Raw genomic sequence first — 114685 nt, 5'->3', positions numbered from 1 at the left:
AGCATTCATTTCCTATCTTTCAACAATTTTTAAATAAAAATTGGGCAACAAACATTGGCAAGGACTTGAAATACAGCTATTCTTGATTTTATATTTTGCTATGCTTCATCACTTCTTTGGTAATGGAGAATAAAACATAAATGATTACTTTCTGTACTGCCATAGAACTTCATATAACCTGCCGTGTTGTTTTCCAAAATATCTCATTTGTATCCCAGCACTTGGCAAAGGATGTGGAACATAATTGATATTTAATCCTTTTATGCTTTCCAGAATGAGCCATTTTGCAGACTTTTCAAAACATCACCTCTGTTCATATAGCTTGTTAAAGGTCAAGGTCATATACCAACTAATACCAAGGAACCTAATTTATAGTCAAAACTTTCCTTTGGCATCAATTCAAAAGCATTAACTGAAAGCACTGCACAACTGATGTAGGTATGGATTTTAAAAAAATCATTCAGAGGAACCTTCAAAATCCAAGCATAAGTATATTATGTCAATGATATGACAGATCAGATTTCACTCAAATGGTCTGTGAAACAATGGTCTTCTTCTACTTTCTAAAATGAGTGAAAATTAGATCTGTAATGTCCAGATTTTGCAAATCAGTATCATGAGCGTTCGCTATGGAACCAGATTTAAAGTCATAAAATGACAAGTTGAAGTCTCCAATCATGGTAACAAATTCTTGCAGTGAAGCCCAAACATCAGTAGCAGAGTCTTATAACTTGCTTCTGCTTTCTTAAGCTTGACTTCCAAAGAGAATCAGTGATTGTAGATCATAGTATGGAAATAGAGAATTGAGTAAACTATAGCATGTGTCTAGACAATGTCAAAATCAATCAAATGATAAATTCATAAAATTTGTTAATATTGTGCAAACAAAATGGTTAATCTCTGAACTTCTTTGAATAGAATATTATTGCAATAATCTAGAAACCTACATAGAAAAATTGTGGAAAGAAAATTATCTCCTTTTCCATACTCTGTGAGTGACTGCCTGCCAGAATATACTATCTCCAGAACCTTGTTACTAGAAGTGTAGTCCTGAGACTAGCAACCTATGGAACCACCTGAGATGTTGTTAGAAATTCAGAATCTGAGACCCAATCTCACACTTACTGAATGAGAATCTTCATTTTAACAAGATCCCTGGGGGATTCATATGCACATTAAATTTCAAGAAGCACTACTATACCATATAATACCAAAAAATGATGTGGCCTTTAGCAAGCTTTAAAAAAAGAGTCAGTAAAACCGTGGCAATGAATGTTCCTGGAAGTAGATACTTCTTCCACTCTCCTTGGTGGGCCTGTATTATAGGGCATTTAATAGTTTCAAATGAAAAAGACAACTTTAGTATAGTTTTATATGAACTCACAGTTATACATTAAACATTTTTGTTAAGACCATGGAATTTTCTAGTTTAGTAAATAGTCTTAATGAACATGAAATGTGTCTTCACTTTATTTTCAATTAGAACACACTTGTTTTCAGCTTTTTTTTACTTGAACAATGACCCAATTCTGCACCACACTTTTCCCAGTCACTGAATAGTTTATAGTTCATTAGGTCAATAATTTAGTTTTTAAGGAATCTACAAATGTTTGCAACTTGTAGGTTCTGAATATACTCTGTTGTTATGTTTGTCGCTCAGTCACATCCAACCCTTTGTGCCTCATGGACTATAGCCCACCAGGCTCCTCTGTCCATGAAATTCTCCAAGCAAGAATACTGGACTGGGTTGCCGTACCCTTATCCAGCAGATATTCCCAGCTCAGACATCAGGGAAGCCTCTGAATATATTATCCAAAGATAAATAGAATTGGGGCTTTATAACTGAGCTTGGAGAATGGGAAGAGCCCTAAATAAGGATGAAGGGAGAGGGGGTTTAGTTTGTTGTCTTGTTTGTATTGCTTTCAATGCTGTTTAAGTTTGATTTATATACATTCAATGCTGTTTACAAAATGAGCCTCTCTGCTTTATGTGGGCTTTATCTAAGGGTTCCTCGCTTTATGTCTTCTATTAATAACTTGAAATACGCAGTGTTCTTGCCTGGAGAATCCTGGGGGCGGAGGAGTCTGGTGGGCTGCCGTCTATGGGGTCGCACAGAGTCGGACACGACTGAAGTGACTTAGCAGCAACGCAGTGTTTCAGCACTACGGACAGCGCCTAGGCACCTACTCCTAAGAAAAGAGGATTCTGTTGGGTTTGCTTAGGAAAGGCGAAGGGTAGGGAAAAATAACTCCAGATGACATATGCAGTCCCCAGTTAAACCCATGCACCCTTCACTCACGTCTTTCCTTTATAGGATGAGAAGACGTAAAAATTTAGTGCCTACTCCTCGACTGAGGCTGAGGTCACCGAGCAGAGCGAAATGCCCGCGGCACAGCTGTTAATGCAGAGAGAGGAAAACAAGGATTTTTAATAATAAATTAAGGAAAACCCCCACTGCCTTAGAAAGCCTTATTGGTGATGAAGGATTCCTAACCTGCAAAGTGTGATACGAGTGAGAATGAGCCGCTGTCTTTTTTTTTTTTTTTTTAAGAGCTGAGGACTAGACAGAGCCTGTTGCTGCAGTAGCCGATTTCCTTCCCCCGTCACTTCCCACCTCTTCTCTCTCTCGTACACAAACGGTCAGACGCCCTCACAAACGCACACACGCGCGCGCAAATATTTACACACTGCCATATCGAAGAAATCCGTGCACATTTTCCTGCTAATACACTCGAGCGCGCACACGCATTTCGCGGGCGCCCAGGTCTTCTGTCCATCACAGACAGATACATTTACACACGTAGGCCAGGAAAGCGCTAACCGCGGTACTGTGACTCCACGGAGGTCCCCAGGACACGCCTTTTACATGGTTATTGAACCGATCAGCGAACACAGACAAACGTGCCAACCCTTAAATCTACTCTCTGGATTTCATCTCCATGGCAACAAGCATGGAAGGTGAGACATCTCTGCCTGCGAAGTAACTTTCTCCCCCTACCCTCCGCATTAACTGACAGGATTCCAATGCAGCTCCAGACGAGAAGTAGCATGTCTGCTTTTCTTGTATTTCTGAAGCTAGACAGCAGGAGAGGAGGTGGGGAGAGGGGAGGGAGGAAGGAGTCTGCAGGTCTGCCGAGTTCAAATTCTAAAGGAGAAAGAGCCCTAATGTTTCTGTTGCTGCAGCTGACAAAAAGAATAGGAAAAAAAAAAAAAAAGGCAGATGTATGTGTCCAGTCAGCTTGCTGATGATTCTTCCATAATATTTTGTAGGTGGTTTCTATGTTTATTCAATTTAATATGTCCAAAGAGAACTGGCAGCAAACAAGGCAGAATGGTATTGACAGTCTAGGTTTCTCTAGTGAGAGAATTTTGAGAATTTTTGAACCAGGTTTCCAGTGCTTTGGGAAGAAAAGAAAAAAGGAATGTCAGAGTCCTTGAGGAGCCATTCAAAGATTCTCTTAAAAGAGGAATTTTCTTAATGTTGAAATCTGAAAGGTTGGGAGGAGGTTGATTCTAGCATATCTCAAGGTTTTGGATCCCTGGGAAGGCCTGAAATGTATGCACTTCATCCTGAAGACATCTGGGTTTGTAATTTAAGGTTTTTCTTTGACTTCAACATATTCCATTCCAAATTATCAACCAATTCTTTGCAGATGTGGCCTCAGTAAGGCATGTTTTCCCTCTTTTAATGGGATTAATAATTTTGATATTTGAAGGGGTGTATATATATGTGTATATGGGAGAATTCATTATTTTTTAAGCATGGGTTTTCCTGTATGTCTCATTTCATTAAATTATGAATTTTCATATTATTAGCATTAGAGATGATTATATCTAGTGACTAGTATCAAAATACTTTTTACCTAGAACACTATATTCCACTATAATAGTTGTTATTTTAGATTTATTGTTTGGAATATCATTAATAGATGAGTAAACTGGAGGGGAAAAAACCTGTTGATTGAAATAAGATATAGGAGATTCTTTTATTAATGGGCACATGCTTTTCAATTTTGGTTTCTGCAGTTGCACATTGTTGGGTGATTAAATGACTATAAAACTGAACTAAAAGTGAATTTGTATATCTCCAGTCAGTAAACTTATTTCACAGAAGAAAAATCATCACACATAACATTCATGACTCAAGTGTAAAAATACTATTATCCTTCCTTGACTACTCACAATAGTATTATTTGCATGGCTAGTCATAGAAAGACATGTTAGCTTGCTTACTGGTTACCAGCAACAAAACAATTCAGTGAGATTTGGGCCTACTGATAACTGCAGGTATACCCTTGGCCCAATCCCATGACTCATCAGAACTTAGAAATCCCAGTTTCTGGCAATTGCCATGAAAGGAATGATATGCTTTCAACTAATTTTCTCATTTCTAAAATACCTCAACATTTATTCTAGTCAATATGGCTTGAGGCAATATTTTATCATTTGCAGAAGTATTATAGAAATATATTGAAATATGGTAATCATAACACACATAGACCCTGATATTTAAACTGCACAATGTTGATAATGTTACCCACTTTTTTGTGGCACAGCATATCTAAAATAAGTTTTACCCCAAAACTTTACATTCTGCTCTTTTTATAAAAATTCATTTCTTTATTCTCAATTTTTTTTTCTCATAAGGGTTTGTTATTTACAGCTTTGTAGCTTCATGATCTAAACTTCTCCCATATTTCTTTCATTTCCTATTTCCCTATAAATAGGATATTAAGATGATGTTTTCCCTTTGAGGTAGGCATTAACATGACTGTTTTACAGAGCCTGCTAATTTTTTTTTTACTTCAGTTCCAAGAATTAGAGAAAGTGAAAGAAATGTATTTTTTATCCACAATTGAGTGATTTTGGATAGCTTATTAATTACAAACAAATCAGTGCTGTATCTGAAGACTTCTATTGATTTTTAATAATATTTGATTACTTTTATATCATGTTATACTCTATAATTGACTGAAAGATGCAAAGCTCAGCATACTTAGTAGTCTCAAAAACATTAGATTTGGTATTGCAATAAGACAAGTTAGGCAAATACTTGAAAAATTTAGGCCAGAAATTACTGATGTTTTAGCTACAGTCACCAAGAGACTTAAATTCCCAAGAGAATCTATTTTCTGAACATGCTGTTAGGTAATTGCTTAACTTTTAACTTATTTGTTTGTGTGAATACATTGCCTGCAGCAGTGGTCAGACTTTTTTTTTCAGTATTTGAATACTGCCCTTTGAGGTGTTCTCGTTAGCCTGTATTTTATTTTTATCTTTGGTGTAAGGTAGAATTTTAAGATGAATATAAAGGTCCAAATTCTTCCTTTTCAGATATTAATAAAAAATCTGTTCACATGAACTTCCCAGTCAAGTGTCCCCAATCTAAGATTCATGTATCTCTCTCCCTCTCACTTAAATATGGGACTTTAGAAGGGTTTTTATTAAATTTTTTCTATTAAATTTTATGTTCAGGTTTCCATTCAAAATTCCAGTCATCAGAATTGCCTTGAATCTTGATTCTATAAGTTAACTTATTGTTTTTGGTCCAGCTTTGTATCAAATTTAATAATCATCACTTCAATGTCTTCAAGCTACTGTTCAAAAAACATTGAAGAGGATGTAGATAGAATTAGACCTTTGTGATACTATGTTAGAGAACGGCCTCTACGATTACAGAACACAGTTTTTATTAGGATACTTCAGTGAACTATAAATCTACATTAAAATAATATTATCCAGGCATATCTCACCAGCTTCCCCAAAAAAGATATCACAGGAGACTATTAACTCTATTGCCATGTTATTTGTACCAACTAAATCATGTCAATGCTATTTCCCTAATAATCCATGTGAGTAGTAAACTTTCAAATAAGGAAGTCAATTTAGCACGTAAATGATTTTTAAAAACACGTAAATAAATTTAGGTAATATCATAACTATACTCAGTTTAGGCTATTTCTGCATGGTGGTGAGATGAACTAGCTGAAAAATGTACAGATCATTAAAACTGCTCAGATGTTTTAACTTTTGTGAGACCAAGTGTTTCAGGTTAGGTTCCTCAGAAACCAGACTCTGAGACAGAGATTAATGCGCAAAATGCTTACTAAGTATTGCCCTTGGGCTCAATACCTGTGGAAAAGTGGGGAGTTAAGCAGGAGTGGGCAGGATTTGAGCTGTAATTAAACAACAACAGCCTCAGCTTATCCCTTAATGAAATCTAGAGCTAGAATTGTTCTTCAGAATCGTGACCCTTTAAGCCAAGATGGCCAGGCCCTTATATTCTCACATTAATCAATTATTATTAGTTGTCTGCTGTTGGAAGCGAAGTGACCTTGGGTAAGGCAGCTCTCTGGTATCAAGGAGAGGAACTACCAGCTGAGGATTATCTGCTGGTAGCACTCCCAGGTGCTGGGCAACAAGCCCTTCGTTGAATGAAGTCCGTTTACTAAGCCCAGCAGCAAACCACGTTTATTGCCTCTTCTTACCCAGTGTCCCAGGAGATAGTCAAATGGTATAACCTAGCAAGGTCAGGATTCTAGGGAAGAAATAATTCAATTAGTTACTTGACTGAATCAGCCAAATGATCGATCCAGCATCTCCATATAGAAACAGACTTCTTTTCAGTTTGTCCACCCATTAAATAAATGAACCAGAGGATGTATGAATCTAAACAAATGACCTTTAATTGACAAAGCAACAAAATTAAAAATTTGGTCAGAAAAAATGTTCCAGTTAATACCAAAGTCATAGATATTCAGTTCAGTCTCCCCTACCTTCTACAGGATAAATAGTATAAAAAGAGTTCAATCTTCAGAAAAGACCACTTAAGTGATCTGAAATCTTCTTAAAATATATTCAGTATACTATAATTATTAAGACAGAAAAATGATTTGATAGAAAGAAATTCCATAAATATGATTGAAACATATTTTTCCTTCTATTGAACAGAAAAGTCTAATAACCAGCATATCCCAGAATCTACTGATTATTTCTAATACTTAGGATTTGAAGACAGAGCTATTTTGTAATGCAAACCATTATAAAATAAATACTGTTTGATATTAATTATTGCATAAGTGAGTGAACAAGTTTGAAAGCTGTAAGTCTTATTCTTAATAATTACTCATTTTTTCCACTCCTTAGCTCCCATTTCTTGTTCTGCCTCAGTTGTTTTCTGAAAATTCAATCCAAAAAACCCTGAAGGATCAGTCATTTTAATAAACACAATTTTTAAAATTATCAAAAGAAGCAACAAAAAAGACAAAAACACTAGCAGTCTATCGTTTTCAGTTATTGAATGACAAGCTTTTGGTTACAATTCTCTCAAGAAGGGCAGCTATGGGTTAGTAACCATTTGATTTAATTAACTAATCTTAATTTTAATTGATTAATTTCATTAACTTTAAGACATCAAATGGAAAGGTCTATTTTGCTTCAGTTCAACACACAGATTCTGAACACTTTTGCTGTAGTTTTAGAATCTCAATAGAGTAGGAGCTTAGAGAGAATGGGAATCTGGTTGGCAAGGAGTCTGGGGAGCTAGACTTGCAGCTGAATTTCATAGAAAGCATGCTGTTTAACCTGAATTTTATGTCTAATTAGGACGTGAGAGCTAATGGAGGAGTTGGGGAGATGATTAATCATCCATGGCTACTGCAGCTTTGTAACCTGCAAGCCACCATGTTGGGTATTGCTCTTTTTAACATAATTTTAAAAACACAATTTCTCTCTTTAAAAAATTAGCATTTAGTGTATGAAGCGGTAGTGGAAAAGAAACTATAAGAATATAAGTCTAAAAGCTAAGGGAGTAAAAAGGAATGAAGATAGACCTTAAAGCATGGACTTTAGAGAGCTTGATCAGCTTATACCTATAATTTATTATGACTTTATTGATACATGCAAAAATGAAATGAAAATTAGATGACAACTTGGGTCAAAGAAGTAATGACAACCATCTAGCAATGAATCAAAAGCTTTCAGGGTTAATAATTTGACTATTCCCCTTTATACTTGATTTTATGTTTAGTGTATACAGGTATAGTTTTATGTGTCCATGAAGGCGATTCTGTAATTACTACAATAAAAAAGTAGCATCTCCAATGCTAATTCAATCCTGATCCATATCTGATGATATTTTCAAATATCTTTTGTGAGTTAAGTCAAATGAGTTTGAAAAATACCATATTTTATTTTAAAAATTACCTGTCTAATGCTTTATATGGATAAAACTAAAGTGAGTCCAATTTTGTATCTAGGCCAAGAGGTGACTTCGGCAGGAATTCTGAAGACCCAAAATGATGTGACAGTGAATTATGAGTAGTACCTACTGTGGCAACACTTCAGCTAAGATGAGTGTCAACGAAGTGTCAGCTTTCTCATTGACTCTGGAGCAGAAAACTGGCTTTGCTTTTGTTGGGATTTTGTGTATCTTCTTGGGACTTCTTATTATCAGATGCTTCAAAATCCTGTTAGACCCATATAGTAGCATGCCTTCCTCTACATGGGAAGATGAAGTAGAAGAGTTTGATAAAGGGACATTTGAATATGCACTTGCCTGAATGTTCCAGCTTTACAGTTTTTAGGGTTATACTGCTGGAACACATGATGGACACAGTTGTAAATTTCCTTCAGTGTGCTGGAAGAAGCTAATTTCATTCACTGAATTCAATAAATGTGTGTGGTTAATTTCTCCATGTAAGTGATAAACCACTGTTGGAATTTTTCACTTTCTTCTGTCCTCACACTGACTTTTCTAATGAATAAGTAAGTAAGTGAAGTTACTCAGTTGTCTCCGACTCTTTGTGATCCCATGGACTGTCGCCTACCAGGCTCCTCTGTCGATGGAATTTTTCAGGCAAGATTACTGGAGTGGGTTGCCATTTCCTTCTCCAGGGGATCTTCTCAACCCAGGGGTCAAACCCAGGTCTCCCACATTGCAGGGAGACACTTTACTGTCTGAGCTGCCAGGGAAGCCCTGCGCCTGCTCCTATGCAAAGCCCAGACACCCTCTCCATACTCACTCTGGCTCCCTTGCCTTAGAGAGTTAGGTGTCAAAGATAAGGGCCCTTCACTCCAAAGAATAAATAGAATATGTATTTCCTAATAATAGCCATAGGTCAACAATGTTCACACAAACCTTACAAGTAACCACAGGCCATAAAGATTCTAAAATACCACAATTTGACCCTTTTATTTCTTCTTTTTCTAGAATCTCTTGCAATAAAATTCCCTAGCTTGGGATCATAGTGACACTCCCTTCCCCTCCCCTTTTATAAATAAAATTACAAAAGGAGTTTTCATTGTGACCTAGTGGAAATAAGAAGTCCAGGCTCCATTCTGCCACCATTATAGCTGTCAACCTTGGCCAAGTCATCCCACCTCTGTAAAGTTCAGTGAGGAGGTTAACCAGAGACTTTTTAACATCCTTTTTAATTCTAGTGCCTTGTAAACTCTACAAATATACCTGGAAACTCAGGGAACTGAGATGAATAAAGATTTAAGATGTCATGAAAAGTTTTTCAGCTTAGAAGCCTGAACTCTGAGATTTGAATTCTAATATTTGTCTAGCCAAGAACAAGCATTATGACCTAAAAAGTTATATAATGGGAACTTAAGTCCCACAGCTGTAAAACAAGGATAAAGAAAACTATTCTACATGTTTTGCAGGAATGCTGGGAGGACCAAATGACTTATAATGAGTGGGAAAGTAATTTGAAAACCAGAAAACACTGTTTAAATATACCTTGCTATCATTAATTATCCTTATTGGTAATTGTTAAAGAGATTATCAAACCTTAAGAAGCAATGGTTAGATGTTAAGTTATTCAACCTCCCCAGTATTCATTCTCTTCATTTGATAAATTAAAAAAATAAAATTACAGAATTCTAAATTATTTCCAACTACAAAATTCTATCCATTATAAATTAATGGAGGAATGCACCAGGAGATAAATAATGCAAAAATATTTGTGTCACTTGAGAATACAGACCTGCCAAACACACCAAAAAAAAAAAAAAAGGGATTAATATGTACTGAAAGTTAGGACTAAATTAAGTGCTTTCCATTTATTATGCAACTTGATACTCTCATCAGTCCTTTGAGTTTGGTACTATATTTCTATTTTATTATTTCAGTTTTACAGATGAGAAACTGAAGCTCAGAGAGATTAAGTAACCTTCAAAGGTCACCAAGCAATGGACTGATTGTATTAGAAATTAAACTATCCTTGAAGTCATAGTCATTGTTTATAGATATCATGCTGTATACTCACTGTCCTCAACACTTCTTCTTGCATATTTTATAACATGATTATTGCCCAGGTCTATGGCACTCCAAAATCAGCTTTTTCAGTGAGAATCCCTGACACTTTTCATCTCCTAGTAGATTTAGAACACATCTGTGTTGGCTACAGATTTTCTGAACCAAACTCACACCTTAAGGAGACTCTTTGAACCCCAGTATGTATTGGAGTGCCAACCTAGGATACTTTGTAGCCAGTTAGTAATTTGGTCCAGAACAGGTCACTGAGCCAAGTCCGCTGGACACACCGAAAGCTATAAATGTCCATGATGCTAGTCATCTCCTTAGTGACCCAGACTTTTGAAGTACTCACTAAGATATGTCCCCAAGTATCAGATACTCCATTTGTCTCCCAAGGAAGACACCCAACAAGACCTTTCATTTTGGTGACTAGACTTGTTATGTTAACAAGGACAGATCTTTATTTCAAAAAGAAAAAAGACTCCAAAAACCAAAGATAAAAAGTTTTGTAAAGTATGAGCGTTGTTTCTGTATATTCAATATCCATAAACTTTTCAGATATTATCAAACCTGCCTTAGCATTATATTATTTCTAATCCTACTAAAGAGAAATTCTTTTCACCAAAAGTGTCTTCATTCACATTCATTCAGGGCTATTTTGTGCCTTAGACTATTTTGTGCCTTTTGGGGTACAGGGAAAGGTATGGGAAGGAAATGTTAGCATCTGTATTTTCAGAGCCAAAAACAATATGATATAAAGGATGGTTACAGCATGGAGCACATGGAAATTTCATGAAATTCTAATCCTTTTAGGAATAGATGTTCAATGTTATAGTCAGATTATCCCGTAGATGCCAATTCCCAAGAGCCCTAGCAAGGAGGACAAAAAAAGACAGAGAGGACCTCTAGACAATTTTCCCCTGTTACCTTACCCACCTGTCTGAAAGACCTTTCCAGGTTGGCTTTATGGATGGTGTAATTTCATCCATATCCCCTAAACCATCTCCCATCTGCTCCAGAATGGCTGAATCCCCTTAATGGAGAACAAAGACTTTCATTTCACCGTTCGAGATAAAAGGCTTTGAGTGAAAGTGTCTAGTTGATGTAAGACTAAAACCAAAACCAGTTCACACTACACTGTAGTCAAGTAGTCAGTCAGCAAGAAAAAAGGAAATTGATGGCTATCAGAGGCAGTCATAGTCTTTGGTAGAGGAAAAAGGTTGAGGAATAAATAGATGGGCTCCTCAAAGAGGGCTGGAGTTGAGGGAACAGTTGAAGGAAAGGGAGGCTAGAGGTCGCAGAAATACTGCAGATAAGTTCATAGCTCCTGTCCAGGGTGAGTGAATAGGACTTATTTTAGGTCCCAGCCTCGTCTTAGCTGATCTAAACACCTGGCTTCACTCAGCTGAGTCTGAAATGCAACTACTCCCTTTGTCTATTATATGGGAAGTCAGAACTCTTTGTTGAACAGATAAATGCCTTGCACCAGTGGCCTTTAAGAGCAAAATGAGTTATAGGTCTTTATCTTCCATGTAATTCTGTCTCAATTTCTGATACAGTCTCATGACATTAGCCTGACTTATTAACATGACATTTATCCAAGAGCCTCTAAGGCATTTTACATAGCTACCTGTAGACCCCTTTGTACAATCTGATATCTGTTCACCTACCATTCTTCCTCTTTTAATAGACATAGTACCTATCCCAACCTCTAATGATTTACCTCAGACCCTTGGATGTGACTGCAAAAGTCATCAGTGAATTGAAAATATTATCAAAATAGTAAAAGAAAACACCAAGTGCAAACTGGTGTTTTCTGAAATTAGCACATTAATGTTCTACACAAACTAACTTATTTAACTCTAACATTAAGTCTACAATACAGTATTGTTCACAACTGCACTTTACAGATGAGAGAGTTAAGGCACCGTGAGGTTGACTAACTTGCCAGAGCTCACAGAGATAGGAAGGGGCAAGACCAGGATGTAACTCAAGTGCACTGACTTCAGAGACTTTCTCCTACTCTCTGCATCACAGCACAACTGTGCTACTCAGACAACTGGAAATCACTTGAATAGTTTCTAATAAAACATGAGGAGGACTCCTTCAATCATCCTGATTGAAAACCAATGACAGAACCTGCATGGAGGAACTCTTTGTGCTGTCTTAATAAGCACCACCTCACACATTTGAGCAAAACCTTTCCTGCAACAAAACTCAAAACCCAGTTTTGATTTAAAAAAAAAAATGTTTTGCCAGGTGGAGGTAAAAAGGTCATTTAGCAGTGCCACTGAAAAACTTACCCATAGTTTGATTCTTGCTTAAAAGAGTTTCTCCATTAAGTAGAAATAATTGTCGATAAGTCATTGATCATATTCTATCTGCTCATTTCCCAATCAGAGAAGAATCAAGATAATATCTACCATACATGAGATAAAATAATCTCAAATACCATTTTCTAGTTGCAAAGTATAGAAATTATCTCTGGAGGCCTATATTTTGCTGCAAATCCTGAAAAATAGGAGGTCACTAGGAATCATGTGAAATGAAATGACAAGATTCTATTTATTTAACCTCAACTGAAGCACAGTTCATATTTTGTTGGATGATTGCTGTTGAGCAATTCAACTCCCCTTATGAATTAAAGAAACTATTTGTCTTCCCGTGTAAAGGGATTAATGGTTTACTCCTGGTTACAAGTTGATGTAGAACTCAAGGTTCTTCTGTGCTAATGGCTGGGTGGTATTATTTCAGGCCAATCATTGCTTGGTCATCTTTTTCAAGGAAGATTTCAGCCAATAAGAAGAAGCCTAATGTTTGGGGCGGTGGGGGCGGGGATTGAGAGCTAAGTGGTTCATATATGCCTGGGTGATGCTGAAGGCTATGATTCCTGAGAAGAAGGCTCCCAGGTGGTAAGTTAAATATTTCTGGGCAGGGTAAAAATTATACTTAAAATTATGCTGTAAAGTGGATTCTGAAGAATAACGGGGAGGATGTCAAGGGCTATGAAGATAAGTGAGAGGTTCCATTAAAAACTAAAGAGGTAATAGCTTCACTTATTATTTCCCCAGGAATGATTACTTGGAGTTGAGGCTGAGATTTTTTTTCCCTTTAATTCAAAGAAATAGCTGCTGGGGAGAAGCAAGGTTATTTGTCTGTTTGTTTTTTGTATTTATCTATCTTTGTTGAATTTTCTTTGAAAAGCCAAATTTTAAGATATCAATAAAGGTATTATTCTAATGAAAGAACATTCTAAAATGGGATTATAGCGTGGATTGTGAAAATGATTATGTAGTCTATCTATCTCACAGTCAAATAAAAACCTCACAAAAATTGAGACTATTTCATTAAAGGGAATCAGTAGAGCATAATTATTCTGCCTAAATATAGCATATAACTTTATTAAGGACTAAGATGTATTTCCTTACCCTGAATACTCCTGTTTCTTAAAGATTCCATAATAACATTTGTTAAACAAACAAATGTATGAACAAATGAAATATTTTGAAGACTAGTAAAAGATCCAAGAATTCAGAGACATCTTGACAGGATATATTTTTATAACCCTACAAGAACTTTTCTTTAGAAATTCTAAAAATATTTTAGAAATTTACTCATGATGTAATATATGTTAATATCAATCATAATATACTTTCCAGTTTCCATATTTAGTACTGTCAATGTACTGTGTTTCAGGCTGAGAATATCCTCATTAGCCTTCACTCAATTTGTCTGGTAGAATTTCATCTTTTCTAAAGTCATATTGAATCCACCTGCATTGAGAACAAGCAAATACTAGAAACGCAGGTGGCATTTTAATTACTCCATTGGAAATTCTGTTTGCTGAAGCACGTCCCCAGTTATTTATTACAGGATTTAATTGCTTAGGTAACTAAGGTTCCTAAGTGTAAGTGTTAGTCACTCAGTCGTGTCTGACTCTTTGCGACCCCAGGTACTGTAGCCCACTAGGCTCCTCTGTCCGTGGAATTCTCCAGGCAAGATTACTGGAGTGGGTAGCAATTCCCTTCTCCAGGGGACCTTCCCCACCCAGGAATCGAACCCAAATCTCCTGCAGAGACTTGCAGGCAGATTCTTTACTCTCTGAGCTACCAGGTTCATAGACAGGTCATTTTTAAGGAAATGAATTTAAAGTTGTTAAGTCTTATGAAAGAAAACTGTTCCCTCATACCTCAACCCTACTTGAATATATTTATGTTACCTGGAACGAGATTAATTTTCTCTTTTAATGACAGCTTTGAAGAACATTCTGAAGATTGTATAGGAGACAATATATCAAGAATCTGTTTGTTGCATTGTTCTAGAACAAAAGTGAAGAGCTCCCTAATGTAGCACTTCAGTGTTTTGGAGAGCAAATCTACACATTTTTTTAAACAACCATAAAATAGCTTAGTGAAAAATCTATTTGGAAGATGTCACTGAACAACTCTTCCAATGTATTTCTGGATTCCACGCCCAGTAATACCAATCGCTTTCAAGTTAATGTCATAAGCGAGAGCCGTGAGAGCAGCGCCGCTGTGACTGACAACGCTGACCCTCCGCATTATGAGGAAACCTCTTTTGGGGATGAAGGCCAGAACAGGTTTAGAATCAGCTTCAGGCCTGGGAATCAGGAGTGCTACGACAATTTCCTCCAAACTGGGGAAATGGCTAAAACAGATGCCAGTTTTCACGCTTACGATTCTCACACAAACACATACTACCTACAAACCTTTGGCCACAACACTGTGGATGCTGTGCCCAAGATTGAGTACTATCGCAACACCGGCAGTGTTAGCGGGCCCAAGGTCAACCGTCCCAGCCTGCTGGACATTCACGAGCAACTTGCAAAGGTAAGCTTAAGGGTACAGACAAGTATCTTCCTCATTCCTTCAGGTGATTCCCTGCTCCGTAAGAACCTTATAAGGTTTATAAATTTATTTATAAATGTAAAAGTGTCCAATGAAGAGGTCTATGGCAAACTGTCCATCTTACTCATACAACTGTTCCTAGTTCCCGATAAACAGAAGATACACAAAAGGTCTTTCACAAATGTTTAGTGGCTGGGAAAGAGAACTAAAAAATGAATTCTGAAAGTTAGGCAATATGTGGGATCTTGTTTACAGTTATTGTCTATTCAATTCACACTTGGTTAAGCATGTCAAACTGAATACTAAGCTGGTTTCACATTGATATTAATGCCTCCACAACAGTTGTAAAAAAAATAAATAAATAAGAAATCACTGGTGCCTGCTGTAGTTAATACTGTGCAAATAGACTTTAGAGCACATGGGTATTTTTTATATTCTTTAAAGAGAGAGAAGAGATGTATATGATCAGCATTTTATCCCTTCCTCTTCAAAACCTTGCCCAAGGTTACTGAAGGCACTTAAGCATATAAAAGTAACTAAATTAAATTTTACTAAAGAAGAAGAAGTGGCTAAACTTTTCATTATTTAAGGAAGATGGCCAAGCTGTTAAATGCATGAGGCAGCACTTTTTCTAATCTTTAGCAAAGCATGTAAGCTTCGTAGATTTCTTCGTCTGTAACTTGTTCTAAAATATATTGATGCACTTTATTTGACTGCTCATCTGGAACATAGTTTGGAATGAATAGCACTCTTTATGTGATATAATTAATTACTATGAAGAATAATTATTTGTCTCATATCTAGATGCACTCTACTTTTGCCTAGGGTTTAAGGTAAGGAGAAAAAAAAATGGCTGGAACAATTCTTTTCATATTCATTCATTCATTCAACCTTTTTTAAATTAAATGATTGCTAATACGATTCTAATAAAGGTGAAAAGCTCCCCTTAGTTTCTGCTCATCTTTCTTTCCTCAGGAAAATCCCTCTTCATAACCAGTTCCCCTTGGCTGCTCAGGATCCTGGACCCTGGGTCCTAACTCTGGAGACTGAGCAACATCCAGAGAAAGAGCTATGCCCTGTCTCTTTACCCCTCTTCCCACCAGACCTTACTTGTGCAGTGTACTGTATCACCAACATTCTGCTAAATGGCTGCTTTATTTATAGACATAAGATTTAGATTTAATCTGGGATATTTGGTGCTTTAATCAAAAGACATTAGCAATGTAGTGGTTTTGGACAAAATGGCAGCCCTGAGAAAAACTGTTGAGAAGCCAGGCAATTTGAAGCTCCATTCAGACTAAGGTGTCATTTTCCTTTTCTATGTGAGAGAAGGGGAAAGGAGAAGAAAGAAAAAGGAGAAGGAAAAGAGGGGAAAAAAAGATTGAAAGAAGGGACACAAGGAGTTTCTGAGACATGGGAAGGGCAGAAAGAGAAATTTAGAACATTATAAAGATTTTTATTTATCCTGAAGAAGTAAAACGAGCAGACTTAAAATTTTATTCCACTGTCCCCTACCTCATTACACATGATAATTTTTAAAGCTGCATAATTTGTTAAAATTGCGATCAAAATTTAAATATTCTCACTCCCTTCCTCAACTTACAACAAAAGAAGTGAAAAATTTAACTCCTGGGATTCTCCAGGCAAGAATACTGGAGTAGGTTGTCATGCCCTCCTCCAGGGGATCTTTCCAACCCAGGGATTGACCCAGGTCTCCCACCTTGCAGGTGGATTCTTGACTGTCTAAGCCACAGGAGTGGGTAGCCTGTCCGTTCTCCAGGGGATCTTCCCAACCCAGGAATTGAACCAGGATCCCCTGCATTGCAGGCAGATTCTTTACAGGCTGATCTACCAGGAAAGCCCCTATTAAAAGGAAATGGTGTAAATTCACAGTGTTCTTAGGACTGATATTCCATAGAGAGAAAAGTGGCTGATTTACAATTTCCAAAGCCATGGTTTGAATAAACATTTATATAAGGGGAGCAAAGCTCTGAGGCCACTATTAGAAAACTGTCTGAATGACTGAACAGGAGAAATGTCATAGCTGCATTTGACAGTTTTGATGACTGTCTAAAATATATTATTTTTTAAAAGATGAGACTAAGGGCTTTAACTTGTCAATTTTTCCTCAGATATGAAGGAATGGCAAATTAAATACATTAAAAATTAGATTGTCTCAATGCCCTGAATAATCATTCTGAACCAGTATAGTTATTCTTTTTGTGAACTTGATCCTCATCTAAGGTGAGAGTGCTCAGTTGCTCCAGTCCTGTCTGACGATTTGCAACTCCATGGACAGAAGCCCGCCAGGCTTCTCTGTCCATGGGATTCTCCAGACAAGAATACTGGAGTGGGCTGCCATTTCCTGCTCCAGGAGATCTTCTTGACCCAGGGATCAAACCCACTTCTCCTGCGTCTCCTGTGTTGCAATTCAATTCTTTATCGCTAAGCCGCTGGGGAAGACCCTCATCTAGGGTACTTCAGTTTGATTAAATCATGAACTATGCACATAACCAAATTGGGAGCAGAATCTGAATATAATCAGCGAATCTACAATGGGCACATTCACACAGCCATGGACATTCTAGTGCTGCTGAACTTGTGAACACCTGTTCCATGGTTCCATTTCCGTGCTGTCCTTCAGACATTAACAGTCTGGGCCTTCTTCAATTCATTTCTTCCTTGCTAGTGAATTTGATTCTGCTATTCCCTCTGCTTTCCCCCCACCTCCCAAATAAAACATGAAGACTTGCAGTATAAGGTAAATATGCTGTCACCTTCTTGTGGTCCTTGACAACTTTATGGTCATTCTTCAAATCACAAATGGAAATGATCACTAGAACAAATATTATATAATAATACTCAGACATGTCACTGATTTTGTATGCAAAAAAATAACTTTTAGTGTTTACTTCAATAATTTAAAAGTAGAAAGTAACTGACATAGTATAAGTTAAGAGAGATTTTTTGATCCCTAATCATGGTTTTAAAAGCCATGTAGGAACGGTACATTCATGATAAATGGCAGAACATACTTAGTTAGAAATCAGTTGGATTTTGTGCAAATCCTGATTATAGCTTCCAAGCTGGAAAAAAATTACATGACAAGCTTGTATGTAGTATGTAAAATGAAAAATAGGCTTGAAAGACATTATTTTAAGTCTCTATCTTAAATAGAACTCCAGGAGTGATAGATATTGACAGAATTTGTAATCTCAATGATTTGATATCACAGTGAAGAAATCCTTTTCATTTTCTTTGTAGTAAAGAGCTAAATGCCTATACTAGTGGTCATGAATTACGGATTTCTGAAAACTCTGGTTAAAAGTAGAGAAAAATTACTTCATCCCTTACTTGCAGTACTGTACAAGTTGTTGTCGTTCAGTCGCTAAGTCGTGTCTGACTCTTTGAGACCCCTGAACTGTAGCACACCAGGCTCCTCTATCCTCCCCTGTCTCTCCGAGTTTGCTCAAACTTATGTCCACTGAGTTGGTGATGCTATCTAAGCAGCTTATCCTCTATTACCCCCCTTCTCCTTTTGCCTACAAGTTATATAATATCAATTGTTTTTGTAGGATGCTTGTAAATGTTAGAGTTTATATGCAGACAAAATCTAGCACGTTGCTTATAATGAGTACAAACTTAGTAAATGATTATTAATGATGGTCATGGTAATTTTTATACCAGATAATTTTTATTTGAAGTTTTATTTAAAAAGTAAAATGCACAGTGAAAAACATTTAATAAATACTAAAAGTATATATACTGATTTTTCTTCTTTGATAATAGCTAGAAAGCCATTTGTCATTTTTCAGAGGTCTGAAAAAATCACATATTTTATACTAAATAAAATAATTCAATCTTTAATCATCTAGAAAAATCCAGTAGCAATTTACTTAAACCACACATGATTGAATCTTTACTAGTTTATCAGTATTGGAGGGGGGAAAGCCTTTTATCAAATGGTCTTTCTTTCTTTTCTTTACCTTTTCTGAATACTTAACGCACAGGTAAAACTCTTGGTAAATAAATAATCATTCCCTAAAGCTATGCAATTTAAAATGCATTTATTAAAGGTTGTGGGTCATAATTTATGGTAATAGAGTGTGAACAAACAAATGAATTCAAAGTATGGAGGAAAAAACTGGTTTCAGGCAGCAATCATAAAACTTTGAGTCTTTGAGACCTTGGTCCCAAGAACGTGCACCAGCCAGGAGTCTGCCAGCCCACTGTTATAGCTCACAGCCATGAAGTTCCTACAAATCCTCGAACTGAAGTGCTGTTCCATACTTTGATGATAAGTTAACTTTATAATTGCTGTTTGGCCTTACAAAGGAGGCATTTATTAAAGAGTGAAACCAGGTTTTGCTTTGCCGTGTTAGAAGACGAAGACGGCAAACAGAAAAATGATTTTGCCTTAGAGTAAACTACTTCAAAGTAAGATTTTTAGAAAACCCATTGGATTTAACCTCATTGGCAGTATCCAGGAAAGGTTAAATAACTTGCTGGAGGACAAGCACTGAATTAATTGTGTAGCCAAACTAGATTCCAAGTCTCCTAGTTTATATGGGACAAAGATTTTTCAGTTTCTGCATGACAGCAAGGAATGGAAATGGATTCTACTTAAGAATTTGCTATCAAACCTTTATTATCCATGGAATAAATATACATTCAAGGAATTTTTCCCCACTGTGGTATATTTAAAACTTTGAGACTCTAGCAGGTAGAACATACCTAAGAGAGAGTTATAGATCCTACAGTGTCTCAAATTTTGAATAACTTTGAAGATAGTTGCTTACTAATTTTTTTATCTAATTATTTCCTTGACATGACCTCATAGAATATTATTTTTGTGGCACATTGTGACGTCCTAGTGATAAATTGAAGAACTATTAAACTGTGACCAGAAGGGCATCCATCAGATAAAAATGTTCATTTAAGAAGGAATTTTAGATATTTTATTTACCCTTTAGCCTACTTTGTAAAAACTTTTTTTTTTTTTTAACAATAATTGGTAGTCTAATCCGGATCTAAGGGAAAGAGTTACCATTAGAATTCAAAGAAGAGCAGAGCAATTTCCTGGACCAAACCCTCAAGTTCAAGTTTAATCAGGAAACATGGATTTTAGCCCCAAGATTGCCTTTAAAAAGTGAGCGACTAAGGTTCTGTCTCATGGGCTCCCTAATTAATCCAGAAAGAGGAAATTGCTTTCTCCCTGACTGAGTAGCTGCTGATGGTCTGGCCATGGGATCTTATTAACTAGAATATTGACAATTTTGAAAGTTTTTCTCATATCAAGTCAAATAAATGAAACTCCTAACCAAATAATCTCTTCAACATTCATGAATATTTTAACACATTCCTCAAGTCTTCACTCTCATTGATTTTTCCAGTTACACAAAATAAAATTTACATTTGACCTACTCAGCTGCCTTACAAGTGTAGAATCCTTTCAAAAAAAATAGAATTTTTAATTGACTGGAGAACAAGTATTTCATCCGTCTGAAATTGACTGTGTTGTATAGACATGTGAGATTCAATATAATAGCTCTAGCCACATGCGGCTATTGAGCACTTGAAAAGTGGTTAGCACAAACTGATATGTGCTATCACTGTAAAATACACACTGGATTCAGAGACATGGTTTGGAAAAAAAGAATACAAAATATTCTGTTAATATTTTTATAATGATTAGTGCTGAAATGATAGTATTTTATACAGATCTATTAAGTAAAGTACATTATTAAGACATTCTGTGGTTGAGCTCTCTCCTATAAGATGGGGTGCCTCTACTGCTAATGAATATTTATATTGCTGATATGGAACACAAAATATTATACAAAAATTAAATATATTTTTAAATGTAAGGATCCATATCTGAACCCAAGTTATTTTACTAAATTCTTTTTTTTTTTTAACTTTTTTTGAACTAGCTACTAAAAATTTTTTAATTACATGCATGTCTTACATTTGTGGTTGGTATAGATAGATCACCAATTTCTGCCCAGCTCAGTCTGTTTCTATGGACTTTGTTTATCCATACTTCACACTGATACGAGTATATAATGTCAGTTTCAATTATCTGTTAAGTAGGGATCGAGTATGCTCAAAATGGAAATATTTTTCAAATAATTCAGAAATGAATTTTAACTATAACTTTCAGTTTTCTATGCCATTCAGTTTTTTCCTAATGCTATCAGAAAAGAATAAGATGATCTGACTTGGGGAACATTCCCTTTCTATCTCTTATTTAATGTGGCCTGCACAGAGGAAATAGTGAGAAATGGAATACCCAATAGGGAAAGAAGGAAAAAGAAACCAGAGGCAAGAATGGATAAGAGACAAGTTTCTCTGCTCTTGAGTGGTAGAGATTACGTAGCCTTCAAGTCCACGTTATGGATTCAGTACTGTTTATTGATGGGCTGCTCTATGGCAGGTCCTTGGTTTGTATTAAGATGTAACTCTCATCTCCTCCAGTTCCACTCACATACAATAACTCCTATCACGTATTACATTGATTACCCAAGTGGCATAATAGTGTCATGGAAAAAGTCTTATAGAGAACAAAATTGGGAGAAATCCTTGCTTAAAGGACTTCTACAAAGAGACAAAAGGTCAAAACCACTTGACTAAATAGCCCAGATTAGGGTCATCTTACAGTGGGTATGCTAATGATATGTCCTAAATCACTTCAGTCGTGTCCAACTCTTTGCAACCCTGTGGACTGCAGCCCATTAGTCTCCTCTGTCCATGGGACTCTCCAGGCAAGAATGCTGGAGTGTGTTGCCATGTCCTTCTCCAGGGGACTTTCCCATGCTAACGGTACACTAAAGCCCAAAGAAGCAAGCACCCTTGAGCATGGCAAGAGCAAGAGCTTCAGTTGTTCCCAAATGAAGTCCTTATAAAGTTGTTCTTTAATAACATAATCAACTGCTGAATCTAAAATTCTCCCCTAATAATTTCAAAATCCTTACTGGGAAAGATTGCTTTTGGGGAGCTCAGTGGGGTGTAGTCTAACCATTAGTCAGTGAAGTGCTAGACGGGCTAAATTAAGTGGGCACATCTGAAATTATTCAGTCAAATATAAAATAAAAGCTAGAAAGTTGTTCTTAACTTGAAAGAAACATAGCTATTTCCTTCTCGAAACTATTCAACTGACAGGGAAGATCATTTTTCAAAATTAGGCCACAGTGGGGGGGAAAAAAAAAAAAAAAAAACTAAGTAAAGGTTTTGATCTTTTTTTATAGGACTTACTACTTCTTATTTCTACTAGTTTTCTAGTAGTCAGTAGGGAGACTTCTCACCTTCTGTATAATACTATTGCACATCCGACAATTCTCAGGCACAGGTATATCAAATCTGGAAGAAAATTCCCCTACAGGAGTAGCATTTTTGTAGTCATACACTTTTTGCACCTTTGAAGAAAACTCTACACCTAAAAAGAAAAAGACAAAACACGTCTATGTGTTCCTTTAGTGAATCTTCTTAAAGATATTCTGACATGAGTGGAGAATTTTTGTTATCATTATTTCAGATGGATAAAATGAAGTCCAGGGAGGTTAATGGAAAGAAGGCCAAACATTGCATTAGTAAGGAATGTTAACTTTCATCTTACTTTGCCTTATAAAAGACTCATTCACTTTTTTTTTGTTTTTTGTTTTTTTTTTTGCTTTTTTGTCCACATCCCACAGTATGTGGGGGTCTTAGTTTCCCAGCCAGGGATCAAAACTGTGCCTCCTGCATTGGAAGTACGGAGTCTTAACCACTGTGCCACCAGGAAAGTCCCACCCCTCATTCAGTCTTGATAATCTTTCTTACCTGCCTTGCACCCGCTCTTCCTTCTTTCCATCTTTTTGTATTCTAAATCTATCCAACTCTGATCATTCTCCCTAAGGTAATATTCTCACCGGTAGAAGAACTGCCCAGTTTCCTTTACCACCCTTGCAGTCTCAGTGGTGCCTAAAATCACCCACAAAATGAACACATCATCTTCCAGGGCAAAAAAAAAAATCATATTATTAAAATGACCAAAATGTTTCCTTTTTTGACTCACGCTTTATGTCAACTATTTTGATTTGCCTTTGGAAGTTTTCTGGAACCATGTGTTGACCAGATATCATGTTTTTGCTATCTATAAAAATGTAGAATGTATCAGTGGCCCCAGGTTCAGCTGATGTGGTTGCTAACGGTGAAGGGACACCTGGAGATGAACAAGCTGAAAACAAGGGAGAAGATCAAGCTGGTGCTGTGAAGTTTGGATGGGTGAAAGGTGTGCTGGTAAGAAAGTTCCTATATATATATACACAAATGAAAACTATCAGTTCAATGTCCTACTGGATTACGTGCTAACAAGGCCTGAAAACAGGAGTCACAAAGATGCCTGGGTGTTGCCCCACTGTCACTTCTCACGTCCTTTTTCATGCTCCTTCAACCCACAGGTACGATGTATGCTGAATATCTGGGGTGTCATGCTCTTCATTCGCCTCTCCTGGATTGTTGGAGAAGCTGGAATCGGTAAGCACTCCCCCCACCACCCACGACATACTTTTCAATGTAAATTAAAAACTCAGCAAGCAACTTGTTTTCACCATTAATGCTGAATGTGAGATGAAGGTCACAGTATTAATCTGCATTTGGGCTCTTTTACTTTGCCTTTCTGTCAATGTTTGTCAGGGAGGAAAGGTAAAGGGTTAACTCCTGGGAGGCTGGAATTTTCCAGCTTGCCGGCCAGATAAATGCTCAAGTAAATATTTCATCTTTTCATAGAGTTTTATGTGTACAGGTATATAGAGATTCATCCATTTTAAAGAATATATTCATGTTTGGGGACATACTGGCATTCATCAGAGTATCCCCCTTTATGATTATTGGCAAAATTTCACTAAGTAAAAATAACTTGTAGAAAAACTAGGGAAAATGTGACTTGACTAATAAAAATGCTGAATTTCCAAAAAAAAAAAAAAAAAAGAGAATTGCGTTACTTTAAGGTAGAAGCAGTAAGAAATCAAAGGTTAATGAAGTATTGCCAGATAGAAGTTTAAATAATAGATAATAAAATAAATAAGATAATAACTATTGCTAATTTTTCTAAATGGAAAATGTATGATGTTGAAATGATTTTGAGTGCTTAGTTGATGTTTTTAGATATTATATTCCATTTAAAGTACTGTTTTTGGTGGAAAATGTTTTTATTGAGAGTATATTACTTAAATTTATATGAAAATTTATTTGAATGCTTTTGAAGTCTCTGATTCAATGTGACAAAAATTAGTAGTGTTCTCTATATATGGAAAATACATTACATATTCACTTTGGCGGGGGGCATAGCTAAAAATCATGAGTATCAAGAAAGCAGAAGTTCAGATGTGCTTTCAGATTCTACGCCAAGATGGGTCTCAATTCACATATAAAAGGTACTTGCTCATTATTTACTGCCTTCACTCCTCAAAACAGATTCAGAATCACCAGAAACTTAACATGAGAAAGAAAGAGTTGGAACCAGTTCCCACAGTTTTTCCTTATTGCATGTTTGGCAACTGCTGGGTGCCTGACAAAAGGCTGCTTGCTGGCTTTATGATGCATATCAAATGAACACTTACAGCCTCGGGTTCAAAATAAGTCTATGCTGTTCCATGGAAAATCTGCATCTTAATATTGCCAAGTTGTTGCTCCAGGGTTTCATGCAAAATTAGTTTTTTAAGGGCAGTTTAGTAACTTATTGAGATCATCAGGAAACAATACTTTGTTTGGAGGTGTGAGTGTGGCCCAGGGCAAGAGTGATTGTTTTGAATGCAGCTTATTTGAAACCCATATGTTTGGGCAATAATCTGAACTTTAATCAGATCTCACTTTATTCTTCCCAGTCAATCCAGTTTCATGATTATTGCAAAATTGTGGAATATGAAGAATTTTATCTTGTGCTAAACTGTGTATTATACTTTCAGATATCAATATTGTTTCAACAAAGATCTTTTATTTAAGTAGCCAAGTCTAACTTAAGAAGAGAGTAGAGTTCTACCTAAATGGGTTTTTCTAGGAATAGAGGTTTTTGGTTTTTCTTTACTCTGAGAAAATAGACTTTAGTGAGCAGTAGAAACTTAACTATCAACCTTACTCAGTTTTACTGGACTTTGCTACAGTCTTAAAACTGAATGAGTTGATTAAGTCACTGTCTGAGTCCCATTTGTGTTCTTTTTATTGGGAAAGAAAACAAATGAGTCCATACTCCCTTCTTGCTTTATGAGGAGCTTGGGGAAGAAACCTGAATACACTTTCAAGCTCAGACTCTGGAAACAGAGTCAGAAGGAAGCTGTAGCCAGGAGTAATGGCAGCTATAGTTCTTGGGTAACCATTATGGGGCCATACGTTTTGGCTGCCTCGTCCCCAAAAGTATACGCTAGAATGAGCTGATAATGCCATCTACTTGTTCTCTGTCTTGACCACTTTGGCTGGGGCATGTAGTATCCAATAAACTTAACCATCAAGTGAGGAAGAAGGGTGTGAAAAGCAGATGAGACTGAAGCAAATCATTTATATTCTGTGTATTCCACTTTCTCGTCTGAAAATTAGGAAGCTGGATTAAGTGTTTCCCAATCAATTCTTTAAAGATAAAGCCTAAGAATCTTCCTTAACAGGCAGACACAGATTGAGGTAGGCTGCTGCTGCTGCTGCTAAGTCGTTTCAGTCGTGTCCTACTCTGTGCAACCCCATCGACAGCAGCCCACCAGGCTCCCCTGTCCCTAGGATTCTCCAGGCAAGAACACTGGAGTGGGTTGACATTTCCTTCTCCAATGCGTGAAAAAGTGAAAGGGAAGTCCCTCAGTCATGTCCGACTCTTAGCAACCCCATGGGCTGCAGCCTACCAGGCTCCTCCATCCATAGTATTTTCCAGGCAAGAGTACTGGAGTGGGGTGCCATTGCCTTCTCCTGAGATAGGCTGAGGATAGCTCAATAATCTTCAGACTGAAGGGTGCATAAGAATTACCTGGGAAGTTAATTACAACACTGCAGAATCCTGGGATTCACTTGGAAAGATCCAAAGTCAGTGAGTCTGGGCATTTTAAATAAGCACCCCAGGCATTTCCTGAAGCAGGTGGTTCAAGGACCCAAGTTTGTGGATGAACCTGATGTTTTCTAAGTTGCTTTTACTGTGGGATTTTATATTTGATTGTGAGATGTATGCAAATCCCTTGCTGTTTAAATACATACTTTATACCAGGATTCTAAATAGTTTACAGAAATATACATAATGCAAAAGGATAAATTAAGAACTGTTCAGAAATAAAGGCAAAGTGAATATAAAGGTAGGAAAATACTAAAAGTCAGACTAGTTTTAATATCATGAAATGCAAACTATATGATTCAGTCCAGTTGCTGGGGTAAGCTAAACATTTGCTATGAAACAACATCAAGAGTTAATGAGCAAAAAAAATAAAAGGAAACCATCTTTAGTGGCACACAGACCTGAAACTGCACAGTGATATAGAGGCAATGCTCATCACAGGATCCCTATAAAAGATACAGAGAATTTAGTGCAATCATTTCTTATAACACCAAGTGTTTAAGATAAACTTTAGGGGTCAAACCAATATAGTTGATGTTTGCATCTCATGCCCAACTTAGCCTCTTCCTACTGCATTTTAAACTGTAAAAGAGCCTAGAAACTTCAGCTAGAACCAGGATATAACTGAAGGTGTCAAAAGAGCCAGCTTCCAATACTTCATTCCCATTTTTGTTCTTAACCTCCCTCCACGCCCCTTTGTCTAGGGCATGGCCAGAAAGATCACAGCCTCTCTTAGCTGACTACCCTTCTTACATCCTTGGAACAAAAGAGCCTACCGATAACAATTATGAAGCATTCACTTTATGTCAGGGAACACACCAAACAGGCGCAGGTAAGCTGCTGCAGCCAGCATGATGTCAGTGCCTGTGAGCCTATAATTTCTCCCTGAATTTAAGGTTGACCTCCTGGCTCAGCAGTAAAGAATCCACCTGCAATGCAGGATGATGCAGGAGAAGCGAGTTCAATCCCTGAGTCAGGAAGATCCCCTGGAGGAGGGCATGGCAACCCACTCCCGTATTTTTGCCTGGAGAATCTGATGGACTGAGGAGCCTGGAAGGCTACAGTCCATGAGGTTGCAAAAGAGTTGGGCATGACTGATAGTTTCTACAGGACTGGTCCATTGAGGAAGGTAATGAAGGGATGAAAGTGAAAGTGGCTCAGTCCTGTCTGACTCTTTGCAACCCCATGGACTATACAGTCCATGGAATTCTCCAGGCCAGAATACTGGAGTGGGTAGCCTTTCCCTTCTCCAGAGGATCTTCCCAACCCAGGGATCAAACCCAGGTCTCCCACATTGCAGGCGGATTCTTTACCAGCTGAGCCACAAGGGAAGCCCAAGAATACTGGAGTGGGTAGCTTATCCCTTCTCCAGGGGATTTTCCCAACTCAGGAATTGAACCAGGTTCCCCTGCATTACAGGTGGATTCTTTACCAACTGTGCTATGAGGGAAGCCTTCAGTGAAGGGGAGGAAGTTACAATTTTCCCTCTACTCATCTTAGGCTCATTGGCTAGTACCCTGTAAATTAGACTGACAACATACAGATTAATAAGAGAAAAACAATCAGACGTTTATTAACATGTGTATCCATTGTGCCTATAAATGGGAATCCTCAGTGATGAGTAATTCAAAGGGGTGGTTAGAATTTGGTCTTATACAAGCATCTGAGCAAAAGAACAACACATTTTTAGAGAAATAACAAGACAAAGGAAAAGACTGAATGTCTAGAGTGGCACATTGTGGAAAGGCAAATATATGGGGGAACTAGTGGAAGATACAGAGAAGGCAATGGCACCCCACTCCAGTACTTTTGCCTGGCAAATCCCATGGACAGAGGAGCCTGGTAGGCTACAGCCCATGGGGTCGCGAAGAGTCGGACACGACTGAGCGACTTCACTTTCACTTTTCACTTTGATGCATTGGAGAAGGAAATGGCAACCCACTCCAGTGTTCTTGCCTGCAGAATCCCAGGGACGGGGGAGCCTGGTGGGCTGCCATCTCTGGGGTCGCACAGAGTCAGACACAACTGAAGCGACTTAGCAGCAGTAGCAGCAGCAGTGGAAGATAAGGCCGAGTTGGTAAAGTCTATGTAGATTCCTCTAGTATCATTTCCAGCTGTCTCCAGTCTCTAGCTGATAACTATACCCAGGAGAAAGGAAAAAGGAGACATCTTTACAAATTTATGTCCTGCCTTTAGGCAAATAAGGGGAGATATCTGCTTCTTTTCAGTTGTCTTTAGCTCAGAGTAATCTTTATGCTAACATGGCAAATTTGGCCACAGCATATTCTGCTAACCTTCAGTGTCCTCCTGGCTGTGAATTTCCTGAAACTGAGAACAGCCTTGCCTTCCTCTGAATTCTGGTCTACATTCTCCCTCTCATAGTAAATGATTCTGCACCATAAGATCCTTGAGGGCAGCTTTTTTTCATTTTCATTTTTTGTTGCATTTCACATACTGCCTAACACAGCTGGATATATAGTTGGCTTTTAATAAACAATAACTATTACGACTACTGTGGATATGATTAAAAAGCAGCACCTTTGATTATGTACTGTGTTATATGCACTATGCTACTTTACACAGGCATTCTGCCTTTACACGTGCCACTGCTTTCTTTACACATGGCCACTTTACACACATTCTTTCTAATTTCATTGCCATTTCTGGCTCAGAAAATAGGTAACTTATCAGAGTTCACATAGCCAATAAGTAAATGCAGTTTGATTTGATTCTTTCTACTTTAATCATCTGCCAGATGAACAATTTTCTATACTATTAATATATATGATTTTCCACTCCTATACAATCAAATATACATAAAAAGGTAGTTGAACATTTACCCTGTACTAATAATATTAGGAGCTTGGGATTGTTCAGACCAATTATTATGTTTCTGGGTGTCCAGAACTTTATAAACAGTGAGGTTCACATTAAATTTTGACCAGCCATTAGTTGCTCAGTTAGGTGCAGCTTTGTACTGCACATCTTAGGTCTTGGGTTTCTTGGATCTGTGTTACCATGGGCAGAAAACTTCAAAGCTGAGCATTTCCTCTGTGGTGGCTTCCAGACCAACTTGTTAAACTCAAGAGGAGATCTTTTGGTGATTACTCTAGACTTGCTGACTTTTTTTTGTAAACAATCTAAATGGATTATTCCACCATTTAATTGCCTTTATTTTTCCTTTCTCAACTGAGGTCTTGGTGTGATTATCATCGGCTTAGCCGTGACAGTGACTGGTATCACTGGTTTATCCACCTCTGCTATTGCTACAAATGGATATGTCAGAGGAGGTAATTAAACTTGTGACCCGCATGATCATTTGTAAGGTAAAGGCAGCACAGGCTCAAAGAGGTCACCACTGACATTTCTGAAGTGTTTTCAAAGGTAATCCAAGTTGGTTCCTTTTTTTTTTTCCTTTTTTTACCCTGCCAGGCAAGAGAGATGCAAGAAAAATGGAGAAGGATTTAACCTTTGTCAAAACCCCGGCTTTCTCATTCAGGTTCCTCTCAAGCAAAAGAGAAGGTCAAATGTTATGTTTTCTCTTTTCACAGCCAGTGTAACTTCTCTCCCAGGACACCAGCATAAGTCAACTTTTTCTTTCCAGGGCCGCAGTTTAGATTGTGTTTACTTTTGGAGACCATCCTTCATCACAATGAGCAGTTCTCTGACTTGATCTTTATACCAGGCAAGCCAGTTTCTCTTTAGCAAGAAGGAACTCCACCGGGGCCCACAGGCTTGGATGTGAAAACTTAAATTCAGAGCAGTATAGTTTGCAGCAATAGGGAAGCCAAGGAAGAAGAGTAAAATGTAATATCTTCTGTCTTTCATTGCTAACAGGTCTTGGAGTTCTCATAATTCTCCTTTCCACCATGGTCACTTCTATTACTGGGTTGTCAACTTCTGCAATAGCAACTAACGGGTTTGTTCGTGGAGGTAAAATTTCTAAGATATCTAAATATTCTCACTGCTTGCTACGGGTAGGCAAAAACTTTTTATTATACTTTACTTCTTTTTGGTGGGAACAAGAAAGTAGCTCGATGTTCTTGAAGTTGGACCCAGAAGAAAACATAAGGTACTGTCCACATAGCCCCCATCTACTCTGGTCAGCTACGGTCTCTTGTCTAACCATCCTCTCTGGCACATTGCAGGTCGTGAAGTCCATGTACACAAATTCGTTGGGTAAATGCTTTACTTTTCAGGCCACTGCACAACTCCAGCTGGTGTTTCTTGAAAACCGATTCCTCAACCCAACTTCAGTTTTAAAGTTTAGTACATTTCAGGTACCTCCTAGACCTTCCTATACCTGGATGCAATGGGATCTTTCAGAACATTTCAGGTTTTTCATGGGGAGACAGATCATTCCTTGACAAGGTTCAAACTGATGCCTCCTGAAGTACTTATTGGTGACTTCTTGAAGTCCTGGAGCCAAACACCTTTCTTGGGGGATTTTTCAGGTCTTGGAGTCATCATCATCGGCCTGAGTGTGGTAGTGACAACACTTACAGGTATTTCTATGTCCGCTATTTGCACAAATGGAGTGGTACGAGGAGGTAAGCCAATCCATGCACTTGTGACTACAAGCTTTGATTATGTAGTGATGTCTAGAGTTGGTTTAATGTTGGAAGTAAAATTTGTACGTTGATAATTAGTTCCCAAAGGATTCAAACAAAACAAAATAATCCAAAATTTAAATAGCAAGGCCTGATTCTTTTCACCAAAAATTAAGAGCTCTCCAGAAAAGATTTTTTGGGCCCACTTCCTGTGATTGATCATGTTTATAAAGCAGGGAATGACCAGGTGTCTAGAAAGAAAGCATGTGTTAAAGTGAAATGAATGGTTTCTTTGTGCCTTGGATGAGCCCCACTGCCTCTTCCCCAGGCCCTCTTAGAAGGGGTCTTCTTGAGCATCCCAGCTGACACTCCTGACACTTCTCATTCAGTGAGCCCTCAGAGTTCACCCCAACGCTATGCTACCAATGGCCAACAGGCTTCAGAAGATTCTCAAAAAGAAAATAAAACAAAGGGTTACTTTCAAATCATCCAGGAACATGTGGGCCTAGGCTGGAAACGAGTGAGTAAAGTTTGTCATTGTTCTTCAAACTTCCTTTCTTCCTCGACCAAGTCTAGTAATTGGCTGCTAATTTACTTGATGTAATCAGGACAATGGAAATAATGAGGATTTGCCCAACCCAAATAAAAATTTACATTTATAGAGAAGGTGTTGTCCCTTCACCCAAAGGAGTTGCTAGGGAGGAAACAGTGAAAAGGTGTCAGTGAGAGATCGTTTTGGTTATAGGTCTGTGTGTTCAGCATCATTCTTCTACCAATAGTTCAGGACAGGAAGTCATGAACTCACACGGTCTGTGATAACATCCAGTCACCTAGGCCTTTCAACAACTATTTATTTTTGCCTTCAGAACTCAGACCTTTCTCTCAGAACTCTCAAGGTGATTAGCCATTCTGGCTCAGTCTTTCTCATACCCAGAAGTATGCAGCCATGTGTAGAACTTCCTTTTCAAAGTCCAAGAGAGAAGCAATCATCCTAAGGTCTCTGTATATTACTTCCCACTTGCCACTCCCATTCACATATGGGTATTTGGGGATAACCATGCTTTCTTGAGCTAAAATCATCAAAACTAAGTCTGATGTATAATGGATATGTATGATGGATAATACATAGCACTATTTAGTCATCAATTTTAATGTAATAAATATACACCAAAAATTATACCAGAAATGAAGCTTGAATGATATTGATAAACTTTACCTACTTCATTTTCTGCCTGTGCCTGCCCGTTTCTGGAAATTTCAGATATGAAATTATTAATCTGAACTCTCCAGTGAAGTTAGAGACAAATAATTTTATATTTTCAAAAGACAAAGAATTTGAAAGAAAAGTTTGCTATATTCTTATTCGTAGCATTTGTGTACCATGGGTTTTGATAAATTAGATTTTATTTAGTCAAGATAGTTCTATTGTAGATTATACACAGAATTCAAAGAAGGGCTAAGTTATTCATTAAGTTGACACAAGATTTCTAAAATTACTAGGATTTGTAATATTTTTATTAAAATAAAAAATTAGGATAGTTAGTACTTTAAATGTTCTCAGACAGTCACAATTGTTTGGTCATATAAACTAAATCCTCTAGCAGTTCGTCAGTATAAAACGTGTTCCTTTCTTGTTTCAGGTGGGGCCTACTATCTTATTTCCAGAAGCTTAGGGCCTGAGTTTGGTGGATCTATAGGCTTGATCTTTGCTTTTGCCAACGCAGTGGCTGTTGCTATGTATGTGGTGGGATTTGCTGAGACTGTGGTAGATCTTCTTAAGGTAATTAAAAGCTTTTGTTCTCTTCATCCCAGCAAGATAATTCGGTTTAATTTGCTTTTCCAGGGCACTAGGGGATATCATTATGGCAAGATGAGAGGAAATAGATTTATTGTGCAGAATGTGGAAGCTGAATATAGTTGGCATCAGAACTTCTTAGAGTCCTGGCTCTCACACTTCCCAGCTGACAGATTTTGGACCAGTCCTTTTGTTCATCTGAACCTTGCTTTTCAAATCCATAATATGGGTTAATAATATTGTCCTATGTTTTTCATACAAATGTGGTACAGATCAAATGAAATAATGGATATGAAATACAGGGCAAAACATGAAAGAAAAGATAAATAAGGAGCATTATTGTCAGCATCAATATTACTATATGGTTACAGATGTCCAAAGGGAAAGAAAGTTCAAACATCAGGATTCACTGTAGGAAACTGGGCATTAGGTGCTCCCTCTGGATGGTGTGTATGTGAGCACATTAATTAACTAGTGTATGAGCTAGATTCCAGTCCCCCTTCTGTGGAAGTGATAGCAGATACTGAATTCAATAGGTAATAATACCTCTATTTGAAAATCAGATGAATAAATGAGTGGATTGTATAGTTCATAGTTTGTTCTTTAATTGAGTAGCACTTATTTTTTGATATTCACATTGGAGACCACTCATTTTCATCTCTCTAGTATTCCCCTTGATACACAAAAATAACTGGTTGTTCTCCTGAAATAAAACGTGATAAGTGTACATACCCATAATTTTACTTAGTGCTACAATAGTTTCAAAAGCTGTGCCTAGAATGGATCCCTAAAAATTTTAACTCCTAGCCTTGGCTATCAAAGGCTTATTATTATAGGAAAAAGTAATGCTGGATGTTTTATCTTCTCAAATTTATCAGCACTTCATTATCCCCAGACAGCAGGGCATAGTATCTTTTTTTATTGTTAAATGCTACAATAACACATACAGACCAAAAAAAAAAAGAAAAAACACTTCTAACTATTTAGGGGGGATTTTTTTGTTGTTGTTCCAGGAGAGTGATTCGATGATGGTGGATCCAACCAATGACATCCGAATCATAGGCTCCATCACAGTGGTGATTCTTTTAGGAATTTCAGTAGCTGGAATGGAATGGGAAGCAAAGGTTAGTTTCTCAAAATGATATTACCAACAACTGCTAGTCAGCTTCCTGAACAAATTGCAGGAATAGAAGGAACTCCATATTCAAAAGGAATTGCTATTATTACTCTCTATGGTAAAAAGAGCCTGGTCAGTGCTCAGTGGAACAAGTCCTCAAAGCACAAAGTCCAGGCAGTAGTAAGTCATAGCTCATGTGATCAGGCCTATACTTTGTCCTTTATTCTGTAGTCACAGTGACATAGCCAATATGATTACTGCCATCTTCACGCACAGACCCCTTGTGGTCATAGCAATAGTACATACTGGAGGCCTATGTCTTTTCCTCATTTCCCTGGTATGCCCTTCCTAGCTGACTGTCCACAAGCTATGACAAGGGTGTTGGGAGATAACAGAGGCAGGAACTGTCATTCCCCTCTGAAATCCCATACTCTAGCAGCAAATCTAAGGGTACCAGAGGCCCTGGAACTAGAGAATATCTGGGTTTAATGATTAGTATGTTGTCGTTTAGCCACTAAGTCATGTCTGACTCTTTGTGACCCCGTGGACTGTAGCCTGCCAGTTTGATTCTCGAGGCAAGAATACTGGAGTGGGTAGCCATTTCCTTCTCCAGGGGATCTTCCCGACCCACGGATTGAACCCGTGTCTCTGCATTGGCAGGCAGATTCTTTAGCATCTGAGCCAATAGGGAAGTCACTCAGTGATTAGTATACCAGTTAGTAAATTTCTGAATGGTGGGGAGAATGTCTTTTGCTTGCTTTGTAACTCTCCACAGTGACTAGTACAATCAAAACTCCTAGGTTCCTATGTGCAGTAACTAGATCTCAAGTGGTCACCAGAAATGAAAACATAGCCAAAACTTCCCATTTTATATAAGGCAATAGAAAACATTCTTACATGGCGTTTATTTGTGGGTTATGCATTCACACATTAAACAAAAACTGACAAAGTGCTTATCATGTGCTGGGTATTCTGCTAGGCACTGGATATTCAGTGTGACCCAGACAGGCACAATCCTTGTCATAGCTGAGCATATGGTCTACGGGGAGATGAGTAATAAAAAAGTAAACATAGAATGGTAAATCGTGAAAGTGCTATAAAGGAAACAAACAGGGCACTGAGATAGAATATAGCAGGGGGAACATACGTTAGATTATTCCCTGAGGGAGGCAATGTAGTTTCATGACAGTAGAAGGTAGAATTTAGAGCTCCAGCTCTGTAGTTAGAGTGGATTTGAACCTGGTTTATGTCTGTACGACCTTTGGTAAATTACTTAACCTCTCTATCCCTCAGTTTTTTTTATCCTTAAAATGATGATAGCAGTATTACCTACTTCATACAGTTGTGGGTGGTTATTATTTACCTGAGAGGATATTGGTAAAGTTAAAACTGCATCTGTTGTACTGTAGCCCTCACAAACATTAGCTGTTACTGTTTAGATTCAGTGGGCAAGAAAGCTTCTGTGAAGACATAGGTTTGCAAAATATAGGGAGAATTGCATTTCCAGCTGAGGGAAACAACCAAGCCAGTAAACACCTTGAAATGTCAGAGGGACCTAAGAACAGATGATTTGGCTGGTTAGCCTTGGAGACAGCTTGTGCTGAGCACACACGGGTATGATCACTCGACCTCGAGTGCACTAGGCATCCTGGGAATTCTGTGCCTCATTCTGTATTCTCATACTCCTGCAGTTAGTCCCAGGAAGGGCAAGAATCCACAGGAGCTCTGCCAAGGAAAGAAGACAGCTCTGTCAGTGTTAAATCTTTTGGCTCCACTTACGTTCCTAGGGACACTGCACCAAGTTACCCACTTAGTACTTAGAATGCTCTTGAAATATCACCTTCAAGTGCACAAGCGCATGGGTGCATGCGTGTTCAGTCGCTGTCATGTCTGACTCTTTTGCGACTCCATGGACTATAATCCGCCAGGCTCCTCGGTCCATGGGATTTTCCAGTTAAGAATACTGGAGTGGGTTGCCATTTCCTCCTGCAGGGGATCTTCCCAACCCAAGAACTGGACCCACATCTTTTATGTCTTCTTCATTGGCAGGCTGATTCTTTATCGCTGCTCTTCCTCAGAAGCCATGCACCCGTTGAAAATGTAACATCTATTCTTAGACCAAATAAGGCTTATTAAGATGCCATTTTATAAGAACACCCTTATTACCTACGATAGTAGAATCTTAACTGGAATTATTAGATAGGGTCTTCATTCAGTGGGCATTTACAACTTTTATAATAATGTAAAAAGGTCATTGAATAAATCTAATTTGACCTCCTGTTACTTTGTCATTCCAGGCTCAAGTGATTCTTCTGATCATTCTTCTCATTGCTATCGCAAACTTCTTCATTGGAACTGTCATTCCATCCAACAATGAGAAAAGGGCCAGAGGTTTCTTTAATTACCAAGGTATGGGTGTCAAATAGCTTGCTTTGCAATAAAAGCTTTTTCTTTGCCCGCCTCATCACCATCCCCATAACCATTGCTCTCGCCACTGGAGGCCCAGGGAATAGTCTCAGGTTTGAGTCAGGAGAGCCAGAGTGAGTCTCAACCTTGCTGCTTGCCAGCTAGACAGGTCACATAACACTATTTGTCTCAGACTTTCCTGCCAAGGTGGGAATGATAATAGCAACTTCCTAAAGCGATGTTGAAAAGCACGTAAGATAGCGGATGTTAAAGTGCTTTGAAAACCTTAAAGTGCTGGAGCCTAAAAAATAAACCTCTCCTTAAGCAGCAAAATATAAAGAAACTATATATTTTTGGACTAAAAATAACCGTGTACATGCGCAGTTGGGGCAAAATTATAGACAAAAGATACAGAGACCAAAAAATTCCATCTGCCACTTTTGAAAAGTCTAGAGCAAAAGTAGGGGATTAAAGCAAAAGCACACGCCCCCTGCACACAGTATTACCTCAGTTCAGTTCAGTCGCTCAGTCGTGTCCTACTGTTTGCGACCCCATGAATCACAGCACGCCAGGCCTCCCTGTCCATCACCAACTCCCGGATTTCACTCAGACTCACACCCATTGAGTCAGTGATGCCATCCAGCCATCTCATCCTCTGTCGTCCCCTTTTCCTCCTGCCCCCAATCCCTTCCAGCATCAGAGTCTTTTCCAATGAGTCAGCTCTTCACATGAGGTGGCCAAAGTACTGAAGTTTCAGCTTCAGCATCAGCCCTTCCAATGAACACCCAGGACTGATCTCCTTTAGAATGGACTGGTTGGATCTCCTTGCAGTCCAAGGGACTCTCAAGAGTCTTCTCCAACACCACAGTTCAAAAGCATCAATTCTTCAGCGCTCAGCTTTCTTCACAGTCCAACTCTCACATCCATACATGACCTCAGGGGTGGGCAAAACACCTAAGGCCAGCCCTCTGGCCCAACCTCTGGACACACTCCCTACCCTCACCCCATATAAGGAACAAGCTTACCCTGCCCAGGGAGCCAGGGAACAAGGGAACCTGTTATTTGTTCTGATTCCCCTCTGCTGCAGCTGGGGCCCCAGTAAAGCCTTGTCTGAAAAAAATAAAAAAACCTTAAAGTGCTGCACACGTTGTCTCTGTCGAACAGTAGGGGTGTCTGTGCAAAAAAGGAACACAGCTCAGACAATGTGCCCAACCACTGGGAGCACCGAAATCAAACACAGACATTTTTTCATCCCGCTAGTCATTTTTGTACTTTGCTTTCTTATGACATTATCTAGCTGAGCATCACTGTCAGGTTTTCAAACAGAAAATATTGTAGGAACTATTAACATAGCAGCTGTGATCAAGGCATGAACATTGACTTCTCTCTTCTATTCTAGTCCACCTATCCCCTCTTTCCTAGCTTTCCACCCTAGCATTCTTAAGAATCCATGGCTGAGGTTTTTTATATTTCTCTTCGATATTTACCTGGTTGTCACCATTTGTTCCCTTTTTATATCACATCACTTCTTTCTTCCTGATTCTTTTTCTTTGTAAAGATTGTCTTGCTTGATTTGCATATCCTTTTCCTTTTGCTTCTTTCCCCCTTTTCCAGCTCCTGCTATAAATTTTTTTTATGTTTTCAGTTTTTTTCTTCTTATTTTTACATTTCCCTAGATTCTTTTGTTTACATTTTTCTTCCTTTTCTTTCTTTGTTTTTGCTTATGTTTTTCTTTTTTTCTAGATTGTTTCCATTTCATTAAATAATTTGGTGACAACCTGTGGTATATTTTTATTTTATGACCAAAGCTCCTCACTATATATGAGAATTCTTATACATGAGAATTTGATATAAGGCTCTAAGATTCAGTCTCTAGTGACAAAGGTCAGGGAGGTTAGAACATTAGTATCAAAACTGTAAGGTAGCTTCATCCATAAGGTTCTACAATTCAAAAAAAAAGGGTGTAGGAAAGCAATGCTGATTAAGGTATATATACAAGCGAGAATGTAGTTGTATGTCTGTAGGGCAATATGATGCGGTATATTTGTGAGTATGCCAGTTCAATCATGAGAGAATTTTTTCTGTTTCCTTCTTTTTTAGTCTTCTAGATTCAAATAAATCAGACAGCATGGGTCTCCATTTTCATGAAAATTATTGACTTTTCAGAGAATATTCTAGAGATTTAAAACCTTGTGACGTGTATTTTGATACCTGGCAAATATTAACATGAGGTTCATCAAGATTATACCAATATCTTCAAGCTCATTCCATTTGGATTATAGGAACACATTTGCATTTAGGACTACATAAGCCAAAGGTAACTTCATCTCCTACCAGTGAAGAAAGTCTACATGATAATTTTCTCATTATTTGTGTTGCAGCATCAATATTTGCAGAAAATTTTGGACCAAGCTTCACCAAAGGTGAAGGCTTCTTCTCTGTCTTTGCCATTTTTTTCCCAGCAGCAACTGGGATCCTAGCTGGTGCCAATATCTCGGGAGATTTGGAGGTATGTTATTTTCTGTGCTTTGTAATTCTAAGAAGCAATGGTGCAGTTGCTCAGGACAGGGAGCTACAGACATCAACAGTGACCATGTTTCTCTATAGATTTCAAAGCTAGAAGATTTCTTCAAGGTTTCCTAGTTATTTAAAACGTTCTCTCTCTTAATGACAAATTGTACTGCCAAATTATCCTATTCCTGATAGTTCTTCCAAAAGTCTTATTCAGTAAGCTGAGCCACTGGAGAGGCCCCCTCTGTGACTTTACCTAGTTGCGAAGACTGGGAAATGTAATCTCTAGTTGGACAGCCATGTGCCCAGGTAAAATTTTAAGGAAATCTAGTATTATTGTAGGGAGTTCTAATATTAAAGGGTAGGCTTCCCTGGTGGCTCAGTGGTAAAGAATCCACCTGCAATGCAGGAGACACAGGTTTGATCCCTGGGTCGGGAAGATCCCTTGGAGAAAGAAATGACAACCCACTCCAGTATTCTTGCCTGGAGAATCCCATGGACAGAGGAGCCTGGCGAGCTCCTCACAAAAACCTCACGAAAGAGTCAGACACAATTTAGTGACTCAACAACAACAGTAACAGTATTAAAATGAGGAAGGTGAGAATGGATATTAAAGGACAATAAATCTTTACCACATATGAAAAAAATAGAAAACACAGGTTTTACCTCAAAAACTTTACAATCAACTTTGGAAGACTAGAAATATTTGCAAGTTATCAGGGGAGATATGTGTACATAATGTATATATATACATATGTGTATATATGTATATATATATATATGCAAACTGAATGCATTGTCCAAGTGGATTATGAAATAAAAATAAAGAAGAAATAATTACATTAGGAACAATTTTTGCAATGAAGAAACTTTTGAGCAGTAAGTAAAAGCAAAAGCTGATTACTGACAACAATCAAGAAATGTAAGGGTATTCCAGGCAGAGAAGACAAAAGGACAGACAGGCAAGGGAAAATTGTGGGACCAGGAAGGAGTCTCTCATGATTCAAGTGGAGAAGCCCTGATAGGCTGAGTATCCTTACAAGGTAAGGAGAAAGGCATTTAAAGGGGCCTGAGTGAGAGATGTTTGCTCTATAATATAACTTCATAAAAGTGCGGACTTTGCCTTTGGTTTTGTTCAGTGCTGTGTCCTTGGAGCTAGCAAAGCTTCAATAAATATTTACTGAGTCAATGAACAAAAGCATTCACATTTGTTATATTAAGGACTACGATGCCATGGTAAATTCTTCAGCAGAGATGAGACATAAAAATGAGCATGCTGAGGCTCAGAAAAATTAAGTAACTTCTTCATAATGAAGTAAGTAAGTAGTGCTGCTTAACAAAATTTAACTCTGGACGTTGAGCTTCTGGTTTCTCAAGATTTGAAAAAGTATCAGAGGTCATAGGTTTAAATTTCAGTAAACTGTAAGAACACATTGAAAGAATATTGTGTTTTCTTTGGACTAAGTTTTTATTGTTTGTTGATTAGCAGTCGGTTCAACTCAGCCAACATTAGTTACTTATACCAGGCATCAAAGATATGAAGAAGAGCTTGCTTGATCCTTCTCAAGCATGTAGTTAGGACAAGACCAGTGCAGGAAAAATGGATAAAACAGGTCAGCTTTTGTTAGAGTTAGGAAAGGAACTGGAAAGGATGCTTTTTTTTTTTTTCTTTCTTTCTTTTCTTTTCTCTCTTTTTTTTTTTTTTTACTATGATCTACAGTAAGGAAATACTATATATCACAACCAAGTGCCTACATATAAAAATTTCTCCTAAACAGTTCAATACTTTATTACAAATGATGTCCTCTGATGTTTTCACATCAGTTCTATTCTACTGTATTGTTTTCATGCTGGTTGCAACCTACCGAATTGATTCCATGTTGAAGCTCAGATTTAGCCATTGGGGTTAAAATGGAAGGACAACAGAGGGGAGATGTCTAGTGGGTAACTACACTAACCTGTAATTAAAAATAAATTTAAAAAAAAGAGAGAAAGAGCTATGGGACTGGGGAACCCAAGAGAGAGGAAATCAAGAGATGATGATGCTTTAGGATGTAATAATTAACATGATCAGAAGCCAGAGGGGTCAAGCATGTTAAGGACTAAAAGATGACCACATGTTGGGATGTGGCAACCAAAGTTCTGGACTTATAGTAATAATTGTTTCTGAGAGTGAAACTAGAGCATAATAAATTCAGTTCAACTTAGTAAACGTGTTATTTGCACATTCTGGGGATATGCAAGACACTACCTCTGCTCACAACCTCAGAATCCTTCTCAAGATTCCGAGGCTCTTCAGGCTGATAGTGACAGCTAGCAGGAACTGGCACAAGGGGATGCTATACAAGATTCCCATCCTGAACCTTCTACTTGTTAACACACTATTGATGGTCTGTAAATATGTGTGTGGGAGAAGATTTTCAAGGTACACAGATCTAATCAGGAGAGTTAAGATGCTGTTTCAGAGATGAAAGATTAGGATATGGTTGACACGCAACCAGCAGCAACCTAGTAAGACTGCTTGTACTGTGTCCCAAGGGGAAAAAAATATATATTTAATGTAAAAAGGTGAAGGAAGGTGAGATTTTGTGCTACTGCTTAAGGGATGGAAATAAACATTTGGAATGAAAACTAAGAATCTAAGTCCTGTCCTGACTAGAGGAAAAGTAGCCAGGACAGGCAGTGTGAGTATGTGACCAGACATTAAGATATTGGCATCCCAACTTATATCACATCAAGTTTGACCCTCAAATAACTCCTAAATAAGGAAAATTTGAGCTTGTAGCAGGTCTACATCGACATGGAAATTATCTTATGTGTAGAGTGGGGTGCATGCTTGCTAAGTCACTTCAGTCATGTCCAACTCTTTGTGACCCTATGGACCGTAGCCCACCAGGATCTCTGTCCATGGGATTCTCCAGGCAAGGATGCTGGAGTGGGTTGCCATGCTCTCCTCTAGGGGATCTTTGTGTTTTAGGTATACCACTTATGTTCATCTTCATGCCTCTTTTCCCTATATATATCTCCTTTCTTCCCACTTATATCAATTCTTCAATTTTCACTGATAGCTCAAGAAACCCTTTATCACTGAAAGGAAATTTGAAACATACTATGAATGGATATTGAGTGGGGTTCATTTCGGCCATGGGTGCCCTCTTTTTCCCTCTGTGCGCTACTCAGTGCACACATTCTCTTTTGGAGACAGTAGCTTGAAATGAAGAGGATGCATATATCAGACAAATCCTGTGCACAGTATTCCTACAAGAGTGGGAAGAAATGAATGGCTACAGAATGGCTCCATAGGGCTGGCTTACTTCCCTGTGGGGACAGATTTACTCGGTTTAATTAACATTTCCAGCTGTCAGCTTGAGTCTGCATTCGTTATGAGTTGATTTTTCTGATGGATTTGATCAGCAGATCTAAGTTAATGAAACACAGAACTCAGATTTTGACTGCATTGATTGCTCACTTGTATCGATGAGTCTCATGTCCTCTGGAGGGGGAACTGATGCCTACTGGGATGGTGCTTTCCTCAGTTCAGTATTTACTAACTCCTACTCTGTGCCAGCACTGTCTTATAGGTAATGAATACATTGAACTCTCTACTTAATAATCCCTGTTAAGTTAAACTCTATTATAGAGAAGTTATGCTGCTTGGAAATTGATTATGATATGATTCAACCCCCAAAATAGGATATAAAACGGTATATTATATATGATGTGAGCTCAGCTCAGTGAATTTATATACATTTATGAGCAAGAGAAAAGCCCATTTTCTGGTATAAGCTTAAATTTGCCTCTTTCTTTATGCCTGCCTATGGAAATTAAATATCTCTCATTGCAGTTATTCCTGAACTAGATTCCAAAACAAGAATTTGAGGGATTGGAGAATGTAGCAGATTATCCTTTTTGCTCATTCAAAGTGATTTTTTTAAAGCAAGTCTAAGCTTAGTACAAAACGAATACACACAGAGATATATCGCCAGTGTACCAGATATGTTACGTTGATATGTTACCCGGCCCCCTCAGTACTCTGTGGTCTGATACACCTGCATGAAATTCACAGGAGATTAAGGGGAGGGACAGGAAGAGGTATTAGTGAGTGAACTATCTAGCCTACTTTTCTGTAAAAACTCCCTCCTGGTCAGTTACAGATCTCTTCTGTTCAGCACAAAGTTCGACAGATTTCTTTATTCACTCTAAACACCTTGTCTTTGTCCAAAAAGAACTGGAGCTCAGCACTTTGCCATTTGCTTGATTTTTTTCTCTTTAGAACTTGCCCCAGGAAGGGTAGCCTAAAATTTTGAAAATACAGAACTAACTCCAAGTGATATCTGTTTCTTATTCCACTCTCTCTCCTTGTTCCTCTACGTTATTTTTTCAAAGGATCCCCAAGATGCCATCCCCAAAGGAACCATGTTGGCCATCTTCATCACCACGGTTGCCTACATAGGAGTAGCCATTTGCGTGGGTAAGTTATGTTGTCTCTGGTGTCAGAATGCCAGAATTACAAGGGATCCAGTTGCTTTTCATGCCAAGTTTTATGTTTCATGGCTTTCCATGGAACATAAGTTGAAAAATTTTTAATAGACAACAATTTAAATTCCCTTGTTGGGTGCTCTAGGAGTTTGAATGCAATTAAGGTGTAACCACAGGTGTCTCTGGTACTTCCCTGCTGGCTCAGACAGTAAAGCATCTGCCTACAATGCGGGAGACCCAGGTTCAATCCCTGGGTCAGGAAGATCTCTTGGAGAAGGAAATGGCAACCCACTCCAGTATTATTGCCTGGAAAATCCCATGGATAGAGGAGCCTGGCAGGCTACAGTCCATGGGGTTGCAAAGAGTCGGACACGACTGAGCAACTTCACTTTCACTTTCATTCTGAACTGAAGTCTCTCAGTTGTGTCCGACTCTTTGCAACCCCATGGACTGTAGCCTACCAGCCTCCTCTATCCATGGGATTTTCCCGGCAAGAATACTGGAGTGGGTTGCCATTTCCTTCTCCAGTCACTTTCATTCTACCTGAACACAAAAATGGATTTTTTTTGCTGCTGCAGGTAATAATTCCACTGCCAGGGAAGCCACCACTTCTAGCAACCTCCTCCCCTGCCTTTAGGAGGCAGGTGAGGGACAGAATAAGAGTCCAAAACAGAACAAAACAAATAAAAACAAAAACAACAATGACAAAACCCTTAGGAAAGTAGGAAAGATATAGAATGAATGACTGTGACTCCTCCTTGCACTGCTGTCCCTAATGTGGAAATGTCACCGTCACCAACTGGCAGGCAATCAGAACAAGACCCAGCTGCCAGCAGTGTGGGCGGCCAGCCCCCACATTGCTCAGTGAGCAGAAAATATGTGAATTTGCCTGCTGTTCTTAAACTGACTTTTGTTCCACCTGCTGCCTGCAGCCACACCTCCTCCTGGTTGGGGGTCACCTCCAGCTTGTGCCATTATTGGAGAGGAAGGAATGTGAAACATTCAGAGACGAAAATTTTTCTGTGCACACCTATGAATACAGCCCCAAGCTGGACCACTGTGGAATCCCATCTGGCCATTTAAAAGGGGACATTCTGGTTGTCCTCTGCTTACTATGAAGGAAATTGAGATAGTACATATGTTCTGAGTTGGATTCTTTCTTTGGGGCAAAAAAAACAGCAAAACAATTAACTTAGATTCTTTCTTCTCTCACTGCCTCTTATTTCCAGAAATTGGATAATGTTATTAACTCTATTGTGACATTGCCAAGTTTAGTTACAAATCAAGGGATATTATTCCAATGATTTAGGAAATCAGTACTTTTTAAATGACATTGAAATTACCTAAATTTCACAAATGGTTTTTCTTTCTCCTACAAAGTAAAAAGGAAGGGATGAATAAAGGTATAGGCCTGACTTCAGAGATTCTTCTCATTTATTGGTTCTGATGGGTAGAAAAACCTGTGTTTCTATATTTTTCTCAGGATAAGAAAAGGATATTCATGAGGTCCCTGGCCTGTCATTAGTTCAAATAATAGCTCATGGCTTGGCTTCATGGGAATTTGGGGAGTTTGATTATGCAGAAGTGAAACCACAAGATTTTTAAAAGTCAGCTCAGCCTAAATGAACAGTGCAAAAAGGATTGGATAGTTTTGCTTAGTAACCAACCAACACTTACAATTTCAAGTATCTAAGTAGAGGTTGGTAGGCCACTTCTCAGGGCTATATAGAAAGGGTTCCTGCACTGATCATTTTAAATGACTCTTTCAGCTAAAGGATTCAATAAGTTTTAAGTCTTTCCTTGATTCAAAGAGTATAAATTCAAAGAGTATGAGCTCTATAATTGAGAGTTCCCATTAATATCTATTACTGGAATGTCTCTTAAAATAATTAGCAAGAAATGAGAACTCACCTGGCTGGAGACTGAAAAGCAAAATGAACAGTTTCATTGACTGGCATTTAGTTTGTAAAGTATTTACCCTTCAAGTAGTTTGGAAAAGTTTATATATATATTTCACAGCTATATTCATATCTCAATAATCCTATCAAATACATAATGGCAGAGGATACAGTTAGAAAAATTCAGAAGAAAAATAAATAATTTAAATATATATGTCAAGAATCTTTAAAATGCATATAACTCCATTTTGAGGAATCTATCCTAAAGAAATACTTCGAATTACAGAAGAAAAATTGTATGCACAAAGATGTTCATAGGATGTTTGTTACAGAAAATAACAGAAATTAACTCAAAGGTACAAAACTAATAAACTGAGATAAATACTTGATATAGCAGTATTTGACCACGAATAGTACCTGGGAAGGGCTTCCCATGTGGCTCTAGTGGTAAAAAATCCACCTGCCAATGCAGGAGAGATAAGAGCAGATTGGATCCCTGGGTCAGGAAGATCCCCTGGAGGAGGGTATGGCAACCCATTCCAGTATTCTTGCCTGGAGAATCCCACGGACTGAGGAGCCTGGTGGGCTACAGTCTATGGGGTCACACAGAGTCAGACATGACTGAAGGGACTTAGCATGCATGCACGCATTGCCTAGGAAATCTTAACATTTTATCCCCAAATATTTTCTGTAACTTTTAAACCATTGAAATTTCATAAAAAGTAAAATTATAATGGCTTAAGAAATTATACAAAGAATACCATTAGCTGAAAATAAGAGCTCAGTTCTCTTAATTACTAGTATTCAATAATGTCATCCCTTGGTTCCCTTACAGATGAGGAAATAAATCCTTCTCTCTGGAAAGCTCCCAATCAGTAGCATTAACCTGGAAATCTGAATTGAATAAATATTACGTGCAAAGCACTGCTATGTGCACTTCAAAAAGGAAAGAAGTCTCAATCCCAAGCGTCTTACAGAGGCAGGCAGAAAGTTGAGACTTTAACCACCCAAGGACACCTTAGAGATAGGGGCCGCTCCCAGGCCTCAGAGGATGGGAACTTTCAGGTATCACATCAGAGGAAATATTGATCATGAAGACAGAATAGGTCAAAGTAAACTAAGTATGTTTTCAGAAGAAAAACAAGTGTGCATGCTCAGTCGTGTCTGACCCTTTGTGACCCTATGGACTGTTAGCCCACCAGGTTCCTCTGACCATGGAATTTTACAGGCAACAATACTGGAGTGGGTTGCCATTTCCTCCTCCAGTGGATCTTCCCAACCCAGGGTCGAACCCACATCTCCTGAGACTCCTGCATTGCAGGAAGATTCTTTACCGCTTGAGTCTTTGGGGGATATCTGAACCCTTCAAGTAAGGAAATGACAAACCTTGTTGTGTTCCCAGGGGCTTGTGTGGTCCGAGATGCCACTGGGAGCGTGAATGACACCATCATTTCTGGGATGAACTGCAATGGTTCAGCAGCCTGTGGGTTAGGCTATGACTTCTCAAGATGTCGACATGAACCGTGTCAGTATGGGCTGATGAACAATTTCCAGGTTGGAACTTCAAAAATTAATAATGTTTCCTGCTATTGCTTCCATTTTTTAGAACATCATGTGTAATGAAACTTCTGACTCTCCAACAGATTGGTTATCGACTGATTCGAATTCAGCAAGGAATAGTTTGTGTGGGAGGAAAGGGAGTCCTATAGGCATTCATTATGTGGTTACACTCACTGTGGTGGTGCGAGAACAGGCAGTTGTATGAATTGCGTCACCCAGGGAAAGATTACCACCCGCCATTATGCATCTTCCAATCAATCATGTAAGATTTCCTGGTGGGCAGCTGGAGAGACTTCGATTAGTTAGCACTTGGAACGCATTTCATGCCTGGGCTTCACTCAGGAAAAGCCTCTGTGATGGTCCTGGAGTGTATGGAGGACAAGGCCAAGAGGGGAACTGTGAGTGGTGGAAAGGGGAGAAGAATGAGGGGCGGGGAAGGAACCAGGGAGGTTGGGGAGACTGTGGAACTTAAAACAGATTAATTTGCCTGAATGATTGGTGAGCAGAAGGAGAAGCAAATTTGTTGTCAAGGCTTCATTCATCTACTTTAATAACCAACAAAGAGAAATTAACTCAGCTGAAGTCATTATTACAAATATGGCTTAAATTGATAGAATCTCATCATGTCTCAGACCTAAAATTATGTTTAATGAGCACAGGAAAAGCAAAGATTTGAAAAGCTTCTATGTGCAGGAAGAACAAGAAAGGCTAATGCCTTTTAAAAAGATTGGTAAACAGCTGAGTCCCTCCCTAGACTTTATTAAAATACCACTTTCTGCTGGATAGAATTTCCCGTTGACCAAGAAACAGATGCCCAGAAAGGACAGAGGGGAAAAATACAAAAATCCTTGAAATCATTTCCTTGTTTATTCTTTCCAATATCTTCTGGACATATTGTGGTGAGCATTTGTTCCTTTTATCCAAAAACAGCAACAACAAAGGCATCTCCATTTTGAAAAAAAAAAAAAAAAAACTATTAAGAACTCAGAATGAAGCAGGGGGGAAAACATCTGATTAGAAGCAATTAGCTTACAAAAGAGATTCGAAACCCCAGAAAGTGGAAAGGGAAGCATTTGCATTAAAATTTGGCTCAAATTTCTGTTCTAACTCTGTTGGATGAGTCTCCTTACTTGAACCTCTCTCCTCAAGGTCATGAGCATGGTGTCAGGGTTCGGCCCCCTCATCACTGCTGGGATCTTTTCTGCAACGCTCTCCTCGGCCCTGGCCTCCCTCGTCAGCGCGCCCAAAGTGTTCCAGGTGACATACGCATAAGAGCACGTGCTTCTCCCTCCCTCTGAGATATCCGCTCTCACTGGTGATCATTTTCCATCATTTTCTGAAACAGTTTAATGTTTGCATCTGGCTCTGATGCTATGTCTGGCACATAGTCGAGATCGATTCAAATAATATAAAGAATGATAAACTGCAGTGTTAACTTGTGCTTCATATTGTGTATCACTTCGTCTTTTCCCCAAATCTTGTTTGAATAGCCCAGGGAAAATGACTCTGCATAGATATAAATGACGAATTTCTCCTCTTTTCCATTAGGCTCTGTGCAAGGACAACATCTACAAAGCTCTGCAGTTCTTTGCAAAGGGATATGGGAAGAACAATGAGCCCCTGAGAGGATACTTTCTCACTTTTGTTATAGCCATGGCGTTCATTCTTATTGGTTTGTAGTTTTCTTGTTCTTACTGAAAGCCAACAAATTCTTCCGATTACTCATAGGGTTTTCCGGTGACCTTGAGAAATTATCTGTTTTATGTCTAATACTGCATTTGGGAATATTGCAATCTAAGAAGGAAATGAGAAATCCTTGTGTGTGGAGGGCCTTGGAGGACTTGAGGTGGGCTTTGGACTTTAATCTCTTCTTTGAATCTGAATGTTGGGAATCCATCCAACCAAATGCAACTGACTTCTTCCTCTGACCTGCCGGATACTGTCTAATCCCACGTTGCCTCCAGCTGCCACCTGTCCTTACATCTCCTGGCCGCCAGCAGTAGAGCTGAAATGTCTATTCTCAAAATGTGGCCTGCTGACCACAAAATGTGGTCATCTGTGGATCTGGAAAATTGTGGACTGGTCACACCCAGTCCCACAGCTAGAATCTCTGGTGATAAAGAATCCGAATTTTTACAAGTTCCCGAAATTCATAAACCACTAATATTTGAGAACCACTTACCTCGGCTCTTTCTCCCTAAGCAATATAGAAACAGCTACATAATCTCAAAGAGGCACACACCTCAAAGTTAGCCTGCACATCCCTCACTCCTCCTTAAGGTACCACCATTGCAGGTGAGCAGAAGGCAAGGATGATAGTAACTATGCGTACACAGGCAGAGTCAGATTCAGCAGTAGTGCCAGACAACGAGGGCTTCTCCTCATCCCGTAAACTCAGAAAGTGACTATAATTCATGCATCCTCATAAGATTTCCACAAGGTTGAAGAGGGGAACATATGACTCTCCCTGTCTACACATAATTACTTTTTTTTTAAATCTATGTTAGATTTAAAAAAATAAATAAATTAAAAAGTAATTATGTATATATATGTTTCAATTATAATTTAAACTTTAAGACTTCAGTTATTGTCCTAGACTTCAGTTAAGTGATCAAATAGCCCCAGATTTTTAAAATTGCATACATTAAATAATAGTCTTAAATGTCACTCTTTCAGAACGCAGTGGATCAGCTTCATGGTGACAGCTTTGTGGCAGCTATTTTTGCCTACCTCCTTGCTGACATCCATGTTCCTACAGTCACACTCAGCTTCCACCTGCATCTTCTTCACTGAAGGTGGTAGCTGTCTGATCTTCAGATAAATGAGAACATCTCTAAATTATTTTTTATATCATACAGTAAACATCCCAGCTAGGATTTAACCATACTGGATATTTACCTACTGAGGCAAAACTTTTTTTGGCAAACCTTCAGAGGTAAAACTCTCTAGAGATGTAGAAAAGTAGGAGTGACTAACAAAAATTCTGAAAGTCAGAGAGAGCAAGCTGGGTATATGCAGAGATATATCCTGTTAGATGGTTCGGATGTACAGGTGTTTAACTAACCTGTCACCCTGTAGAACATTTTGATTCCATGCATGCTCAGTCACTAAGTCGTGTCCAACTCTTTTCAACCCCATGGACTGTAGCCCGCCAGGCTCCTCTGTCCATGGGATTTCCCAGGCAAGAATACCAGTGTGGGTTGCCATTTTCTTCTCCGACAGATATTCCTGACCCAGGGATCAAACCCACATCTCCTGCATTGGCAGGTGGATTCTTTAACACTGAAGCACTTAGAAAACCCTTTGATGGTATACAAAGCAGATAAAGGGCCCTGGATTTGGTACCTCTGCGATAGCTACAGGGAATTTTGTCATCTGCCTGGTTTCCAAACTTTCTATCCACTTCCACTTGAATTTTCTGTGGGTAGAGATCTTGATTGTCCATTTTATTGGTGAGTTTTCTTGTTTCTTACTTTATAGAAATTTTGGCTGAAAATACATTTCAAATGAGTGCAGATCCAAAGAAAAATCACAACCTTCTTAAACTTTGACAGATGCTAGCTATGGTTTCAATTTCCAAATAAAGTCAAACTTCCAGACTGTAACAGCTGTTCAGCCCCTGGTCTCATCACTCATATGTACACACTCAATTCTGCTTCCTTCACAGCGGAACTGAACACCATCGCTCCCATCATCTCCAACTTTTTCCTGGCCTCATATGCACTTATTAACTTCTCCTGCTTTCATGCCTCTTACGCCAAATCTCCAGGTAAGTTGACTTTTCAAAACTAAAATAAACCTAAGCAAACAACTCCGTTCCTCTCAATAAGATGAAATAAGTCAGTGAAAACCACTGAATCTGTGTTTATATGCTTCCTTATATCCTAGTGGGCAGTGTAATTCACTTTCTTTTGGTGAGTTGGGGGGTGACTTCTGAAACAGAAAAAGAATCATTTGAGCAATGGCCTTTTTGACCAACCGTAAAGTCAATTTTCTCCTGCAGCAATAAATTATTCATTGCAAGAGAAACCACATTTATTGCAGCAGTAGAAAAACACCACTATTTCTTTCCAGGGTGAAAGTGACCACAGAAGTGGAATGAATGTGTATATTTGAAACTTTCTTACTGTCAATTTGTTTTCTGCCCATGGTGCAGAAGAGAAGGATGAGTAGTTCCCATAATTACCTGCTGAGTACAGGCAGAGCAGATTCACGCTGAAGCTGGTGACACCCCTGCACTCCTCAGACTATTGTTTAAAGTGGTGAGAAGTTTCACACCAAAGAACCTCCCCCTGTCTTTGTCACCTCTCACCTCTTCTTTGCTTCCACTGGCCATTAGAATGTTTTCGCCTTTCCATCAGAAGAGAGTAGAAAATTCTTCACTACAAGGACTTTTGTTAAGGATATAAACACATCTTCACTTTTTAGGGTCTGCCAGGAACTCAAGCCTCCTTTGGAAAACCTCCTGCCAAAAGATAGATGGAAGGGGAGCCTTCATCTACTCAAGGCCACTAGGCTCCAGAAGATGACAGAGGAAGTTTTGTTTCTGTTTTGTTGCCTTGTTTTAAGCAGAGAACAGGAGGTTCTAGTCAGTGAAGATGACAGATGATAGAAATGTGTGCTTCCACGCCACGCTGGGTTCCTTTTTCAAAACCGCAGTGAAGTAATAGAGGTTGGCAGGGGTAAGAATGGAAAGCAATGAGGAAAGAGGAAGAGGGAAAAGGGGAAGCCTAGAAAAGCACAGAGATAACATGGATACCAAACCCAAAAGATGACTCTCTCTTTCTCCTTCCCTCTCTTTCTCCTTCCCTCTCTTTCTCCTTCCCTCTCTTTCTCCTCTCTCTTTCTCTCTCTGACACACAAACACCCACACACAGAGAAAAATAAAGGCATTTCCAGTGATGTTCTTGTAGTGTGATTTCCATCTTGTGGCCATTTTGGAGATTGCTTCTGAAGAAAGAAAGCTCTGTTGTATTTTGGCAACTCCAAATTTAAAAATATACTTTGTGTGTGAGTGTGGAGACTCAGTCGTGTCCAACTGTTTGCGACCCCATGAACCATAGCCCGCAAGGTTTCTCTGTCCTTGAGATTTCCCAGGCAAGAATACTGGAGTGGGTTGCCATTTCCTTCTCCAGGGGATCTTCTTGACCCAGGGATCAAACCTGCATCTTCTCCACTGGCAGGCGGATTCTTTACCCACAGACCAAATGTGCCCTTCAAGTCACAGCTTCTTTACCCTGATTGTACTGTCTCCCAGCTTCTTTCAATTCAGGGAACTAATAGAACACAGTAACCCCCCATGCATGTATGAAAATATTTCTCACTGTGTATTTTCATTGCAAATATTAGTGTATCGGGTTTAAAAAGCCGTTGCAGAAAAATTTCTCCCTCTTTTGCCATAGACTGTTGTTTCTGAAAGGGCAAGCACGATCCTCTTAGGGTGAGAGAAGAGCTAGCAAGAAATAGCGGATATCTGATGGCTGCTCTGCCTTCTCCGCAGGAAAAAGCCCATTATCTTAACCTCCTCTTTCTTGAGCCACTAAGGTGTCCCCGCTGGCCTGCTGTTCCCCACTCTTTCCATCTCTCCTGCCTCCTTTCAACTCTTGATGACATAGATACCAGATGCTTAGGGTTTCGTTGTTTGGGAAGAAATCCTGGCATCCAGGAAGTGTAGAGGGGCCTCAAGTGACACATTTTCTACATTTCACAGCATTATTTTTTGGTGTGATTACATCTTCATAAGCCAGGGACCAAGACACAGAAAACTAATAACAGAGTTAGGAACTTGATCGAAAAGTTCTGATTTTTTATGCTAGGGAACAAAAAACAAAAAACATGTTACCTATAGTCTAAAAATACACAGTGGTATGATGGTATAGTGTGGACATTTTTCTTGTGCACATAGATTTTTTATTTTAATTTCAGGATGGAGACCTGCATATGGTATTTACAACATGTGGGTGTCTCTCTTTGGAGCTGTTTTGTGCTGTGCGGTCATGTTTGTCATCAACTGGTGGGCAGCTGTCATCACCTATGTCATTGAGTTCTTCCTCTATATATACGTGACTTACAAGAAGCCAGGTAAGATAAGAAGGATTGCACAGAGAGGGTTTCCTTAAGCACTCTCGAACTATCCATTCACTCAACAAATGTTTATTTGGCACCTCCCGTGACTAGGTGTGCCATGTGTATGGCAGATATTAATAATGTAATATGATAATACAATAGTTACCCTTGTTGAACACCTATTGTATACTGTGTGCCACTGAATTCTCACAATAGTGCTGTATATTAGGTATTATTAGTCTCGTTTCAGAGATGAAGAAACGAGTTCAAAGAGGTGACCACTCACTGAGGTGACCATCAGGATGAGAAGCAGCTGATATTTTAATGGGAGTGTATTGATATCAAACCCCATAAGCTTTCCAATGATATAATCCTTCTATATCTGATAAATGAGATATAATGCCTGTCCTCAAGAAGCACAGACTCATACATAAGCAATTAACTATATAACAGTATAGCAAGCACCATGAGAGTGACATGAACAAGTTACTGAGAAAAGGAGAGGAAGTGACTAACCGTGATTATTGTTAGTCTAAATCAAGTCTGACTCCTTGCCGCCCCATAGACTGTAGCGCACCTGGCTCGTCTGTCCATGGAATTCTCCAGGCAAGAATACTGGAGTGGGTAGCCATTTCCTTCTCCAGGGCATATTCCCAACCCAGGGACTGAATCCGAGTCTCCTGCATTGCACACGGATTCTTTACCACCAGGGAAGCTCTAACTGTGATTAGCGTTGTCCAAGAAAACTTCACTCGGCAGGTACTTATAAATACCTGTTGAATGAACAAATAAGCTACTTAAAAAAAAAAGGCAAGAGACCAGGGGTTGGTTAATCAGATGGAGCCAGGGATGGCTACTGTAGGCAGAAGAAAAGAGCGTGAGTAAAGTTAGGAAGCGTGCAAGTATCAGGCATATTTAAGGATTGCCAAGGCTTATGAACAGAGAAACCTGGTGGGCTACAGTCCATGGAGTTGCAAAGAGTCAGACACAACTGAGTGACTAAGCGCAGCATACACCAAGGCCTTTAGCATGATGGAGTCCTCAGGTGGTGAGAAGGGGCTTGACGTGAACCTTGGAAGGTGAGTAGGTTGGGCCAGATAAACAAGACACCTAAATATCATGCTAAAGAATCTGGAGCAGCAAGAAGGTGCCGTTGATCATTCAGTTGGATCTGGACTTCAGATGTTATCTTTAAACCCAGTGAAAGGGATTGACGCTTGGAGAGGCTAGAGATTGAAGAGTACAGTATTCGGCGGTCCAGTCTCAGGGGCCAGACAGACCCTCAGCCACCCTCACATGCTCCTGACCCTTCTACACAATTATAGTAGAAAAGAGAAGATAGTAACTATTTTGAAGAGTTTGGTTTTGTTGTTTTTCTTTATTACTGTATGGTATTTGTAATACAGGTATGGTGGTGGTGGTTTAGTCGCTAAGTCGTGTCCAACTCTTGTGACAATGTGGACTATAGCCTGCCAGGCTCCTCTGTCCATGGGATTCTCCAGGCAAGAATACTGGAGTGGGTTGCCATTTCCTTCTCTGCTAAATGGGGCTTAGTGGCATTGACCTAAATGGGCCGTGAAGGGGCTCAAGAGAGACAAAGACTCCTAAAGTTCTTGACACAAGGCTTGGTACCCAGCAAGTTTTCCACACACAGTACTTTCACATAATTTATGTATATTAATATTAACCCCCTATAGTGTACAGTCTATAGGTTTTAACAAATTTACAATCTTGTAACTACCACCACAATCAAAATAGAGGACAGAGAGCTTCCCTGGTGGCACTCAATATGTCAGCAAATTTGGAAAACTCAGCAGTGGCCATAGGACTGGAAAAGGTCAGTTTTCATTCCAATCCCAAAGAAAGGCAATGCCAAAGAATGCTTAAACTACCGCACAATTGCACTCATCTCACATGCTAGTAAAGTAATGCTCAAAATTCTCCAAGCCAGGCTCTAGCAATACGTGGACTGTGAACTTCCAGATGTCCAAGCTGGTTTTAGAAAAGGCAGAGGAACCAGAGATCAAATTGTCAACATCTGCTGATATTTCCAAGAGAGTTCTAAAAAAACATCTATTTCTGCTTTATTGACTATGCCAAAGCTTTTGTGTGGATCACAACAAACTATGGAAAATTCTTAAAGAAATGGGAATACCAGACCACCTGACCTGCGTCCTGAGAAATCTGTATGCAGATCAGGAAGCAACAGTTAGAACTGAACATGGAACAGACTGGTTCCAAATAGGAAAAGGAGTACGTGAAGGCTGTGTATTGTCACCCTGCTTATTTAACTTATATGCAGGGTACATCATGAGAAACGCTGGGCTGGATGAAGCACAAGTTGGAATCAAGATTGCGGGAGAAATATCAATTAACCTCAGATATGCAGATGACACCACCCTTATGGCAGAAAGTGAAGAAGAACTAAAGAGCCTCTTGAAAATGAAAGAGGAGAGTGAAAAAGTTGGCTTAAACTCAACATTCAGAAAACTAAGATCATGGCATCTGGTCCCATCATTTCATGACGAATAGATGGGGAAACAGGGGAAACAGTGGCTGACTTTATTTTGGGGGGGCTCCAAAATCACTGCAGATGGTGATTGCAACCATGAAATTAAAAGTTCCTTACTCCTTGGGAGGAAAGTTATGACAAACCTAGACAGCATATTAAAAAGCAGAGACATTACTTTGCCAACAAAGGTTCGTCTAGTCAAGGCTATGGTTTTTCCAGTAGTCATGTATGGATGTGAGAGTTGGACTATAAAGAAAGCTGAGCACTGAAGAATTGATGCTTTTGAACTGTGGTGTTGGAGAAGACTCTTGAGAGTCCCTTGGACTGCAAGGAGATCCAACCAGTGCATCCTAAAGGAGATCAGTCCTGGGTGTTCATTAGAAGGACTGATGTTGAAGCTGAAATTCCAATACTTTGGCCACCTGATGTGAAGAGCTGACTCATTTGAAAAGACCCTAATGCTGGGAAAGATTGAAGGCAGGAGGAGAAGGGGATGACAGAGGATGAAATGGTTGGATGGCATCACTGACTCACTGGACATGAGTTTGGGTGAACTCCGGGAGTTAGTGATGGACGGGGAGGCCTGGCGTGCTGCGGTTCATGGGGTCACAAAGAGTCAGACACGACTTAGTGACTGAACTGAACTGAAATGGTGGTCCAGTGGATAAAAATGTGCCTTGCAATGCAAGGGACAGCGGTTTGGTCACTGGTCCAGGAAAATTTCACATGCCGTGGAGCAGCTAAGCTCATGTGCCACAACCACTGAACCTAGGCTCTAGAGCCCAGGAGCCACAGCTACTGAACCCACGTGCTGCAACTAGTGAAGCCTGAGTGCCTAGAGCCAGCAGATCCAAAGAGAAGCCACCACAATCAGAAGCCCATGCACTGCAACAGAAAGTAACCCCTTCTTGCCACAGCTAGAGAAAGCCTGTGCATGACAATGAAGACACACCGCAGCCAAAAAATAAAATAAATCTTTTTTTAAAAAGAGAGGACATTTCCATCATGGCTAAAAGGTTCTGTGCAGTCAATTTCTTCCCCCCAACTTAGCCCCTAGCTATAGCTTTTCTGATTTCTGTTCCTATATTTTTGCCTTTCCCAGGGTGTTATGTAGAACCATAGAGGATGTAGCCTTTATATACACTTTCTTTCACTTCACATGAGGTTTTTAGATTCATCCATGTTGTTACATGTATGAGTAGTTTGTTCCTTTTTGTTGTTGAGTAGTATTCCATCATATGAATATTTCTCAAGAATTTTTAAAATATATTCACTAATTGAAGAATTATATCTAACCTGGTATATCTAATTGTATTTATATCTAGTGATTATATCTAAAGCTGCTGTAAATATTCACACACAGGGCTTTATGTGAACGTATATTTTCATTTCTCTAGAGTGGAATTTATGATTACAAAGTACACATAACTTTATAATTAACAGCCAAACTATTTTCTAAAGTAGCAGCATCATTTTCCATTCCTAACAGCAATAAATTTATGTCTCAGTTGTTCCGCATCCTAGGCAGCACATATTATTGTCAGTTGATTTCTTAAAAAAAAAAAATTCTAATTATGTGGTGTACTAAAGATGTAATGTACTGTCTTATTGTGGCTTGGTTCGCATTTTTTCCCAGTGACTAATGATGTTGAACATATTATTTGTCATCCATATATCTTCTTTTATGAAGTGTCTGTTTAAATTTTTTGCCTATTTTTTGAGTTGTTTTCTTATTATTCATTTGTAAGACCTCTGTATATTCAGGATACAAACCCTTTCACAGTACATCTTTTGTAAATGTTTTCTATAGGTCTGTAACTTGTTTTTTAATTTCCTTACAGTTTGTTTTGAAGAGCAGATATTCTTGATTCCTCTAAAGTCTGATTTTTCATGTTTTATGGTTTGTTTGTTTTTTGCTTCTAATCTCTTTCCCTAATACAAAGTTACAAACTATTTCTAAAAGTTTTAATGCTTTAGATTTTTAATTGATATCTCATCATTTTGAGATAATTTTTGTATATGGTGTGTGAGGAATGGCTCAAGGTTGATTTTTTTGCATATAAATATCCAGTTGATTTATAGGGTTCTTATAAGAATGAAATGACGTAAGGTGTGCTAAATTCCTGATGCATAGTAAATACTTAATCAATATTAATCTGCTTTATGTCCAGATAATTATCTCTCATCATTTTCCTTATTGTTCTGAGCAAGACTGGGGAGATGGCTGTCTCCTATCTAGGGTGAATCTATGCATTCCGATCAGTGACTTCTTATAAAATGTAAAGGATTCATCTAACATTTAATTTTTTAAGTCAGGGCAAGGTAGTGTTTTCCTCCCTTATTATAGAGATTGGGTCCTTAACACATCAAACTAAAATGCTTGCTAAAGATTGACCCTCTTCATGGACACCCAGAAGTAAGAATTCCTGTTATTCAGTTTCATTATTCAAAATAGTAAAGACTGCTGCATACTCTCTATGTATGCAGAAATGCCTCTTTTCTTTTCAAGTTAAGAATTTGTGAAGAACTCTTGGATTTATTTAGGGGCTGACCATTTTCCCAAGTCTACCTGCCTGCAGTGTGATTGTAACACAGCCTCTTCCACTGAGTAAGTTTTCTCAAGCTGCAGCACTAGAGTCTGATCCTCAGCTGGAAAAAGAGGTCTCACTTCTAAGAATTCACAAAGGTTCATAGAAGGACACACTTGCTAGGAAATATTACATTATGTTTCTCTAATTTGGGCACTTGTCACTGCTGACATAGCCAAGGAAAATCAAAGAAGGGAATGGCTTATAAAAATATTCACAGTACACAGAGGGAAGCTCAGTGCTTTTATGTCAAATTCTTCTTTGTCCACAGATGTGAACTGGGGCTCCTCCACGCAGGCTCTTTCCTACGTGAGTGCTTTAGACAATGCTCTAGAGCTAACTACAGTGGAAGACCATGTGAAAAACTTCAGGTAAAACTGGCTTCTCAAGCATCCTGGTGTCATTTCCCATTGGAAGTAGCTTCCCTCTATGGGAGACAAATGCATTAGTGGTACGCTTTAGGGGTATATTCTTAGACAGGTAATCTTACAAAACTGCCACATTTTCACAATAGCACCTCCTGCGAATGAGCGCTTCTTCTCTTCCACTCTGAGCTATACCCACCCCCAACTCTAAATTCTTAGTGCTGGCTGTCACCTTCCATGTACAGATAGAGAGGAGGTCTCAGTGACGTGATTTCAGAGAGATGTCCCCAAATCCCCACACACTTTAATTGTTGTTTCTGTCTCCATATAGCTTAAGGCTTTGTGGCTTACTGAATTCCCTTAGGAGAAGTTATACTCTAAGCTCTTCTTCGGTTATATCTTATTTTTAGTGGAACTTCAAAACACAAGCTTTGCAAGGAGGGTGAAGGAAAATAACATGAATATTCTGGTTGGAGAAGGACAGGTTGTACTGAGGATTTGGGATAGGGTCGTATTCAGAGGAAAAAGACAGGGGGACAGTAAGGACCTTTTCCTTACTTTACATGCTTACTATCACTAACTAAACTAAGAATACGAATTTGGCAAGATTGGCAGGAAATCACGATGATTCAAGTCTTCTAGTGAGGGACTTCCCTGGTGGTCCAGTGGTTAAGAATCCACTTTGCAACGCAGGGGACGCGAGTTTGATCCCTGGTCAGGGAACTAAGATCCCACATGTTGGGGGAGCAGCTAAGCCCACGAGCTGAACCCGTGCACCACAGTGAAGACCCCACATGATGGAACAAAGATACCACGAGCTGCAACTGAGACCTGATGCAGCCAGATAAATAAATACTTCTTTTTAAAAAAGAAGAATAAATAAAGGAGTTCTAGTGAGAAACTCAAGAGATGTTTAGGAGAGTGGTTGCCCCATTTTGCCAAGACTTCTGTACCAGCCCATTCCATCGGGGGTGGTTCTGGACTCACAGGTTTCTTGTCGTGATCAGTTCTCACATCTTCTCTTCTCCATTTTCAGGCCCCAGTGCATTGTCTTAACAGGGGGACCCATGACAAGACCTGCTCTCTTGGATATAGCTCATGCCTTTACCAAGAACAGTGGCCTTTGCATCTGCTGTGAAGTCTTTGTGGTAAGAGCCGCTTCATCCCTCGAAGGTGCCTTTTCCTACTTGCTCACTTGTATTGCCTTAGGGGAGCCCGGCAGGTACATGCAGTGATAGGAGAATGGTAAGGCAGTTTAGAACAGGACCCCTTTCCTTCATTCATATATCAAGGACTAGCAGGGGCCCATGATCCTGAACTTAAATGAGTGGATAAAATGTGTTTCAGATTTCACAGGAGACCAACTAAAAATGACAATACTTCTCAGTGATGGCCTTTGAGTCAAGAAAAAGAGAGCCAGCTCATAAATAAAATGAAAATATTTGGTGGGGGGGGTGATAACCGTTCTCAGAAATATGAAAGGATAGAATGAGCTAGAGAGCACTATTATGTAGATTAACTGATGAGGAAGAGCCAGACGCTATGGCCTTAAATGGAAGCAGGTAGAATTTAGATTTAATATTTGAATAAACTTGATGATACAGATATCTAGGGAGTTAAACCAAGTTTTCCATGCCTTAGATAGACATTCGAAGCTGAATGAGTTCCTTTTTGTTCAGGAAGTATGTGGTAGACTAAGGATAACTTACTGGTGGTGATTCTAGGAGGTATTTAAAGTAGATGCTAAACACTTAACATAATTATTGACCAATCACTATCACTACTGTCTAAAGTGAGAAGAAAGCATTAATATTTTAACAAAATAATAAGTCTAAGTCCTCCAGACAAGCCTACTTCCACTTGCATTCTCACAGTGTGCTCTCTTGCACACACTCTGTGTGTGTGTGTGTGTGTGTGTGTGTGTGTGTGTGTGTGTGTGTGTGTGTCCCTGTTTCTCTCTCTGGGTCATGCACACACACCACTCAAAATCCTCAGCAGTGTCAATGTATTATGATCATACTTACCTATTCTTCAAAGTATTTTCCTACAGTTTTTCTTATTTCAGTCTACATAACAGTCTAGTGAGGAAGAAAGGGAAAGAAGCCCTATTTTCATTACACAGATGAGAAAAGTGAGATTCAGGAAAATTCAATTATGCACGGGGTCACAGGACAAGAAAGTGGCATAGTAGGGATATTAGTTCAGGTGTTTGTGACCACATGGACTGAGCTGCCAGCCTCCTCTTGTCCATGGAATTTTCCATGCAAGAATACTGGAGTGGGTTGCCATTTCTTTCTCAGAGATCTTCCTGAGCCAGGGATCAAACTCACGTCTCCTGCATTTCAGGTGGATTCTTTACCAGCTGAGCCACCGGGGACGCCCTTAGAGTTGGATACCACTCCCTAAACTTCCAGTCTTGCCAGGGAATAGGGTGGCCAGGAAGCTGTGTAACCTAGCTGGGGCCAGTCGACTGTCCCATGATGCAGGGGTTAATTTACCACATGTCATTGTGACCAGCACTTAAGCATCTTTTAACACTTGGCAATACTCTAAATGCAATATGAAGCAAGCTGGTCGATCATATTCTCTTTCCTCTCAGTGGTTATATGATAGAAACTCAAACAATATAACTCAATGTAATTATCCCGTAGAGGGTAGAGGGAATCCTACTGACTACATAAGATTGACAGGTTCAATAATGACCAACAGGGACTCCAGAGGATTTTGGAAAATCTCATCAAGCACCCTACTTTCATATTATCAACTTTGGTGCCCCGGATTAGTGGATTTCATTTTGGCCAATATAATACCAGAGCCAGTTTTGGTGAAATATGCAGTTTGGGCTATTTTTCTTCTCTAGTAATTTAGAGAAAATTTAGTTTAGCAAGCCAATAAAATATCTCTAGGAGTGGAGAAATGAACTGAGAGTATAAACAGTCATATATTGACAAGGGACACAAGGTCTTTTAAGAGATTTTACTTTAAATTATTTGCTGCTTTAACTATAATAAAAGAGTATGGTTCTCACATTTCATGTGAGATAGGTACTTAAGCCTGTTCCTCTAATGGCCCTGGTTGCTTGACATGTATATTAGACCACTTCCTACATTACTGTGTTGGTCTCTCTGAGTAAGGCCCAAGAACCTCGCTCCCAGGTGCTGAGATTCTCTTTGGGACAGAAAATAGTCACTGTATCAGTTAATGACTTTTCAGTTAGTTACTTTCTGTGAGCTCCTGAGACTGCAGATGCTGTCAGCATTTTTCAATTCCACGCTCAGTCGTCAATCATCTTTACAAAGAAACAGATGGAAGGGGATGTAGGGAAAGTCAACATGACATTTTTTTTTTCTCCAAGACGTAGTGATTGGTGCTTAGGCCGACCTTGTGGGAAAGGTTAAATGGTAACAAGGAGGTTGAGAGATAACAATTTACATTTTAACTCTAGAAAGCTCATGCTCATGGACTTTTTTTTTAACATTTTTTTAAAATTTTTATTTATTTATTTGGCTGCTCTGGGTCTTAGTTGTAGCATGTGGGATCTAGCTCCCTGACCAGGGATCGAACCTGGGCCCCCTGCACTGGGAGCTCAGAGTCTTAGCCACTGAACCACCAGGGAATTCCCGCTCATGGACTTTTGAGACACTCAGTTAAGTTCTAAATCACTGTTTTGCCACCTATTAGCTGGGATTCCCTTGGGCACACAATTTAATCTCCTTATGCCTCAGTTTTCCTCAGGTATAAAGTGGGAATAATAATGATGATGACAGCACCTGTGTTTGTTACAGGGTCATGAGAATTCTGGAAGATAAGCTTTCTAGCGTTCAGCTCAGAGTCTGTCAAACATTAAATGCTCAATTAATTTTATTTGTTATTGTTGGTATTATTATCATGGGATATTTTTGATATACAGTTGTTGCCATTTTCATTCTGAAAATATACTTTCCTCAACAGAAACCTAAAACACCCTCCTTAGCGAAACCAGGTCCAAACATTGGATCTTGGACTTCTAGTTATTCAGCAACTTGGCAGGATAGAACAGTTAGATGCGCACTCCCTCCCAATGAGTGACAGGGCAGTGGGCTCTGTGCTCCATCCCTCTGCTGACCTCCAGTTACTTGCCATCTGCTCCTCCAAGTAAGGGGCAAGACGCGGAGCTCACAGGCATTTCGTTGTTGGTGGGTAGTGGGCAAACACATGGCCCCCAGCTGCCATATCCCGCAGACAGGCATTTTTAAAGGGTCTAGATATTGTAGCCCTCAAAACGGCTGAAACTGAAATTAAGAATTATCCTTTTGCTAGGTCCCAAGTCCACACTGTAGCCTTCCAACTATTTAACGTTCTACTCGCCCGTCAGAGCTTCTGCCTACCTCTTGCCTTTTTCTACTAAACTCAAAGATTTTAGAAAAGGGACCCTTCATCAGGTCAAACTAAGGGATATTTTTTAAGGAATTTGGCTTGGTTACTTCAAATAATGTCTATTTTTCTCCTTTGGATTACCTTATAGTAAGTTAGTGATATATCCCAGGAGGCTTTCTATTCAATATGTGTGATTTTCTTTTTCTCGTGTGCTTCACTCCTTTCACCACACAAAGACTAGGGGTAGGATTCCACCTTCGAGCATCACCTCATGTTTCTGAGCATAGCCATCTTCTGTGCGTTCAGCAACAGGCAAATATGAAGGCAAGGGTTGTGATTTCCACTAATTGTACTGTATGTACAGTGGCATAAGAAAACACTGACTTTCTTTGTCAGTCAGTTTCCTCACTTATTTATAGTAGCTGGAGAGATAGTAATCTTTGCAGATAGCTTAGTCTGGATTCACGTACCCTTAATTCTCGGAGTGGGGCTTCACTGGTGGCTCAGTGGTAAAAGAATCCGCCTGCCAGTACCAGGAGACATGGTCTTGATCCCTGACAAATGGAAGACTAGAGTAACTAAGTCCATGTGCCACAGCTATTGAGCCATTTATGGTGGCTCAGCAGTAATGAATCTGCCTGCAAGCAGAAGACATGGGTTCGATCCCTGAGTCCTTCTCTCTTCCCTGGAGAAGGAAATGGCAAACCACTCCAGTATTGTTGCCTGGGAAATCCCATGGACAGAGGAACCTGATGAGCTACAGTCTCTGGGGTCACAAGAGTTGGACACTACTTAGTAACTAAACCACCACCACCATCATCAATTCTCCGAGTACACTACGTTCAGTTTAAAAATCACACAGCTCATCATGTTAGAAGGCATAGTGTTTCTAGGCATAGCTGTCACTCACTCATATACTTCTTAGTTTTACATTTAAAGGCAGGTTGTTTTTTTTTTTTTTTTACTAAAACAAATAAAAGACAAATATACATTAAAGATGGAAAGGTGACCTAATTGATCTGGGATTTAACATGCTCATCAGATAAAGTCATTATTGCCAAAAATGCAACACTTGCCTCTTTTCTATATTTTGTTTCTCTTAAGACTGCAAAGGGCTTTCAAGTTTACTGGCATCTTTTATTAAATACACTGTATTGTTTTGGCTAAAAAATAAAGATGTTTTAAAGCTTGCTTCTATTTTTCATTTTGAAGCATTAAGAAAAATATTAGCTTAAATACATGAAATTTACTTTTTTGTGTGTTGAAAGTCATTGAACACTGACAATTTCATATGAAGAAACTATAGTCAGTAAAACAACACCCATATACTACTTCTCTAATTAACAACAGTTAACATTTTTCTTAGATGCTTCCACTCACTTTTTAAATGAAATGAAACATTACAGATCAAGCTAAAGTCCCCTTTATAGCCACTCAGCCCCATGGCTCTCTTCCTCTGAAAAGGCAATGTTATCTGATTTTGATTGGTGTTCTTCTAGTTATTTCACCTATGTGTACAAAGATGTAGATCTATTTTGATTAGTGTTTGCCTACTCATTATATTATTTAAACCTGATTGTCCTGTTCTCTCTTCTCATTGTAAAGAAAAGGAATGACATTGGACCAACTTCCTTATGTACCAACTTCCCCTTTTAACAAGTTTTCACCCTGTTGCCCTTTCTCTTTTTTTTCATAAAATTTACAAAATATCTTAATAAAACCTAAAACTCTCTTTGAATTCAAAGAATCTCTTCTCTTGTCAAGGGAAGATAACCCAACTCTGTGGCTTATGGAGGGCAGTTCAAGCTTAGATAAGCATGGAAAACTAAAATTATCATTTTTTCTTCTATCATCATCCTTTTAATCTCAACTTTCACCTCCATCAAAAGGAAAAAGCTTTTTTCAGACGCACATATTCTTTATTAGTCATTGAGTTTCTGTGACGATATTAATAAAATAATGACATGACAAAATACAGGCAGAATGAAGTGAACTGTAAGTGGGCACTAGGGTCATGATGAGGTAAAATACCCACCAAATCAGGAAGTGAAAATTTTTCTTTTCCATAGTTCCAACCAGAAAGGCAATGAAAGCAAAGACAGAGCAAAAAGACCCTTGATGTTTTAAAATATAAGAGCTGGAAAGAACTCCGCATTTGACCCAAATTTCTGTATTTGAGCCCAGTGATACTGGAAATCCTTTGCAAATTCTTTTTCATAATATACACCTATTTGAAGTAGTATCATATGAATTTATTCTCGACTAAATAATTAGAATTCCTTTAACCCTTTCTCTATCAACAACAAAGTCATAATATATACAAAATTTTAAGAGCTTCTTTGTTCAAATCCTGAATTAACTTATATACTCATATTTTGACTCCTAACTGAGCTAATCTCTATAATATTTTAATTGGGTGATAAAATTCATTTTTTGTGACCACTGATGTATTTGAACGTTGAAAAATTAGATTCAGCATGTCTTCCCTTTTTATTAGTTCACTTTTCCCATACTGTGTTTGTATTGTAGCCTTGCCTCACATTAATAAGTGTGCTACAAGGATAATATAATTGCTTTTAGCAAAGTGAGTCTCTGCATGAAATATTTTTATAACTTCTCAATACGGCAAATCTAGGCATTAAAGTAAATCTCTCCGTCACAATTAATGTTTAATCTGGATTTTTTATTACTAATAGATATACATTAAGCTATACTTATTTAAATAAATGCCAGTTTCCCCAGAGGTTCAAAGTCATTGTGGTACAACTCAATATGCCAATGGTCTGATACCTTTCCTAGCTGTTGGTTATTCTTCTATCTCATGGTTATTGTTACCATTCAGCTTCCCTGAAGAAAATATTTCTTCCTTCTTTTGCAATTGATGGTGTCTAGAATGCCTAAGAAGTAATAGTGGTTGAAATGCATCGACAGAATCCTGAGCAAAATTTGATCTATAATGACATATCTTTCCCCAGGCTAGGTCTTCTTTAATAACTATCCTTCCTATGTACCTTCTCCATCTTCATGGGAGGTTCTTATTATTTAACTGCAAAGTAAGTTATCCAAACTGCTTTGATATGTTGTTATATTCTAGAAAGCATTCTAGTAAAAATAAGTACAAAAAGAATCTGATCCAATTTAAATAGAATACTAAAACGGAAGTGACCCCAAACTACATCTAGTGTTATATAATAGAAATGTAATATGTGCCACAAATGTAATTTTAAAATTTCTAGTAGCCAATAAAGAAAAGTAAAAAGAAACAGGTACATGTAAAGCATCCAGATTATTATCTCAACATTCAATGTATATAAAAACATTAATGAGACATTTTACACTCCTTTTTTATATATATACTAAGGCTTCAAAATCCAGTGAATGTTTTACATTTCCAGTACATCTTTATGTGGACCAGCCAGATTTCAAATGCTCCGTAGCAACATGTGGGTAAGGGCTAATCATACTGAACAGTGATGGCCTAGACAATTTTATTTTTATAAAAGTGAAAATAAAGTGAAAGTGTTAGTCACTCAGTCGTGTCCAACTCTTTGCAACCCCATGGACTGTAGCCTGCCAGGCTCCTCTGTCCATGAAATTCTCCAGGCAAGATTACTGAAGTGGGTAGCCATTTCCTTCTCCAGGGGATCGTCCCAGCTGGTAGAGATGCAGGATTGAACTCGGGTCTCCTGCATCACAAGCAGATTCTTTACTGTCTGAGCCACCAGTGTAGAGCCCAAATCAAGAGAAAACAAATGGCACACCTAGGATATCGGCCAGTCAGTTTCAGAGCCAGATCTAAGTCATACACTCTTCTCCCAGTTCAGCAGTCTTTCAGCTCTATTGTAGAACACTGGTGAACTTAGGTCTGGGACTTGCCTGAGATTGTGAGCACTTATTTAATATAATAAAAATCAACTTTGAATGAGCACTTACTACATTCCAGAGATCATTCCAGATACTTTATCAATGACTGTTTGAAATGACCTTGCAGGATAGCTATTTGATCCCTGTTTCTGGAGTAATGTATCAAAGCTCAGACATCATTAATTACCTCCAGAGTGGCCAAATGAACCCAGTTATATCTGATCAAAAACCTGGTATCTTTTTCATACATACCAAGCCTTTTCTCTCTAATCTAAGACCCTCTAAGACTATGACTCCAAGAATGGTCTGAGGACCAGCAGCATCAGTGTCATCTGGGAGTTTGTTAGAAATGCAGGATCTTCAGCCCTGTTTCATTTCTACTCAGTGCATTTTACCAAGAGCTGAGGTGGTTAGTAAGAAATCTAAAACAATCCAATAAAATATTTCCATCAACTGAAAGAATTTTTCAGGAAAATAGTAGATTTGTACCCTTGTCAGGCACATGGTAGATAATAAGAAATACTCTTGGGGTTGACTTGAAACATGCAAAGAATAAAACTAGCTTGGACCTCTAAGGAAGGAGAAACAACAGAAACTTTAATTAAAATGAGTTTCCAGAACTCAAATCTTGAAATTTTAAAATGCTTCATCTACCACCACAACACCTGCCTCCTTCTCTCTTAATCTCTTCTGTTGTTCCTATGCCATAGGTATGTGAACATCTATTTCCACTTTAGAGAGTAATGGCAAATGTTAAATTGAATAGGAATATGTCTACATTGGGCTTCCCAGGTGGCGCTAAAGGTAAAGAACCTGCCTGCCAGTGCAGGAGACATAAGAGACGTGGGTTTGATTCCTGGGGCAGGAAGATCCCCTGAAGGAGGGCATGGCAACCCATCCCAGTATTCTTGCCTGGAGAATCCCCATGGACAGAGGAGCCTGGTGGACAACAGTCCATAGGGTCACAAAAAGTCAGACATGACTAGTGACTGAGCACACACAATGTCAATATCACACAGAGAAAAATGATACAAGGGTGTCTTCACCACATTAAAAAAACAAAAACAAAAACAAAGAATGGGTCTGATAGCATTATCAAGATGTAATTGTTCCTGCCAGGATTTGCAACTCACCACATTTTGGCTCCCAAGAGTGCTGTCACATTTCTTGAAATGGCTCTAGCTGAGGCTTCCTTGGTATTCATAAATGTGGGTCTTGCTATTAAAAAAAAAAATTCGGCCATACCGCACAGCATGTGGGATCTTAGTTTCCCAACAAGGGATTGAACCTGCCCCCTGCATTGGAAGACAGAGTCTTAGCCACTGGATCACCAAGGAAGTCCCGGCTCTTGCTATTGAGTCAAACGTTGATGGTGTATTTCTCCTGAACCTTGTCAATCACATTTTCTGTATTTTTTCTCATGTACCATCAGCTCTTTCTTCCATTTGACATGAGGCAGTTAATTAAGCAGGTGCTAATACATCTAGACATTCTGCACAGAAAGTGAGTAATGTGAGCAGTCCAGATTCTTTCCAGAAGGTTGAATGTCTGTGAAGCCTGTTTAGTGAGGTGTTTCCCCCTCTTTCCCGTTTCTTGACCCAACAAGGCTGGCTATTTTTGTCCTTTAGAAAATAACAGCAGTGCGATGTATAATAGCAGGGCTTCTAACCAATATTTCATTGTGTCATACAGGGACCGCGCAAGCTGTGTGTTAAAGAGATGAACAGTGGCATGGCAAAAAAGCAGGCCTGGCTTATAAAGAACAAAATCAAGGCATTTTATGCAGCAGTGGCAGCAGATTGTTTCAGGGATGGTGTCCGAAGTCTCCTTCAGGTAAGGCTGGCATTGAGGGAATGAGTACAGAGGCAAAAGACAATTAGCACTCCATTGTAATGAAGCTCCCAAATGGAACTGCTCCAGTGAGGCAGACAAGCATCAGAGATCAATACAGATGGTTAAGGAATTCATATTGAATTCCTGGGGATAGGCAAAGCTAAAACAGAAGCAGAGAGGTTCTATTACAGTGAACTATGAGTGATACACTGGAAATGGAAAATGAGGTTGCCTTTGGCCAACAGCATATATTCTGTCTCATACTTATTGAAATGCAAATTTGTTCTGATAGTTGACGACATTCAAGATCCTATTAAAACTTCAAACTATTTTTACATCTCATACTGCATATAGCAAGGCTCAAGTCAGGCATTCTTTTCCTTTTTTCTTTTGCAAATAGTGTGAGAGCAGCTGCAAGACTGGACTAATAAATGTCTGGTGATCTGGGCATAAAATCTCCCTCTCCTCCTTAATTATTTCCAGAATGTTAAATAAAATGTAATAATCTCTGTGGTTTAACACTAAAGCTCACAGTTCTTCCATCTTTTCTCCCTTATTCTTTCCTTTCTTCCTCTCCTTTTATAACATATAGAATCTTTCCCTAGTTCTGATTTTCTAAATTTAAAGTGCTAGAGAATTCTAAAACAATCCAGGAAAACCTCAGAAATTGTAGGGCTTAGCTTTCTAATAATTTGGACTTCAATATTGTTGGAAAAACCTGATTGTACATATACTAAATGATATATTTAGCTTTCAGAATTGCCATCTACAGGAGGGTCAAAATTCAGGATTGCATCCAGTTAACACTGATGGGTTATACAGGCCAGAAAGAAAACACATGGATTAAATTGGAATATTTTGGAGAATAAGAGTTTTTGATGCATTCCTGTCTCTAGTATCCCCAAAGAACAAAGTAGCTATACATGTAGAGAAACCATTTCTGAAAAACCTATTACCTTCTTCTGAATACCAATGAGCCTCTTTTTACTTGTTACTAATTTGATAAACTGTAGAAATAGATGTCCTTGCAAGATACTGATTTTCCCTTTCAGTAGCGAGTAATTTTTCAGTAGCTCTTTGGTTAAATGAGTTGGGAAGGTTACACATTTAATGTAAAATTATCATGGAAGGTTAGTAAAATAATAAGAATCTCAACTAGGAATGAGACAACAAATACAGAATAAGAACATGAAGAGGGAGGACATTGGCATGTAAAACAATTCACCTATTATTCCAGAAGAAATTGTAAAAAAAAAAAAAAAAAACTTGACATGAATTTCTTCAGAGAAAAATGGAGTAAGAGAGGTCATGTCAAAAAGGGCAGGACAGAGTAGTATTAAAGGGAAGCACTGACAACTATACCATTTTGAATAAACCCTTCTTTGCAGCTAAAAAATTATGATATGAATGGCCACATCCTCAAATCATAGTCATGGAAAACACTGCACCCACACTGCTGTGCCAAGGGCCAGATGACAGCTCTAAGGAGCTGTCCTGCCACCTGTACATTTCCAAGGACAACACACAAAATGGGGTGGAGGCAAAGCTCATTTCAGGAACCCTCCATCATTGCCTATCTTTTGTCACCTGCTACTGTCCCTTCGATGTCCCATGTCTGTCACTTGCGTCACTATTCCCATGACCCACAATATCCTTCCTTCACTTCCGCTGCTCCCCTTACTTTCACTTGGAAACATCTAACCAAACTGCCAGGTCCAAAACAAATGTCAGCTTTCCCAAGAAACCATTCAAAAAATTTTCCCTTATACTTCCATGTGATTTCTTACTGCCTTTGCACTTGAATAATAATTATTTGTATGTATCTGTCACCTCAATCTTATTCTAAACTCCTTCAGGCCAAAGAATGTATCTCACTACTCTCTCACAGCACCTAACCTAGCATTTTGCAATGAATAGGTGCTCAGTAATATTGCCCGATTAAATTTAATTAACTGGAAGCCATATCCTGTCATCTAATGGGGGGAATGAAACTTCTGGTATGGAAGATGGCTATTAATGATACTGTCATGTAAGAGGATTAGATTCTGGAAACATAGCTCAGTTATTCTTCAATAAATAATGTAAGTAGAAGTTTCAGTGATTCTTCTATATAGGAATTTTCCAAACATGGATTTTATTGCTAATGACATTATGGATATAGCAGGTGGAAATGAGCTTGGAACCACTAAGTTACAACACGCATGCCAACAGTTAAGCCAACCCTCACTTGATTTTAAATTATTGAACCATTTTAATGAGTGTATCAGAAGAAATGCAAATGACTGCTAATTTAGAAAAGCTACATTTCTGTCATCTAAAATCCATTTATGGCTGAGATGATTTAGAACTAATCTTTCTATTTTATGCTTGGGTACGGGCATGAAGGACACGCACTGAAATGTAATCTAATCTTCAGAACATTACTTCAGTGCTCTTTTGGACATTATTTTTCATTTGCAGAGGTAGCTTCCTGGTCTGGTAAGAATTGCCCGTGTGTTTATCTCCTCTGTTTAGGCCTCAGGCTTAGGAAGAATGAAACCAAACACTCTGGTGATTGGATATAAAAAAAACTGGAGGAAGGCTCCCCTGACAGAGATTGAAAACTACGTGGGAATCATACAGTAAGTGATGGCTTTCAAGACGCACTCTTGTTTGTAAAGCACTAACCAGGGCAGTACATAACTGACACTGCTGTACAGAATAAATTGTCTGAGAAGACGACATTCCCCTGGTGCTCTGAACTCTTCAGCAAAGTGGAAAAACACTGCCAGTGTTCAAACTTGAGGGAATCGTGTCATCAGAGGAGGAGGGGTGGGGGAAATTCGGTGTCAGAGAAAAAGGTAAATATAAAGAGTTACAATCTTAAAACCTATTTACAAGATTAAAAGGAGAGGACAACTAGGTAAGGAAGGAACTGTTTTTTCAAAACAGTTGGAATCTTGGGTTGGCTGGTGTGCTCAATTCAGTGATCTTATCTTCAGCCTCACTTCTCCCTTTGTGATACAAGGATCCACATGGCAGGTGCCTCTGAAAGGTAACAATGTTAGTTTATGGACAAAAAGTGAGTTTAAAATGCACGTGACATCTAACATCTAAAAATGGAAGAAGTCGTGGGATAGGGATAATAATGCTAATCCTTAAAAAACTAGCTGGCACCAGGCTAATGTTCTTAACATGAATTATCCCACTTAATTCTCACAAGAAGCCTCTGAAGTAAGGACTACTACTGTTCTGATTTTATGAGTAGAGACATAGACATTAAAAATTAAGTAAAAGGCAGAAAATGACAAGTTTTACAAGAGAGCTGGAATTCTGACCCAAGACCAACCAAGTTCAAAGTTTAAACTAACGAGCATAATGCTATGCAACCTTCAAAACCTCATATATACCCAAAATATTACCTGACTTGGTTCCTTCTTTTAAGAGAAGACAAATATTATACATACAGAGCAACTCAGGGTGTCCTTAGTGACAGTTCTAGAAAATTGAGCCTATCTTCAAGGCTTGAAAATACTTAACCAGCTTTGTCTCAAGGAGGGTGATATTAGCTAGGCCTAACAGCCATCTTTTGTGTCAATAGCTCAGAAAGTGGAATATTTCCTCTGTCTGATTTCATACCACAGGACAGAGAACATGCCAAGAGGTCTGACTGCACTTAGGTTTCCGTAACACACAGGAAAAAATTCCTTTCCCCTTCAAAGCAGGTATATATCCAGTGCTTCTTATACCAGGCTCTGTCTTCTGGCCTCTGCTAGAATGAGCATCACATTTACCATTATTTGGGGGAGATTTAGGGAATACAACAAAATATTCCCATTTTAGTTCTATTAAAAAGAAATACAAGAAAATAATTTTCATCTTCTGAAATTATATGCATTACTGACCAAACAATCGTTTAACAGTCCTCCTAACATGGGGAACCCACATATTAAATGCATCCTCCTGAACTGTGTGCCCTAAACATATAACATCTGGATGCCATGTGCTTCTATCTGGCTCCAACTGGTACTCTAAGGTCAGTAGGTTAGAGCTAAACCAGGTGATCAGGGACAGAATTTTGCCAGGCTTAGCAAACAGCTTTTTGATATATTTAAAATCACAGTTAGTTGCTGATCAGACATTCTTAGAAATGGACTAGATCCACACTCTGTTATCCTGATTCTTCAGTAAAGTTTCCTCCTCATCTTTAGGAACAAAGAGAGGTGGAATAAAAAGTAAAAAGTATGTGAATCTTCAGTCAAAGAGTCCATTAGTGATATAAAATTATCTGAGTTCATCTTCCAGTCTCCCTACCATCTGAAATATTCTAAAATTTCAAAGAACCAAAATAATCAAACCTAGTAATAGTAAGCTGGGGAGATGCTGGCTTCTATAGAAATTAATAATTGGTAATAAAAGTTAGTGTTAAGGTGGATCAAATTTGTACTAGGATAAAATGTAGCTGGCTTGATAAAGTTAAATGATTTTGTTACCACAACAAATGGGGTCAACACAGAAGAAAGACAGTCAGATATCCATTCTGTATTTCTCTAACTTTTTCATTTTGTTTTTTTAATAAAGCTCAGTATTATTATTAACATAAAGGGGTATCACTACAATAGTACAATATTTTATGGATACCATTTTCTTTGAGTAAAAGATTCTAAATTTCATAATATTAATAATTATGATTTAATTCTAATTAGACTCTGTATTAGTTTTCAGAGGGCTTCCCTGGTGGTTCAGAGGTTAAAGTGTCTGCCTCCAATGCAGGGGACCCGGGTTTGTTCCCTGGGTTGGGAAGATCCCCTGGGGAAGGAAATGTGGGCTGTCATAACAACGACCTCAAAGTCGGTGTCTTAAAAAAACACAAATGTGTTAGCTTACAAAAGTGTAGGTTAAAAGTCTGACTTTTAAAAGAGAAAGACAAATACCATATATCACTTATATGTGGAATCTAAAATGATACAAATGAACATATTTACGAAACAGACAGACTCACAGACTTAGAAAATAAGGTTACCAAGAGAAAGGAGATAGGGGAGAGATGAATTAGGAGTTTGGTATTAGTGGGTACAAACTACTATATATAAAATAAACAGCACGGTCCCACTGTATAGCACAGGAAACTACATTCCATATCCTGTAATACACCAACAGTTCGGTTTAGTCGTTCAGTCGTGTCCGACTCTTTGTGACCCCGTGAACCACAGCACACCAGGCCTCCCTGTCTGTCACCAACTCCCGAAGTCCACCCAAACCCATGTCCATCGAGTCTGTGATGCCATTCAACTGTCTCATCCTCTGTTGTCTCCTTCTCCTCCTGCCTTCAATTTTCCCAGCATCAGGGTCTTTTCAAATGAGTCAGCTCTCCGCATCAGGTAGCCAAAGTATTGGAGTTTCAGCTTCAATGTCAGTCTCTCCAATGAGCACCCAGGACTGATTTCCTTTAGGATAGGCTGGTTGGATCTCTAATGGGAAAGAATACGGAAAAGAATATCGATATATAACTGAATCACTTTGCTATACACTGAAAACTAACACAACACTGTAAATCAACTACGATTTAAACAAAAACAGTCTTATACCAGCTCCCTGGGCTGTTTTCCCTTCTGGAGGTTCTAGGAGAGAATTCCTAGCCTTGCCTTTTCTAGGTTCTAGAGGCTTCCCACTGCTCATGGCCTCTGTCTCCATCTTTACAGCTTTTGATGGGTCAAGTCCTTCTCCCACGACATTGCTCTGACCTCTTCCTCTGCTTCCAAATTTTACTTGTAAGGACCTTTGTCATTATACTAGTATCCTGGTCCTGGATAATTTTGCCTAACACAGAATTCAGATACCTTTTGTGGAACACACTGTCCACTTTTTACAATCAAGGACACTTAGAAGTAAGATTTATCAGGATATTACTTCGTGGAACTTTTGCTAGAATGGATCTATTATTTTGAGTGAAGTTCACTTATGGTTCAAATTCTGAATGGATATTCTTATTATACTGAACTTATTTATATTACTATTTGAAAATTCAGGTTAACTTTGGCAAGAGACATACTTTTTTTTGCATATCTCCATAGTTTCTGGGAAAGGGTGACCAAATGAAAAGTCTCTTTGGGTTTCAGATCCATAAAAGATTGAACAAAGGAACTTCCAAGGAGAATATTTCAAATGAACTCAAAGTACCAGTTGGTTTGCTCGATATTTAATGGCAGGGAAAAAGCATTTTTTTAAGAACTGAGATAAAAGAGCTAGTGTTTCTTTCCCTTCCAGATAGTCTAATTCCATTTGGTTGGGTTTAGAGAAGATACAATAGCCAAATTCAACAGGATAGAGTTGCCTTGAAAAGGTGTTATGTCAAATGGTCTCTCTAAAGTCAATAATGAAAGTTTCTTAGAGGAACTGGAGACATTTTTAACTGGGAACTTGCTGTCAAAAATGTTGTAGGATTCCCCCTCAATGGGTAACAGTTTGGCTGATAAGTTCAAAGGGTCTTTGTGGCCTTGAAACTTCTGTTCAATGATTGTTTTGTTTACATTAGAAAAGAATCAAACATTTTAAATAATCAAAATTCTAATCTTAAAATTCTAGTTGATAGTATTGTTTGAATAAGAGTTAGTTACCTTTCCTCAGAATACATTTTTAAAAGACATAAAGGGAAAACAAACGAACAGAAAAAGCATCAACTCTTGGCTATGTTCAAAAGTAAGTTTTTGTAGTTTGATTACATTAAAATCCATAGAAGTTTAGTATGAGTCCAAATCTTGAGGCTTACGTGAGTCATTTCAATCACTAACTCTTTTGTTTCCACTTTCAGTGATGCGTTTGATTTTGAGATTGGTGTTGTCATAGTCAGAATCAGCCAAGGGTTTGACATCTCCCAGGTTCTTCAGGTGCAAGGTATGTACTCTCTTTATTCAACAAGTAGATATTGGTTGAGCACCCACTTCCTGCCTGGCACTGTTCTAGGTGCGAGGGGATAGTGCAGAGCCCAGCACAGACAAAACCTGCTCACAGCGGCGCTCTCGTCAGGACAATGTTCTTGCCCTGACATGAGCTGTGTACCCTTCCCCTATGCTTTTCTCATTGTTAACATAAGCAGTGTTTGTCTGGCTCACCAGAAATATGGAATAATTCAGGGCAGTTATAAGTCTTCTCATCACAAAACCACAAACCTAGCATCACTAAAAATAAATACTTTTGGTGAAGTAAATGGCCAAATTAATTTTTGCAAGATGTTTCAAAAAATGAAGACTAATTATTTCCTTGGAAAACCATGTATTTTGTTTAAGAGTCTATGATCTGGTTCGTAGCTAATATGGAAATAAGCCTGAATGTATCATGCTGTGAAGCACTAATCTAAGTCAGGGACAGAAACACTAATTCAGATTAGTGATTCTGCTTTTTTCCTGTAGAGGATTCCAGAAACTCCTTATTAAGTCTTAGAGTATAAACATACCCTCTTGTGTATAAAGTAAAGGACACATCTAAAGAGTCAGTAAAACACTAGGATAGGGCCACTAATCCTTGACTCACCTCTTTAGCTGAACTTCACAATGGAGCCCACTGACAAGATGACACTGCAACAGGAGGATGTTTGGGGTGACCTCTTGTGTGCCAGGTATGGTGTGTACTGCAGCGCTGGGTAGACTAAGCCTCTTAGTAGAGTCTGTATCGTCAAGGATTCATGGCCTTGTAATGGAAATGGGTGCACTATTAGTGTGATGATACGTATATTAATAGGGTACTATGGAAAAGGGAAAAGGGGCACTTAACTCCAGGAAGGCTTCCTGGCCAAGTAGGAGCTAACTCGGCAACAGCTGGAGAGAGAACAACGAGCATTTGAACAACAGCATTCTTGGCAAAGAGGAGAGCATTAGCAAAGATATGGGACTATGGAGGAATGAGGTATATGGACAACTGAAAGCACATTCGTATTAGTGAAGTAGATCATAGTGAAATATAAGGCTGGTGATAGAAGATCCTGATTTCAGAAGGCTCATTTGCCATATCAAAAAGCATGGACCTTATTCTATGGACAATGAGGAACTGCTGACGAGATTTGAAGGGAGGGGAAATATGGTGAAATTTGAGTCTTAGATCTCCTACTCTTTCAGTTACACGGAGGATGGACTTGAAGAGGACTAGACCAGAGACAGAAATATAAATCGAAAAGATTTCCATAATCAAAGTCAGAGCAGGTGACAGCCTGGACTAGAGCAGCCTCTCTCAGGGGATGGAGAGAAAAGGACAGTGCACTTTGGAGGTACAAAAAGCAGACTTTGGGGTCTGATAGGGTGTGTGGGATGTGAGAGAGGGACAAGTGGGAAAAGATTCCTTGATTCCTTGGCTGACAGTGAACGGTGGTGCTATTAGTGGAAATGGGAACCACAAGAGGAAGAGTAGTGGGTGTAATGAAGAGATGTCTGGTTCAGTTGTAAACGATGTTCTATGGGAAATCCTACTGGAAATGCCCAATAGGCAGTTAGATAGTCCTAGGCTTAAAGAACAAATCTGAACTGGAGATGTTGATTTAGATGTTTGGGGTCAAATTATATACCCCCAGAATTTGTCTGTTATAAATCCTAACCTCAGAATGTGGCTATATTTGGAGACAGCATCTTTAATCAAATAGGTAAGGGAAAATGAGATCCCTGGGTTGGGCCCTAATCCCGTACGAATGGAGTCCTCATGAAAAGAGATTAGGACGCTGACAAGCGTACAGGAAAGGTCAGATGAAGTCAAAAGGAAAAGATGGCCATCTGCAAACCAAAGGGAGAGGCTGCAGAATGAACCAACCCTGCTGACACCCTGACCTTGGTGTTATTTTCTAGAACTGCAAGAAAATAAATTTCAGTTGTGTTCTGCCCATTTATATGGTATATATCATGGCAGCTCTACCAAACGAATACAAGGAACATCCTAATTAAGACGAAAATTGAAACTGTGACACTGGAAAATACAACCCAAGAAGGGTGTAAGAGTCGAGAGCCCCAAGACACAAGACAAAGGTCCCAAAGGAAGACCGAGGAAGGAGTGGCCAGAGACAAAAAGGCCCCAGGAGTCTGTGTTGTCATGGAAGTCATGGAGCAGAGTGCTCAGAATGTGAACCGTCAGCATAAATACCAGCAGACTGCAAAGGAAATGTCATTGACATGGCACAGATAATCCTAGAACAATGTCTGTAGAGCAGTGTCGACAGAATCCAGAGTGCAGGGGGTTAGGGAGAGAATGTGAGGTGATGAAGCAGAGGACGTGGATATGGCCCACCATTAGGAGCTAAGGAGAAGAGTAAGGTGAGGAGGTCTACTATAGACCTTAGAACGGGGGAAGCGTTTGTTTCTAGGTGAAAAATGGGTTCTTGAGAGTAGGAGAGAGTGAAGATGAGGGTAAAGAAAGAGACGGCCATGGAATAAGATCCTGGAGGAGCAGGAAGGATCAAGGGAAGGGCATGGGTGGAAGAGCTGGTGTGACACAGAAGAAAACTGCTTCATCTGCTAAAACTGGAGTAAAAGGAGTGAGGATTGATGAAGAGTTATGTGGATTTGCAGGAGTGGTAAACTGAGGAAGCTCATTCACAATATTCTCAATTCTCTCTGTAAAACTGGAGTAATTTTGCTAGTTGTCTGTTTTTTCTCTAGTGACATTTGATCTCTGGGGTTGAGAGGATCAGGGTTTTGCTGGGTAGGGTCACAGAAAGGAAAAGCCTGCAAGATTTGAGGGTGTAAATGGCTGATGCGTTCAGAGTCTTTTTTTTTTTTTTTTTTTTTTTTGGCCATTTCACCTCTGTCTCATCCTAATAGAAGGGACCATGAGTGAATCAGGTGAATTTTATGATGTAACAATTCTTTTGTTGCAAGGGAGCAAGAGAAAGAAGAAGAAATTAGAAATCAAGCATTTGTATAAGATGGAGAATCACTGTCTGATATGTATACTCTATAATTCTGCATGAAGAACTTTAAAAAATAAAACTCAGAGTAGAATCCATTCTATGTAAAATTGCTGTGTTAAGGTTATCTTTCATGCCTTCAGCCTTCCTTTTTATGTCCCTTTTCTTTTTCATGGACCTTTTACATCTTCAGGTCAGATATACTAATTCTATGTGGTAGTCATGATTAATTCATATTCCTTCCTAATAGAATGTAATGCATTAATAGCAATAATAGCTAACACTTTTGAGCACTTACTACGTGCCATGTGTTATGCTTCATGTTCACATGTATTATAAGAGTTATCACCCCAAATCCCCTATCAGGCAGATACAATCATTGTCCCCATTTTACAGCTAATAAAATTGAGGCTTAACTAAGATTCACAGCACCAGTAGTTGGTAGAGCTAAGATTCAAACCTGTGTCTATTTGAAGCCTCTATTCTACCTTTTATAAAAGGATAACTAGAGGACAATGACTTACATAACGAGAAGCAGTGGTGAAATCTGAGAGATAGGAATGGAACAAACCCATTTCTATCTATTCCTTAAAACACCAGCATAGGGGCTGTTTGACTGTGGTAAGATAAACGTGACACTGAGGACAATCACAAGAACCTAATATCAAGAGACCTGGTTTATTAACTTCTACATTTTCGTTTAATTTTTCTGCCTTTTGAGTTGTCCTGTTTTTCCATCTAAAAAATAAGAAAGCAATCTATAATTTGTATTAAATTACACATTTGCTTTGTATGTTCATCTCTTCAGGCTGAAAGATGTGATACAGCTCCCGCCCCTCACAGCTCCATCTGCCCAAATGCCCTGTCAATTTAGTTCTATAAAGCAATACAGCCAGCAAATTCTGTAAATTTCTGAAAGAATCCTGGCAGTGAACTGCATCCCCTTTTAATTTCCCAAGGGAATTATCTGATTTATATCAACTTTGATGTTTGAAATATTTTTGCTTCTTAGTCAAGGAAGGAAAAATGCAGTGGGATGCTAATAAAATAATTATAAGTACCAATTATCTAGAGTAAACCAAAACAACATTACACAAATACATGAACCTGCAGAAAACAGCAGCATAATGATAGAAATTAACTTCACCCCACATTTCTATGCATTGTTTTGAAGTTTATGTAATTTATGCCACAACCCTCATATTAGATTTTGAATGGGAAGAAATAAGCTTGCATTTCATTGTATTATACTGTAATACAGGGCTTAATAAGAGCCTGATAAATCTCAAGTATTGCATTACAATATGTTAATGATTATCATCATAGCTTTTCCAACACCGACACCACAGTGTCATCACAGATTATAATTTAAAGGAAATATTAGCAATTCAGAGTGCTCGTATAGTGTAGTTAATAAAGCAGTGAATAGAAATCAACTTTATAGGTAATTTACCAGCTAATGACAATTATTTCTATACTGTGTCACAGGCTTATGAGAGGAGAATAATTTTTTATGTAAATAAGATTGATGCTCATAGCATTATAACTTGTATACTGCAGCAACTCATCCAATACTGATGGCTGATAGTTTCTCTTAAGAAGTTAATTTATTGCCTGACAACACACAAAAAAATGCAGTATTTCATATTGCTCACTTCCCAGGGGTATTTAGCAAGTTGCCAACTACAACATAGAGTCCAAATTGTACTGGTAGGAAATAAGGTGATGAGACGTGATTCGCAATATATTGCGGTCAAGTGTTCCGTGGAAGTACTGCACGATTTATGACCATCTCAGAGCACGAGGATTCTGCTGTGTCTGATGGAGTGGCTTAGCAAAATAAAGACAGATGGCAGTGTAGTAAATAATCACTTGATTGGAAGGCGACCACTGCAGGATTGCTTCCTGCCTTCAATTCAACTAAACTTCACCTGGGGTACGGCACATTGATTCATGTGAGCATTTACAACTTTGAGTTGACTGACCAAGAAAGAATCATAATTTAATAATTAATAAAGAAAAAGGATGCTGTAAAGTCAGAGGGTACGCAATTCCTCAGTGGGTTTCCCTGCTCTCTCTTTTGTTGTCAGGTAATTGACTACTCTCTATCCTGAAGATTCAGACTGAATTTCAATTGTAGAATCCTGCCTATTTCTAAAAGACATGTTAAAAGAGGAAAAAAAAAAAAAAAAGACTGGAAATAGACCATTCCAGGCAATCTTGACAACTAAATTGAATTTCAAAATAGTCACTGCAGTTGGTTACCATACAATCAATTTATAAAGCACTTGAAAATAAACCAACTACTGTTCAAGTGGTTTTGGTATTTGCATGAGGTTACAGCTCAGGCTTCACTCTTTGTTTTTCCTATGAGAACTGTTTGGGGGTATGTAGGAAGCCTTGGTTACAAATTCACGCTCAACTGATAGATCCTGAAAGTCTATACTTTTCTCCCCCATCATTAGGACCTCAGGGATTCTCTTAATCTTGGCATGAGAGAAAGGCAGGCTCTTACTCTCTCTCCCGAGCAGTATGGCTTTGTAAATATGAGATAATATGAAACTATCTAGTATGCAAGATTCAGAGTCGTACCAGTGCCCAGATGGTGGCCAATTCCAGGGTAAGGAGCCCTTTCCTCGTCTCTCATTCTTAGGGTTAATCCCACATGTCCTACCTCTGTCCTGTGCCAGCCTGATCTGTACTGTTAGCTGCTCTCAGCCCCTCTTCTTGTAACTCTGTACAAGGCATGAACTCTCTTTCTTTCAAACGTTGTCTTTTATACCAACAGCCCTCCATGCATACACACTATACACACCCCCACCCCTGGCAGCTCTTCACTTGTTTTCTTCCTTTATAGAGATAACTGTGTCAAATGTATTCCACCACATGAAACAGAATTGACTGTTCTTTTATTTCAGCAAAATATTCTTGAGTGATTGCGGTGATGGGCACTAGTGAGGCATGAATGCATCTGAGAATGTTTGAGAGGGAGTCTGGGAAGCCTAAGCATAGGCTTTGGAATCAGATAGGTCTGGATTCAAATTCAATTACTCTAATGGGAATAACTGTAATACCTACCTCACAGGTTTGTTGTTTTGGATTAAAGGATATGATGGCTGCACCGTGTTTGGCATTGTACTTCACACAAAGTAAACTCTCAATAAGTGGTGGTAATGAAATAAGACATAAGCTACCCTCCAGGAGTTTACAGATTAGTGGGGTTACAATAGACATGGATCTTAAAACTCTATTCCATGTCACATAGTTTAGTTAGTGGAATAAAGTTTGAAGAAGAATATTATTAAAATATGAAATGTTATAGAAATTTCTCGACTGAGAAATTTGGGGATTTTTTTTTTCAAAACATGCAGACTGGGTATTGCTTCATCAGGGAGATATTGGAAGTCAGAGCACATCGCTAATGAAGGACAGTAGAGGGATGAACACTAGAATTGGAAACAGAAGACTGGGGTCACCAGCTGAGCAACGTCAGACAGATCACTTGAACTCTCTAAACCCAAGTTTCCGTCTCAGTAAAATGGGGGAGGGAGGAATGGTACGAGCTCTGCTTTCATCCTAGTACTCATGCTGGGATGAAATAAGACACTATTGGAAAGAGCATTGTGAATCCTGAATATCACGATGTAATGGTTGTGGCGGTCATGGTAGCGGTGATGAAATGAGTAGTTTTCAGGCAGCTTTATGGCAATCGTCACATCTATCCACTCCTATTCCTTTGCCTTATCTCTCCTGTGATTAAAGGCACACTTTTACAAGTCAGCTAGCCAGTGCTCCCGTTGAAAGCAATGTTTTGACAAAGTCTACTCGTGATTTCGCATGCAAACGGAGGCAAGCAGTAGGCCACGTAGATAATGCAGAATAGATCATCAAAACGTTACTTCTACTTAGCACTGAAAAGAGAAAAGGAGGGAGTGCACAGAAGGAGGCCTCAGATCACCTACAAAGTGCATAATTAAGAATTAACTTTAATAAGAGTTTGCAAAATCACTTTGACCATACCACTGTGTGGATCTGAAAGTCCAAGATGTCCGAGCAGGCAGACTTTAGCCTTTAGAGTGGACTCTGTCAACCTCTGGCTCTGTCGTCTTTGAGGAAACTGCTGAATCTGACTCGCTCACACAAAGTCTGGTTTTGTCTTGCAGGCCTGGGATTTTGCAGTTTGCTCTGTCCAGGATGGGCTTTGCACATACTTTCCGAGCACATTATTGGAGTAGCTCCTGGTTCACTTAGCCAGCCGAATCCTTTACAAAGGAGAATTTATTTTTCCCCTCCTTTGTCCAAATTAGAGGACAAAAAAACATGGCAACTAGTGGCTAATCACAGGGTATGCTGGAGCCTGCCAAGAAAAGAAAAGGAAAAGAATCCTCTCTCCAGTGCAAACTTTGCAGTTGTCCCTAGAGGAGCTCAGCAAATACTTGCCTTCCAGATGACTGCAAAGAATAGGTTACCCCACAGCCGACCCCTTGCAACACCCCACAGAGTGGGCAACAGTTGGGGGGCCATCACCCAGGACAATGAAGCTGCTGCTCTGGGGCAGCCTGCCATATATACCTGTATCCTTAGGGTCTTCTATTTAAAATGACAATTTGGAAGAGACCAAAGTTTTGGGGAATTAGCTTGGCATTACACCATGTACCTGAGTGTTTAGGTTCATCTAAGGATAAAAAGTTGGAGGTTAATAAAACAACTCTGAAATAATAGCAAGAAGCCAACAGCAGAAGGTCTTCACAGTGATAGCATGCAGAATTTGGAGTCAAGCAGACTCCTTTGCAGAGAAGACAGTGGCACCCCACTCCAACTCTTGCCTGGAAAATCCCAGGGACGGAGGAGCCTGGTAGGCTACAGCCCATGGGGTCGCGAAGAGTTGGACATGACTGAGTGACTTCACTTTCACTTTTCACTTTCATGCATTGGAGAAGGAAATGGCAACCCACTCCAGTGTTCTTGCCTGGAGAGTCCCAGGGATGGGGGAGCCTGGTGGACTGCCATCTATGGGGTCGCACAGAGTCAGACACGACTGAAGCGACTTAGCAGCAGCAGCAGCAGCAGACTCCTTTGCACTGGAACTCTGTGATTTGCTGGGTGACATCAGACAAATTACCTAAACTTTCTGAGCCTCAGTTTCTGCACCTACAAAATGAGGATAATAATAGTAGCTTTCTCAGAGTTGTTTGGGAATAAATAATGTGCAGCATAGACCCTGGCACCCAAAGAAAGTACACTAATAATTAACTTCTAAAATAACCCCCAGGCTTCTCAAAGTCCTTGATTTGCTTTGTATGACAGCCCATTTCCAGAAGTTGCATAAATACACTGCCTATAGAAATGCACTCATTGCTTTGTTCTCTAAGGAGCAACAAAGCACCATGCAGGACCTGTTGCTTATTCTTTTTGCAAAGCTAGGGAGTGGGAAAGGCGAGGGGTTATGATTTTCCATTTCACAGATAGGAAATCAGAGGCATAGGAAAAGTAAGTGACTTGCCCAGTGTCACATGAAGCCAGCAGCAGAGCTGTAATTGGTTATGACCCCAGTGCAACACAGCGTGTGTTCACCTCTCGAAAGTCAGGTGTAAGCAGCTCTTGTTTAAGCTTTAATGCCATTCATCTAATTTCTTAGATTTTCTATAGCTGCTGATCTTGAGAACCTTTGAAGCTTTGGGGAAATCACATGGATGATTTGACCTTAAATCTCATGCCACTGGCAAAAGATTAATCGCTGGGACCTGGAAAGGGGCCAGACAATTCTGTGTAGCTGAATAACAACACCGTCTAGGGATGTGACTGTCCTGACAGATTTAGTTAGTACATAATTGATAAATCTAGAGTTTGTATAGCTTCACTTCCCAGAAAGAAAAGGCAACGGGCTCCTAGGGTTGACATTTACAGAAGCCCTTCCAGTGTTTTGTAACACTGAATCTAGGTTTTCTACTCTTCCTCCAAACCTAGCTCATTTTCTAAGGTTCTGTTCTCAGCAGGCAAGAAGATGAAGGGATCTGACAAGACTCTCACCTTACCACTGTAAGCAAGAATGTCCATCAGTCTTTAACACAGTCGTATGACTGCCCTGATCCGTGCAAATTGAGGCCAGCAAGGGACGCAACACATTCCCTAGCAGCTAGGAACTTTCTGTCACCATCAGAATCCAGGAAAGATAAAAGGCATCCGGACCCAGCATCAGAGCTTGGAGAGTGGGTCTAAATCGTGGACAGGACATTTTATACAGCTTGACTCTTATTGCAGACTCAAGTGTCGTGCGGGCCTTTTTGGTAATGTGGACTCTGACAGGCGCACAGAAATGTCAGCTTTTATTTCTTTTGCTTTGGTCACTCACTCCAGAAAGTATTTTACTTATTGGAACGACTTGGTGGTGGTAAATATTTTTCACTGTAAGCTTATTATCAGATCTGGTTCTCTTTCTTTAGTTCTTGTTCTCTAGTTTTATGTTTCAATTCAGGAGGCACTGCTGTGTGTCTGATATACACCCAGCATACTTCTGTAATTTTGTTACTCCCAGTTGTAAAATATCTTGGCCCGGTAGCTTAGATCAGTAAATCAGTAGCTTTCAGTGTACAAGATCTTGCATACAGTGGATCTGGTATCTTGTTTTGCCAGTAGTAAATAAAGATGGCATTACATAATCCTCCTCCTTTGCCCTCACAGATAAAAAACTCAGTGTCCTCATGTATTATAACTTAACAGAGCCAGTTTTCTGAGCTAGTTGTTACTTTCTGAATACAGTTTATTGATACATGTTACTTCTATAAAACCATTCAGAAAAATCATGCATAAATAATCATTTAATTGCATAGTCACACCATTTTCAATATTGAAATCATTAGTAAGACCGTTCCTGGAAACTTCGTTGTCCTGAGTTAAGTAAGTGATTTTTTTTCTTCTTTCATTAGAGGAATTAGAGAGATTAGAACAGGAGCGACTGGCTCTGGAAGCCACCATCAAAGACAATGAAAGTGAAGAAGGAAATGGAGGCATCCGAGGCTTGTTTAAAAAAGCTGGCAAGCTGAACATTACTAAGCCAACTCCTAAGAAAGGTAAGTGCTTTTAAGATTTATAAGAAAAGTTACAAAATGAGCCAAAATGAATCTTCAAGGGTCAGTAGTCAATATCTAAGATACTGGGGGCATTGTGTGTAGGTAAGGACTGAAAGACATTTCCTTAGGAAAGATATTATGGCTAAAAGTTAGAAGCTATTGTCACTTATTAACAACATTCACCCCTTTGTAACAACTTACTGTAAAAACTCTGTTTTAAAATAATATTTAGTTTTGAAGATATATAGTGGTTAAGCAGATTGAACAAAGAAGCAAAAAAAAAGTTCTAAGTTAAGATGTAAAGGGGATAGAAGTTCATAACCAAATACCAAAACTGGTTTATCTATACACACACACACCTTGCAGACATTTCAGGAGACTGAAAGCCAACTGGTACAGGCAAGTAAGGGATCCAGGTAGAATTCTAATTTCAAAACTACATTTTTATCACAAGCCAGAATTCTGGACTTCATTGACACTAATTACCGGCAGATTTTGGCTAAATGGTACACTTATCTCTGAATGTTCAGTGTGCATCCCAGGAATGGAGGACCACAGAATGAGACCTTGTTATAAGTTTTATAAATAGGTGATTCAAATGACTAGTTGTTTTTTTTTTTGAACATTGCTCTTTACAGAAACAGTTTTTTCGTGAGGTCCATAGCGACCTCTGCTGGTAGAAAATTAGAACGTTAAGGTTCATTTCTTTCACGCACAAATAGTCCTGCAGTTCGTGAAGTCCTTCACTGGTGTGAAGCCCAGGAAAGATCATTTCTTTGGCAAGGTCTCCAAGTCAAGTAGCAAGATCCAAATTGAGACTTAGCAGGCTGCTGGTCTAGGTTGCTAGGACCCAATCTTTCAAAGAGGCCATCTCTTTACTCTGGAAGAGGTTTGGTTCAGTTTTCTTATTTCCCTACTATGACCCAAGGACCAAATTTAACCTGTAACACAACATTTTTGTATATCTACATAGCATTATGAGAAACCCAAACATTTCTCCCCTTCAGATACTTAGAGGTACCCTTGGGTGCCAGAAATATTTGATTGCCTACGGGAGAACCTACTAGGTATTACCTTCCTTAAGATGACATTTTCTAGAAAAATGATGTGTTTGAATCTTAAGTTGGAGGTACATCAAGTCTTCCAGGTATAAATATTAGAATAAGACCTTCTGGATGCTAACTACTATCGCCTTTCCTTTTCAATTGTTTGGTGTAGTCATGAGAAGAATTAACTACCCATCGAATCTGCTCTGTGCAACAGTACAACCTGAGAAGCAATGGAAAATTTAGAAGTCATAGCTCATACTCTTCTCTAGCTGTTGGGGAGGAGAGAAGTAATAAGGTCCTTATTAGTGAAAGTGGAACTTATTTATTCTGAACCCCGTTTCTGCATGACAATATTTTTGGCAAAAACATACATCTCTGAAAGTCAACATGTCTCATTGTTCAGAAAAGCAAAATTGTGTTATGTTTTGTTTCAATGCCTAAATTTTCAAGCACAGCTCTGATAGTGGGCCCCTTTACTGCTCTGGGCTTTTGTCAGTTGAGGACTCTTTGGAGTTCTAGATCAGGACCAGCTCAGCTTCCAGGCACTCATACAGGAATCCTCTGGATGCTCTGATCTGCTTGTAAGTGGGGGCAGAGTTTGGTCCACTTGGTAAAGATATTTACTTTCTCCTTTAGTGGTCCTGAGATAGAAACAATACAAGATAATTGCTTCAGAACTGACCAGCCCAACCTTGGAAACAGCAAAAGACGGAACAAAGCTTCCTGAGACCGTCTTAGATCAGAGAGGAAGCTCTAACGAGGCTGTCACTCTGCTCTAAGCACAATGCTGACACTACCGCTTTGAAATAGACCAATGAAGTCACAACTTTCAAAGATGTGGAAATGAGAAATAACGCATAGGGTGTAGCAAAGAAACCCCTACTGGCGAATAGGAATGAGGGTTCTGCTCAAACACTGCCCTACTTCCCTGGTATACTTTCACTGTGTCCATGTTAGGGTGGAAATAGCATTAAAATATTTTTAAGTACTTTATGTACACCCTTAACTGTAACTCAAGAAGAGGTAATTTTAATCCGGACTTCCTGGCTTTTTCATCTCATTCACAGATATTCAAATAGCTCAAGTGGCTTTACCTTAGACTCACGAGATGCCAAGAAAAGAAAGCAGAAGAGTAAGCCAGGCCCATGTTAGGACCAAAGGGTCATGGAGAGTTGAAATGCTCAAGGTCCCTGGCAACCTGTATAATCCAGATATTTCTGGAATTCATACCAAAACTGTGCTCAAATGAACATATTGTCTAGTGAAGGAATACCTCTGATTCTTTTGGTTATCTCTAGAAAACCAATAACTACATGTTCTACTGATACTTTTAAGTACATCTGATATTATAACCTGAGTTATATATGAAATTTAGGAAAATGAGGATATTTTGGGTTTTGTATCAGATAATTTAGCATTGCTACATGTCTAAATAATTCTGCACTGAGACAGATTACTAAGGATCTGAAAAAATTCACTACTCTATAATAAAAACTGTAATCATAAGATCAATATCAAATTTTTCTGAACTATGGGAGGTGATCTAAATTATTGTGGGATTTGACCTTTATCTTTTCTTTTGTGGAGAATAGGACTCACTATTTTCCCATAAGTATAAAAAACACAAAGTCATGACCCTTCTATTTTCCTGAATAGATTTATTGGCACGTTATTTTGTTTCTTTCCTCAAAAGACAAATGGATGTACTACTTTCTCTTTTGTTACAGATAGTGGCATTAACACAATCCAGTCAATGCACATCGGGGAGTTCAACCAGAAACTGGTGGAAGCCAGCACCCAATTTAAAAAGAAGCAGGGAAAAGGCACAATTGATGTTTGGTGGTTGTTTGATGATGGAGGTAAAAAATTCCAGAATATACACTAGAGAGCAGAATTTCTTGTTGATAAATTTAACAAACTGCATGGGAAGGTATATGAAAATGGTATCAGTTAAAGAATAACATTTCCGTGTTCTCTAAAGATTTAAATTATTTAGGAGCTATGAGTGTGGGCATGAATACAGATATAAAGCTATTCATTTCCTTTCAATTGGATATGCTCATCCTTTCTGTCATAATTTAATCTTTTTTTCAGGGTTAACACTCCTTATCCCCTATATCTTGACTCTCAGAAAAAAATGGAAAGACTGTAAATTAAGAATCTATGTTGGAGGGAAGATCAATCGCATTGAAGAAGAAAAAATTGTGTAAGTAATTTATCACTTGTGTTGAAGCATTTTTGATGTTTGTTGCTTGAATGCTTTAATTTTTAAAAAAACTTTAAGTGTTTTTGAGGCACAATAAATTTGAAGACAAAAAGTCACCACGCTAGGCCTCAGGCTTGCTTGGTTTCTGTCAATAAATTATCTGCGTAATTTTCTAATCATTGTCTTCAAGTCCTTTTATCCCCTTCCACAAATGCTTTCAACAAGCATTTGGCATGGAAGCCCATCTCAAGTCTTCAGTGAGAGCATCATTATCTTGTATAATGTTTATTTTGTTCTGACTAGTAAATGCATCCAAGAAAGGAAGAGCTTGAAGGCATCTGTGTCCAAATTCTGTCCAGTTTCTTCTGGGAGATTCAAACCTGTTAATTCGAGGCAGTCCTTCCAGCCTAGCACACTTAGAAGAGAACAGAGAGATGGCACCCTGTCCAAGCCCCAGCTCTGCCACTGACAAGATGCAGGACTTTGCAACAGTTGCTTTACCCATCTGGGTCCCCCCCAGTTTCTCACTTGTAGTTTGAAAGTGTTAAAATGGGTGACTGTTGGTAACTCTTCTGATTAAAATAAATAAATAAGCAAAGTCCCATGGTGCTAAGTCTGTTCCTTTCTTATTTATTTAGTCATGGAGAGTTGATCTCTAGTTGCGAGAGCAACAAGCATGCCAAGAGTGTGGTGCATCCAATGATCTCTGGAGGAAATCTGGAGAATGACTTTTGGCAGCCCGTAGTCCCTCATGGCATGCCTACGTCCTAGCCCTTCCTGGAATGGCTACTTCCAGAAATCACAAAATAATGACTGGCTCTTCAGTTCAGTTCAGTCACTCAGTTGTGTCCAACTCTGTGACCCCATGGACTATAGTATGCCAGGCTTCCCTGTCCATCACCAACTCCCAAAGCTTGCTCAAACTCATGTCCATCAAGTCAGTGATGCCATCCAACCATCTCATCCTCTATCGTCCCCTTCTCCTCCTGCCTTTAATCTGTCCCAGTATCAGGGTCTTTTCCAATGAGTCAGCTCTTCACATCAGGTGGCCAAAGTATTGGAGTTTCAGCTTTAGCAACAGTCCTTCCAAAGAACACCCAGGGCTGATCTCCTTTAGGATGGATTGGTTGGATCTCCTTGTAGTCCAGGGGACTCTCAAGAGTCTTCTCCAACACCACAGTTCAAAAGCATCAATTCTTCAGCTCTTAGTCATTTTTTCACATTGTCTCCCCCTTCTTAGAAAGTTATGATATATATCTAATTCCTCTTAAAGAAAATTATAGTAAAATGGAAACTAACATGAGGTCTGCAATAATTTATATTTTCTTAAAGCCTCCAGTATCTTATGGAGACAAGTGAGGAAATTTGAAAATGGTTGGTGGATAAGATAGTAGCAGGGAATCCATGTTAAATTTCTTGATTTCAGAAACTGTACTCCGTTTATAAAAGAGAATGTCCTTGCTCTTAGGAAATATTCACTGAAGTACTTAGAGGTTAAAGGGGCCTGATATGTGGAACTTACTTTAAAATGGCAAATAGGTAGGACGTAGAAAGCCAGTGAGCAAAAACGATATAGAGAGATGTAGACAGAGAAAAAGAGAATGACAAATCAAATGGGGCAAAGCATAAACAACTGATGAATCTGAGCTTTCTTTGCACTATACTTATGTTTTGTAACTTTGAAATTATATCAAAACATTCAATTGCTAGGGGGAAAGACTTTTAATCCACAATGATATAATAAATAATAATTATTGGTTTGTCAGTAGATTGTCAGTAACTCTATAAACATTATCAGCAATCATCAATAAGTATTGAGACTTGTTCTCTTTTTCCCAAATGATAAGGAAGAATGGACAGTGCCGCAACCTTTTCCCTGAAACACGAATGCAGAGCTGGGTTTGCTGTTTCCAGTGACTGCACCTACAGAAATTTCTCTTTGCCTTTGGTGGAATAATTTGGTCCACATTTATCCATATTCATCAAGTGCTACAATGGAAATCAAATACTAACCAAAGCCTTTGTCCAAAAGCTAAGCTGAAATAAGACATGATTGCTGTTGATGTCCTCAACACAAAACTCTTTGATTGAAAATAGTTATATATTCAATGATGAAGCATTTCTGTCTTGTATTTTCAGAATGGCTTCCCTTCTGAGCAAATTTAGGATAAAATTTGCAGACATCCATGTCATTGGTGACATCAACGTTAAGCCAAACAAAGAAAGGTATGAATATTTAACAAGATCCGCTGTTTATCCATGGTAAACTCTCTCCTCTTTTGTGTTGATTATTAGAAGGTTAAAATGTTACGGGTTTACTGCTGTGACTTCCTGATAGGATGTCATAAAGGGGGATTTTAAATAATCATGACACAGAGCTATCAGGTTCTAGTGGAAGGAAAAGTTTTTAAGGTGAAGATGAGCTTGAGAAGAAGAACTGCGGAAACATCGTTTAGTTGGCATTTTAGAATTGCCTTTCACATTATGCTTTCTATGGTGGCAACAGTAGCAGGAAGCATAAGCGCAGAAAATTCTAACCTGAGCAGTCAGGGTAAGTTTACATTATTTAAAGTTACTGGTGGGGCATCCTGAATGGGAAGCCTATGAGAGCCCCCAAAGGGGATTTCTAAAACTATCTGAAGCCTGGCAAGGAAAGGTATTGGTTCCAAAATTTTAAAATGAAAAAAAAAATTGAAATAATTGTTTAAATGCCTTCAAAACAGCATCATTTTAACCTCATTAATTTTTAAATTTGTGAAGTCCAAGATATTTGAAAACAATTTGTAGGTTAGATCTTCACAGGAGTTCCCAGAGGTATAAGAAGATTGTCTGGAAATTACAACAGATCATAAATTAAAATATTTAGAGCAATGATTTCACAATCATAAAATATTTTCAATTCAAAATATTACAAAATACTTACAGTTCAAAATCATGTTTAGCACTGCATCTGTATGCAGTTTAGTACATTTGATTTGGTGTGGCATGGGTTCTCCCAGGGTGGAAAGAGGAGACACAAAGGTCTCAGTATGGCCTAGGTCCTTGCTAGACTCCTAGACCTCTTCTCATTTCTGTTGACCACCATTTCTCCTTCCTCCTATAGTTCTTGATGAGTTGCAACTCCACATTCCTCAAACCTTCTTGCTCTGTCTTTCTTCTGATTCATTGTTATCCCAGATGAACTTAGTAACTAACTGAAAATTATCCAGATTTAAGATGTATTCTTATTGACCAAATGGCAATCTTGAACCTCATGTCATTTGAGGGTATTCGTGATTCCTCTAAGGCTATGCATCAGTTAAAACAGCTTTACGAAATGTCTTAACTGCAATAAGAAAGCTAGAATTGACAGGGTTGACCTGGATTATTATGATGTAATATTTCCTTATATCATAAATACCACTAATGCCTTTCATTCCTATATTTCTACAGTTATAAAGTTAAGAAAAAATAAGAACAGATTTATCATTCTCCTCAGTAAATGGAATTAAGATTTTTATATGAACCAAGTTGTCATGCAGTAACCTCTGGTAGCCTTGCACATTTCATTTGAAGAATTTTAATTCCTAAGTCATTGCCCCTTGGCACTTGCAGTGATGTGATCAAATGGGCTCATCTTATAGCTCTAATTGGAGGAAACACATTCTCTTCCATAACACAGCAGGTACAGTGATTCCCCAGTATGTGCCACTTAGCACCACACCACAGCCTGCCAGCTCTCTGCCAATACGGGACCGTTTACTGTTGTCTAGAGCATAGTTGAGGAGGAGAAGGGGGCAACAGAGGATGAGATGGTTAGACAGCATCACCAACTCAATGGACATGAGTCTGAGCAAACTCTGGAGATGATGAAGGACAGGGAAGCCTGATGTGCTGCAGTCCAAGGGGGTCACAAAGAATCGGAAGTGGCTTAGCAACCGAACGACAACGGGAGCATAGTCACAGTGTCCCCTACTGAACTGGGATTCTCTATAAGCCCTGGCTCACCTGCTTCTTGTAACTGAATTCTTCTTGCTGTTATTTGACTTAGCAGCAGCTGAGGACTGTCTGTGCTTGCTGATCAATTTGTTTCTATATCCTTTGCCTCTTTACCCATCAATATGATTTTTTCTACCCAAGCCTTGGTATCCTTCCCTCTGTTTTGTACTAGTCTCTGCCCAGCCCTTGGTCACCTGTATACCCATCCTTTCTGTTCTATCACTGAGGATGTTGCCGTATCACTAACCATGCCTCTTCCTTCTTTGAGTGTCCATCAGAGCCTAAATGCTCTTCATCTTCGTACCCTTGACCTTTGTTCCATGGTTTCCTCTTCTCAAGGAGAAAACTCTATGCACAGTCAAAAGAAACAGAGGACCAAGGCATTTGTACTTTTGTCCTGGTATCTAAATTTGACTTTAGACACCATTCTGACTTGGTGTTGTTTCCATATGCTCTGCATCCTACAATGAAGAGGTCTATTTCCCTTTCTCAGGAAAAAAAAAAATTCATTTTCACAGTTCTGGAGATTTTCTCTGTGATATTTCAAGGTGTTGAGGAAGATGTAGGAAAAAAAGCATTCTTACCAGAATAACTGTAGTTAACGTACCCTGACGTGAAGACAGAAGGCCACCCAGAAGAGGTGTGCTAGAAGGTGTGCCATCCTTCTCTTTTCAGTTTCTGCTGTAACCGATGCCATGTTACTTCATAAAACAGCCACCTGTCTGATGCTGGTGATGCCTTTTCCAGTATTTGAAGATAAGTTTTAGAACAGAGAATGGTCATCCAGTAAATCTCACAAATGGCCACTTCCCTGGTGACTCAGATGGTAGAGAATCCATCTACCATCAACCTGCAGGAGACGCAGGTTCCATCCCTGGGTCGGTGAGATCCCCTGGAGAAAGGAATGGATACCCACTCCAGTATTCTTGCCTGGAGAATTCCATGGCAGAGGAGCCTGGCAAGTACAGTTGATGGGGTTGCAAAGAATCGGACATGACTTGAGTGACTAACACTATCACACTTGACCACACCTGGAATCTTTGTGATAATTTTTAAAAGGCAAATTCCCTGAGTGGTTTAATAAGAGAAACAGAACTCTTCAGTGGCCTGATGCAACCCCAGGCCCAGGGCCCAAAGCTTCCAATGCGGCTCAACTTCAGCTTTCAGGGGCCTTATGGCTAGACAGCCCTGCTCTACCATTAACAACCATCTCCCAATTGTTGTTCTTCCTTGGTCACCCATTTTCACACAATGTTAGCAATAGTTCACCGTCAATGATTTCCATGTTGGAGGCTAACGTTAAATGTCCTTCAGCTGCCTTTAATAGATCTTTCAGCTGCTCACAAAACATGAGTAAATCTTGATGGAGACATTCTATCGTAGAAACGTTATCTATAAATATGGTAGAGTAAGGGTGAAAAGGAGTAAAAAGCTAAGTTAATGAGAAAACAATTGGGCCAGGGAAACTGAAAAGCTATTGTGGTTAAATTTCTCTTTTTATTGTATAGACTGAGTTAAAAGTCCTAGGCAAAAAAGACAGCAACCATTGAACAGAAATCAAAGAGAAACTGGAAGCAATTAACTAGATAATTTAGTTGAAATATGCTAGTGTGATCACAAAAACAACAAATACATTAATGTGTAAGAAGAAATTTTATATGAATTTTAGGGGAAATTTTTATGCCGTTTAACCTTGTTATTATGAGGAACAAGGATGGGAAAGGCAGGAAACCTATAAGTAAAATTTTTTAATTGAATTAATTCTCACTTATATTTAATAGTATGTAATACTTAAACTATTCTAGAATCAATTTTAATATATAATAAGAATGATCATGGGCTTCCCTAGTTTCTCAGCAGTAAAGAATCCACCTGCCAATGGAGGAGGTGTAACAGATTCAGGTTTGATCCCTGGGTCAGGAAGACACCCTGGAGAAGGAAATGGCAACCCACTCCAGTATTCTCGCCTGGGAAATCCTATGGACAGAGGAGCCTGGCAGGCTACAGTTCATGGAGTTGCAAAACAGTCGAATACAATTTAGCAACTAAATAACAACTGTAACAATAAGAATGACCAGATTTAATAGAGAATCAAAATAGAAATCTAAAATGACCTTTGGACCACCAAGCTATGAGCCACTCATTGTGGTCAGTGAAATGCTAGGTCAAGCTTGCCTGGCTTATGTGCCCAACTTAGCCAGTCTGGCTGGCAAAAGGGATAGAATTGTGCTGACTGGCTGATATTGAGGATAGAGTCATTCCCATCCAAACTACAGTGGAGAAACATAGTATGGATGCCTGGGGCAACAAGCAAACAATCTTTATTCCACTTTCCATTTCTTAGGAAACTATTTTTGAAGTGGTCTTTCCAAAAAGCACCTGGACCGAGATGCAAATAAAACTCTTATCCCTGATCAAAATAATTGTATGTAAAGCTTAAACAGAGACACCGTCAACTGCTAATCTCAGTCCCATGGTTGTTGAGTAAAATGAATGTCTTGCTTTTACAGGACACTGCATACTTTTCAGAGCACGGCCATCCAAATCATCATTCTAACACTCGCATCAGTCTCACACCAGCTCTGAGCAGCCACTGTTACCCCTGTTATAGGCTAGGTTATCCAGGTCAAGGCGGACGATGGAAGAACTGGAGCAAGAACCCAGGCTCTTCTCTCCTAGGCCAGCACCTCTGCCCTGATGACCACCAAGGTCTCTAAAAGCACAGCACTGTTGGGAGGAATAGCAGATAAAAGTATTACATGGTTGAAAGAATAATTGGGCATATCAGTCTTATTCCTTCCTACTCATTGTCTACCATTCTGAATAAGTCAGGAGAAGGCAATGGCAATCCACTCCAGTACTCTTGCCTGGAAAATCCCATGGACAAAGGAGCCTGGTGGGCTGCAGTCCATGGGGTCGCTAAGAGTTGGGCACGACTGAGCGACTTCACTTTCACTTTTCACTTTCATGCATTGGAGAAGGAAATGGCAACCCACTCCAGTGTTCTTGCCTGGAGAATCCCAGGGACGGCGGAGCCTGGTGGGCTGCTGTCTATGGGGTCGCACAGAGTCGGACACGACTGAAGCGACTTAGCAGCAGCAGCAGCAGCAGCTGAATAAGTCAAAGCATCAGAAATCTACTGCATTAAGTATCTCTTCAATCTGTTAACAGCAGCACACTGGTGGGAACAAACTACTCCTTAGTAATCTCTGTACTTTCATCTGCAAGTCCTAAATCAGGAAAACTGATGAGACCACTGAAATCTTTGCGCTAAGTCACTTTAGTCATGTCTGACTCTTTCTGACCCTGTGGACTGTAGCCCTCCAGGCTCCTCTGTCCATGGGATTCTCCAGGCAAGAATATTAGAGTGGGTTGCCATGCTCTCCACCAGGGGATCTTCCCTACCCAGGGAATTGAACCCACGTCTGTTACATCTCTGCATTGGCAGGCAGGTTCTTTACCACTTGCACCATCTGGGAAACTGAAATCATTACTTCATGCTTTAGTTCCTTAACCTAAAAGCACATTAATTCTAGTTATCATTCATTCCAAAGTTATTAAGTTTTAAGAAAGCCACGATATATAAAACCAAAGAAAACTATTTATATTTGACATCATCTTATAGTAGCATATGGAAGACAACTGCTCCTATAAATTATGTTTTGTTTTGTGCTATCATTTTAAAAATAAATCTTATGAGATTCTTATGATAGATAAGAATGAGATTTTTCAGCACTTTTTAAAATGTTCTACAGTTCTGAGATACTGCTCCTAATTTTCTAGTCAATGATTTTTCTTAATTGCCCTAAAATGGCCTCAGATTTTAAAATGTTATTGATTTTTGTTCTTTCCTCTAATGTGCACCTGAACAATAGCCATTTGAACATCTCAGACAGCAGAAGGACAAAGGCAGCATTATTTACAGCAAACATTCAGATTGTTCTATAGCCATTAAACTCACTCACTATTCTCCTACCTACCCACAGCCTCCTGCCATAAGGTGGGAGCTGCCATGTGGGCTAAAGGTGAGGAGGACAACCCTATCCAGCTCTCAGGGATGCTGGTTCATCTCCTACATTAATTCATGAACATCTCCCATAGAACCAGTAAAATAAGCAAATGGAAACTCATTTATGGGCTAAAGTGTCTACGTTAAAACTGTGCCTTTGACTATACTATGTAGAACGTGTAATTGCAGAGTAATTACCATCTATGTGTTTGTGTGTTTATATTGAGGATTTATTAATAATGCCTAGTAGGCTATCAAGGCTTCATACCCCTTAAGGTCTTTCCTTGGGTAGGGAAGCACTATGATAGCCATGGTTTTACTCACAGTCTCCTGCAAAGATAAGTCTTAGAAGATTTGCATGACATTCAGCTCTGATTCTGGAGTATCTGTGAAATAATGAGTTAGTTTCCCACTGTGAGGCCTCTTTTATAATTCCAATTTCAGCTGGAAAGTCTTTGAAGAAATGATTGAACCATATCGTCTCCATGAAAGCTGTAAAGATTTAGCAACTGCTGAGAAATTAAAGAGAGAAACTCCGTGGAAAATTACAGATGCAGAACTGGAAGCAGTCAAGGAAAAGGTAAGGACTTTTTTTCCTTAATCTTTACTTTGCTATCTAACTAGCTGAAAAAGGAAACAGTGGTTGATTTAAAGATCAAGAAGTAATGTATCTATTATAGAATTTCATTTATTCACGATCTAGGGTTTCTGCATATTTCAAGTCCTTTTTCAATCATATTAGTGAATGTGAGGATTTAGAAAACTGCTTTCATTTTTTAGTATAAAATCAAGATTTTTAAGTTGAAAACAGGCTATTGATACATATTGTGAAGCCTTCTTTCCAATTTAATTTTATAGTAAAGGGGACAGACCCATCAGACTAAAATAATTTCAGTCAATACATATGCAAAGTAAATATAGATTGCTCACAGTCTGACACAATAAAAAGAATTTTAACCTGATAAAATTAGCTATAAAAACTTACATAGGGATCTGAGAAAATCTGTAACTGGAACACTGAGTATGCAAATTGGATCTGGAACATCTTGTAGGATGGATGTGAAATGGTGAGCTTTTCTAGATAACCCAATAAGATGGGAGTTACCTGCATCTGGCTTGAACTGAATGTAGTTGCAACAGTGAGGATGATGAAGAGGGCAAAGACATAAGAATAAGGCAGAAAGATTAACATCTGAATTGGATTAGACATTCAAAGAAAAGGACCTCAAGAAGCTCTAAATTACAAAATTTAAGCCATATTAGGAGCTGAAGGTGGAACAGATTAGAGCAGGAGATATTAAAAGCCTTTCAAATTTAGTAGAAAAAATACTGAGCTAAGAATCATAAACTCTGTACAACAAAGTGCCCAGTTCTAACAAAAGCTTTTCATATAATTGAACAGATCACTTATCTAAGCCTTGGCTTCTGAACCAGTGAAATGTAATAATAAATATTAGTCTCATCACTGCAAAATAGTTAATGTAGTTATTTTTCCAAATGAGTCTTTTGGCAACTCTTTCATTGAAACCAGTCTCCTGTGCTGGTAAAAATCAAAGAGCTTAAAGAAAGATTAGACTAGGGTATAATCTATGTTCTTAGCATACCAAATTAGTTTCAAGATTAGGTTAGGTTTCTTCCACAGCAAACCTGTTCCCCAGCACTGGCCATTCTCGTCTTTTTACTGTTATCCATGTTGCTTGCTTGTTTTTTACTTCCAGAATTTAATAAGCCACTATACCTCAGTGGGGCTTCCCAGGTGGCTCAGTGACAAAGAATCCACCTGCCAAAGCAGGAGACGTGGGTTCAATCCCTAGGTCGGGAAGATCCCTTGGAGAAGGAAATGGCAACCCACTCGAGAATTCTTGCCTGGGAAATTCCATGAACAGAGGAGCCTGGCATGCTGCAGTCCATGGGGTCACAAAGAGTTGGACATGACTTAGCAACTTAACAACATAACACAATGGTCTTATTCTTTATATTTCTAATATTTTCCATCAGTTTCTAAAACACTGTAAGTTTCCAAACCTGAACGAAAAGGTTTTGTTTTTTTTTTTAAATGAGGCTTTCCTACTTGTCTATAATTAGAGGAAAAAAGATAAATTCTCATTCATAATTCTGGGAAACTGCCCTCAACAAAATCTGAATGTTTTCCACAGAGTTACCGCCAAGTTCGACTGAATGAACTCTTACAGGAGCACTCAAGAGCTGCTAATCTCATAGTCCTGTAAGTATCATTGCAGACATTTAAAACTGTTACAGAGAAATCTCAGGTACATGGGCTAGTCAATACAAAAGCTCAGAACAATTCAGGTGGAAAGTTAAATTTGGAACATGTGGGAAAATAAACACCACCCTAAGACAATGGGGCCCACGGGCTTTAGAGGGCTCCATATGGACTTTACTCCAGACATGCCCCACCCAAAGGGCCAGGACACATGGCACCTAGAACCCTCATTCCCTGTCTAGACCTCACTCTAGGAGCCTGACCCTGGAATTCCGTGCCAGTTAAGCCCCAAGTTGGCCAAGGTTCACAGGCCCCTTCCCTGGATAGCTGCTCCTGAGGTGTGGAGTCCATGGCATGTTCTCAAGGCTCCTTACCATGTGAGAAGAGGCCAGGGCAGGAGAAAGAAGGGTGCGCTTTTCCATTTCCACTCTTTGTCCTCCACCCCACAAATATTAGGGGCATACCTGCTGGAAATATGAATGCTTATCTAAAGATTCATTGCTAAACATGAAACCCAGCAATTTCACATTTATATCTCATGATCTAACTCCTAGGTACAAGGGTAAGTATGTCTTCAAGCAAGGTCTACATTGGAAGACTATTCATCTAAGAGATAGACTGGTGTCCTGCGATGGGTGATAGAGCCCAAATAGCTATTTCTCTCATATAATAAGAGCTTTAAACTATTAGGAAAAATCATTTTCCCTCCAGAAAAAACGGGGAGACGTATTGGTTGATCACATTTTCTATTTAAAGAGTGAAAATCTATTTATGCTTTGCCTCTATTCTAATGGGCTTCCCTGGTGGCTCAGATGGTAAAGAATCTGCCTGCAATGCAAGATATGCAGGTTTGATCCCTGGGTTGGGAAGATCCCTGGAGAAGGGAATGGCAGCCCACTCCAGTGTCCACAAGGTGGCAAAGAGTCGGTCATGATGAGCCACTAACACTTTCACTTTCACACTTTCTATTCTATTACAATGTCCAAGTCTATTTTTCTGGTTTGTAAATATTTGTATTATCTGAGAAACATCTCAATTTAACATCTATATTCAAAATAATTTCAGTGCTTTCATTTTGTGGGGGAGGCATATATACAGTTTAGGCTACTTGTTATTATAAAGCGCAGATAGCTAATGATGTTACTGTTGGTACTAATTGTCATGTTTGTTCTTTATTTTTCTTCCATGCCGTCAGGAGCCTTCCAGTGGCAAGGAAAGGATCTATATCAGATTGGTTGTACATGGCTTGGTTGGAAATCCTCACAAAGAACCTCCCTCCTGTCTTACTAGTTAGAGGAAATCACAAAAATGTCCTGACATTTTACTCTTAAAAGATCTTTATTCTTAAAGGTAAAGGATTAGAACACGTTTTAATTTAATGTATGAATAATTAGGAAACAAGTTCCAGTACTTTATGTTGTAAATGTGATCTGTGGATAGTCAAACCTAGAAGACTATCCTATAGGGTTCCAAGTAAATTTTGCCATTTTAAAATTATTACTTAATGGGAACTATTTTTTAAATCAGTTTAAGGGAGTGTCAAAGCCAATGCTACCACTAGAAAAACATCTTGTCAATGCTATTTAAAAACATGAAAATTAAGCAAACATATGCTGGCTTATTATGCCCATGAAAACTCAACTTATTGTAAGCTTTTCCAGGCACACCTAATCTTTTGTTTGCTTCTAGGGCCTGGTAGTGGCCTCAGCCCCACAGCAGTTTCTCATTAAATGCTTATTGACAGGCTGGTATAGTAACCATGGGTGGTTATCAAAGGAAAAGACCAACTGGGCAGGAAACATGATTATACTTGGTCTTCTGAGAAGCTTACACTCACAAAGAAGATTTGAAAATCAATAACTAAAAACTTTAAGAGGTAACCTGAGTCTCCACAATGTTTAAAACACTTACCTAAGTAAGGTTATTTAATATAACAGATTATATACTGAGAGTGATCTGAGCAATTGCTGATAACATACAGCTTCAATTTGGGGCTGACTGAAAAATATATTAGCTGAAAGAGGAAGCAAAATATATTCTGATTAAATATGCAATATATTCTGTTCTTAATATATAAATTTTAATTGCTTTCCCCACTAAATATTTAGACATTTTATTACTTTGAATATTTCTTTCTAATTAAGTGGTTAGCATAGATGAAGTCTTCATAGATGTCTAATTGGAAATCAAATATCACACATTTTCAAACTGTTGTAAAGAAATATATCCTGAATCATATTTTTAGTTACTTTATATAATGATTATAGAGAATTAAAAGATAATTAAAATTTGATGTAGAAAAATTGGCAAATTTGGAATATATAAGTATTGATTTTTTTTCATTTGTTAGTATTCATACAATACTTAATCACATTAAAAACTACCAGAATTTTTTTCTGATGGATGTGTTGATTATTTTTCCCTGACATATTGTTGCTGTTTATTGTAACTGATAAAAAATATGAGGGAGAAAAAGTCAACCTGAAATAAAAGCACTCAAATTTGTTTGCTCTGGTCTTGTTTTTTCCTTTCAGTCACTAAAATCACACTGCAATGGTGTTATCAGATGTGAGCCTGAAAATTTCAATCAGTTGCCTCACTCATTTGCAGGTTGTTTAAAGCTAGGGTTCAAGATTAGGATTTCAAGTCAGACTCTGGCCTCAGAAGGATGCCTAGGGAGGGAAAAGGGAAACGGCAAAGCGTAAGAAGCAGGATATCTGTATTCCGAAACTGACACCATTGGACTTAACTCAGGCCTGGGTTAACACTCTCTCTTGAGTCCTCTGTACCTGAAATTCAAATGGTTAGATGCTATCCTGGTGACCAGGACAAGGAGCACCCAGCTTTTCATCTGGGGCCTGACACTTCTCAGAAACACTTGAGAGGGTCTCTGGAAACAGTGAGAAGTCATGTGACTCCTATAACAGGAAATTCTGGCTCTAGTTTCTTGGAGAAGCTGTTGCATGTTAGGTCCCCTAAGAAACAGAAAGTTTAGCATGGAGCGTGTTTATTAAGGAGTCCCGTTGGAAGGAGGAGGAGAAAGCAGGAAGGGTTAGGGAAAGGTGAGCTGAAATGCAGTCCCAAGGACAGCCTCAGTGACCCCACAGGGAGCTCTGGAGACATTCAGAGTAGTCCCAAGGAGGTCTGAGAGGGCCAGACCTTTATACTCCCACATACATCAGTCACATACAGCAGTCACTGAAGGTGGGTGGCCTAGGAAGCGGTATGAACCTGGACGTGACAAGTCTCTGCAGCTGAGCCATCCCAAAGGGCTGAACAGTTGAAGTCTGTCTGCTGACAGTACTCCCAGATGCTGAGGCAATAAGGCCTTTATTAAACAGGGTCTGGGTGGGGCATCACCATGCCGACTGCAGGGGTCAAATAAAGTAGTGATTAAAAAATAAATAAATAAAAATTGGCCTAAGTTCAAATCTCAGTCTAACCATTTATTAGTTTTATTACCTTAAATTAGTTATTTAATTTTTTGAAGGTTATTGATAAGATGGTGATTGAAGGGATAATGAAGGAGAAATTAACCAAGGAGGAGTACATGGACTGAGAGAAAAAGGGATGGGTGATTCTGAAGTCAAGAGCAGGGAAACAGGTTAGGGCAGCGGAAAATTGAAAAGATGGGAGTATGGTCAGCTGCCAGGGGGTTTCTGTAGCCCTCAGTGTCCTGTCCTTGACCTTTGATTTATCCAACTCTATTTGCCCAACCTCCTACAGTCTCTAAGTTCACAATCGGGCTTCTGAGCAAGAAGGAGAAGGTACACATTCATCTTCGTTGATGTCCAACTTCCTCTGTCCCCTCATTTTGTGCATGTGTCTCATCAGCTTCCCTACACTTTCCTCACAACGCCTTTTCAAAATCTTCACCACTTTTTCAGTTGATGACCCTGCCACCATCCTACAACATAGCCAGGTACCCATAGATATATAAAACTTTCTCATTAAGGAGGAACATACTAGGAGCATTGTCTTACAATGTCTTCCCTTAATACTCAATTTTAGAACTCTTTCAATGGAAGGATTTTAAAAAGATTATAGATTCCTGAGGGCAATCATAAGCCCACTAAATTAGAGTCTATAGGACAGGGACCAAGGAATCTGTATATTTTGATGATCCACGAGATTTTGGAACTACTGCTTTAGGCAGACTTCCTTATTACTGTGACGTGACTCCTACTATGGGCTGATGCCTCCAAATTTATATTTCTTTCTTTTCTAAAAAAGATTTTTTATATGGACCACTTTTAAAGTCTTTATTGAATTTGTTACAATATTGCTTCTGTTTCATGTTTTGGGTTTTTTGGCTATGAGGTGGGGATCTTAGCTCCCTGACCAGGGATAGAATCCACACCTGCATTGGAAGACAAACTCTTAAGCACTGAACCACCAAGGAAGACCTCTAAATGTATATCTCTAACTCAGAGCTTCCCTAAGTCTCAGCTCCAAATATTCAATCACTAATTTGCATGGTATTTCTCTTTGTATTTGGGTGGGGCAAAAAGTTTGTTCGGGTGTTTCCATAATATGGAAAAACTCAAATGATCTTTTTGGCCAACTCAGTATATCCTGCACTCTAAGTGCAAAATGACCAGATTTCTGCTAAACCCAACAAAACAAAACACACAACTAGAGCAAAGGTGTCTATTTCTCTTTCTCCATTGGCTAGCAGATCCTCTCTGAAATGACCAAAGATACACACACATAGGAAAGTTCTGCATCATAGCAGGAAACCAAGAAAGGAAGCCATGTACATTATACATTTTTAGAAACACAATCAAGCTTGAGTTTATATGAGATGAGATCAATGGAAGCCAGAAAAGGTCAGTGTGCAACCAATGCTCCTGAGAAAAACTCAGCGTCACAGGAAATAATTGCAAGAGACCCTGGGAGGATTCCACTAACCCCTCCCTGCAGTTTGCATGTGAAGAGGTAAGAAGCTGAAGGTAGGAGAGAGAAGTGCAGCACTGGGATGAATACCAAGAAGGGCTCTTAGGAGAAGCCACAAGGTATATCCAGTGCGCACTCACAGCAGACATGGGTGTTGCAGGAGAGAATCTCATAGGTGTCCTTGAAAGGCACCAGAATGATATGTGCCAGTCATAGAGGCTGAGCCAGAGACAAAATCAGGCCTCAGTACACAACTTCTCGTAACACAGAGAAGAAAACTCAGATGGGTAATCCTGTCCTTGGGTCTCGCTGTTGTTAGGATGCTGGGCTGCTAAACTGGCACTGCAAGCTGCTAGCAATGAGACCCTTAGCTGAAGTTAAATAGGAGGATTGTAACAATAACCAGGTGGTGAGGTGGAGGTCACTGTGTCCGTCACAGAAGACCAGCACATCTGCTTATTGTCAGACTGAGCATCTACAGGTTCCTTGCTGCCTCCCACAGTTCACCTGGAGCCAGTCCACCTAGATATTTCCATTTTCTTCTGCAGAGATGCTGGGGACACACTGACATAAGGATGAAATCTGTCTGGATTCCCAAGTGGAGAACAGGAGAAATTCCTCTTTGGGTGTGACTCAGCTGTCCCAGCTCCTGACAGATCAGGGCATCTCCATGAGTTGCAGTAAGAGCCAAGAGGTCAAACCAAGAGGGCTCAGGCCCAAGCAACTGACCCAGGCATTCCCCTTGGGCCAGCAGCTGCCCCAGAGTGTGCTAGCTCTGATCTACAGGTAAAATCTCTCCAGGGAAGGCTTGGGCATCCCTGGTGGCTCAGACGATATAGAATCTGCCTGCAATGCAGGAGATCTGGGTACAGTCCCTGGGTTGGAAAGATCCCCTGGAGAAGGGCATGGCAAATCACTCCAGTATTATTGCCTGGAGAATCCCATGGACAGAGGAGACTGGAGGGCTACAGTCTATGGTTTCACGAAGAGGTGGACACAACTGAGTGACTTTCACTCACTCAGGGAAGGTGTGCTGGTCATTCTTACCTCGTTAGGATTTCTGATGGTGCAAACCACCACCTCGGTCTCCCTTTTTTAATGCAGAAAAAAAATGTTTTCAAAAAGAACGTACAATATGTTCCTTCATCTTATCTACCACACCATTCTAAACACACTATTTTAGGGCCCTGCTGCTGCTAAGTAGCTTCAGTCGTGTCCGACTCTGTGTGACCCCATAGACGGCAGCCCACCAGGCTCCCCCGTCCCTGGGATTCTCCAGGCAAGAACACTGGAGTAGGTTGCCATTTCCTTCTCCAATGCATGAAAGTAAAAAGTGAAAGGGAAGTTGCTCAGTTGTGTCCGACTCTTAGCGACCCCATGGACTGCAGCCCACCAGACTCCTCTGTCCATGGGATTTTCCAGGCAAGAGGACGGGAGTGGGTTGCCATCGCCTTCTCTGATTTTAGGGCCCATTAAGGAATAAAAATCTCTGCTGTTTAAACTATGATATAATATTCTATCACTTAGCATTTTGTTATATTAATTGAGATATAATTTTTAGGCTTATGCAGGTATAGAATTTTAAGCCATATATTGTTCCTATGCATATTACAAAAAAGGGAAAGATAAGTGAAATAAATCTAGTTCCACTTCAGAGTCCCACTCTTCTCTTCACCTGTCCACTCAGTTTATGTCTGTTTCTCAGAACAGACAGGAGGAGCACTAATGACTCAGCATTTCTACAGGGGAAGATCGATGGACACTATTTCCTCATTGGCATTAATAATTTTGATAATTCTGGGTTCTAGTACAGTTTTTTAATAGCTTAAATTTGTATCCTAACAGAATTTAAAACATTGTGTGTAAATCCTGATGCATTAAAGAGCATAAAAAGAGGGAAAAAATCCCAAAATGTCAGAAAAAAATTATCATTAAAAAAAGAGAAATCATATTATAGAAGACAAACATACAAGAAATAAACAAAACACAAATGTGTGCATCTTTTTCAACAGACTCTCAAATTTAATAATAAAACAAAATTAAACACTATTCTATCTGCTAGCATAATATTCTAAATTATATATCGAAAAAGGTTAAAAACAAAAGAATAAATAAAGATATATAGACACATTCAAACAAAAAGAATAGAGTTGGTAATCTTAATTTCAAAGTTTAAGATTAAAAGAATTAGGGAGGATAAGAGAGCATCATTTTTTATATTTATAAAAGATATACAGTCACAATATAGCTATGATAATAATGGAACTTTATGTAAATAAATAATGTAGTATATTGACATAAATAATATAAGAATTGCTGAAAATGAGGAGAGTCACTACAAAAGCCAATTTTCTTAGGAAACACCTCACCTATATCACTACCTTTGACAGATCAAATATAGAAGAATTCAAACTACATTTTTAAAAAATGGATTTAATAGGCACATAATGCTCACCCACAAAGACTATACTGTCTTTTAGAAATCTATAGAATGTTTATAAAAACAAATTACATATTAGATAACTCAGTAAATTCTAAAATGTAGAAATAGGAAATATTGTACTTTTACCACAATAAATAAAACTAATCATATCTACAGATATATAAACAAGATCAAAAACCTTACTGCAAAAATAAAATTCTAATTATTTCAGGTCAAAAAAGAAAGAAATAGGGCTTTCCTCGCGGCTCAGTGGTAAAGAATCCACTTGCCAATGCAGGAGACACAGGTTCAGTCCCCGGTCTGGGAAAATCCCACATGCTGTGGAGCAGCTAAGCCTGTGCACCACAGCCACTGGGCCTGTGCTCTAGAGCCAGGAGCCACGGCGACTGAAGCCTGCGCGCCTAGAGCCTGGGCTTCACAAGAGAAGCCACGACAGGTAGAAGCCCAAGCACCACAGCTAGAAATTAGCCCCCACTTGCTGCAGCTGGAGAAAGCCCAAGCAGCAATGAAAACCCAGCAGAGCCAGAAATAAATAAATAAACAACATTTTAAAAAAGAAAGAACACATTTGACTATTTAGCAAAAATGACATTGAGAATTCCACATAACAAAATGTATTTTATGCTGATAAAGCAGGCTTGGAGGTAGATTTATATCCATAAATGGATTTGTCAATAAATAAGGAAAATGAAAATTAATGATCCACTCAAGAATTTAGGGACTGTATGATGTAATTAAAGGAAAGCATGAAGAAGATATTAAGGAAGAAAAGCAGGGAAGTAACATTAAAAGCTGAGGTTCTGGAGTCAGAAAGAGAGAAGCTGAGTCTCAGTTTTCCCTCTTATAGTGGAAGGCTTATTACCTGACCTCCTGAAGAACCATTTTCTCCTATGTAACATGAGCATTATTAAAAGATCTTCCTTTGAGGGTTGTTACAAGAAAATGAGATCTTGTGTATTAAAAGCTGAGTACTTTGTGGTAAATACTTAACTGTTCGACATTATTTTTTTAGAACAGACAAAAACAGCATTCGATAAACTCAAGTGCTGTTTGTTGCTATTGCTGAGAAAAAAAGAAGGAAAGTCAAAGGATAAAATTTAAATACACAAATTTTACAAATGAGCAAGGAACTATGGGTACAACTTGGAAGAATGTCCTTTAAAACTCTATCCTGGTAAATTATTAAATTCCAACAAAATATATCAATTGTTAGTAAAATACAAATTCCCAAAAGTAATGTGTCATGTTTGAATATCTGTTTGTAACTGCATAGAATACCTCTAGAAAAATGCACAAGAAACCAGTTAAGGGTTGAATCTGGGGAGGAAAACAAGATTAATGAAGGACAGCTGCAAAAGAGATTTGCTTTTTTACTATATATCAATAATAATTATGCAAAAACTATATTTTAAAAATCAAATATGTAAATAAACATATTACTAGCTTGCTAGGCTGTGTTTGGTTATTAATTCATGTTTGAAGAGACATATATTGTAAAGGTCATATGAAATAAACTTTTAAAAGTTTTATAAAGTACTCAAAAATATGAGATATCATACCATTATATTTTGTTGCACTTATTTATAACATAAGTAGCTAAAATATCACTGTAGAAAAAGTTGATCCCACCACACAGCCACTGATAAGTTTAATTGTGTTCCATTTGGACTTTTTTTTTTAGATTTTGTTTTTCTAGCTTATGACTCTCCTGGGTAGAGAAAGTAGTACAGAAGAGAAATGTTGAATTGAATTTACCACTACTGCCTTGCATATTTTATTTGCTGAGGCTCAGGAACGGACAAATATAATTTTAATAGGTTCTGGAGTTTTATTTCCTGAGCGGAATAAAACTCAAAATTGATATTATGCATAGTAGGATGGGGTAATTATAATAATGTGATTAAGTTTGTATGAACCCATGCATTCCAAGTGCACTATGCTTTTACCCTTTCAAATACAAAATCCAAATAGGGCGCTGTATTAGTTTTCTGTTGCTGCATAATAAATTATCACAAATGTATCAGCATAAAACAATACCCATTTATTATCTCACAGTTTCTATGGTTGAGAGTACAGGCACAGCTTAACTGGGTTTTCTGCTCAGGGTTTCACAACTCTGCAGTCAAGGTGTTGGTCAGGGCTGTGATTTGTTTTTTTTTTTTAATTAATTTTTGGTTGAGATGGGTCTTCGTTGCTGCATGCAGGCTTTCTCTAGTTATGCTGAGCGGGGGCAACTCTTCACTGCGGTGTGCAGGCTTCTTGCCACAGCTTCCCTTGTTGCAAAGCATAGGTTCTAGGCACTTCGGCTTCAGCAGTTGTGGCATAAGGGCTCAGTAATTTTGACTTGTGGGCTCTAAAGCAAGGGCTCAGTAGTTGTGGTGCACAGACTTTGTTGCTCTATGACATGGGGGATCTTCCTAGACCAAGGATTGAACCCACGTCTCCTGCATTGGCAGGTGGATTCTTATCCACTGTACCACCAGGCAATGGCACCCCACTCCAGTACTCTTGCCTGGAAATTCCCATGGATGGAGGAGCCTGGTTGCAAAGAGTTGGACACAACTGAGCGACTTCCCTTTCACTTTTCACTTTCATGCATTGGAGAAGGAAATGGCAACCCACTCCAGTGTTCTTGCCTGGAGAATCCCAGGGACGGGGGAGCCTGGTGGGCTGCTGTCTATGGGGTTGCACAAAGTAGGACAAGACTGAAGCGACTTAGCAGTACCACCAGGCAAGTCCAGGGCTTTGTTCTTATCTGAGGCTCGGGGTCCTCTTCCAAGCTTATGCGTTTGCTGGTCAAATTCATTTTCTTGTTGCTATAGAACTCATGGTCATTTGCTTCTTGAAGGCCAACAGGAGAGGAAACCTCTTACCTCTAGGTCATCTTTCAAAGGGCTTGCCTGCTTAAGTCAGCCCTACCTGGGTCAATCTTCCTTCTAACTTGAAGTTAACTGATCACGAGACTCTTAATGACATAATCAAAGTCCCTTCACTTTGTGAAACACATAGGTAACCTAGTCATTGGAGTGGCAATCCCATCATACTCATAAGTCGAGCTCAGATTCAAGAGGAGGAGATTTCATAGGATATGAGCATGGAAGGGGCCACCTTACAATTCTGATGACTGCAAATACTATCTCACATTTCTAAAGAACATATATTAGCTACTAAGACCCAAGCTTGGACTCAGATAAGTTAAAAATGGTCTGTGAAGTATCCAAATAAACAAGCAGTAACTAGCAAAAAATGACAGCAGGGATGGTGCAGCAAAACATCAAAAATGTTTTTAAAAAGGAAATACAAGCCTCAAAAACACAGCGGCTTGAGGCTGTAAGTGTAGGAGGCACAGACTCCAGATACTTCACTAGAGCCTGCGGACATCATCACTTGGTGGGAAGATAGCCTAATGCCTGACAAGTTCAGTTTTGTTTTATGCACTCTGGTTAAGAAAGCAGGAATGTTTACAGTTCAGCCTCAGAAAAAGTTCTCTTCATGTAATTGACATTGAAGGATGGCTAAGCTTCAGATACCTGGAAAATTAATTTACATGGAATGACTCTGTAGTGAAGCAGGTGTACGGAGCTCTTGGGTGAGACTTAAAGAGTGCCTTTTCAAGTTGGGCAGTTCAAGATAAGGAGTGCGGAAAAACTCAGAAGCTGAGGCCAGGGTCCAGGTTATGAGTGCCATCACTTCAGAGAAAGTGACAAGCAGTGAAGCCTGGAGAAAAGAGTTGAAGCTATCCATCTCAGCCTGGAAGATCTCTCGGCATAGGGTTGCGGAGTCAAAGCTAGGCAGTTACCTTTTTAGAGAAAGACACAGTAACTGCCAAGCTGTGGACTTGGCTGCAGAGCCCTGGGGGCCAAAGCCAGGGTTCTGCTCTTAAGCAGGCATCTCCCCAAAGCTGGTGGCTTTCCTCAGCTTCCGAGTTCAGTTCAGCTGCTCTTTTGGAGGACCAAGAGATGATGAAAAGGAGAGATTTCACCTGCAGACTTTCCTGTTGTTATTTCCAAAGCAGTTGCACACTTAAATTTTCTAATTTTCCTGTTGTACTTCTCCCAACAAAGAAGTGGTAGAAATTTCTCAGGGAAGGTGAGGAGCTCAGAGAAGTGAGCAATCACATGTCTTGAATGATATTAAACTAACGCATCCAGCACATTGGAGAGATATGATTACCAGTTCTATAATTTCCTAATGTTCACAGGAACATTTTCAAAATGAGTTCTATTTTTTAAAGTATTACTTGTGCACCTTGGAGGTGATGTATTCCAAGCTGATCTTCCTTCCCAAAGATGCTCTTTTAGCGCTTTTCCAAATAGTAAATGGCAACCCTATCCTTGCCATAAATCTTGTAGTCATCCTTGACTTCTCTCCCTTACTTCACATCTGACCCACCAGCAAATTCTACTGGCTTCAGAGTACATCCAGAATCAAACCATTTCTCATCATTCCCACTGCCACCTCCTGCTCTGTGCTACTACCATCATCTCTTACCTGGATCATGGAGTAGGGTGAAGGGTCTTCCTAGATCACGGAGTAGCCTCCTGAAGGGTCTTCCCCGATCACGGAGTAGCCTCCTGTACAGTCTTCCTGCCTCAGGCCTTAATCCTCTTCTGTCTCATATCAAAATAGCAGCCCAGGCAATCCTGTTCAATGAAATAGGGCATGTCACTCCTCTTACAAAAATATTCCAGTGGTTTCCCATTTCACTCACTGGAAAAGCTACTGTCCTTACAAAAGCTTCTAAGGCCCTATAACTGCAACCCTCAGTCCCTGCCTCTGTAACCTCATTTTCTACAATGTCTAGCTTCCCATCACTCTATTTAGATCACACCAGCCTTTTTACAGATGAGTTTGCACCTCAGGACCTGAGTGCTTGCTGTAATCTCTGTCTAGAATGCCTTTCTCCCAAATGCCATTTCCTTCAAGGTTGGTTAAATGGCCTCCACCCTCAGTCCCACACCTGTGTGCATGCTCAGTTGTGTCCGACTCTTTGCAACCCCATGTGCTGTAACCTACCAGGCTCCTCTATCCATGGGATTATCCCAGGAAGAATACTGGAATGGGTTGCCATTTCCTCTTCCAGGGGATCTTCCCAACCCAGGGACTGAACCCACGTCTCCTGTGTCTCTGGCATTGGCAGGCAGGTTCTTTACCACTGAGCCACTGGGGAATCCTATATCTGGCAGATAGCATATCCTCACTGAGGCCTTCCTTGGGCAATTTCTCTAAACCGCAAGCCTACATTCCACATCTCACTCTCATGCTGTGCTATTCTCTTTAACATTCAGCACAGTTTATTTTAATTGCTTCTTCTATTTACTGTCAGACTAGTTTTTGTCTGGTCTGTTCTATGCTCTGTCCCCAAAGTCTAGACCAGTGCCTAACAAATTGAATACATTCAGAAAGATTTGTTGGAAGGGTGAATGGATGCAGGCACTGAGAGGAATAGGAAGTATTCCCCCGCCACCCCCTTGGAGGTCTGATTTTTGACTCACGGTGGAGCTAAGCTCAGCAGCTTCAGCCCTAACCCATGCCAGCCATGTACCACATTCCACACTCTCCACTGTGTGTCTCTGAATATGTGGGTCCTGCTGCCTAGAATGTCTCTCCTTGTTTATCTCACCATTATTTTTATCCTTATTTATTTCACTACCAATGAGTTTGCTGGCCATCTGGTGGTGTTTCTTTGGTCAATTCAACCAAAATGTGCCAGGCTCTAAAGATATGCAGACACACTGTTCTAAGCTCTTAAAATAACCATCTTCTCTGGTCTCAAAAAGTTTATGGTATAGAGAGACAAGCAAACAAGCATATAAAATAATTTTGGATTATGAAAAATACTGTGAAGGAAGTAAAGAGAAAAGTATGGCAGAGAATAACAAAAAGGGCTGTACTTACACAGGGTATTTGGAAGGGAGGGCATCTATAGATTTAAGGATGAGAAGATGATGACAGTGCTGAACTTTTATGTGACCCCCTTGGATCCTAGAGAACAATGATGATTAAGAAATCTCAGTATTTTCTTCTCCAAATTCCCCATCCTTTTGTGTTCTAGAAAATTACTAACTGTAATGAGCCATCACTCCCCACAAAGCTTAGATAAGGCTTGCTGTCCACTGTTTCTCAAGACTCCCATAAGATTTGTAAATGGCTCCCATTTTTGGTGATAAGGCCAAACCCAGACCGTTCCCCTTTTGTTGACACAGTCAGAGATCTCTAACTTTCTTGTCTCATGAATAATTAGCCAAGATTAGAATTGTTTGTTCCCCTGAACCAGCTGAACATTTTCTGTTTCACTGAAGCTTCTTTGATTGAAAAAAATCCCAACTATAAATGACTCCACCTGTAACTTGTCTGCTCCTCCCTATAAAATCTAGTACAATCCCCCTGCTGAGACATGGTGCAGTAGGCTAAATAAGGGCCCTACAAGGTATTCATGTCCTAATCTCTGAAATCTATGTATATCCTACCTTTCGTGGAGAAAGGGTTTTCACAGATGTTGTTAATGAGCTTGAGTGAGACAGTGATCCAGATTATCTGGTTGGACCCTAAATAGAATCACATGTATCCTTGTAGGAGGGTTGCAGAAGGAGAAAATTGTGGATAAAAGAGAAGGCAGCCATATGATAGAAGCAGAGTCAGAGGAAAAATACTACATCACTGGCTTTGAAAGCAGAGGAAGAGACCATGAGACAAGGAAGTTAGCTCTAGATGTGGGAAAAAGGAAGGGATCAGTCTCGCATGGACTTTCCATAGGCAGCACAGTCCTGCCAACATCTTGATTTTAGCCACGCTAAGATTCAATTCAGATTTCTGGCCTGCAGAACTATAATAGAATAGCTCTCTATTCTTTAAAGCCACCAGTTTTGCAATGGTTTGTTACAGCAACGACGGCAAACTTAATGCATACTCCAATCTTCAGATCTGAGGGTTTCCCCTATTGCCACAGCCTGAATAAAATCCATCTCCTCAGTGATTCATCATTTTGTCTTTGACAGCGCTAACCATAAGAAGAGCAGGAAGCAGAACACTCCTGGCAGAGTGACCAACATGGACAAAGGTCCTTAGACAAAAGAGAATGAAGCGATTTAGCAGCAGCAGCAGCAGCAGAACCTATGAGACGAATGTGACTCAACTTGACGCTGAATGTTAAGAGCCTGATTAGGGCTTCCCTGGTGCCTCAGTGGTAACGAATCTGCCTGCCCATGCAGGAGACACACGTTTGATCCCTGGTTCAGGAAGATCCCACATGCTATGGAGCAACAAAGTTCATGCCCCGCAGCTACTGAGCCTGTACTCCAGAGCCCAGCAGCCACAGCTACTGAAGACCACGTGCCCTAGAGCCCATGCTCTGCAAAACAGAAGTCACCACAATGAGAAACCTGTCTACCACAACTAGAGACTAGCCCCCGATCTCTGCACCTAGAGAAAAGTCTGCACAGCAATGAAGACCCAGCACAGTCAAAAGTAAATAAATACATAATTTTTTTTTAAAGAGTCTGAATATAAAGGGCCCTGGGTCATGGTGGGGAATTTGGATTTTATTATATTTGTGATGAGAAGCTTTTAGATTTTGAGCATTAAAAAGTAGAGGCAGCAATATTACTTAGCAGTTCTGGTACGAGATGTTGGTGGCCCCCAGGATGTGAGAAGAATTTAGATACAGCATTAGGTGGATCAGATTCTGTCTCTGTAAGGGTTGAAATATGAAACAGAGTTCAGTCAAGTTGGAAAAATTTGAGGAATGTTTATCAAAGGGGTATTTATAAAGGTTTCACAAGATATGGGAAACCAAAACCACACAGGGTAGTACAGCACCTTGAAGCTTGTAACAGCACTAGGCCTGAAGGGAAAGGGAGAGAAAACAGTTTCCAGAGCCTGGAGAAAGGGCAGCCACGACAAGAGCAGCCGTCTTTAGTGGAATGACACCGCTACCCAGAGGGATTCTGCCTTTCCCCTCCCCTCTACCTCTGACCTCCTGCTGGGGTTCTCTATTGCCAAACCCAAATGCAAGTCGCCGGAGAGCAAGAGAGCTCATTGACGAAGTCTCTACAGGTCAGCCTCCCCAGGCAGAAAGCAGGACAGAGAGGGATAAGACTGGATACAGAGGGAATAAAGAAAGATATGTAGTAGAGACCTGAAAATTGGCCCAATTCATTAAAAGAAAGGGCTCCCCTGGTGGCTCAGTGGTAAAGAACCCACCTGCCAATGCAGGAGACATGGGCTCCATCCCTGGGTCAGGAAGATCCCCTGGAGGAGGAAACGGCAACCCACACCAGTATTTTTGCCTGGAAAATTCCATGGATAGACGAGCCTGGCAGGCGACAGTCTATGGAGTCTCAAAAAGAGTCGGATCTGACTCAGTGATTAAACATTAAAAGAAAATGTGGAGACCTGAATTTTCTACATTATTTCCTTAATACTCAGTTTCACCTACCCAATGCCAATAGGCACAAAAACAGTGAACTTTCACCCTTCTGTCTTTTCTTTGAACATGTACAACTGCTCTTTTGTCCTAAAGGCAATCAGGAAAGACAGCGATTAGAACACTTGTGTGTACTATCTTCAGTGAAAAACCTCTTTTGATAAAAGTGTAGAATTTGAGGAAATATTACCACATCAAAACTAGGTAATATTCACTTCATATTGAAGAGAACTGAGTTTCTGCAGCCAGGTTAGAACAAGTTGTTTCAGAGGGATAGAATATTAAATTACAATCAGCCAAACCACAGCAAGCCTAGTTCATACATCTCTCTGCATGGATGCCCATATTTTACCATTGTCTTGGTTTCTTTTTTTATTATTACTCTGGAAGATAATTCAATTTGCATCACACACTTCCTCACAGAAATTT

At 39.2% G+C, this 114685-nt stretch overlaps 2 protein-coding genes and 1 long non-coding RNA gene across 7 annotated transcripts; 2 read left to right on the top strand and 1 right to left on the bottom strand.

Annotated features, from left to right (window-relative positions):
* Positions 1-2627: 2627 nt before the first annotated feature.
* On the top strand, positions 2628-8783 carry CTXN2 (cortexin 2). Its single transcript, XM_027972207.3, has 2 exons — positions 2628-2958; positions 8259-8783. Exon 2 carries the CDS (start codon positions 8316-8318, stop codon positions 8559-8561), a length of 246 nt encoding a protein of 81 aa, XP_027828008.1. The 5' UTR covers positions 2628-2958; positions 8259-8315; the 3' UTR covers positions 8562-8783.
* A 4364-nt stretch (positions 8784-13147) lies between these two features.
* On the top strand, positions 13148-100997 carry SLC12A1 (solute carrier family 12 member 1). 5 transcript variants are annotated; one of them, XM_060418604.1, is made up of 28 exons: positions 13148-13176; positions 14518-15114; positions 23278-23409; positions 23571-23646; positions 30032-30127; positions 30649-30744; positions 32385-32524; positions 33553-33663; positions 35954-36065; positions 38444-38571; positions 42960-43044; positions 46353-46504; positions 47660-47767; positions 48059-48182; positions 50178-50279; positions 52436-52591; positions 57948-58047; positions 59078-59189; positions 67954-68094; positions 70609-70715; positions 74885-74967; positions 84883-85026; positions 87803-87934; positions 88170-88281; positions 90421-90507; positions 96713-96848; positions 98425-98492; positions 99688-100997. In XM_060418604.1, exons 2-28 carry the CDS (start codon positions 14695-14697, stop codon positions 99821-99823), a joined length of 3396 nt encoding a protein of 1131 aa, XP_060274587.1. In that variant the 5' UTR covers positions 13148-13176; positions 14518-14694; the 3' UTR covers positions 99824-100997. The 5 variants fall into 5 exon arrangements, with proteins under 5 accessions (XP_060274587.1, XP_060274588.1, XP_014952544.2 ...); XM_060418605.1 differs by lacking the exon at positions 30032-30127; XM_015097058.3 differs by lacking the exon at positions 30649-30744.
* Positions 69179-114205, bottom strand: LOC132660132 (uncharacterized). The gene is made up of 5 exons (XR_009601364.1): positions 114034-114205; positions 111730-111816; positions 110323-110474; positions 75604-75759; positions 69179-73544 (listed from the first exon to the last, which is right to left on the bottom strand). It is a non-coding gene; the product is annotated as an uncharacterized LOC132660132 (long non-coding RNA).
* Positions 114206-114685: the final 480 nt, after the last annotated feature.

Source organism: Ovis aries, chromosome 7 (assembly GCF_016772045.2).
Source record: "Ovis aries strain OAR_USU_Benz2616 breed Rambouillet chromosome 7, ARS-UI_Ramb_v3.0, whole genome shotgun sequence".
In the NCBI taxonomy this organism is placed as follows: Eukaryota; Metazoa; Chordata; class Mammalia; order Artiodactyla; family Bovidae; genus Ovis; species Ovis aries.
This window is presented reverse-complemented; position numbering and strand designations above follow the sequence as displayed.

Excerpts from the sequence above, each read along its gene's own strand:
- CTXN2 (XM_027972207.3), top strand. The coding sequence starts at position 8,316 with ATGAGTAGTACCTACTGTGGCAACACTTCAGCTAAGATGAGTGTCAAC.
- SLC12A1 (XM_060418604.1), top strand. The coding sequence starts at position 14,695 with ATGTCACTGAACAACTCTTCCAATGTATTTCTGGATTCCACGCCCAGT. Across the intron at positions 15,115-23,277 it reads TTCACGAGCAACTTGCAAAG|AATGTATCAGTGGCCCCAGG; the intron begins GTAAGCTTAAGG and ends ATAAAAATGTAG. Across the intron at positions 58,048-59,077 it reads GACCATGTGAAAAACTTCAG|GCCCCAGTGCATTGTCTTAA; the intron begins GTAAAACTGGCT and ends CTCCATTTTCAG.